The sequence below is a fragment of the Homarus americanus genome, unplaced genomic scaffold, assembly GCF_018991925.1.
Source record: "Homarus americanus isolate GMGI-L3 unplaced genomic scaffold, GMGI_Hamer_2.0 scaffold6317, whole genome shotgun sequence".
NCBI lineage: Eukaryota > Metazoa > Arthropoda > Malacostraca > Decapoda > Nephropidae > Homarus > Homarus americanus.
This window is the reverse complement of record NW_024730668.1, coordinates 20,650,968-20,773,081: the sequence shown is the minus strand read 5'-3', so window position 1 is coordinate 20,773,081 and position 122,114 is coordinate 20,650,968. Positions and strand designations below refer to the sequence as shown.

At 38.5% G+C, this 122,114-nt stretch overlaps 5 protein-coding genes across 9 annotated transcripts in view; 1 reads left to right on the top strand and 4 right to left on the bottom strand.

The window, feature by feature from the left end:
- Window positions 1-716: 716 nt before the first annotated feature.
- On the bottom strand, window positions 717-36,736 carry LOC121867302. The gene is made up of 5 exons (XM_042367201.1): window positions 36,505-36,736; window positions 30,801-30,903; window positions 25,670-28,886; window positions 5,716-5,911; window positions 717-2,109 (listed from the first exon to the last, which is right to left on the bottom strand). Exons 1-5 carry the CDS (start codon window positions 36,653-36,655, stop codon window positions 1,955-1,957), a joined length of 3,822 nt encoding a protein of 1,273 aa, XP_042223135.1. The 5' UTR covers window positions 36,656-36,736; the 3' UTR covers window positions 717-1,954.
- A 285-nt stretch (window positions 36,737-37,021) lies between these two features.
- On the top strand, window positions 37,022-50,216 carry LOC121867301 (cilia- and flagella-associated protein 300-like). Its single transcript, XM_042367199.1, has 6 exons — window positions 37,022-37,144; window positions 40,793-40,874; window positions 42,703-42,772; window positions 44,449-44,615; window positions 45,418-45,590; window positions 47,568-50,216. The coding sequence occupies exons 1-6, from the start codon at window positions 37,062-37,064 to the stop codon at window positions 47,755-47,757; spliced, it is 765 nt and encodes a 254-aa protein (XP_042223133.1). The 5' UTR covers window positions 37,022-37,061; the 3' UTR covers window positions 47,758-50,216.
- Window positions 50,217-51,166: 950 nt separating this feature from the next.
- On the bottom strand, window positions 51,167-61,542 carry LOC121867300 (putative peptidyl-prolyl cis-trans isomerase dodo). Its single transcript, XM_042367198.1, has 4 exons — window positions 61,387-61,542; window positions 52,978-53,190; window positions 52,087-52,142; window positions 51,167-51,587 (listed from the first exon to the last, which is right to left on the bottom strand). The coding sequence occupies exons 1-4, from the start codon at window positions 61,439-61,441 to the stop codon at window positions 51,423-51,425; spliced, it is 489 nt and encodes a 162-aa protein (XP_042223132.1). The 5' UTR covers window positions 61,442-61,542; the 3' UTR covers window positions 51,167-51,422.
- Window positions 61,543-70,475: 8,933 nt separating this feature from the next.
- On the bottom strand, window positions 70,476-104,401 carry LOC121867298 (4-coumarate--CoA ligase 1-like). 5 transcript variants are annotated; one of them, XM_042367193.1, is made up of 12 exons: window positions 104,254-104,401; window positions 89,959-90,330; window positions 89,421-89,628; window positions 88,121-88,227; window positions 84,162-84,364; window positions 82,813-82,984; window positions 79,753-79,899; window positions 78,793-78,912; window positions 77,003-77,083; window positions 76,473-76,616; window positions 75,085-75,250; window positions 70,476-73,034 (listed from the first exon to the last, which is right to left on the bottom strand). In XM_042367193.1, the coding sequence occupies exons 2-12, from the start codon at window positions 90,085-90,087 to the stop codon at window positions 72,919-72,921; spliced, it is 1,593 nt and encodes a 530-aa protein (XP_042223127.1). In that variant the 5' UTR covers window positions 90,088-90,330; window positions 104,254-104,401; the 3' UTR covers window positions 70,476-72,918. The 5 variants fall into 5 exon arrangements, with proteins under 5 accessions (XP_042223127.1, XP_042223130.1, XP_042223128.1 ...); XM_042367196.1 differs by having other exon boundaries at window positions 82,813-82,981; XM_042367194.1 differs by having other exon boundaries at window positions 104,274-104,401.
- A 4,792-nt stretch (window positions 104,402-109,193) lies between these two features.
- Window positions 109,194-122,114, bottom strand: part of LOC121867297 (polyadenylate-binding protein 1-like) — a 13,145-nt gene continuing 224 nt past the window's right edge. The window contains exons 1-5 of the mRNA XM_042367192.1: window positions 121,813-122,114; window positions 119,433-119,575; window positions 117,155-117,285; window positions 115,833-115,973; window positions 109,194-109,764 (exon numbers count right to left, since the gene is read on the bottom strand). The exon at window positions 121,813-122,114 is cut by the window's right edge and continues 224 nt beyond it. Coding sequence (XP_042223126.1) covers window positions 109,676-109,764; window positions 115,833-115,973; window positions 117,155-117,285; window positions 119,433-119,575; window positions 121,813-121,830 — 522 coding nt within the window. The 5' untranslated portion in view covers window positions 121,831-122,114 and the 3' untranslated portion in view covers window positions 109,194-109,675. The remainder of the gene's footprint in view (window positions 109,765-115,832; window positions 115,974-117,154; window positions 117,286-119,432; window positions 119,576-121,812) is intronic.

Here is a 122,114-nt window from a genome sequence, read left to right as displayed (position 1 = left end):
AATGTATTATTATATAGGTTCATAGGGCTAAGCAGTTCAAAAGTAGAAAGTGACTTGTGCAAAACTTTACATTGATTCCTTATTTCATAGCTATTCAATAGCCCATTGAAATTTACAAAATTTTGCTTGTCCAATAGCTAGTACTGTATACTCCTACAAAATTTATCCAAAGTTCAATTATATTAATAGTTATGTGATCAATATCGTGTACATAAAAAAATCATGGTAACAACAACTCATTACTCCTTTAAAAATGTAACAGCGTTACTTTTTATACCGAATAACAATAATGGTAAAGACAACGCTGATACAGTATTTATATTCACTGGACAGTAAATCCTCAATAAATTGGGCTATAATATATTGAAATTTACTTTTTGGGGGACTCTAAAGTGCTCTGGTCACCAGAAATACTAAAAAGAATGGTAAGTACTGTACGTGTATCATCCATAATCGCTGATCTGGCTTAACACGATATCATCAATTGCAACCATGTGTTTTTCTTATCACTGATTGAACTGGGTTATTGCATAATTATCATGGGACAGCGGCAAGTCTGCGAGAGCATAATGTAGTATTACTGATACGTAATTAGTCTTAGTAAGCCCTATTGTGGGTAAAAATAAGTATATATCTTGCTAACTGTGATTGAAACATACCTTATTTAACCAACAACGCCATACACTTTTCCAATATTTGGTTAAACAAAACAATACTGTAGCTTCTTTAAAAACAATTTATTTCAAATTTGTCCATTTATGAATCAAGCTGTTAGACACTGAAATAATATGCATATAACATGCAAATGATAACTGCTGTTTAGAAAGACTTCCATGCCATTATCCTTACTCTCATACCCTTTACCATACCTATATACTTTTGCTTTTACCAACTTTCTCATCCTACTTTTAGGCTCTGTCTTTGGCTTTTGGAGTAACTTTCTGATACAGTAGTTTATTTGTGCCCTTTCTCATGTACCTAGTCATTCAAGACCTATTCTAATTTGCATCTCTTTTGTTAACCACTAACAGCCATGTGACAAAATTACACAAAATCACCTTTCAGCAACCATAAAAAATAATGTGAACTATTACTCAATGGTTGTTGTTCTGTTAGCAGTCAATTAATTTGTCTGAGTGACTAGTAGAAAGTAAGATTCAATAGAAGCTTATACGATGGACATGACACCATAATAGAAATTTTCATTGCAAAGTATATTAGGCAAAATTTTATCAGCATTTATGCAAAACTGTTTAAGTGATTGTAATTAGTGACATGGATATGATGACAGAAGTGCATGATGATTATGTGAAACATAAGGTAGAAATTAAAGTGAAAGTGGGAAGTTTGGCAATCATGACACTGATGATGTAGGTGGCAGACATGAAGGTAACAATTATAATGCATACAACATCCCCCTTTCTGTAAATTCTCTTTTAAATTAGAAAAATCATTCTTGGCTATATTGGATAAGAAATATAGATCTAATATTTCTCAAAATAAAGAGGGGATGATAATAGAAATTATTAAAGGACAAAAGTACAAAATAACACTATCTGTGTGATTAATATATGATGTATATCATAAGATGTATCAGCATTTACAAAGCAGTCAGTTGGTTCTCCAATCAATTTCATATACAGTATCTAATCCATATACCATGCACATGAAGCCTATAAAAAAATATTCTGAAAGCATTTAAATGTAATTCTAAGCATTGCCTGGATTTGTTGATATTAAATCTTTAATTTCTAAGACTTTCCTTATCACAATGGTAAGAAAATCAACTTCACATCAGTATACACAACAGCAGTTAATGAAAGTATTCATGAAAATGAAAGTACTGTACTCATGTAACTACAGTACTAGTTACAAACAACCACAATGCTTGGTGGAACATAAAAAGTCATATACTGTATACAGTATATATAACATACATATTAACATTGTCATCTTATGGGTAAAGAAGTCTGGGTTCATATATATCCCGCCAATCAATTGATTCAACTCTATCCTGTGCATCCTTAGTTAGGTCTACCTCATCTTCCTCAAAGGTCAGGTCAACTTCTTCCACATTATCAGTATCATCTTTCTTGTTCTTGATTTTATCTGTTGGCAAGAGAATCTTAATTAAATTTCATGCAGCTCAACAAAAATTATATCTATCAATTTAACTATTCAATTATCAATTTAGTACATGTACAGTCACCCCAAAAAAGTCCTGTCGTGAACCACGAACCCCGAGATTCAGACTCGTGAACCCGAAGCAGTAGACACTGATACATTATTCTGTCCATAAATGCTTCGGATTCATGAGTCTGAATCTCGGGGTTCATGGTTCGCGACAGGACTTTTTTGGGTGACTGTACACTCCAGGTTTGCACTAAGGTCATTTATTTCTTTTACATTTCTTTAAGCATGGTATGTGCATGTAATTGGATGAAAATAAATGAAGAAATTTATGTAAATCTACCCAAAAATACAGTTGAAAAACTTTACATTATAAAATGTACTACCTACTGTACACTAATATACCACAATTTTTATCTCTTGTGCAAAATATATGACGTTTATATTCAAATTATTCAGTCTTGCAAGGATTCCAGCAATTCAAATTATATTCTCCTAACTTTAGTCTGTGATAATATATAAGACATGTTTGACAGTGAGCGCCGAAGGCCTAGTGAAGTATTTATTTGTTTATACAGGTTGTACCTCTCTAGTCCGGCATTCTGTGGTCCGGAAACTCCCGTGGTCCGGAACGACTTTAGTTTGTCCAATAGGTAGATAGGCAGCTCTTTTCTTTTTTTTTACTTATCTGAATTATTATTATTACAGGAGTATTAAATTTTTGCCCCTCAGGTACAACATTTAACCCTTCAATATATATGAGCAGTAAATAAGTGTTGCTTTCATATTCTTATGTAGAGTAATGACGATATGTTTTCACATGTGCGCACTTACATACGCGCAGTCTCACTTTTTTTTTTACCATTAATGGTTAGCTACTTATATTGTTCCATTTATTAACATTAAATAACATTACAGGTACTTCAAACAACCATATTAATTTTTTTACATTAATTTTACTACAGCTAAAATCAGGGTCTTATTTTCTTCAGTTTTATATGTAGAACCAATCAGTCACTGGTTTTGTAAGCTTTTACATAAACAATGCCGGCAGCCGTCTCATCTCCTCTAATATTCCACATATTATAAATAAATTGTATTGTTAATTTTGCACACACAAACATTAATTCAATAAAAACAAATTCAGAAACATTAATTAAAATATATATGAACAGTAAATAAGTGTTGCTTTCATATTCTTATGTAAAGTAATGACAATTTGTTTTCATGTGTGCGCATGCGCACTTAGATACGCGATCTCTCTTTTTTCTTTACCATTATCGGTAGATACTTCTATTGTTTCACTTATTAACATTAAATAACATTACTTAAAACAGCCATATTAATTTTACTACAGCTACAGCCAGGGTCTTATTTTCTTCAGTTTTATATGTAGAACCAGTCAGTCACTGGTTTTGTAATCAACGAAAACAATGCTGTGTCATTTCCTCGTGTGTTTTAATATTCTACGTATTATTAATGAATTGTATTGCTCATTTTGCACACATAAACATTAATTCAATAAAAAAGACATTCAGTAATAAACAATAATGAATCTTTTGTACATAAGAGAAATGACGCTGTTTACATGATTATGCAAGTCGTCTGCACGTTGGCGGGCCGTTCAAACCCGTCGAAATTCAAGTTTCCGCAGTCAAAATTTTTATTTCTTTATTTTTTTGTGTTCCAATAAAATACGTTAAGAATTAAAAACTCGCGAAATTTGAGAAGCTACTATACGATATTTAACCCTTCAATATGTCTTCAAAGAGACCATGATGCAGAGAAAGTGGTGCTAGTGCTTCCAAGCATAAGCACAAGTCACTATCTATCCAGGAAAAGGGTGAATTTCCATGGTCCGGCACCGGTCAGGTCCCAAGGTTGCCGGACTAGAGAGGTACAACCTGTATATGTCGTTTAGATTGAGTTTTTGTTTTTTGCTTATAAAATTTCATAGAAGTGACCAGGGAGAATATAATTTACATTGCTGGAATTCTTATAAGATAGTGATTAATCTGAATGTAAACATGCAATAGTTTGCACTAGACTAAAATTTTAGTATTATTTTGCACAAATATTAAAGAGTACAATTTTCTTGATATTTACTCCACTGGAAACGAATATAAACATAGAACAGATTACTGAATTTCTGAATTGGCAGACTAGCCCATCAGCTGATGCTCACAACAAAACGTGATGTTCTAAGGATTTTGTTAATCAAATTTTTGCTGGTTAACCGAATTGAAAATTCTTATGGAAGATAATTCGTTAACCGAAATTTCGTTCACCGAACCATTCGTTAACCGAGGGACCACTGTAACTGGAAAAAAATTCCAGGGATAAAGTATTTTTCCATGTTTGAGAAAATTGTCTGGTTACCCGGAAATGCCTTATATCTGGAAGTGCTCTGCAATAATTGTTCCAGCTAACGGGAATATCAATGTATCAACTTTATTGTTCATCATTTTTGACGCATGCAATTTAAAATTTGTTCAAATTAGGCTTACGTTTTGCTCACTAAATTGTTTAACACTGAACCACATTGTTTATATTGAGGTTTGGTATTAATAAATCAATCATTTAACTTCAAAACCGGTTCCAAACTCGTTTACAATTCTTATTGGGAGTTCATTACTGTACTCAGTGTTTACTGCCCTACCATTTGAACCTGGTGTTTGCCTTACGTAATTTGCTGTTATTCCTTGGTTAGCAATAATTTCACTTAACGTTAAGATTTTAGAAATGCAACCCCAGCATGAAACAAGGGATGCCTACCCGGTATATAGGGTAAACATAGAAAATACCTAATCTGTAATGAACACATAAATGGGTTAAAGTTGTTTTATGAATGTTAATTAATACAATAAAATCCATAAATCATAAAATAATGCAACCATTATCACAACAATCCTTGGAGACACCTGCATAGTGCATGCACCAACTAACTGCATCTTCCTCACAACCTAAATTTTTATCATAATTTTTATTGACAATAATATCATTTTTATTAATCTTATGAACTTAAATAACAAACACCCATTATTAATCTCGCATTGTCTGGTAACTCACTAAGCTACCAAACCAACTATCTTTGGAGGGGAAGGGCAATACTTGGTATGCCTGACCCTTCTGGAAGCCTGGCTACAACATGGCTTGGATACAGATTTTGGATCACAACTGTATACTAAAGACCATAAAAATAAATTTGCTGAGCAACAAAATAATTGCATTATTCTATCTCTTTTAGTGTTGTTGTAATAACATTTTGAAACCAGAACAGGACTTTGTGGGATACCCTGTAGAGTGTATTTGTTGTCAATGAGACTCAGCCAAAGAAAATTTACCAATAGTAGAACTTGTTATAAGGATCTTCCACACCAAGTTTGATAAATACTGGACCCCAAGAGTTTAAAGAAATACAGTACTGTATGCTTAATGCTAATGGAACAATGACTGGAGAGCCATCAAGTATGCACTCAATATAGGCTTCGTATATCCAACCCCCAAATTCATATCTTAATACTGTACCTGTACAAAGAATTAACATTGACGCACGCGCACACACACAGACACACTATAACTTACCAACAAATTTCAGCTTAACCATGAGCCCATTCACCTCTATAACACGTGCTGGAAGGTAGTTGGAGTATACAGGACTGTAACATTCATCTAGGCTCAATACTCTCACTGCAATGAATTCCCCAGCTTTTGGAGGGATCTTCATGATTGGGAACTTATGGAAGAAGTTTTCACTATATTCTCCAGGAAGCCCAACATCCTTCAAGTAAAAAATATATATTGACATTAAAAATTTGTACATATTTTGAAGCTAAGTTGTAAAGCATAAAATCCAGAATCCTACATGCAATATATCTAAACATATTGAAAGAACAGGAAGGGTACAATAATTATGTTGTATATAGCAATGAATGTAAAAAATGAGAGCAGGAATTTAAATGAAATGACTAAGTGGAATGTGGTTTATTAGGGACAAGGTAAGACAGTATGAGCATGAATGATGGGCAAACATTTGAATGAAGAAACTTCTTTAATTTTTTATAATACCAGTTGAATTACCCGTGGAAGATCAGAAAATAATGCACAACCATTCCCTAAGCCACTTGCACCTCCCTATCATATTAAAGCTTTCTATCCTGAAAACTGTGCACCAACCTGCAGGAAGAAAGTGCAGGTCAGCTGACTCGCTCCTCCTGGAAGGCCAGGAAATAGTGTACAACTATCCCTTGTCCACCTAGCTTTCTATATCCAAAACTGTGGACTGACCCTCTGATGGGGTCAAGACCAGGGATGCACTGCCAAATTTTGAGGTGCCAGAACTCTAAAAATTTTTGGCACATAATTCATAAATTCATTATTGTTTTTTCCCACAATATGCATGTCAAATAATTGACCTATCGGTAATGTGATATCATTGTCAGTGTTGACCTGCATGGCCCACCAGCTTCTGACTGTAGCTATCACTTTCCAAACCTGAGTGGCAGGTTTGACAAACAGTACCAAAGGATGGGATACTTGGGGTAGGGTGGGGTAAGGTCACAGGTATGGTTACAGTCACATCATCTGACTCCAGCCGGGATTCCCCCTTGAGGCATCACATGGCAGCTTTGACAATGTCAGATAGCACGCTCGACAATTTCGGTTAAATCGCCCTCGAATGTAAGTAAACCATACATATCTTTGCCTTCTGTATGAAACCTTAGTGTTATTAATTCAGTAAGCCAGGATCTCAATGTAAATATTGCCTTCAGATATATACTACTGTACTTCCTCCCTTAAATTTATGCTGATAAGAAATAAAACTACAGTGACCCCTCGGTTAACGAACTCAATCCGTTCCAGAAGGTCGTTCGTTAACCGAAAAGTTCGTTAACCGAAACCATTATTTCAATGGGTTTTTGGGAAATTGGTTCCAGCTCACTGAAAATTTCCTAAATTCAACAAAAATGGTAGAAAAGTTCACTTACTTTGAGGTGTGTATGTAGACGGCTCCTGGATGATGATGATGATGGGATTTAGAATGGGGGTGGAGGAGAAGGAAGAAAAGAAGGCATTGGGGTGGAAGAGAAGTCACCCCATGGTGCCATTTCACCCATAAAATTTTAGCTCTCTTGGTGTAATTCAAGATTATTTTCTTTAAATCAACACTGCACTGCATTATATATTGTCAATATGTAAAATATATTTCAAAATGACCAATAATTTGCTTGGAAACACAGAAAAAAGCGTTTAGTTGAAGAGAGTCTCAAGCAAGATGTTACCTCCAGTGAAAACAGAGAGAGACTAACGCCTGTTTGCTGTGTTAAGAGGCTGGATGCCAATTAGTCACTTTACCTTCATGTTCAATAATTGTTAAAATGACTAAAAAATTGAATATTAAACTTTTAAAATTATTGAATAGTATAAACTTCTTGATATTTACTAAAATAGTAAGGAATTTAAGCCCTAGAACCGATTAATGTATTGGTGGACTGATACTAAAGCTGGTTGCCCGGTCAGTGCAAGCGAAAACATGTTGAGGTCGGTTCGTAAGAAATGCGTTAACCGAATTTTTGTTCGTTAACCGAATTGAAGATCCTTATGGAAGGCAGTTCGTTAACCGAGGCGTTCGTTAAACGAGGGGTCACTGTATCAGTAATTCTACAGCAGGTGTGTATAGGATCCATCTGTCAGTACAGATACAGTCTGGAACCAGCACTTGCCAACAGTGTAACAGAGACTTGACTGACAGCCCAAGTGCCTAACGAGTTGATCACCGGCGAAGAGGATAAAAAAGTAGAAAGTAAAAGTATCCCCAAAGTTGCCTGGTTGGAGGGTTTCACACCAAATTTAGCTAGTTTTGAGCCTAGTTGACAGTCAAATTTTAGCTGTGGTGGTTCTGCTTTCTTTTGCCCGTTTTCTACTCAAGTTGGCATTTTTGGGGGTTGGTTATTGAGTAGCATTTTTATAAAGTTTTGTTTCTCATTGTTCCCACAAGTTACTGAACTGAGTCACATGAGGTTGACTTTGATCATCACTCAGTGACCCAAGGCCACCTCACCCCTGGGTCCCTCCCTCACTTTGCCACCGAGGTGTGGTATGAGAGAATTATGATGCCCTTTTCACAGCAATTTACAAAAACTGGCATCTATGCCTGGCTGGCCGACTCAGGTCAAACCATCATGATGTTGAGATCGCAGCAGAACCGCATATATCTATATTATTTAGGCTTATTGCCATGAAAATTATTGACAGTAATAAGCGTGGTTAAAAAATCTGCTACAATGTGTGAAAAGACCCACTGGTTTCTGTCGGGGCAGTATGGTGAAAATTTTTGTTTAATTTATTTATGTAGATTAAGGTATTTAATAAGATGTTTTTTAAATATACAGTATCTATCATGCCATAATATTGCCAATGTGTGGAAGTCATGTACAGCTGTATTGTCAATTAACAGTTGTTTTGAGACATATTTGGTTTTATTACTTTACAGTACTGTACTTGTTAATGGTATTTTAATAAAATACTGTATTTGCCGGCATATAGGAAGCACTTTTTTCTATCAAATTGTATCAAAAAATTACCCTGCATCCAATGCACCAGTACAGTAAAGTTCTACCAAATATTGTTGGGAAAGGTTTGTGTTTTTAGGTCTGCCTGTCCTTTATTAGTATAGAAGCCCTGCTACCACAGGGAATAATAGTGTTTAAAATAATGAAAAGCAAGCAGAATGATCACAACGTAAAGTAACGCACCAACCATATATTAGCTTAATGACAGAGGTAAACTCACATCATCTCGCTGTACCTCCTTGCCCAGCATTCATAAACCATACCACAAGCCTATATTATGTTGCTTAACAATTGTGCGAACTTCAAGCAACATTTGTATATACTATACAAAAGATCAGACATGGGGTAATAGTAATAAGTAATAGACTATTGCAGGGTTTTTAAAGTACTGTACAGTAATATTGTAGTAATTGTAATATGTCACATATTTTTGGTTGTACTGTAATAATAATATAGAAGCTAAAGTAATAGAAAATAGTCTATTACTTTTCCATTACAAAGACACTTCTTTAACTCATAGGTTGCAAAAAAATTATCAATTAGTACTGAATTGCTGCTGTCATTTAACAGTTTGCTTTGACAAGGGAATAACAAAAACCAACCATAACATGCTTGTTCGTAACACACCAAAAATCCCTGTATATCTGTATTATTTCATTATTCACAAGAATATCAGAGGGAAAATTTTCAGGCCTGAGAGATGTCACCTTTTAGACAAATTATTTGAGCAACTAGTGTTTCTGATGTGCAATAGACATAGTGTGAACAAAGAACTAGATATATTAACTAAATCTACCGTACTTAAGCTAAGATAACCCCGTGTGAAATTGTGAACTAATAGTGTGACATTTTTCCCATGAATTAATAATGTGGCAAATTTTTCCATCAATAAAGTAAAATATAGTACTGCATATATCAAGATCTATATACAGTCCCAGACATTGTAGTGATTTGTTTGAAACAAACATCAGTAACAGTTCCCACATCTTTTTTTTTTTTTACGGGGAATAGCCCACCCGAGCACAGGTCATCAACCCACAATGGGGCCTAGGGGGCGAAAAAATATGAATAGAAAGAAATTAAAAATAGAAATGGAAAAGTTTATATTAATCTACACCACGACGATGCCGGAAAACCAGCTTTTGAAAGTGAAACAGATTGTATGAGTGTGGAAACACAGAGGAAGGCAGAGCATTCCACAGTTTGGCTGTGTGAGGAAAGAAGGATGTACTATAACGGGTTATTCTAGTGTGACCGACATCCACAGAGAAATGGTGGGCACCGCAGGTAAGACGTGTGTTACGAGCCCACGGCCTCACCGGCGGTACACAGGATGCCAAATCCACCGAACACTGCCCATTAAAGTACCTGTAAAAGAGAGTGAAGCAATATTGTGGCGAAGAGAAAGGGAAGAAAGATTGTGAACTAAAGAAGGAGAGTTAATAAGACGAAATGCCTTTGATTCCACTCTATCTAACAATTGGACAGAAGAAGAGCCACCCCAGAAAAGAGAGCACTACTCCAAGTTAGGATGAATGAAACCCTTATATACTAGAAGCAACCGGCATCGCACTGTAGAGTACTAAAGTAGAGTATCACCACCATCACCTTCTTCTCCCACCTGCAGATATCCCACGTCTCTCCTTTTGGCTTCTCTTTCCTTCACTTTATGGCGTTGGTAGCAAACACTTCATGAATTATCTACAACAAACACTATAATGCACCACAAAATCAATACCTCATGAAATACACTGTACTTCTCGATTTCCCTCGAATCTAGCCAATTCCAAAAGATTTTTGCTCCCGCAGTCATTTGTTTATAATAATAAAATAATCTCAATATTATCGAACCTAACCATTGCGTAAAGTTCAGCATATAAAAGAAAATCTCTAAATGGGGGGGAGGGCAAGGCTAATCCATACAATTACCGAAGGCAAGTGTAGGTATTGCCAGTGATAAACCACGAATGTGTGTCCTCACTCCCCCCTCACTAAAAGGAGACTAGTATGGTTTGCGGTAGTACAGAGTCCAGACGGGTCGTCACGAGATACAAGAATCATTCATGTACCATGTGCTGTCCCTTAAATGAGTTGCCAGTACTGCAATTTCCAGTTATCAGTGATATTATTTTGTAGTAACAATTCAGATTAATGTTAAATATGATGATGAACCTAAAAATGCCAAGAATACTTGTACAGTACCTATATTTTCATAAATAAAACTTGATCCGAAGGCTTAGGCAGGGCCGGCTTGAGGCATAAGTGGACTAGGCAGCCGCCTAGGGGTCCCTGATGCCTCCTTCAGAAATTTAGCTCAAAATCTGAGACTGGCTGAGTGTGAATTTTTCAAGTTATCTGATGAGTTAAGAAACCTTATAATGAAACTACAGGAACACTACAGGTTTGATCGCGATGAGTCTCCCGTCTCTGCTCTCTTGCAACTCGCCCTTCAGTCGTGTCGAGTGTACAGTGGAGTGGTTACTGACTCAATCACACTGAGTGAGACTGACAGCGATACCATCATACCACCGTCTGTAAATTTCAATGATGTCCAAAAGAAAAGTATTTATTAGGCGCCGAGAAAAGAAAACGTAGGAAAGAGGAAGATGGGAAAAAATAAAAAATAAAACATAAATCAGAACCAAGGCGGGTAAGGTGGGATGTTTCTTCAATTTTTTTTTCTTCTGGAAAGTGATGTGGAAAGTGGAAATTAGGGCCACAGTAATTAATAATTCAACTAAATAAATACCATTTTGTAATATTCTCTGACTTTACTGCTTTCTAGGTGTTTTACTCAAATATTTTGGGGGACCCTCCCATGCTGGAGAGCAGACAGCATCATCCTTATCCCTTGACAAGGACTCGACTTTACATGTACTGTACACAACAAAAGGGAATTCTGTATACTGAGATAAAGAATGAAACTGAAACATTCAAGAGTAGAGAAAAAATACATGTAGTCTTGTTCAAGATTCTTCGAACACTGCTGGAGACAGCTGGCAACTCAAATTAACAGTATTACCAGCAGAAAAGTATAATATAATACGAAACAACAAAGCCCAACCATTAATTAAGCAACGGGGAACTAAGTAAGCAATCACCGATCACTTTTACATTCATTCATAATTTTTACTACGTACTATAGTAAACAAACGGCCTCGAATTGCCAACTGTCCCCAGCAGTGTTCGAAGAATCTTGAACGAGACTGTACAATAGGAATACCAAAACCTTTTCTAAAGGAAATTGCTAAAAAAAAAAAAAAAAAATGTTGGAAGCAATGCTATCCTTGACATTGTAAGAAAAATACGAGGGTAAATCTGAGAATGGAGAAATAACCCTGATATTGTAACCCATTTTATAACCAAGTCTAAGCCAAGTGACTCTTGTCTTATCCTACCAGGAAGCCCCAAGACAATGGTGAGAAGGACTAATCCACTGATTACTCATGCCTTCCCCTTGAAACCAGAGCTATCAACAATGGTTCTTGGGAACAAGAGGTACAGGGGTACTTGTTATCAGAGTCGTCGATATCCATGGTTTCATACAATATTTACGAGGCCAAATTATTCATGAACTACAGTACGAATATGTAAAAAAATCCCTGCACTTACTAGGATTACGAGGGATAATATCTATGGAGTACGAAGTCTCAAGAGAGAGCAATTCAAATCTCCCACTATATTGACATGCATCCCTTAACTCCCACTACACTCGTTCCCTATACTCACACTGCATATTCGCTCTCAGTCATTTAGCCATATTTTGTGTGCAATCTTGAAGAAGCATTGCTATTGTTTTAGCCATGAGTTCAAAAAGAAGTGCTAGTGCTAAGATAAGTGCCATCCCTTGCAGGAAGCATAGCAGCTATGGACTGAGCATGAAATTAGATGTTATTCATCGGAAAAAAGTGGTCAGCGTGTGATAGACACTTCACAAGCTCTTCAGATTCCAGAGTATAAATGACAAAAGGTATAAAAATAATCCCTTTGAGTGCCATTTAGTATCTTATGGTCCCACTCAAACCATATTCCCATTATTTCTTATGGAGAACCAAGAAACAAACCTAGTGTCTGAAAGAATACCATCATCCCATACCACAATAAAGTGAACCAAGTACAAAGAATTAAATAATGTTTCAGAATTGTTAGCATGGGCATAATATTAAATCGTTCTTGCAGTCTAATTCAAAGACAAAGAATGAATCAGAATAAGCTCAGGCAAAGTTTGAGCCAAAACACTTTCTTGTGCCTGAGGAAACTATCTTTGATTACCTTAGGAAGTTGTGACCCTGCCTTGTCAGCTGTTCCTACCATGTGGGTTGGTGTTAGTAAGGGCATCCAACCATAAAACTTTGCTTGAACATACCTAATAGCAACTGGGACACAGGAGCAGTGCTCTTCCCCTGTTCTCTGCTGTATTTTCTGGGTTAACACCCTAGGTTTGCAGTTGTAAGCAGGAGGGGTAGACATTTTGTTCTGGTTTTACTCAACAGCTGCCATCAAGTAAATGCAGGTAACACACAAACGTGGAAAATAGCCCAAAAAATTTGACGATGATGATGATGAAATAACTGTTGATGTTAGCTAAGTACTTGCATCATTTAGGGGAAAGGAAAAAAACAACTAATCAGAGAACAAACTGATTCCAACAGAGAGATGGGTGAACTTAGGCTTGCTAAAGGAAACCCACGATGGCCCATGAGAGACAAGGAAGGGCTTTTATGCATAAACTTCTGTAGTACCAAGACTCACTCTCTGCCATAAGTGGAGACCTTTGCCATTTGGGATCACTCTTTCTAAGGGACCTTAGACTGACAGAGCATCTAAATGAAAGACTATTCCTGATACAGTATATCATATTTTAGGGCCAGACCTAGGTGACTCAGCAACACCTCCTCCTCCCAATGAGTATCATGTAATCAGTTGGGACTGAGCTATTCATGTCTGGAATCTAGAATTTAATATAAGTGACCCTGTTGAAGGGCAAGGTGCACCTAAGTAAATACAGCATTACAGCTTGTTTCCTTCTAGAATAAATGGTGGCTGATGCATCTGAAAAATACTTTTAGAGACTATATTGTGATGGAAAGGTTAAAATATTTCACAAATTAGTCCCAGCCACTGATGCCTTAAGAATTTCCAGGGGTTTTCAATGGTGTACTCTTTTTTCTATAATGTGCAAGTTGCTTAGTTCTGGCTAGTGGATAATAAACAAACAAATGAGATGACAAAATAACTGTTATATGAATGGCTTTTTCAAAGAAAATATCTGTAGTTCTCTGAACAATACAAGACAGTTCTATTATGTGTGTCATGGTAAGATGCACAGTTCTAATAAACTACACTAGGTCCTATTACTCTTAAAACTGTGCTTGGCTGGGTGTTGTGTCAGAAGTCACTGTTACAATCACACAAATAAGAAGACACACCAAAGAAAACTTAGGTCACTGAAAACGAGCACACAAATTTATGAAAAGACAAACACATGGGCAAAGTGTAAAACTTTACCATTAATATCAGAGTGATTACTAATTAATAAAGGAGTCCAGTACATAATATATTAATGAGACAAAAAAATTTATATCATGATTTCCGATAACTTCAAGGAAGGAAGGAAGGAAGGAAGGAAGGAAGGAAGGAAGGAAGGAAGGAAGGAAGGAAGGAAGGAAGGAAGGAAGGAAGGAAGGAAGGAAAGAAGGAAGGAAGGAAGGAAGGAAGGACAACTACCGGTAAGCTCTCTGATGTGGGTCTCATAAGAAATTGTGAACATGTATCCCCTTATATGTTGGTTAAAGCACTCCAGCTTCTAAGACGTATATAACCAAGCTTAACCAATATTGTTAAGAGGCAATATCAGACAGTGCAGTACACGAGAAGTCAACTGGTAAATGAGAGAACAACATCAATCATACATCTACTGTCTTTATAAGAACTTTAATGATATTTTTGCATCTTCAATACTGTATATATCAAAATATATTATAGCAATGACATACTAAATTCTGAATTAAATATTTAGGTTAAAATTTACACTCAGCAAACACACATCCCCCCATATATTTCTTTGTTTGGACACTTTACTGTAATTGGATCTTTTGACAGTTTACTCATTTATACTCAGTTAACTTGGATTTCATGTGTTCACACTGCTGGCCTACAATATGGTGATATCTTGGTCATCTACAATGAATTCAAGTAAATATAATACAGTAAATTCCCCCTCCCCCCCAAACCGAACTATATGGTGGGATTCTGCGTTTGCCTTTTTATAAGTTTAGCTTACCTGGGACAAGGGTAAACTTTCCCAAAGTGTATGAGAAAAGGGTGCTGATGAACTGAAGCTTAACAGGCCAATGACACACAGGAGGCAGCAAGTGTTCATTCACTAATTAACACACTACACTGGACGACACTTCAACTTAGACTAAAACAACGGTAGGTTGAAAATTTTCTAATCCAAACAACTTTTCAGGAAATTCATAATGTATTGCCCTCATTTATATCTTGACTATTGAACTGAGATTACAAATCAAGGGCAATGCACTGGCAATCCATCTCCATGGTTTCTAATTTATATTTTTCCATCTATATATTGTATATCATACAGTTCCTCACAAATTCTAGTATTCTCAAGTCTTCATGATCTTGCTCCTCCTCTTCAGCTTGCTCCTCTTCTTTATATTCAACCATCAACAAATTAAGCTTCAGACTGATATCCTCTTCAGGAAACCCACCCATAACACTTGATTTTCAGGAGATGATGCTCCACAACATGTCTTCTAAAACTTTTATTTCTGGTGATTGTTCTTGGCAACAATTCATGTATGGAATAAATGTGACAAACAATCAATCAGGTTTCAGAGATCATGTATTTAAACAGTTCGGTTCTGGGAGTTTTACTGTATTATGTTAAAGAATATTATTGTTATATCAAGGAAGAAATATAACAGTTAAATCATCTTAGATTTTGATAATTATAAGCATCTTATTAGAAGCATCTTATTACAATAATGTATCTCAGGGAAGGAAAATCAGGTTGGGTCACCCCTGTGAGCTTTGACTGAGATGCAGTCAGAAGCTGAACAGATTTGAGATGCACAGTTAAATGACAGGAAAGGTGCACCTATGATAAGAATAACTGAGGACTTGGTGCAATCTATTCTAAAGTATCCAAATTTATATGAACAAACAACGGGAAAGCAAAGGGCAAGATCCAATGAAATGCCTGAAAAATTAATGCCACATTTTGAGCACTGCTGTAGTAATGATGAAAAATTTGATTTAACAATGGGCATGGCAAAGAAACTTTTAGAAGAAAGCAAACTGAGGTGGCATAGGCATATGAAAGACAGACTATAGAGGATAACTAATGGGGTTGAAGTTTTGAGGAGAATAAAAATCAACACCCAAAAAAATCTAATCACACAATCCCTGGGTGCAATCAAAGAAACCTACAAAATGTTAATGCTAATTGTTGGACACATTTTGTGTAATCCTGCTAAAAACAAAATGAGACAGAAGTATGTACAATATGTAGAGCAGGAGAGACAAATACAGTATACAGAGGGACAAATATATGAAGAGAAAGACAAACAAGTAAATAAAAACCAAAATGCCATCTGCATATGCAATGGGTACAAGTTAGTCAAAGTTGTTTAGAAGATATGAGAAGTCCTCACCATAAATTACAAAGGAATAAAAATACTGTAATTGGAAGATGACAAAGTTAAAGATATGGCAGGGGCTAAAGGTTAAATTTGAGCACCTACAGTACATGAACAAATAGATGCAATTCAGGCGATCAAATTGAGAATCCCAAATAATAACTGTTTTAATTCTGAAGTTATACATCCATGCAAGCATGGGTGCACTTCACTGAGTATACAGTATATAAACTATCTAGCATAGATCCTACAAAATGGCATGTTAAAAAGGAACTAGGTTCTTTAACCCTTGTATACAGGTTCCCCTCTGAGTAGAATAAAATCGTCTGGCATTAGTAACACTGAAAGTGGTATCTGCCATAGTGAAGGGCTTGATGTCATTGACTTCTTATGTTAAATAGACACATACTGTACTAAAAGTGGCATGGCATTGAAGTAGAAAAACACCATGAATGGATTAACAGAGTTGCATATAATAATGTAAAAAATGTCCCTCACTGGATGTGGGACAACATCTGTTATGCCATTTTCTGTGATCCAATAAAGAATTCAGGAGCATGTTGCTTGCGACTGAACTTATTCATATAATTCCACTCACAGCAGCAGCCTGTGAAGGAATACTCAGCAAGATGAAAAGGGTGAAATTAGAATAGTAATCAGTTATCAAGATGGCATGATAAACAAACTGATGTATATTATAAAGAAAAAACACCTATGAGAAACTATGATGAAAATTAATAAAGGCCATTGAAACTTGGTGAATATCACCTAAGAGGTCAGACGAGCCTGATTAATACAAGTGAGACAAAATAATCACATCTCTGGTGGTTTAATCTGTAGTGTTCACCAATAGTTTTGGTTTCAGGACATTTTTTGTACCCACATACAAGTACTGTGTACCTTTTATATAATGAGATGACTGAATAATAATAATAATTGTGTTTACCATACATGTATTAACATGTAACTTGAACCTAAAATGCATCAACCATTCATTAAAAGTTCTTTTAACTATTAAAGAAAAGGCCTGGGGTTTCCAGAAACAAAACTGAATGCTCTATGGAAGGCTGTTCCATAACTACATACAGTACATGTAACTGAACATGAACAGTGGACTTTCACAAGACTTCTTTTTATTGTTTTCTGTGCTGGGTTTGGTACAGTATGAGTGTACTGCACTGTAGTGACCCCTTCCTTAGAAGAAATATCTAATCTAGTACTAGAGTTGAGAAGTCTCAAGTCTAGAGTTTTATTGGGTAATATCTTAAAATTTATTTCTCTGTACTTTTCTGCTAGTCATTTCTTATAAATGGGCATCAAGCTTTGGCATTAGCACACCTAGTTTTGGCATCTCCATATAAAAAAAGTGGGGATTGATGGAAAGTAGGTGTTCAAGTGGGAACTCAAAAATGTTAAATGATGAGCCCAGGAATTAAGAACATTGTACTGGCCATCCTGAGTATAGTGCTTCACAAAGGGTGCATTGACAAATGCATCTAAACAATAAAAAGATATGTACTGTATTTAAAATAGAACCATAAGACCTCTCACACTGGAGTTATCAAAGCATAAATAACAACCTGGAAAACTACATTTTGTATAAAATAATCCAATTTTCTAAAATAAAAAATTACATATCTGATACTGACAGAATATGGTGTAATCTATTTTCCCGAGAGCAGCCAAAACCAAGGCAAGTTTATGTATAAAAAGCATACTGTACTACCATCCACCATTTAACTCCTACTAGCAAAGTGCAGCCTAAAGCACAGGCCACTGAGGTCCAGAGTTATTGTATCAAATCAACCTACTAAGTGACGGGAGTAATTGTCTTGAATGGATAAATGTGCTGAGTAATGTTTAATATATAATATTTTCCATGTTAAAGATTGTCAATTTACTTTCAAGTCCTAAAATATGGCAATACTGTATACTATTCAGTAAATCCCAAGCTCACCATCTCACTTCACTAATCATTTTCAAATAACAATAGTACCCAGACATTAGTGCTATTGTATAGTTACCAAATGAAATTGTACTAAAATTTAGCAGCCTTAGTTTCCAGCCCCAGATTATAAATATATCACTTCCAAAATAACACTGTGTACATGAAAACTGTACACAGTCTTATTTGAGATACATAAATGTGGCTAAAAATATACTTTCTTTCTATTCCATACATTCTTTTGTGGTATTTTAATTTCATCTACAGCCAATCTAAATAGAATTGCAGCCCCAAATGTCTCCCAAAATCTGAAACATCAGGCAAAGACCAACCCAACTGATACATGAACGCATCAAAGGGTATCGCTTATTTCTATTCCATCAGACCTTGGGGGTCTTGATATATTTTGGATTGGCTGTACAATAAGTTTGGTAGTAAAACATATAGTCTTTGCCCTCAGTTAGACCTTTTGGAAAAACTGTTTAACCAGGACTGACAAGCAAGCCACAAGTTTATAGCACAACAGTGAGCACTCACAGATCATAAAAGCTAACCACTTCACTAAGTGCATTAATGTCCCTCTGGTAGGCCCCACAGGCTACATACACAGAAGATACAAGAGCTTATTCTTCCCCAAGTCATGAGAACAGATGCCATCCAGGCATGTGATTAACTTGGATGGGAAGCAGATCAAAAACATCAGTGCCCTGGATGAGCAAGAATGAGCCAGAATAATAGAAACAACAAAGAGTAAGACAAAGCTATGCTGTATCTGACAAATGAAATAAGAGTGCTGCTGAGTCAACAATAAAGTGTTCCAGAATCATATACAGTATTGTACAGGTAGAGTAAAAATAGAAGAATAATCTAGGAGACATTTTCTCCGGTATAAGGTGTTGCCTGACAGTAGTTTCAGGAGAAGGTTTACAGGGTTTAATACAGTAAACCATTGTTATTCGCAGGGGTTAGGTTCCAAGGAATGGCGCAAATAGGCAAAACCGTAAATAGCAACTTGTACCGTACTACCTTAGTGCACTACTGTCTACCTATACCAAACAACCGACCAGCCGTGGTAGCACTCATCCCCTCTTTTAACTTATTAGGGATATCACTGACTTCTGCCCTTTACATTTCACTCCAATAGCATCACTAGCAATGACACTATGCAGTCTTTTAGGGGCTATTTCACACAGAAACACTAAAGTTTTGAGCACAACACAAGAGATGTTGAGTCGCAGGCAATGGTTGAGTGCAAACAAGGGAGAGGAGACGCTGTGGGCACGTGGGGGTGACTCATAGTGCTGCGGGAGAGGCTCATAAGCCAGCCACTATCTGCTTACCACGAAGTCAAAACCACAAATCACAAACCCACAAATAACAAGGGTTTACTGTACATCAATCCTAGAGATTTACTTTTAAAACATTATTTTTACTCTGGGAACAGTGAAAATCTGCAACACCTCTTTCTTACTAAAATCATTGGCAAGAAAAAATGTAGTTGTGTATTTGTACATTAAAAAATTTCCTACAATAATGACACCAAAGAAGAGCACAAATGGTATTTATCAACAGATCTCACTACACATATTTTTTGTTGCAGCAAAAAATATACATGTATCTATAATAAGCACTTTTTGAAACTCTATTGTATAACTTAAGAAAGTGTATGTTGGTTAGTAACCTAATCACTGCATTACTTCAACAGAAGCAAAAATTAAAATACAGTAACTCATTGTTAATTAGCAATATTGATAAAAGTATACCTTTAACTTGTATATAAAGCTGATAGTAAATGCATGAGCCATGCCCAAATGAAAAGTTTAAATACCTGTAATGGTTTTGAATAAAATCTTTTGTAATTTGTTTACCAATTTGAATTAAAATTCTTTCTTTCAATGCTCAGTATTTCAGTTCAACTCATCTACTGGGAGCAAAATCATTCCATTCATACTCATACATATTATTACTAAGAGCAGACATCTAAGTTGTAAACAATGGCACTCACATTTTTGCTCCTGAACCTGGAATCCCTCACGGTGATCCCAAAGACAGACATTTCTCTTCATTCTAAAAATCTCAACTTGCTGCACCCGAGAGGTGTGTGGTTGTCCTCATACTACTTTCCTCCACCCTCAGACAAGGCTGCCCCTACACCACACAAACCTCTAGCCTAACACACCCGCCACAATTTACTGTGCTCTACACACTACTGTATACGTATTCATTATTACTGTACGTATAGTACAATGTAGGTATCCCTCGAGATATGAATGGGTTAAGAAAAAAAAAATTGTTAGGTGAATTTACATATCACAAATAAAGTAGAAAAATAGGGTTCAGTTCCTCAATGACAAAAATACACCAAAAACATGAAATCGGTTCACAAACAAAAACAAAACCTACCCAACTAATAATAAATAGTACATAACTAATTTACAAACAAAAATATTAAAAATATTAATAAGAGACTCTTTAACTTTGGTACATTACCTTAAGGGAGGGCGTAACACGTGCTACCCATGCAGGATGCGTGGGAGGGTCTACCTGTCCCCAGTGATAGCCAGGCTTAGCAGTAATGTGAGAAATTAAAATAATAATAATAAAAAAAAAAAATTACTGTGTTGCCATTTGGCAATCTTGTCACTAGCATGAGACAGCACAGCCGCGAAGGAATGCTGCGTCCTCTCTCCCTCACTCTCTTGTGATAGCTCCGATATGTAATAAATGTTTAATCCCTTTAAGTGTTTTTACTACATCATAATTTTTTCCCACATTCTGTTTGAAGATTGTGTGTGCATGTAACAGTAAATGAAAAAACAAACAAGTTATGTACCTATATATCAACCCAAAAACACAAGTTGAAAAATAACAATAATGAAACTCACATCTTGGCTAAGTAGGGGAAGGATGAGATCCCAGCCCCCACCTCCCTCACCACACCACTCTGCCTGCCTCTCCTACAATCTGCACACTTACTCTAGTGATCTAAGAAATGTTTGGTCTCTATGTTTTTGACCTTATGATTATCTTCTTTTTTTCTTTTTTTGCACATTCTGCATGAACAATTGTGTGTGCACATAACAGGAAAAAAAAAGTGCAGTGTATCTTCCCAAAAATACAAGTTGAAAAATAACAATAATGCAGCTCACTGCTTGGTGGGAGGCTGAGAGACCGACACAGCACTCACCTCCTGCTCCCCCTTCCCCTCCCACGACGTATGAAATTTTTATTCCCTCATTATAATATATATATTTTTTTTGGCACATTCTGTATAAATTGATTGATTGTGGTAATTACATCCCTGATGATGCAACAGTTTAGGTCATATGCAACTGAATTAAAATAAAGGCCAAAAGACTAAACTCAAATAATGCAAGGTAAAACCAAAAGTAATAAATAACAGAACTTTCTTAACAAATATTTAAACAATAGATAAAACACTAAGCTTGTGTAGAATGCCGGCTTCCTCTACAAAGGAGCAGGCTACACCACCCACGCCCATCACCAAAGAGAGACCGTAGAACCTATCCCCCCCCAGGACTGGGAGAAGTAGTGAGAAAGATTTCCAAGACTGGGGCACACCACCAAGAGGTGCTGAACAATCAATGGGACAAGCAGTCATCATAAAGAGGCAGTGGCACCATTTTATATGAACGATTGTGTGCATGTATTAAAAAAAAAAAAACCTGTCTACCCCCTCTGTGATAAGTCCCACGCACACAAGAAATGTTTATTCCCTTTATATTTTTGACCTTATGATATTTTTTTTTGTACATGCTGTATGTAGGATTGTGTGTGCAGGTAACAATGGAAAAAAAAAGAATGAAAGTAAATTAAGTTTATATACCCAAAATTACAATTTGAGAAATAACCATAACAACTCCTACCTCAGCCTGGTAAGAGGGGGATGTGGCTGCCCCAGCCAATTTGAATTTTTGCCCAGACTCATATTCAAGGGAAGCTTTCATTTCTCGAAATTGTGGTGTAAATTTAGAAAATTCAAATGAGCGAACTTATGTATTACGAACGTTCATATCTCGAGGGATACCTGTATTTATTTATTTATTTATTTATTTATTGAGCCTCCAGTCCTAGTTCCTTCTTTTCATTTGAAACTAGAGATAAGCAGTAATGCAGTTTATGTTAATGCAAGTACAGTATTCTTGGTTCCTATACAGTATACAGGTACACGTTATTTTTTTAATAAAATACGTGTGGAATAATACTGAGAGAACATTAGGTATGCTCAGGGGAGAGTATGTCTCCTTTTGTTCATTTTAGACAATTTTGATTAATGAAAACTTTTTCTGAAATAAAGTACAGTGACCCCTCCGTTAACGAACTCAATCCGTTCCAGAAGGTCGTTCGTTAACCGAAAAGTTCGTTAACCGAAACCAATGTTTCAATGGGTTTTGGGGTAATTGGTTCCAGCTCACCGAAAATTTCCTAAATTCAACAAAAATGGTAGAAAAGTTCACTTACTTTGAGGTGTGTATGTAGAAGGCTCCTGGATGATGATGGGATTTAGAATGGGGGTGGAGGAGAAGGAAGAAGAGAAGGCATTGGGGTGGAAGAAGTCACCCCATGGCGCCATTTCACCCATAAAATTTTAGCTCTCTTGGTGTAATTCAAGATTATTTTCTTTAAATCAACACTGCACTGCATTATATATTGTCAATATGTAAAATATATTTCAAAATGACCAATAATTTGCTTGGAAACACAGAAAAAAAGCGTTTAGTTGAAGAGCGTCTCGAGCAAGATGTTACCTCCAGTGGAAACAGAGAGAGACTAACTCCTGTTTGCTGTGTTAAGAGGCTGGATGCCGTGCATTAAACTAGTCACTTTACCTTCAATTATGTTCAATAATTGTTAAAATGACTAAAAAATTGAATATTAAACTTTTAAAATTATTGAATAGTATGAACTTCTTGATATTGACTAAAATAGTAAGGAATTTAAGCCCTAGAACCGATTAATGTATTGGCGGACTGATACTAAAGCTGGTTGCCCGGTCAGTGCAAGCGAAAACATGTTGAGCTCGGTTCGTAAGAACTTCGTTAACCGAATTTTTTTTCGTTAACCGAATTGAAGATCCTTATGGAAGGCAGTTCGTTAATCGAAATTACGTTAACCGAGGTGTTCGTTAAACGAGGGTTCACTGTATATCCCTTACATCCTTGAGAAACTCCAATGATTTCTTCCTAAACATTCCCTGTTGTATTTGTTGTGCATATAATATGGTTGGAAATAGGGTAATTACCATATCCATAAAACAAGAGAGGAAGCAACAACAGATGGTATACAAAACCAATACATTCTAGTTTTTTGTTCAAATAAGAGTAAAACCAAACAAGAAGGTACTGTACAGTTGCCAACAGGTACTATGTTCCATCCCTCGGTGCCCTTTCCAAACATGTGGCAACAACAGAATTATTTTATGAATGAATTGGTAACGTGAGGGGTGGAACACTATACCTGTGGGCAACTGTACATCATCGATCTTACCTTAAAACATCATCACCAATATCACAAATAAATAAAAGATAATTCATTCCCAGACATTTGCAATAAAATCTGCAGATAAAGATGACCAACAAGAACACACAGCACATAGATCTAACCCATTGTCAGTTTCCTAAATGAGAATCCACATTCTTAAGATGTTTATACTGTGTATAGTAAACACTAATTTGTAGGCAGTATGAGGTACAGTACACTTGTTTTACTGTGTTGTTATTATTATTTACATTATTAACAATCATTATTACTGCTCCAGTAATAAATCACAATACTAGACTTGTGCTTGGGGGTTGGGGGTAGAAACACATGGTGAAGTGAGTCAAGACCAAGGGTGAGATGCCTACATCACAAAAGCTGAGAAGCTACTGAGAAGAGACAGGGAGGCTCTCATGTGTGAGTGAGTGAAAGATAAATACAGTACCTACTTGGCAGCATAATCTACCTAGGCCTGCCCATTTTATTCAAATAGGCCCGCAAAAGATCAAAACGTCATGTGATGTGACCCGTAGCCTAGGGGTTAATATGAAATTTTTAGATTCTGAAAGTTTATAAAGAAAAATGCTATAGCTGTATAAAAATTGAGGTACACTACAACCAACATGCAAATAAATACTGTACTACAATGCAACAAGGAGATTCACCATCTTGTGTGTACGTAAGGTAGTGTAGTGATAATGATAATAAAAGAATTACGTACACTAATGTAGACTGTATGGCTTAAAATGAAAGTACGATAAATGAATTAAGTAACACCATAAAAATATGATAATTAAGTTAAACTTATTCCACAGACTATCACAATATAGAAATTAAATTATAAGCACTTGATACAAAAAAAAAATTCTGTACTGTATAGGAACAACAAAGGGGATTGCTTACTTTTGGAAATGCTGGATAGAAGAATCAGAAAAACTCTCATATCTAATGGAATATGTACTCAAAAGTGGCTTCATGAATGATCTATATACTCTTCATTGAGACAGAAAATCATGGACCTAATCAAACCAAGGTGGTGCATGTGTGCTTTACCTAAATGCAATAATGATATCAAAGGTAATTATTTAGAGTAAGACAATGATTTACTTAAAAAAAAAGTTGCAGAGAAATACCTGCTTTTGATAAACAAGTGAGCCAAGGAAACAACAAAGGGTGAATACAGTACTTACAACTAAAGTAAGATGACAAAATTTTCTTAAATGAAATAGGGTGATATGCACAAGATATAAAGATACAGGTATAGGAGAAATTTATAAACTTGGAAAGAGGTGGAGTAAGGGATTAGCAGATACCATTGGTATAAATGGAGATCGCTGAAGAGGTGAAAATTGTCTTGGAGGAGATAAGGGCAAGCCTAGCAGAGAATTTGGTTGTTGGATGGGGCGGCGTAGCCCAGTAGTGTGTAATGGAGCGCCATATAGTTGTGAAACATTAAGATGACCAGGAGAGTTCATGTTATAGAAATGAGTTTGTTGAGAGGATGTAGGAGTAGGAAAACTTGCAGGATTGGTCATGAAATACTGAGGGGATAAGGTATTGTACAACGACTGATTCATGAAGTGATTAAGGGTATACTGGGGTGGAAGAGACATTTGGACAGTATGGATGGGGGAAGGATGACCAAGTGCACCAACATTTGTGGGGGAAGCAGGAATGAGAGGAGACCTAAGCTGAGCAGGATGAACTGTAGGTGGAACAATGTTGGTGACCGAGGTATGATGAATAAGTGTGTGGTGGACGTGTGTGGAACCCGAACTGTTTGGAGGAGGTGTTGAAGGGCTCACGCTGACCACTTCTGGGGGTGGCGTTTGAGATGAGTTTCCTTCATCTTCCCTTACCTTTCCGGGCTTTTGTTTAACTTCTTTCAGCATGTCCTCCTTTAATCTCTCAGTGATTGCAATTTCCACAGCATTCCGGTCACTTTCCGACTCAAGTGTGGTAGCAGTAGTAATGGGTGTGTCAGTATTCTTTATGTCTTCTTGAATCTTGCAATCAATTTCATCCATCTCTTCTTTGTCTTCTATGATCTCAGCATCATAGATAGCCACCTCTTCATCATCTCCAATAACGTCTTCATCGTCTCCAATAACGTCATCATCATCTCCAATAACATCATCATCATCTCCAATAACGTCATCATCTCCAATAACGTCATCATCACCAATAACATCATCATCTTCATCATCTATGAAATCAGCAGTAAAATTATTTGATTTTCCACTGTCTTCAACAATTTCTGCTGAACATTTACTTGTCTTTATGCTGTCTTCTATAATCTCTGCAACAGAACCAATTTTCTTTTTAGCTTCTATAACCCCAGCTATAATCCTAGCAGCAAAGATAGCCGACTTTTCCTTACCTTCTATAATCTTAGTCTCTAAACGGGGTGTCTTTTTACTTTCTGATACAATCTCCGCTACAATATCTCCAGTTTTTCCAAGGTGTTCCAAAGCCTTAGCATTAGTAGCTATCCCTGGTGTTAATTTACTAGATGGATGTATGTCTCCATACTCTTCATCACTTTCCAAGTCTACAATCTCATTTTCAGTCTTTGTTGGGATGGCCATAAATGCTTTCTCCTTAACTTGGCTAGACAATTCACTTTTTCTAGTACCAATGTTTATTGCAGCCAAGTGAGAAAGGTCCAGTGATTTTGGTATTCTATCTATATGTGACTCCTTACCTTTACCAATTTCATTATTTGTCTCTTTTTGAGGCCCAGCATCTGCCTCATCATTGCTGATTACCTGTAATTCTCCTGTCTCAATACCATTGTCAACTTTATTTCTCATGCCTGAAAGAACAGCACCTATAGACTGAAAAGGCCTTTGCTTGTCTTTTCTCCTATTTTGGGAAACCACCCCAATGGCTTGCTTTGGCAAGTCATCATGAACAGTGACCCACTTTGAAGTGCTTGGTAATGATTCTAGGTCAATGGTATTTCTATTTTCTGAAATATCGCTATGAAAAGTGTGATCAAATTCCTTTTTTTCTCCCATTTGAAGACTGTAGCTTTGAGTGCTGATACCACTATCACTTTTACTAGGAGAGACATTATGAGGGTCACTGTTGAGTCTCTCTTGACTAACTGCACAACTTTTTCCAGTAGAAAATGAATTATTAAAGAGTGCCCTCTTCTTTATATCTCTGGGATGATTAAGAATCTGTTCCTCTCTCAAGAATTCTGTTTTTGAATCTGGCTGCATCGTTCTTGTATTTGAGAAAACTAGGGGTACTGTTCTGCTTTTAATTGTCATAATGTTATGGAAAGTTTGTTTACTTTCTTCACTTACTTGCTTGGGTCTTGCAAATAATGGAGGTGGTGGTCTTAAATACGGGGATGGGGTATTGGTTACAGGGGCATCTCTAGGTTTAGGAGGAGTTTGCTCCTTTCTTGAATCAACTTTACAGACAGTGATAGTCTTATTCTCACATATTCTACGAAGAGTAGCCAGTTCATCAATATTGCCACTTTTGTTCTTTTTGAGTGGATTTCTTCCAGATATATTGTACATGGAGGAATAATCAGATGGGGCAAATGAAGCTGTACCTTCTCCTTCCACCTCAACAACTACAGGAGCCTTTTTCTTTAATGGTGTGCTGTGATACCTAGAACCTTTACCTGTCTTATATAAAGTACCTGTAGATGGCTCTTCAGGGTTTTGAATATTTTTTTTTAAACTTGGGGACATATTTTGAAATCCATCCATATTCATGTGCTTAGGACTCAGCCCTGCAAGGCTTGCTCTTACATCATTCTTTCTTGACCCTCTAGTGGTGGTTTCCACTATTTCAATTTCATGAGCAGGCTCTTTCAAATCCACCTTAACAGCAGAAGACACTTCTTTTTCATCATCACTAGTGAAATGTATGTGTTTCCGAGTAAAAGTGGAGTTGAGAAGAGGTCTTTTATTCCTTGGTCTTGGATAAGGTAAGGTAGGAACTGAATCAGAATTAGTATTATACACTGATGTTTTTGATGTGTCCTGAGAGGAAATATACCCAATTGTAGAAGTACCTTGATCAGCAACATCTTTTTGAGCACGATGTCCTTTCTTATGCTTTCTCTTTCGTTTTTTCTTGATCCCTGGTTCATTAACACTCACAAAATCATGAGCAATGAATGGATCTGTCACTGAATCAGCAGCATAATGACCATCATCATGATCTGATGATTTAGAACTAAATCTACCTTGCTTACCAAAGTTACCACTGGCATCAGATGAATTATCCTCATCAGATGTTTCCTCACTCTCCAGGTTGATCACAGTGCTGGTGGAAACTACTTTCTCCTGTGAACTTTTCTCTTCCTGCCACCTGTTCTTCTTCTTCTCTGCTTCACGGGCTCTTGGTGCTTCTCGATCTTCTTCTTTAGAACTCCTAGGTATTTTCTTTTTGTCCGCTTTTATTTCTGAAGTTACTGACTGCTCAGGTAATCTAGTTTTCTTTTTCTTATTGTCCCTCACCACATCCTCCTCACTATTTGGTTCAGTAGATTTTTCTTTTTTCCGTTTCTTTTTTTCTCTGATGGGAACCTCCTCCACTTCATCTTCAACCTCAATGTTTTTCTCCTTTCTCCATTTCTTTTTCAACTTTGTTATCTCAACATTCTCTTGTGGTTCTGCCATTTTCTCACGTTTTTCTTTCTTCCATCTCCCTCTTTCTTTAATTTGCACATCAACCTGAGATTCGAGTCTCTCTTCAGTGATCTTACTCTTCTTGTGTTTCCTTTGTTCCTTCAACTCATCTATGTCCATTTCCTGCTCATTTGTTTCCTCCCAGGTCTTACCTCTCTTTCGTTTGCGAACTTTTCTGCTGTCATCCTCATTGTCATCTACTGGAATAAGTTCTTCAGATGGTCTACTTCGCTTCCCTTTTTTCTCTTCCTTAACAGTATCTTGTACCTGTATTTCTTCCTCACTCTTTTCTCTCTTACTTTTTTTCTCTTTTTTATCTCCAATATTGTCTGGAACTTCTTCAGATATCCCTTTCTTACCCTTTTTCTTTTTTTTCCCATCTGCTCCTGCACTTCCTTTGCCTGGCAATGATTTAAGTCTGGAAAAGATAAAAAAGACATGATAAAAATCAATTACTGAAGGCCACAGTCATCCCACTCAGCTGAGCTGATATACTGTATTGCCAGTTTTAATCCACCCAAAAACATTGTTTCACATGCATCCAGGTAATACAGTAACCCACCCATGTGCCAAATATAAATGAAATCAGTCCAACAGTGAGCAAGTTGACTCTGTTTAAGTAAATTTAATTCAAGAAATCTGAGACTGAAACAAAGGACCAAATGGAGTCTTAATTCCAGCAATACTAAACTCCAAAGTATAACCCAAAGAAGTAAATGTAAGAATAAAAGAATAATAAACTGTATGCAGGAACCGTGCAGCACTACAGTACTAATGATTTCTATGTTTTTTAACAGTCTTGGGACCTGTGAGGAAGTCAAATGTTATATGGTATTTCAATATAACACTGTTTCAACATTTAAGATCTCACAAACATTCAAATATGTAAAACAATTCTGAAATTCATCCATGATTTTAAAACTGCCTAGCTTTGCAAAACCCTAATCTAAAATTGAAAAATTGTACATACAAAAAAGAATGGCAATGTTTCTACTTTTAGAATGTTCATGCTGCACAGTCTTACTTTAAAGTTTCATCTAACCGGCATACAGTACATGTCACGGAGATTTGCATTTTTTTCAGGCTTACAGGTCCACTTCCACTATATTGCTGGGTGCCATTGACATGCAGAAAGCCTAAGTACATATGTACTGTAATACATTTGTCAATAACACTGTACTGTATTAATATAATAAAAATTGTGCCCTTAATATATTTATACTGTAATGGAAAAATATTACGTATTGGTACATTTTTCATGTTTCAAAAAGGCCAACAAGTTGTTTAAGGTCTGGTGAATGATGAAAATCAGCCAAATTGCAGAGTTAGGTTTGGTTGAATTTGTACAAAGCCACAAGTGGAGAAGTTGGCCCCTCCTCTGATATGACTGCCTTGACAGATATGGAAATACCGTACCCCTTCTGGCTGCTATGCTCTTTCAATAAACCGTTAATTATTGTTATTATGACTATGTCTATTTCATAAATTTCCCACAATGGGTGCAGCCACTGGCGGAGGGGGAGGTGCACGGGAACGTGCCCCCAATAATATGGCCTTAAAATATCCCTGAAATTGGTCAATTTTAAAAATATTTTTCCAGATCTGCCACTGAGTGCAGCAATTAGGTGGCTGCTTGATACCAAGCCTGTTCATCAATTTCACTAATACCTGTATGGTACTTATTTACTTTCTCATTGAATTACTGTACTTTGGTAAGAATAGGTGAAAGTTTAGCCTCTTCATTTTATGTGGTAATTAACTGGAGTATTAAACTGAGAATAGACCTGCCTGGCCACTGTGTGTCAGTGTGGGAATACCCTTGGGAGTGGCCAGATTAAACATCACCTCAACTTCTTAATGCATTACTTCTTGGTGGATTTTATCAAACATGAATTTGTTTATTTTTGTAAGAAAAGAAAGTACAGTACTGTACACTATTTCATCATATTCTGATCAATGTTCTAAAACTATACAATACAGTTGTCAGTTTACAGTTGTTTGGGTTACGATCTTCCTTATGATAATTAAAAAAAATTTAGATATGAAAAAAGTTACACAGGAGTTTTTCTGTGTCTCATGCCTGACTCTCTGAAACTTAGTTGTCACAGTAGCTTGGCTTTTCATGCGAATAAAGACATGTCTAATTTTTTTCACCTAGCATGAATTAAAAATGAGGTCTTGTACAGTTCTGTACGGTACATTACTCATAAAAAGTGTTTGCATATCCATATAATACCCCTATTTCACATAATTATTAGGGCAAAGCTATGCATTATAAAAATATGTTCGCCATCTACACCCAACCTTAATCTCAATAAGTAAAGTGACTTACTTGAGAACATTTGCTTCTTGAAGAACAGTAGAAGTCTCGTCAGGGTGAATGTAGTACCCATCTTCAAAAAGACCTACAGCAGGCTTTTTCTTTCCCAATTCATCTGTCAAAAATTTATATCCTTGGAATGCTGAATTCAGTAAGTCAATACATTACAACAGAAGCAAATAAAGTTCTCCATAAAAACATACAAGGTGAAATACTGAAATACTCATTCCTCTTATATAAAATGATCTAAATGTGATTAATGCCTCACATAACCTAAGCACAAGCAGCTTCAAGCATAATTGCATGAGAACCAAATAAGCAAAATTGCAATAAATTCTCTCATCTTTATATACACTAGACCCTTGCCATTCGTGGGTTTGCGATTTGCGGTAAGCAGCTGGCGGCTCTGGTGGCTAGCTTGTGAGCCTTTTCTTGCAGTGCAACGAGTCACCCCACGTGCCTGCGGTGTCTCATCTCCCTCTGTTCGCACTCACCCAGTAGCTGTGACCCCAACATATCGTGTTGTACTCTCAAAACTTTTGCGTTTCTTTGTGAAAATGGCCCCTAAAAGACTGCCTAGTGTCAGTGCTAGTGATGCTAGTGGAGTAAAACGTAAAAGACAAAAGTCAGTGATGACCCTGACAAAGAAACTCAAATTATTAGGCAAGTTAAAGGAGAGGGTGAGTGCTGCCGCGGTTGGTAGGCTGTTTGGTGTGAACGAATCCACAGTGAGGTATATCAAGAAAAATGAACAAGCAATTCGTGATACAGTTTAAGCGAGTGCTCCTGCAAGTGCTAAAGTGGAGCAGGTTGTTCGTTACAAAAACAAAGTGAAAACAGAGAAAGCACCGAATATTTGGGTTGAGGACCAGCACCACAAAAATGTTCCGATCATGAGAAAGCTAAAAGTCTTTATGTTCATTTTTATGAGTCAACAGGTGGTGAAGGGGCTAGTGCAGTTACTAAACCAACTTTTAGTAACAGTAAAGGTTGGTTCGAGAATTTTAAGAAAAGATTCTCTTTCCATAATGTGAAACTGATTGGAGAGGCCGCAACAGCTGAACACACAGCTGCAGATGCATTTCCCGCCAAGTTAAAGAAAATAATAGAAGAGAGAGGCTATAGAACAGAGCAAGTGTTCAATGCTGATGAATCCAGTTTATATTGGAAGAAAATGCCTGGTAGAACGTATATAAACAAGCAGGAGAGGTGTGCTTCTGGGTTCAAGGCAGCCAAGAACAGTGACGCTCATCTTCTGTGGCAGTGCAGCTGGCCACATGATCAAACCTGGCTTGCTTTACCACTCAGCAAACCCTAGGGTTTTAAAGGGAAAAAACAAGAACCTTTTGCCAGTTTTTTGGCAGTCCAACAAAAAGGCATGGGGAACTGTGCAAGCATTCCTGGATTGAACCAATCCATAAATGCTTTGTCCCAGAAATGGAAAAATACCTTGCTTCCAAGAAGTTGGAATTCAAGGTGTTATTATTGATAGACAATACACCAGGCCACCAAGAAGTTTGCAGTTTAGCCATCCAGGTGTTGAGGTGGTGTTCCTACCCCCTAACACCATAACACCACTGCTCTTATTCAGCCTCTCGACCAGGGTGTAATACGCACCTTCATGGCATATTACACCCGATACTCTTTTGGTCATATCCGTAGTGCCACGGACGCAGACCCTGACCTTGATGTTAGTAAGTGCTGAACGGAGTACAGCATTGTGAACTGCATTACCAACATCAGTGAATCATTCAATGAACTCAAACCAGAGACAGTGAATGCTTGTTGGCAAAACCACGCACTCAGGCCATAGCCTGAGTGTGTGAATAACTTCCATGGATTTCCGTCCACAGTAAAGGATGTGAATGATACTGAGTGTAGCACGTCAGTTGGGTGGTGAGGGGTTTGTGGACATGGCTGCTGAAGATGTGGAAGAGCTGATTGATGGGCATGGAGAGGAACTGACAGAAGAGGATTTGAAGGAGATGGTAAAAAGTGCCAAGGAAGATGAAGAAATTATGAAATTGCAACAAGAAGGTTGGGACTTGGACAATTTTGGTGAACTATTTCGACAGGAAATGATGGGAAATGATTTATTTGTCGACCATGACTCTTCCATGGAATGGAGTCTTAAGACTGTCCGAGGAATCAACCAAGTATTGTTTCCCTCCCAGGAAATGTTGAAAGACCTCAAAACAAAGAAACAACTAACAATCATGATGTTTTCAAGAAAGAACCAGCTGCAACCGCCGTCGCTCCACCCTCCTCCTCCCAGCCACCTCACCACCCACCTCCCGATCCAAACTTCCACATTTGAATGTAAGTAATGGTGACTTAAGTTTTTCATACACAGTATACCGGGTAGGTATATATTAGTGCACTAAGGTATTATATAAGTTGCTATTCGCGGTTTTGACAATTCGTACCATTTCTTGGAACTTAACCATCGCGAATGGCAAGAGTTTACTGTATACAAAACATGTTACCTGAAGTCAAAGAGCACCACATTAATATCTGCCACTCAATGAACTTAAAAAACTTCAAGTATAACGGAGAAAGCAAGAGGATAACAGAATCTGGGTCTCAGATTAATAATGTACAGCACACCAGGGGCGTCCAACGTGCAGCCCACCCAACACTGGGGTATGGCCCACCTGAGATTTTTAGACAAATTTTTTTTCTTATAAGCACACATCAACAAGTAGGCCAGAAAGACCTAACCATAATGGCATAATGCCTAATGGCCAAACGGTAATCTCCTACTTGCCACTTCCAACAACCTCTGTGTAAATGACTGCCGCTAGGTGTCGTACTAGCAGGCTTGATCATGAAACTTAATGTAATTAATTGTTTAGCAGTGTACTGAGAGGGCCGTAGGTTTTGGCACTCATTTGGATTTTTGATCATGTGGTCCACTACTGAAAAACTTGGATGAACCTATACATAGTATTGACTCTATACTGCACTGTATAACTACAGTATGAGTCTTGAGACCAAGATTCTGTAGGAACTGTATTTCTACTTTGACCCTATACAACAAGCTGCAGAGGGTTCCTTGACTAATTGTTAATCTAATAGCTACTGTATATCCCTATGAACAATGAATTTACTAAAGTCAGGATCTGGGTAATATGTAATAAACTGACCTTAAACCTAAAAAAAAAACCCCACTCTACACAATCTTTCACAGAATGAAAAACTTATCTCCAGAGCTGGACCCCCTGTACCTTGGTAGTATAGTCCTCAAACGTGAATAAAATACTAAATTCCATGGGGTTATTGTTGATGATAAAATAAACTGGAGAAATCACATACTAGCCATTCACAGTAAAGTCAATAAACAGTGCAGTATCCTGTATCACACTCATCAGTCACTTATTCTTGTAGCAATAAAAGAAATCTATTATGATCTTGTTTACCAACACTTGATACACTGTCTCGCACTAAGGGGGACCTCTGGCTCCACAAAAACATAACCCCTGATCACTGCACAGAAGAGAGTTGTGCGGACAATGACTTACTTGAAGAAAATTTAACACAAATGCTAAATTTTTGTAACACTTACTTTATACTCTTACTTTTATTGTACGACCAAAACCGTTATATCATATACTATTGTCACGTAGATAGATAAAAATTACTATTGCAATAATTATTTACTTGCCGTCAAGACATGATCCTGACTATATATGTTCCCTTGTTTCACCATAATACAACCCATATTATATTACTTCTCCCACTTATCATATTAAAATATGTACTATATACAGTACTTATAATATAAATGTGAAACACTATAAATAAATAACAAATAAATAATGAAGTGATAATCTTGGTAATATTCTCATATGTTCTTACTAACGCCGTGTTACGTACCATTCCAAATGATATTAAATGTTACATAATACTTCCTTGATATAAATGTCTAGTTCACGGTCTTCAATTATTCGCGAATGACATCCTGGATGTACCCAAGAATGTGTGCAGGTAGTTTTAAAGTTGGCGGCATTTTCACGACAGGGACGGGGAGCCCTTTTAGTTTTATGGCATCCTACAAGGTGTCTCTCTTGTCCCAGGTGGCTGGGCCAATAGCACTCACTCCGCCTCAGTGACAGTCCAGGTTAAACACTTGTCTGTTTCGTGCATGTGCTACTCTGCTCTCTTAACAACTGTGCTCCTTGTGCTTGTGATGGCTCTCAAATGCCCTCAACCACCTTCATCCAGCCATGGGAAGGTGCCCAAACAAGTGAAGAGAGAAAAGAAGGTCATGTATTTCTCCCATACATACGCCTGGCAACGGGGGTGAGTGACTGCTAGTTAGAGCATTGTTTGCAATTGTAACTCTCTTCACTTCCTGCCATATTTCACTGGATTTACTGTTATTATTAATGTTTACTGATAGAATAGTGTTTAATCATGGCACTGTAGCTAGGTTAGCTCATTAGTGTAACCTCCAGGCTACTGGACCAAGCTGTGAGGTGTTATGGTTTTTTCCACTCGTATTTTCGGGTAGATATACTGTACATAAATTCTTCATTTCTTTTTACTCATTTACATGCACACACCATCCGACATACATATTGTGAAAAAAAAGCGCAGTATTACACCACAATTACCGACATCCTTCATGTTGGGTTGGCTAGATGGCGATGAAAGAAATTTTTTATGTTTAATCTATGTATCAACCCAGTTGGCGCTCGGATGCCATTCGTTCTAGAGACTAATTTTTATGAGGAAAAAATTACCATATGACAGTCCAACCATCCCAACTTCAATAACAAAGAGTTGAAATGAGGGTAGACTCTCCCATTTTTTCTACATTTCAATACTTTTGTTGTCTTGTTTCTTATTATTTGTGAGAGGATATCCCCATTATTATTTATTTGTATGTTTTGTGTGTGTGTGACTATATTTGGCAGCATTTGGCATTTATTTTGCAGTGAGTCGATCGTTGTGTAGCTATAAACATACCTAACCACATTTCTCTTGTGCATGGAAACTACTAACAAAAATATAGGTAAAAATTTGTTTGAGGTCTAACATGGAGTTTCATATTTCTATTTTTATAGAGGTATCTAAAAAAAACACGTGATTTCCAGTGGAAATGAATATCAAATTCGTTCGAAACTCATCATAAGGACAGGTGTGATACTATAAATTGACCACTAATATTTTTGTATCAAAACCTGAGGACAGCCAATGGACAAATATTTACCAACCTAACTTACACGGGACAGCTCCACAGATGTTTCATGTTCTGGGTGTACTGCCACATACAAACATACATGATATAATGTTAAATATCTCGCTTAAATGTAATTTTCGCCAGAAACGCCATGGAAGAAAAGTGTCAGAATTGTCAAAACTACTAACTGCAACTATAAAATTCCCGAGATTCATTTGGTGGCAATAAGTGAAATTATAACCTTTTTATGGACTGAAGAGCTATTAAAAGTATAATTTTAGATTAGTTAAAATTACAGACTGTTACACTGGTTTCTATCCAAGTTACACTAATTTATCTCGTCAAAGTGAAGCTCCTATGTGAGAAGCTGCTCTCTTACATCACCTTAAACTGGAAATTATGAAATGCACATAACTTTACAACAGTCAATGTTGAAGAACCTAAAGATAATAAATCAATCACAAATGTATTAATTTTCTCTAAGACATCAACACTGTGGGTAAAGCATCACACAGTTCATGCTTCTCTCACCTGCGTCTTCCTGCGCCAGTGAAACATTAAACCGACTGCAGATCTTGTTCAAGACGTCTTCCACTGTCTTGGACTCATTCAAGTTTACGTTTACCACAGAGAATTTTCTCTCATCTTCTAAAAATTCGCTAAGGTCTAGTTTGATCCTCATTTTGAGGAAAAAACATTGATGGCCTGCACTGAGCTGCCCCGATTGTTGTGACTCTCTTGGTTCACGACCACAACAGCGTCTTCTGTGTCTCTCTGTGTTGTGATTGGTCAGTGACACATGAAGTGAGTTCTCATTGGTTGGTATCCAGCACGACCATTGACTTTTTCCTTGTCATATTCCGTCTAAACATATTTTAAATAATCATTTTATTGAATGTATGGTGTATTTCTTATTTATCTAATTCATATTATTATTTTATAACTCCAGAAGCTACTGTTTGATATGATAAAATATACGAAATTATTATATAAATTTTTAAAAGGTGTTTTACCCTTACCGGTCACCATGGCAACAAGGGGACGCTGGTCCGAGGAGTAGTGTCTGACCTGACGATAACCGGACAATAATGGTACACACTTTTACATATTTACCAGATAAGAAATTCCTTACTTTGGAGGATCCTTCAATGCAGCATATGCTCCGAAAATGGTAGGAATACAGCATTCTCCTTGTAACATATCTCATCTGCCTGACAGGTCACATTACACTGGTCTACATGCAAAATGCTTCGGAAATGAGAGTAGTCAATCTTTACTAATTTAGGGGCGCTGAGTACAAAAATGATGCTTGAAATTGTCAATTGATATTGATGAAGTTGCGGGATTAGGCCCGTAGCCAGTATCCTTGAGAAAAGGAAGGGGGTGGAGGTGAATAACCTTTTGGGGGGGGGGGGCAATTGTGCGACTTAAATTGATTTTGGCACTGTTTGGTTTTTGGCAACCTTGAGGACAGGGAGTGGATGATACAATCAGAAGTCAGGTATTATATCACCCTACTTACTGAATTGCATCAATTGATTCCTGGAAGTCATACAGTGCATAGTTGTCATGCTCCTTTCATAAAGTCTCTTTAGTGTTTGCTTTGACATTGATGATTTTTTAGCCAAATTTGAACCAAATTGCCTCGTAATTGTGTGAACAGGGCAGATAACTTTTGTTTTGTTTGTGGATAATTGACTTTTGTATCACAAAAGCGTGCCATAATTGCATTGATTAGGAAAGCTTTATTTTGGCTGTAAGATTGGAGATGACAAGAGCTGCGCCCCTCACATACGCTACAATACTTGTGCAACGAACCTTTCTAGTGGATTTCTCCCCTACAAACGCTGTTTGTCGCTGAGTAGCCGACCCCGTGAATTCCCCAATGTATGCCTCGTGGTCTAGGTCAACCAGCGCCGCCATACATCACGGAGGTCAACTATTAAGCCACGCCTACCCCCCGCTATTTAAGACCTGACCTCGTGGTGATCTCTCTCTTTCTACCTACACCAACCAGCCAGCAACACCTCCTCCTCCTCCGCCTGCCTGACGGTCCTCGCTCCCGCTGGCGACCCACAAGCTGTCCTCCTCTGAGCACCCTCACCAACCAGCTCTCTCTACATCACGCTTGTAACCACGCTGCCACTTCCCAGCACCAAGCTGCATTGTACATCCAATACAACATGTATACAGAGAGCACATTGTGAGTTTCCTTTCTCCATCCCATCCTGAGTGTGAACCAAACAACCCATACCCCACACCTTCGCCAGTGGTTGAATCGGAAAAGGAAAGCTATGCCTTTTGCAGTGTCGATTGTGTGGAGGGAGCTAACAGATCACGTAAGCAATTGTTAGTACTGCTTGGTGCCTCCAGTTAGGAAAGGTATTTGCAAGAAGAAAAAGTGGACTTTACAATATCCATCTGCTGTACGCCCGGTACCTCACGGCGAAGGACGACGCATTCCTGAACCCCCAGACTCATTCCCCCTGGAGTCAGAGGACGAATAGGATGACGGAACCTGTGATCCTTCAACTTCGCAAGACCCTGATTTCGTTCTTAACTTGACATCTTCTGAACCGCTCAAGATTAACTTAGAATGAACTAAACGACCTTGTCAGAGATCTGGAATTGCCATAGAGTAAGGCAGAACAGTTGGGCTCTAGACCGCAGCAGTGGAATCTCGCTGCTGAAAATGTTAGTGTGTAATTTTCGTGACCGTCAAAAAGATTTCGCCCCATTCTTCTTCATGGAGCTGACCTTGTAGCCTGCAATGGCATCGATAGTCTGGTGGCAGCCCTCAGCATTATTCATAATACTGATGAGTGGAGACTGCTCATTGATTCATCGAAGTTGAGTCTAAAAGCTGTTTTGTTGCATGTTGGCAACGTGTTGCCATCAATACCAGTTGGTCATGCTGTCCACATGAAGGAAACATACGACAACATGAAACAACTTTTGAACTGTTTGACTATAACAAACATCAGTGGCAGCTTTGTGGCGACCTGAACGTTGTTGCTATCTTGCTTGGACTGCAGCCGGACTACACTTAGTATTGCTGTTTTCTGTGTGAATGATATAGTCAGGTAAGGACTTCCCATTACATCAAGAGGGACTGGTCACTACGACGCTCATTGGAACCTGGAACGAAAAATGTTCAGTAACCCCCACTTGTTGAATCGAGCAAGATTTTGTTACCACCCTTACACATCAAACTGGGCCTTATGATGAATTTTGTCAAGGCTATGGATAAAACGGGGGCAGCCTTTAAGTACCTCGGTGGTAAATTCCAAAGCTCAGTGAAGTAAAAATCATGGAGGGTGTTTTCGTTGGTCGACAGGTCCGCAAGCTCCGCAGAGCTGAGTTTGACCGTGACCAAACGGACTATGAAGAGCTGCAGAAGGACCTCTTTGGGCTCCAAGAATGGTCGAAGAAATGGTTGTTGAGATTCATGAAGTATAAAAGGATGAACCTGGTGCGTACCGACGGGAAGGAGGCGTATCATATGTCCCAACGGATTGAAGAAACTGCACTCTTTGAGACTGAATGTGAGAAGGACCTAGGTGTGTATGTTGACAAGGAGACGTGATCGATCGCCCAAGCGGCTAACGAGCCGATCAGTGATGAAGAGGATAAAAGTAAGTCGGTAAAAAAGTATCCGGAGTGGTGACAAGACAGCGTGGAATGCTTTCCGGATAATGGCAGCCACTTTTATTTGAAGATACATTTTCTCCATTCTCATCTGAATTTTTTCCGGCCAACTGCGGAGCAGTCAGCGATGAACATGGTGAACGTTTCCACCAGGACATCTTAACGATAAAGAAACGTTACCAAGGAACGTGGAGCCCATCAATGTTAGCACACAACTGCTGGACAGTAACAAGAGATGTCCCAGAACCAGAATACAAGAGACAAGCAAAAAAGCGTCAGGTTTATTCAAGATAACTAAGTGACCATTATACGTTACTAATATAATGTATATACATATATACAAAATATGAAAATTTAATTTTCTTGGAAACTGTAGCCAATCAATTGTTTTTATGGTTATATTCGTTTTCATCTCTCCAAAATCCACAAAGGCATACCCACTTTTGCTCAGTGCCCATTCGATCCCCAGCTCTCCTGTCTCAAACCTTTGTGGGGTATGAGATGTTTGGTTCACACTCAGGATGGAATGGAGAAAGGAAACTCACAATGTGCTCTCTCTATACATGTTGTATTGGATGTACAATGCAGCTTGGTGCTGGGAAGGCAGCATGGTTACAAGCGTGATGTAGAGAGCTGGTTGGTGAGGACGCTCAGAGAAGGACAGCTTGTGGGTCGCCATGCTCGCCAGCGGGAGAGAGGACCGCCAGGCAGGCGGAGGAGGAGCGAAGGCCGCCAGGCAGCGGCAGAGGAGGAGGTGTTGCTGGCTGCGGCTGTAGGTAGAAAGAGAGGCAGATCACCACGAGGTCAGGTCTTAAATAGCGGGGGTAGGCGTGGCTTAGCAGTTGACCCCCGCTCCGTGGTGTATGGCGGCGCTGGTTGACCTAGACCACGAGGCATACACTGGGGAATTGATGGGGTCGGCTAGGCAGCGACAAACAGCGTTTGTAGGGGAGAATTCCACTACACCTTCATTACATGTACAATAAAAAGTAGTCCTGTTACGTGTTACATATTTATATGTGCCTCACTGTCTTCTTTTTCTTATGGGAAATGTAGGCACCCATTTATTTAATTCGTCAGTGAGAAAAGTGTTTAATATAAAATTAACAGTTTGTTTATGTGTTGTTATGAAAATATTTGCAACGGTTAAAAGTATGCATCTTGCTTCCAGGTCCATGCTAGGGCGGCTGTCCTGTCAGGCGTACGTCTTTGATCAAGAGTTTAGTGGGTATCAGCTGGAGCAATTCACAGAGGTTAGTTACCCTGTGGGGTACGAGATGTTTGTTCTCTCTCAGGATGGGATGGAGAAAGGAAACTCACAATGTGCTCTCTGTATACATATTATATTGGATGTACAGTGCAGCTTGGTGCTGGGAAGTGGCAGCGTGGTTACAAGCGTGATGTAGAGAGAGCTGGTTGGTGAGGATGCTCAGAGGAGGACCAGCTTGTGGGTCGCCGGCGGGAGGGAGGGCCGCCAGGCAGGAGGAGGAGGTGGTGTTGCTTGCTGGTTGGTGTAGGTAGAAAAGAGAGTGGTCACCACGAGGTGAGGTCTTATATAGCTGGGGTAGGCGTGGCTTAATAGTTGACCTCCGTCATGTAAGGCGGCGCTAGTTGACCTAGACCACGAGGCATACACTGGGGAATTCGCGGGGTCGGCTACTCAGCGACAAGCGTTTGTAGGGGAAGAATCCACTACAACCCGAGTGTTAGGTATTTGTATCATAATTATGAAGGGGAAACACATCTAATTACTGTGTGAAATTCTATGTGAAAAAGCTCAATGAATTTTCTTTTGCCTGTCATATTTAGGCCATCACTGTCGGTAGTAGGCAGCTACCAAACAGGGCGGTACTGTAGTGGATTCCTCCCCTACAAACGCTTGTCGCTGAGTAGCCGACCCCGCGAATTCCCCAGAGTATGCCTTATGGTCTAGGTCAACTAGCGCCGCCTTACATGACGGAGGTCAACTATTAAGCCACGCCTACCCCAGCTATATAAGACCTGACCTCGTGGCGATCTGGTTGAGCCCAGATTCTTTCTACTCCTACTGTATTTCAGTTTCACCACTTTTTCTTCAACCTTTAATAATCTTCTTTCACCTCATAACTAATGACTCCGTACCGTACCGACCTATCGCTTTCTACCTACACCAACCAGCCAGCAACACCTCCTCCTCCTCCTCCTGCCTGGCGGCCCTCGCTCCCGCCGGCGACCCACAAGCTTGTCCTCCTCTGAGCATCCTCACCAACCAGCTCTCTCTACATCACGCTTGTAACCACGCCGCCACTTCCCAGCACCAAGCTGCACTGTACATCCAATACAATATGTATACAGAGAGCACATTGTGAGTTTCCTTTCTCCATCCCATCCTGAGTGTAAACCCAATATCCCATACCCCACAATACTACCACCTGGGAAGATATTGGAAGCATAATGTGTTGTCTAATGGTATGCTACCATATGGCATCAAGAAAATTGTGACCAAGTCTCAAGTTGCTGATTTGACTTTCTGCTTCATTTACACACAATTGCAGGGTCTCAATTGTTTCTTTGTGGTTATTTATTATCATTATCATTATTATTATTATTACAGTGTTATTATTATTATTATTACATTTTCGCCCCCAGGCCCTGATGTGGAGTCAGTGACCTGTGCACGGGTGGGCTAATCCCCCAAAAAAAAAGACAGCTAAGTCTCATATCACTTACACACCTATGGAGATTCGGACAAAGTCTGTGACGCACTCCAAGTGAAAATTAAATAAAGGAAGTCGTGTAGCTAAAACAACGAAAAACAAATTTTTCTTATAATTTTAAAACAAAACAAATAAGTTACTTTTTTGAGATCGCTCGATGTCACAATGAATAAAAAAGTACTTATTCTACCTTATAAGTCTTGATACCAGCAATCGTTCATATTAGGAACCACAACGCTTAGTTTTCCTTCCTAGGCATAGCTTCAAGTTTTCGACGGATTGTAATTATGACGAATGGCTTTGTATATTCAACCAAGCTTGTTTAAGTTGAGACAATTAAATTTAATTTATTCCAATGGCACAACTATTTTGTCCGATGTTACAGAACTTCATCAAGAGCCCGGCGGTGGCGTCTTCCCTGGAGGTGTGGCGAGGACATCACAAGGAGCCACTCGGTCAGTGCCACCCCTCCCTCTCGTCACACCTGTAAGGCAGTGCCACTCTTCCCATTCGTCACACCTGTAAGGCAGTGCCACCCCTCCCTCTCGTCACACCTGTAAGGCAGCGCCACCCTCCCTCTCGTCACACCTGTAAGGCAGTGCCACCCCTCCCTCTCGTCACACCTGTAAGGCAGTGCCATTCCTTCCTCTCATCACACCTGTATAGGGCAGTGCCACCCACCCCTCTCGTCACACCTGTGAGCAGTGCCACCCCCTCCTCATCACACCTGTAAGGCAGCCACCCCTCCCTCTCATCACCTTGGGGCAGTGCCACCTCCCCTCTCATCACACTTTATAGGGTGCCCTCGTCACACCTGTAAGCAATGCCACCCTCTCTCATCACACATAGGGCAGTGCCCTCCCCTCTCGTCACACACACCTCAAAGGCAGTGCCACTCTCTCATCCCCCTCCCCTCTCATCACACAGTGCCACCTCCCTCTCATCACACTTGTAAGGCAGTGCCACCTCCCTCATATCACACCTGTAAGGCAGTGCCCTCCCTCTCATCACACTTGTAAGGCAGTGCCACCCTCCCTTCACACACCTTGGGCAGTGCCACCTCCCTCTCATCACATCTGTATAGGGCAGTGTCACTCCTTCCTCTCATCACACCTGTATAGGGCAGTGCATCACACCTGTATAGGGCAGTCACCCTTCTCTCATCACACCTGTATAGGGCAGTGTCACACCCTTCCCTCTCATCACACCTGTATAGGGCAGTGCCACCCCTCCCTCTCATCACACCCTGCCACCCCTTCTCATCACACCTGTATAGGGCAGTGCCACCCCTCCCTCTCATCACACCTGTATAGGGCAGTGCCACCCCTCCCTCTCATCACACCTGTATAGGGCAGTGCCACCCCTCCCTCTCATCACACCTGTATAGGGCAGTGCCACCCCTCCCTCTCATCACACCTGTATAGGGCAGGTTAAAATCTATGTAAGGTCTCAGAAAGGAGTTATCACTGCAAAACTGGATTTCGGTTTAAGGATTCTGAAGGTAGGAAGGTCTCAGCTCCATCGGTGCCCTAAGTTCTTGATTCCGTCGATGCTTCAGCTATTGCAAATACAGTATGTGAAAGAATTGTGACTAATGATAAAAGCATGGAATTTGGCACAGATCCAGGAATTGGCCATAGGGACACTAAAGAATCTCAAGTGTTCCTATAACCAAATATCTTCATTTATACCTTCCCTGGCTCTGCACCAAATATCATCCTTTTAAGATTAAAGTCAAAATTCTTTCATATTTTTAAACTTATCTGCTGGACCATTACCTCGTCCTTCACTCGTGGCCTCTGTTTGCTTGCACATGACTTCACTGTGTATGTTCAGTGTATCTCTGTAAGACATTTTAACGTTGACGAGTTTCAGGTTAGATTATGTAAAGGATAAATTCGGTTCCTTAAATTGGGTTAAGCCAGCTTAGGTTAAGGTTAGGTATTAGTTAGGTTAGTTTACGTTATTGTTAAGTTAAAGGTTACTAGTTAGATTAGGTAAAGGTAGTGTTAAGTTAGAGGTTACCTAAATCTCGAGACGTCCAAGTGCTAAGAATCTGTCAATAGAGTGGTATACCTGGTGTGAGTCTGTTGACAGAACTCTAAACACTACCAAATATATTAACTGGTAGGGTACGGCGCACGGGTGGAGTGTGTGGAGGAAGTGCCTTGCTCCCTCACCTCCATGGATGTGTTCCGGCGGCTGTACGAGACTGAGGTGGTGAAAGACGACGGTGAGATCGTCCGCTGCCCTGAACAATATCACCACGACCTTGTCCTCGACGACAACCTCAAGAAGGTAACTTATACCACGAGTACTGTCCACGGCTACTGTACTAATAGATCAATCACATTTTATTTGTTAAAATTAAAAACAAAAACAAAAATCATTAAATTGATCGAAACTACCGGTAGCTAAATACTGTACAGAATTTTATGGCTGTGGGTAAATGAAATCCCCCAGAACCATTGAGGGTTGGTATCAATTCATGAAATCTGGAAGGTCATTTGATCGAATGACCTTTGATCTTGATATTTAAATGATTATAACTACAAACAATATGTGTCCAAGAAAGACAATAAGAAAGTTTACCAATGGACTTAGGTAAAGGCTCAGAATTTTTTTTTACTCACGTTCAAATATATCAGAACCAGGAAGACAGATTTTAGGTCACAATCAGATCAGTAAGTGCACTTACTTATGATAGAATGGTTGAATACATTTGTAACCAAATTTAGGGCTCTTGTGTGTACTGTACTGGACTACATAATCCACATGATGCCCTCTGCTCCGATATTTCTTCCACATCTGGTATTTTCTCTTGCAGGCTTTCCTAGATCTCTGATTCATCCACCTGATCTTATTATCATATTACCTTAGTCATTCTTAAATAATGCTGTCTCATGGGGTATGCATGCCTTTTAGTGCTCTCCATAAATTGATTAAATTTCACTCGATGGATAAAAAATCGAAATAATGGAGAATGGGTATATGAAATTAGTAATTATATAGTCATTATTTTTTTAAATTATGGTAGGTTATGGCAGTGACATTGATAACCATGACACTTTTAAGTTTACCGTAAATTCGTCATGGTCAGGTTTTGGTGGATGAGGGCGGGGAGCTGTGGGATGTGTTGAAGGAAGCAGACCGTCAACAACTGCTGCTGAGACTCTTCCGTCTGGTGGCTCTGGGGGGTGAGTGCTGCCAGTTCGAGGATAATATTCACCAATACCTAGTCGTCACCAGGGCCCTCTATAAAGACCTCGTCACGTAAGCTCTCTCCATTTTCTTATTAAAGTGAATACTGTACTGTATACTAATACTGTAGATAATCATTGAACAAAATCACTATTAAGTATGAGTAGTCAGTAATAACACTACATTTTGAGACATGATATGAGTTAGTCCTAAAATGTCGTTGTTTTCTTTGGTGAAGGGTCCGACAGTATTGAACTTTACTTTTTTACTTTTATCCTCTTCGCCACTGATCAGCTCATTAACTGCTTGGGTGGTCGGTCACGTCTCTGCTATGCACTGTTGGCAAGTACTGGGCATGCACTGGCTCCTTAATATATCTGAACCTGCTCCAGTGCTTGTCAAGTCTGGTCTTGAAACAGCTCAAAAACTAGGTGCCGTCACAACACTCTTTGGCAGATCGTTCCAAGAGTTCACAACTCTCACTCTGAAAAAGTTTGCACTCACAGTTTTCTGAACTTGCGGTTTTTTCAACCTTGAGCTGTGACCTCGGTGTTCACAAGAGAGGATGCAAACGATACTCCTGCATTTGAGGAAAGACGGTTTGACACAGCGCTGACCCACATCATGTTCTCAAAATAAGCTGTCACAGCTAAAGGTTCATCAGAGTCCCAGCCTGGCATGGTACATCTCAGTGTTAGAGAGTTGTGCAACGAGCTTACTGAGCCCCTTAAGATCTTGTTCTGTAAATGTCAGGGTGAGCAAAAGGTCCCCAGTGACTTGAAAATGGCTTAGGTAAGTCCTATATTCAAGCAGGGTGATTGCCACCCCACGAATAATTATAGACTAGTGAGCCTGACCAGCAATGTCCAGCATAGTGTGTAAAGTACAAGAGAGCATTATATAAGAGATGCCATGCTGGAACATCTATTATGAAACAACTTTGTAAAGGACTGCCAAAACGGATTTATGCTGGGTCGCTCCAGCTTGACACAATTATTTAAGGTGCTGGATGTTTGAACTAAAATGCTGGAACAGGGTGGCAATATTGACAATATACTCATATGTCTTGATTTTGCCAAGACTTTCTACTGTGTGCCAAGTTATTCTGGGAAACTAAGAACCAAACAGACTGTGAAGAGCTGCAGAAAGATCTCTGTGAGCTTCAAAAGTCATCAAAGAAATGTCTGATAAGATTGAGCATTCAATATCACGAAGTGTAAGAGGATGCATGTAGGTCATACCAACAATAAGGAGGCGTATTGCATAGCCCAGCGGGACGAAGAAACAGCATTAATAGAGGCCGAATTTGAAAATGACCTGGGTGTGCATGTTGACAATGAACTTACCGTACTCGACCCAGTGTGAGAAGGTGAATCAGGCAACAAAACTACTAGGTCTTATAAGAATGTCGTTCAGATATCTAGACGGTCCGTCCTTCGTAACGATCTTTAAGAGTGAGGTGCTTCCCATCTGGAGTACTGTCACTCTGTTCTGGTCCCCGAGATATGCTAGAGACTGTCACTTGATTGGAAATGTTTAAAGGAGGGCCACCAGACTTGTGTCAGCACTACGGCACCTTAGTTACCCAGAGAGATTAGAACACCTGCAACTACCTAGCTTATATTATAAATGGACAAGGGGAACCTAATTGAAGTTTATAAACATCTAAGAGAGCACTACTCAGTTGAGTGTCCATACCTGGAGCTAGCAGACGCTCGCCTCAAAGGGTCACAGCTCAAGGTTGAAGAAGCCACAAGTCCAGAAAATTGTGAAGGCAAACTTTTTTGAGTGAGAATTGTAAACTCTTGGAATACGGTAATCTGGCAGGCAGTGTTGTGATGGCACTGAGTGTGAGCTGTTTCAAGAATAGACTTGATCAACACTGGAGCAGGTACAAATACATTCAGGAGCCAGTACATGCCCAGTACAGTACTTACCAACAGTGCATAACAGAGACGTAACTGACCGCCCAAGTGGCTAACGAGCTGATCAGTGGCGAAGAGAATAAATTAAAAGTAAAAGTGCCCACCCCTTTCCTCTCTTCCTCAGACCCATAATTGAGAATGGGCGCATTGTTGTGAAGTCAAAGGCCGCCCAGATAAGGGTGAAGGCGGCGTGTGGGGCGTGGGTCCCCGAGGATCCTACTCACTCCCAAAACATCCTCCTGTTGGTGGTTAACCCGCACGCTCACACCGTCCACGTCTTCCTGCACCAACATGGCGTCGGGGACCTAGACTAACACGTTCCCGCTGCCAGTCTACCCCCACTTACCGTCTGTCAGTACTTAGAGAGACAGTCCGTAATATCTTTTGCTGCTGGAGCACATTGAGTTCTCAAAGGAGTGTATTAGAAACAAATTGCCAAAGCTAAAGGTTCATGCAAGCCCTGGCTCTGACAGCGTGAATCCCATAGTGTTAAGAGAGTTGCGCAAATAACTACCTGGGCCCCTTAACATCCTGTTCTGCAGATGCATGGACGAGTAAAAGATCCCCAACGACTGAAAAATTATATATGTTTGTGCAATATTCAAACAGGGAGATCGTCCCTCCACAAATGATTATGGGCCGATGAGCTTGACCAGCATAGTGTGTAAAGTACTAGAGAACATTATACGAGATGCTGTGATGGATGTAACCTCTAAGCTTTTGTTCTTTAATTATCTATTTATTACTGTTTAATTCTGAAATCCACTTTTCTATTTATTTTTATTCCTTCCTTCTATCGTAGAGAGAGGGAGACAGAAGAAGGAGGACGTATGTAGGAGAGGGAGGAATGAGGGGAGCGAAGGAGGTGGGGGATACCTGCAGTTAGTTTCCCCCCAAGGGTTCCCTGTCCTCCTTCCCTGGTAACTGAAGAGGGAGGGAAGAAAGAGAGGAATAATAACGGAAGGGGTGGAGGAATCTATGATAATTGGTGCACTAATCATTAATTCATTACATCACACAGATGGTAGGAATGGAAGATGTGTAAGAGGGAGGTTACTTCTCACTGAGAATAAGTAGTAATTGTTAGTCCTTCCTCTGACTGACTTACCACATAATCATGAATGCACTTATAAATACAGTACTGTCTTTCAACAGTCAGGTTCCTATTCACATATGTTCACTTGTTTATAATTAGTCAATGGGTATTTTCACTTACTTTATTTAAGTCAAACTTTGCTCAATACAAAGGGAGAGATTGATACTCTTATAACCTTTCTCCATTTATTTAAAACGGAATTAAAAGTGACACAGTCACTGAAATCTTACATTGATTGATAAAGAGATCACATACTGTACATAGACAGTGCAGGTATATACTGCATAGAAAGAGTGCAGGTATACAAACACTGTGCAGGTATATACAGTCCCTTTCACTTGTGTGTTTCCAGGGGCACGTCAGGTTTTGTGCAGTGTGGCAGCCCTGTGTTTGTTTATATTCAACAGAAGGAAACCCACAATAGTAAACATTCTATGGAATTAAATTAAAACAAATGTCACAGTAAATGATTGGTGGAATGTTTATATGAGGAGCCCCTGTAAATGCACTAGTGAAGGGGACTGTATATAGGGCAGATATAGACAGGTATACTTACAATGGTAAACAATAAGCCATTTTGACCAAGAATAGCTCAACAGCCACCATATGTATCGATAAACAACTAATGAAGAAGAAGGATAATATTGAAAGTGAGTGATATATATGTTGGGCTGAAAGACCGAATTCGCTCACTGAGCGAAAAAACAACAACAATGTGTTCTGGACAAAATATTATTACCAGAAAGCTAAATTCGCATTTTGGGCTCCTACAAAACAGCCACAGGGTGTTATGGAAGGTCTCAATATTCCAGAACACGAATTAATTTTAGTATCGTTTTGTGGGTATCAAGTTTTTGTCCACAATGCGATCAAGGTTATTTTAGGTTAAGTTCAGATAGCGTTCTAGCAAGATAATTATTGCCACATCTTGTTGTGGACAAAAAACTTGAAACCTGTCGAGTCAAAAATATCATGTAATTCAAATATTTCCAACCTGACATCTACAGTTTTCATACTAGATATCACAGTGTCACAGAAGGAATCTTAGTGTGTTATGTTCATGACTACAGGGTAGAGAGTGAGAGAGCTGCTGGTAAAGGGGTCAGTTGCCAGATCTTTGCTACACTACATGTAAATATAGAACTGAGTACACTGTACACAAAGCCTGCTGTGAACTTAACCTTTGACTTCACTCCACAGAAGGTGAAACTATCCTGGTTATAAGTACAGTGGAAATATGATTGGAAATAGATGATGGAATTATTGAGAGGGACACCCTCATCTCTCTCATGATAATGACAACATGCCTAATGGAACGACATGGAAAATGTTCCCTAATATGTATTTGTGCTTGTGTATGTCATTATGTATATTTCTGCATTAGAATGTTTGTGTACAGATGTGTACATACAGTTTATATATTGAAGTGTTGATTTAAAGACGCATCTGTACCGAAATAAGAACTGTGCGTCTTAATAAAAAAAAAAAAAATGTAAATCAATTATGAAACTTAAATTTCCATAGTGTGTATATAAAACTGACAGGTGGGGTGGGCATAATTGTCTCTTAACAGCAACTGAGAAGGGACTCCTGGAGGCTAGATAGTGGTGTGTTTATCGCCCCGTACTGTATGTACGTACTACATCCGCTCCCCCCATGATATAGATATAGATATAGATATAGATATAAATATAGATATAAATATATATATATATATATATATATACATACAGTATATGTACTGTACACACGTGTACAATGTACTGTATATGATTTTACCTTTTTACCTAATGAATACCTAGTAGAGGTGGCCATGCCAAAGGAAGGAGACCAATGGCCTGTGTTGGATCCCTTCACTGTTCTTGATAATTTTGTCAAGGGGCTATTTTGAAGCCCAGTCCTATATGTGATTCCACAGCTTGGGCTGGTAGACCATTCCATAGGTTTGAAGAAGAATTTCCTGATGTTTATACTGCATGATAATTTGGCAAACTTAAAGTTATGTCTCCTCCTGTCAGTGGTATTTGTTATCACAAAGAAGTGGCTCGGGTTCACATTCTCCATCTTTTTTAGTATTTTGAATGTTTCAATGAGATTTGCCCTATCGTGCCTTGTCTGAAGGGTTGTTCGTTCTCAGGCCTTCAGTTTACTCGGATAATCAAGATGACATAGTTTCGGAATCATCTTAGTCGCTATGTTGCACCTTTTTTTAGGGATGTTAAATCTTTCTGGAGGTAGGATTTTTATGCCTATAGTAATCCAGACTGAACCAAATGTGATTTTTGTGCAGTTGAAGGAGTTTTTTACTATCTTTGTATTCAAAAGTAATGCCGGACCATCCTAGACTATAAATGGATCAAAATTTTATGCCAATGCAAAACTCCCACATACTCTCTCTAGAAGAGTTATTACAGGGATTAAAAACTCATGGCGACTTTTAAGGAAACGTGATTACGTACAGTATTGAAACATGGTGTAATTAAAATCAATAAGGTTAAAAATAAAGGATATCATCATATTAATTATGAACAATCATCATAATATATTGTACTTGGTGATAAAAGAATTTTCAGTAAGTGATTTATAAGACTGAAATAAAAAAAAATTAGGTTAATTAAATGGCAAGATTATTTTATTGTAATATTTTATTGATACTGAAGCATTGCCTAATCCCTTTTAAATGACTGTTTTAACTTTAAACTATTCTGCATTTGAAAGCTAAGAGGCAATGAAAGTTTCTGTAACGAAACTTAGTATAACTGCAAATATATTTTAACACTTAAAAGAAATAAATTCCTGAGTGTCTAGTATATGACAAAACAGGAAATTAATCACATCAAGTTTTAAGCCACTAGCTGAAGAATGGAGGTTTGTGGAGCCAATCTATGCTGTACGAAGAATAATGTGTACCCCAGAATCTGTGTCCACCATCTGACTCAGCTCTCCAACTTTAAGAGCAAATGCAGCATCCTCAAAGGGTTTCTGCATGGCACCTCTTCCAAAGAGTCCAAGGTCTCCCCCACGCTTGGCTGAGCTACAGTCTGACACCTGAAAGAGCAGAAAAATCTATGACTGGGAAGCTTTGGTCTTTTCCTATTATGAATAATGATTTTGTATAGAGTAATTTACTGGAATTACAAGGAAATATCACAAATGCTTTGTATGTTTGGTTGCTGTAAAATAGTTACTGAGGCATAAAGGTAGTAGTTGCTACCAAGGGTTTTCCATTACAGTATAGGATAGACAATTTTCTTGCCAATCTACAGTGAAACCCAAGGGGTCAGAAGTCCCTAGAGTCTGGTTAAAAGGCTTGATTGCTACTTTTTTGTTACATGCTCTAAAACTATGTTGAAGTATCTCTGGACATCACACCTTAAAGATAGGTACCCCGTCAGATGTTCACAATAATGGTGTACGTATAGAGCAGGCCCATTATGAGTAACCTCTACTGTACTGTAGATTCTGAATAGTGTAGAAAAAGGTATCAGAATTAATAAAAAAAAAAATGATGCACTGTACTTTAAATACGAAAAAAAGTTGAACTCACCCTGCCAGCCAATTCAGCAAATGATGACTGTCCTGATGTGATTTCTTTACGATATCCTTTAACAGAAAAAATACATGATTTCAGTAAAAAAATAATAATAATAAACACATTAAACACACAATGTAATAAACCTATTTGACATTTCAGATACCTTCAAAGGACAGTAATTAATGAGATACTGTACTGTACAGTAGTTGAACTGTTATAAATCATAATGGCATATGTGCAGCTCAAAGAAAATCAGTGTATTCATTTTTATTACTTGTTTGCCCACTAATTTTCCAACACAAGTATTGTATAGTACTCAACCCCTTAAACTTGTATTCATACAATATTCAAGCATGTATTGCAGTGTACTGTATACTTTAACACAATGCTACTTTTATCTCAAAATTTAATTCCTTTTCTTTTTTAGCTATTTGTCCAAACCTTTAACCCCAACATCATGCATCATAAGCCAGCCTTAAACAGAATTGTGAAAAGTTAACAACAGGGTGGGAGATCCCCCCCCCACACACACACACACACATACAACTCCATGTAACACAGCTGCTTCCCAAATGTCCATTCCCCCCATTTTCAGTGTATCTTTCACCACATCCGATCATCTCCTCATTCCCCCCTATTTCTATCATCCACCTCAGAATAATTCTTTTTCCAATTACATTTACCATTCTTTTGAAAGGTTTATATATCCCTTTAGCAAACCCTATTCAGCTCACTGTCAAACATTTCTTTCATTTACAAATCTATTAACTTTATGTGAATATTGTACCCAAGAATATGACAAATTTTTTCACACTATCCCTAAATCCTTAATTGTTCAAGAGGTATCAAAATAAGCAGACCTGGGAAAATGAGAGAATCTAAGGGAAGGTAATCAATTCTCACCTTCTAGGAGGTCCATAGCTTCTTCCTTAGAAAGAGTAATATTCTCTTGGCGCCATGAAGAAGGTCTACGAGAACCTGCATGTTTCACAAGCAGATGGGAGCACTGCACACGGTCAGGACCACCACCGGCACTCCCTCCTGCTGGTTTGGCTGGCTCTGTTGGTGCATCCCACTGGCTTTCTTTGGTGTATACATTGAGATAGTAGGTCTGACCTGTAACATCAATACAGGTACTGTATTTACAAGAAAATACAATAAAAAACATCACAAGAATATCTGTATTGCATAAATATGAACCACCTCTGCCCATGTTCCAGTATAGTACATTTAAGTGAATTCATGATTTTTCTCTACATTGTTGATATTAACCATCTTGAAGCATTTTATGAGAATTCTGCATTTAGTTTTGGAGAAAAAACTGAAGCAGCTAACAGTGGTTGTATATATAAAGTATATGGTAAAAATTTAGCATATAAGTAGTTATCTATTGGTAAAGGGTTCAAAACTGAGTCAGATATGAAAAGGGCTTCATCCAATGTTACTCTACTATGTAGCACATATTTCATGTACATAAAGTAGCTCCTGCCACACTCAAACCATCCTCTGGGCAGTGTGACACAGTTCAGCCATGCAGCCACCCAGCTGACTCAGGGATGTGTGGCTGCTGCTGCGCTGAGTGTATGCCATGACCTCACACTGGGGAAGGGAGTCAGAGCACGGCTGGGTTCGCAACGTAGTTACAGCCCACTACGTCAAAAATATGTTCACTTCACACACATATCACTGTGCCCATCACCGTTATCAAATTAGACTACATACAAGATATGTATTTCGAGCGAGTAACCACAAGTTAGAGAGTCATCTGCAGTTGTAACTCTCCTCACTCCCTGCCATATTTCACTGGATTTACCGTTATTATTAGTGTTTACTGATATAATAGTGATTAATCATGGCATTGTAGCCAGGTAAAACTTCCAGCATGTTTAACTGACATCCTATACTTCCAGGATGTTTAAGACATCCTATACAGGTAGTTCTGCTATAACGCGATAATTGTGTTCTTGTAAAATATCGTGTTATAGAAAATCGCGTAATAGAAATAACAGGGCTTATGGAGAAAATAGGGTTAGGTGCAGATTACTCGAAATCGAAAAAATTTAGTAGTTAGCCTAACACAAAGGATAGCACAGTCTAAATAAATGTTACATTCATATCTAATAATGAAATCATACAGTAAATGTAACACTTTACCTTGAAAAAATATGAATGTAACTTGATGGGGGAGAAGGGTGATTTTGAGGTTGATAACATCGAGCTTCTCTTCAAGTGTTATATCCTTTCTTTTACGATCATCACCGGGAATTCTATCACCAGAACGCTTCTTGGAGATATTCTTCTTTACCATATTCACAGTTAATACCACAAAATTGGAGAAATAGTAAGGAAAAATCGCGTTATAGCAAACAAGCGTTCGAGTTATACAAATATCGTTCCTAATTCATAAATCGCGTTAGAGCAAATTCGCGTTATAGCAGAACTCACTGTACTGTACTTCCAGGACGTTTATCTCGTTTCTTTCATAGACATGATTTGATTATAGATGAAAACTATATTAGCCTATTAAGTTCAGTAAATAAAGTGTCAGAATATTTTCTTTATATCATTGAGGTGGTGGGTATTGACCAGCAGTTGCCAGAAGTAATTGAGTGGTGGGGATTGTTTGCCATTAGGACCACATTCAAATTAAGTCTTGACACTTCATGTATTATGAACCTTTACTAAATAAATGCATATCAAATTATCTGGGAATATTCATTCATATAATGAACCAACCTACCCTAAAATGATAGTTATCTATTAAAAAAAATTCCCGTCTATGAATGGATTCCATGATACATACTGGATCTAAAAATAGGAGTTAAGGCACTGGAACTCAGAATTACTAGACATACTGTAGATTAGTGTTGAGGACAGAAAATATTGTAAAAATTGTACAGTACTACAGTAATTTCAAAATTTTCTGGCCTTTTCATGAGGCAAGAAAACTTTATCTTCGGTAGTTGCATGGTAATCACCTGAAAACAGTTAAGGCACGAAAAACAGCAATCTTTTATATATTTTTTTTTCATACTGAACACAGTGATGGTAATGAAACTATAATTACTGATTTATGACCTTTCTTCCCTTGTCAATCTTGACCCCACCAGTGCTTTAAAGGAGAGGGAAATGAGGAAATAAAACATAACTAAAAGAACCAAACCTAGTCTGGTCATTGTACTCACCTACTGGGCAATTATTCCCCCAACACTGACATACAATTTAGACTTGTATCCCTACACTACCATATGATTTAGGGTCGTTTGCCGGTGTTTGCAAAACTTTAGCTTTACAGTATCTTCAATACAGAGCTGGTAATATTTAAGAACAGTGGCCACCCAAGGAATAATCCCCATAGAAAAAATTTTATTGCCTCAAGACTAAAAACAATGGGAAAGAATATAACTTTTCCTGTTCAGGTTTTTGGGTAAAGGTGGAGCAGACGGCTTACACCAAAAGGAGTTGTTTAATTTTTTCCACAGATGTTCTTTGGGTGATAATAAGTAATAAAAACAATACGACAATGCATAGAACCTAATAGGATCTGAACTAACCAAAGAAACCCACCAAACTTTACCTAACTTCCTAGGAGAACTCTCCCCTTTGGCATATTAAACAGAAAGATCTTGCACTTTGATAACTGGTATCAATGAAAGTAGATTTCTTGAGGCGGCATGGTGTAATTTTACTTTTTTTTTGTGGATGTGAGAGTACTATCAGCTACTGAAACAAACTTAAGAGCAGACAATAGCACACTGAGCCGCCGACACGGCATATTTTTTTTAGGAATATTTATGGTAAATAATTAATTTCTTCGCAAACAAAGTATGCTGACACATCCTTTTAATGTTATATGATCAGTTTTTTTTGTGTTCCTGGCAATTTCCCTAATCCTTCATGTCCTGCCCACCGCAGGTGATTTATGTTTGCAGAATAAGAAAAAACAAAAAATACTTATAATTAAAATAAAAAGTCGTCGCATCATTTTTATTACTTACAATCATCCAAAGGACATCTGTGGAAAAAATGAACGAAATCGAACAACTCCTTCTGGTGTTAGCCGTCTGCTCCATTATTACCAGTTTTTGTCCTGTAAATAACAATGACAGGTGTTGGTCACACACCCTCTTCAATGATGGCCATCTTGCATGTGACATATGCAATGCTTATCTACTAGCAAACTTTCCCCACATGAAATCTTGTCTGTCTTGCTATATGCCCACATGAACCAAACAGTAACATACAATAATAACAATAATAAGAGCAATAAACTTTAATCATAGGTTAGGTGGGTTGTTTTGTTGGTTTATGTGTACTGCCAAACTAATAAATATACAGTACATATTGTTAAAAGTTGAAAATTGCAAATCTTACCTTTCTGCTGTTATTAACCACCTGTGATGAATAAAATTATCTGGCATTAGCCAATTAAAATGTTAAAAGCACCATCCCACAGTAAAGGGGTAAATAATGTCATTCATTCTTTTCGGGGATATAATTATTAACTTAGGAAGAAAGCTATTATTATTTTCTATAGTTACATTTTATAAAGCTGCTGCTGCTATTGTTTCTTAGTCATATGAAACAGAAATGTTAATATTTATCTCTATGAAATGCTTGGACAACAACCTTGACAATGCATGATGATGCTCCGATAAACAAAGATGTCAGTGCCACGCACACCAGCATCGGCTGTGTACATAATTAATGATGATGTAAAAAAAACTCAATTTCATTCATGATAGTAAGTAAAAAAAAACAATACGACACACAGAACCTGACCTGACCAGTTGTTCAATTTTGAAATTTTTTTCCAAAGATGTTCTTATTAGTATAGTAAGTATTTTAAAAGAGGCCAAAAAATTATCATATGACACTTAAGTGATGTCTGTACTGTACATGCTTTGTATGTGAAGAAATGGTATTATTTCACTTGTTGCAACTAAACGAACCCCGGGAAATTTATAGCTACAATCAGTAATTTTGACATTTCTTCTATGGTATCTCTGGCACTAACTACGTATAAGCGAGATACTATATTTAACATTTTATTATGTATGTTCATACGTGGCGGTACAAACCCAGAACATTGAATGACTGGAGCCCCCTGGTTAGGTTAGGTTAAAAAAAAATTTATGATGGTTTATAGGGAGTTGTGAACACTTTACAGTACCATGATTTTTATAGCAAATCTCTAGATTCTGAGATGAGGGGGGGGGGGTTATCTCAGAAACTTTTGGTTTGTGTCAAAAATGAAGGTCAAATTCGTTCATAACACATAATAAACCACCGGAAAAACATAGTTTCAAGTTAGATTTTGTATAGTAGCAACAAGTGAAAATTTCCCTCAGAAATTATTTCCCATAAATACTCCTCCGAAAAATCTAGTGAGTCAGCGCATGTTGTCGTCTGACCAGTTTGTTTACAACTGACCTGCTCGGTCCGAGCATACTCTCACCTTCCACAAAAAATGTAAAATCACACCATGATGCTTTCATTGGTACCAGATATCAATATAAGTACGTACTTTCTATTTAATATGATGGGGTCAACTTCGGCAAAATTTTATTTTCGTTTATCCCTGTATTTAGATATCCAACCTAACCAAACATAATGTAATCTAACCTAGCCACAGAACCGCTAGTTTAGTGACACCTTGTTCTTAACCATTACTATAGGTCAAAAAGCACACTTGGCTACATCCACATCTTCCCACCCACATATTTCATACCCAACAAGCTCTTACGGTTTCAAATTTTATTCTTTTGTTGAGAATGACGGCTAATATGGAAGACTCCACAGCCAACGAAATATTTTTGATGTTTATATTCTTACTATATTTTCATCAGTGAGTTCTGAATGATAATAATTTTTATGGAAATTGCTTCGCTTGGCAGATAATTAGGTGACTAGGCACACACTATGTCTTTCTCGGCGTGATTCGGCAGTACACAGCCAATCATTTTCGATCGACGCCAGTTGTCAGTATATGTTTCCGAGCCACATGGAGTGGGTCACTGCCCTCACATCCACAAAAAACTAAAATTACACCATATAATAGTAAGTTCTCTTTCAGTAATTTTTTTTACAATTGCCCATAATCTAACAAATTAATGTAATTTTCTAGAAAACGAATTATTTGCGACAGAAACGTTACAAAGAAAAGTTGTTAGAAAAAAACGAGATATACCTAGAGCTGCAGCCAAAAATATTATGGGCCATTATAGGCAACTTGTAAAAAAAAAAAAAAAAAATACTGTTTTTACAGTTTAATATGCCTGGGGGAGAGGGGGGGGGGTTCGGAGATGATTGGCAGTATACCGCCGCATCACGCCAATAAAGATGAAGTAATGCGCGCCTAGACGCCTAATTGTTTACCAAAATAAATCAATTTCCATAAAAATTATTATTATACCAGAACTCAATGATGAAAAAATAGTAAGAATATAAATATCAAAACAAATAATGCATAGGCTGTGAGGTCCTCCACATTTGCCTTCTTGGTGAGGTCTTCTAACAACGCTTCTGCCGCTTGCTTTACTTATCAACTAAAGTTAGGTTGGGTTTAATTTAGAAATGCCCACTCTTTAGCACATTTGCCCAAACTACGAGTGTCCACTATAAAACACACTAAATTTGCAGCACTTTTGAATTCGTTTTCTATGAAAAATCAGCGGCCGTGAAATCATAAATAATTACCAGAATCACTATGATCAACCCAAGAGTGTTATTCCTGAACTAACTTAGGAATATGTTTACAAAACCGTTACCACTAGAAGTTATTTGTTGATTTTATTTATTTTTGCTATACTTATGGTTTAGATTATTTTAAGTACTGTAGGTTAAAAGAAACGACAACTCTTTACTATATTTTTTTTCAGAATTTTTTTCAATTACTCTATCCTACGATCTTAAATTCCTTGTTAGTAGGCGGGGCACGAAAGGTGAGGGAAATTATGGGGTAAAAACACGGCGAACACTGATGTTATGTTATGGCATTAAAATTATGTCTGTAGGTGCATTTCAAATGCCAAAATTTATTGTCTTACTGTAAGTCAGTCCTGCTTCACAATTCCTGTCCCACCGCCATTGCTCGCTTCCTGTATAATTGTATCAATTTTGTTCCATTATTACTGATCCTTTTAATAAAATAATTATGCAGTTTTATTAAGCTTGCAATTACTTAAATATCACTTTATTCTTTTGTTTATTTATTAAATGCATTCTCTGTTTTCTTTATATCATCGATAGTATTTCTTTTTTCTTTTATTATCAAGCAATAAATGATGTAATGTGCCATATTTCTAATTTTACATGATCGTTTACTCTGATTGGATTCTCTTGTCATTCTATACCCTTAACATTCATCACAATTCTCTTTGAACTGTGTGTTCTCCCTCTTATACAGTTCCCCCAAGGGAGGGTACATGACGTGATTATTACATGTTAGAGCGTCTCGTTACATCGTTGGCCTGCGGTGGTTATGATTATTCTTATCGCGAATTATCAGGCCTAGTTTTTGATGATTCTCGTTTGTTAGCTCTTATTTGTTACTATGATTTAATTAAGTGCACTTGTAAATGTTCCAAATGCGGAAGAAACTTACACAATAACAAAATATACGAGTTTCAATGTAATAAGCGCTCCTACGCAATTGCCCTCAATATTAAGGTAAGTTCTTTAAGATTTTTTGCTTTCGTGAAAAAAGTTAGGTAAGGTGTTCTAGGTTATTTTGCTTACTTTGCTTGCCAAATATTAAGGTAAGTTATCATTTAGGGTTAATTTCGTTCGTGACAATCGTTAGGTAGGGTTTCCTAGGTTCTTTTGCTTATGACAATCATTAGGTAGGGTTTTCTAGGTTCTTTGGCTCAGTGTGATTTGGTTTATATTTTTTGTACACACTATTAAACACTTAAATGCACACGAAAATGCATAAAACCTACTACAGCTTGACCTAATGGGATGAGTTTGTTTGGTCAGGTTCTATTAAGTTCTATGTAACATAAGTAAATTTGCTGATGACACTAAAATAGGGTGTGTAATTAAATCTGACGAGGACTCTGCAAAACTCAGGAAGATCTAAAAAAAAATTTTGAGTGGTCTGAAAAATGGCAGATGAAATTCAATGTGGACAAATGTAAAGTACTTAGTTTAGGAGACGTAAACAGTGAAACCAGACATGAGATAAACAACGATGTTATAGAGAAATCCGACTGTGAGAAAGATTTAGGAGTAATGATAAGTAGGAATCTTAAGCCAAGTAAACAATGTGTATTTGCTCAAAACAAGGCTAAATAAAGTACTTAGGTCATTACGAAGGAGTGTTAGACTAGCGAGGTCATCCTAAAACTATATCTTGCGCTTGTGAGAACTCACTTGGATTACAGTTCAATTTTGGTCACCGTATTACAGAATGGATATAGAATCCCTAGAAAGAATTCAGAGGAGAATGACAAGACTAATCCTGGGCATTAGGAATCTTGAGTACAGAGACAGGTTAAAGCATCTTAATTTGCATTCCCTCGAGAAACGTAGAGTGAAGGGCGACATGATCGAGGTGTATAAATGACAGTCAGGGCTAAACAAAGGGGACATTACAAAGGTACTCAAACTATCAAACCAGGAGCGAACTCGTAACAATGGTTTTAAATTAGACAAATTTAGATTTAGGCGCAAAATAGGTAAAAATTGGTTTGGAAATAGAGTAGTGGATGAATGGAACAAGTTACCAAAAAATATCATCATTAACTCAAATACGCTGGATAGCTTCAAACACAGGTTGGATGGATATATGAGCAATAGGGGTTGGGTGTGAATGGGACTGCCCAGTATGGGTCAATAGGCCAGCTGCAGTTTCCTCCATTCTTATGTTCTTATTTTAATAGTGTGTACAAAAAAATTCAAGCACATAGCACATTTCCTTCCGGAGGTAACAGTTGTGTAAACTTTTAGCCAAACTTATATGACAGTAATAAATGTGTTCTCATGATGCAAAACATGGTCATTCCTCATTTTAAGGGGTATCATTAAAGATATGGGAAACTTCTCAAATGTTATATTTTGTCAAAATCCCCAATACACCAATTTAAAAATCAAACAAGTTATACCAAATAAAAAATAACAATATTCAAATTAAGCACGAAAAATAGGTAAAAATAAACACAGGACTCTAACCGCAGTGCTGTACACGGCGGGATGCGGCAAACAGCTGAAGGATTCATGGTTAACGTGTTTACGGAACCTTCAATATAAAGAATCTCTAATATTACCACTTATATAGGTCTAAAAAATATCAATACACATTTCCAATACCCGTAGAGCGGCTGACACGTTTCTCCCAACCCGATGGCAGCTCGGAATCCCCCATGGTGGTGCAGGAGGGTGTAGGTACAACACAGTACAGCTGGTGCCAGGTATTGACCCGTCCAGCGCCCCGCAGAACTGCCGCCCTTGTTGCTTCCTCGCCACAACACTTTTCTCCTCCATCCCATCATCATTAATGTCTTTCTTTTATCTTTATCCACCTCTCTTTTGAGTCTGTGAAGAATGGCAGGATAGAGGGCTTTTGTGCAGGAAATTGGAATATTTATTCATCCTTTCACCTTTTCAGTAAATAAGGTTATCACTCTGAGGATAGAAATTTCAAGGTCCTCTTCATTTTTTCTCGACTATATTAATTTTGTTGTTAATTATATTGGTTAAAAGAAATACATTGTAGCTGTTTTTGTTACATGTTATTATTGCGCTGCAACAACTAAGGTGTTTTAAGTGCATAACAGGGTTAGTACAGTAATTAAAATTTAAAAATTATGAGAGATAGAACTCTGCATTTTTTTATACCGTATAAATAATCCATAATAAGAAAATAAAGTTTATGGGATTCTATGAATACTTATCCTGGGTAATTGATAACCTGACATTTTTTTAACTACCGCCCGTCGGTCCATTGCTCCCAGCTAACACGATATATAAATAATATACCGCAGGTACTGAGAGGCAGTTTGTGGGGTGGAATTTATGATAAGAAAAATTTACCTAATGATATTGAACATGTTGTAAAATTAGTGTTGTTGTACTGTGGGGCACGAGATGTTTGGGTTCGCATTCAGGATGGGATGGAGAAAGGAAACTCACAATGTGCTCTCTGTATACATATTGTATTGGATGTACAGTGCAGCTTGGTGCTGGGAAGTGGCGGCGTGGTTACAAGCGTGATGTAGAGAGAGCTGGTTGGTGAGGATGCTCAGAGGAGGACAAGCTTGTGGGTCGCCATGCTCGCCGGCGGGAGGGAGGGCCGCCAGGCAGGAGGAGGAGGAGGTGTTGGTTGCTGGTTGGTGTAGGTAGAAAAGAGAGTGGTCAGTACGAGGTCAGGTCTTATATAGCGGAGGTAGGCGTGGCTTAATAGTTGACCCAGTGGCGTAGCTAGAGTGTGTGCCGCCCGGGGCGGCCCTTGAGTTTGCCGCCCCCCGTGACCCTACAAAAAATACATATTGCACAGTGACTCACTCTATATATATATATATATATATATATATATATATATATATATATATATATATATATATATATATATATATATATATATATATATATATATATGTTGTAGACAAAAGCCACCCCGATCAAAGTAGGGGGCTTTTGTCTGGGTGGCTTTCGTCTGGGGGGCTTTTGTCTGGGTGGCTTTTGTCGGGGGGGCTTTTGTCTGTACCCCAGTGAGGATAGTGTCTTAGTATAAAATCGCAATGCTGTGAAACAAAATCTTAATATTTAATCTCAGTACCGCAGCAAAAGTCACATCAATATTTTTTAACCAATACTTTAATATTTCTTACCTTATAGTATTATGTCTTCCAACGAAGTAAATAACTGGATCGAAAACACAAGAGAACTTAAAAGTCGTCTAGCCTCCCCTCGTCTTGTCACGATGGAGACTTGTGGAGAACTGAAGTGAATTGCTTGTAACTGGTGGATTGGTCGGCTGTACATGAACTTATATGACCCGAGACTGCATGGTTTTGCAGCTACTGGAGACGTTAATTCTTCCCTTTGTATCGGCGGCAAGTTAATCCTCGTCGTGTCTGACCTAACACCTGACCCACACCACATGAGCTCACTGGCGTACTTGTTTGAAGTTGTTTCCTTAATCCTCAACAGGTTACAGGTTGTGTGTGTGGCGGGGGGCCTCATAGCAAGGGTGTAGCTCATGACGTGGCCGTGATGATGTGGGTCAGGTGTTAGGTCAGACACGACAAGGATTAACTTGCCGCCGATACAAAGGGATGGATTAACGTCTCCAGTAGCTGCAGATATGGGTGATGAGCAGACCCAAAAGTGCCGCCCGGGGCGGACCGCCCCCCCCCCTAGCTACGCTAGTGAGTTGACCTCCGTCATGTAAGGCGGCGCTGGTTGACCTAGACCACGAGGCATACACTGGGGAATTCGCGGGTCGGTTACTCAGCGACAAACAGCGTTTGTATGGGAGGTATCCACTACAGTACTCCCCCCTTCCCTCCAGGAGGTGTAGGAGACTTTTTGTCTACAGGGTTGCATGGCACATGAAAGGCAGAACGGGCGGTGCATGCCACATGTGAGCCATAACGGCGAGGGCGTGGATGAGCCGGCCGCTAGAGGAGACAACTGTCTAGATACACAACATCTGTGGGAGTAGAGAGGGAGAAGGAGGGTTGTGTGGAGGCGATGAATGTTGTGCTTCCCTCACGGCAGGTACAGAGCCATCAGATGCGCCTGCTGGGGTGTGTGGGCCTGGGTCAGGAGCAGGGGCTGTGTCAGCAGAAGCGGATGAGGGCTCGTGACAGCAGCTGGGTCCACGACAGCAGCAGGGTGCAGGACAGTAGCAGGGAGTACCTGAGGGAGAAAAGAGGGGTGTGTGGGTCCGCACTCAGGCGCATGGGCCGCGTCGGGAGCAGGGGCTGCATCATGAGGAATGGCAGGGGGTACTGCTGGGCCGGGGCGGCGTCTGAGGCAGGACGGGTGTGCTGGGGTCGGTAGAACGTGCTGCTTGGGGCAGGAAGAGGAGCGGCTGTCTGCTTAGAGTAGCAGAGCTGCTCTAGGGTGTCTAACCTGGGGTGTAGAGACAGTAGCTGTAGAGACTGGGAGCGTGATCTGTTTCTCCTCCATCCTGTGTGAGTGCGAATCTCCGGGGGTCACCATTTGTGGGGTACGGGTGGTTTTGTTCACACTCAGGATGGGATGGAGAAAGGAAACTCACAATGTGCTCTCTGTATACATGTTGTATTGGATGTACAATGCAGCTTGGTGCTGGGAAGTGGCAGCGTGGTTACAAGCGTGATGTAGAGAGAGCTGGTTGGTGAGGGTGCTCAGAGGAGGACAGCTTGTGGGTCGCCGTTGACCCAGACCATGAAGCATACACCGGGGAATTCGTGGGGTCGGCTACTCAGCGACAAACAGCGTTTGTAGGGGAGAAATCCACTACAATATTTTAAATCAAATTCTCAAGAGATTATTTATGTATAAAATCACAGCAAAAAGCATTTCCTGCATGTCATAGTTTTCACAGCAGTGGTCCCCAACCTGTAGTTGGCAGGTGCCATGGTGCTTGCGGAACCATATTATGGAGCCCACAAGGGTTTAGTGTACTGTATTGGAAAATTTTGAAATACAGTATTTAAGATTCTTTGCAAGAGTGAAAATAATATACAGTAAATATCTTCAGCTGCAGTATATTAAAATACTGTACAGAAATTCTTACATTTGATTTTTCATTTAAAATGCAAAATTCAATATGTACAGTACAGTATCAGGTTTCCATTACTGTATAGTACTATATTAACAAAACTGATTCTTGGGTTCAAACATTATTCTTAACTTCAGCAAGTGAACTGTAAATTGAGCACATTTCAATAATTTCATTACATCTTTCACTATCTTGGAAATGTTTAATATAAAGAATAGCCATTTACTGATAGCAATTTTACGTGTTAATTTTGAATGGATTTGTATCTTAACATCATGCAACGAGGACAGTTACCTTATGTAAGGGCGGAAACGATCTTCCTGCTCGTTACCGCTGCTAACTCTCGTTTGCTGGTGCGGAAGACACTTGCGGCGGTTGGACAGAGGTGAGAACGGCAGCGACTATCTGGGTCACCGGCAGATTCAACCCAGCCGCCATAGTCACTATCTAGCTACCCCGCTGTTCATCAAATTCTGGCTGTGATCTCATCATAGGTCCTGGGCTCGTGGGCTGTGTCCCCAGACCTTCACCTATCAACTGTCAATTCTCTGGACATCTACCACTACTGTACCACCTACCACGACCGTCAGTTCATCTCATTCCATCTGTGCCCCGGTGTTCTCCTGCCATTTCACGATGTCGCTCGAGTGTGGAGTTGAATGGACGCTTCCCTACCCTGAGTGTGCATCACCGTGTTCCAGAACCTTCCCCCAGGGCCACTGCCATAGGAAATATCTGTTCATTGTTTGATTCTTTCAGTTGTTGACTCCCATTAATTGTTTGATTCTATTAATTGCTGACTCCCATTAATTGTTTGCTCCCTTTAATTGTTTGCTTCCCTTAATTAATTAACTCCATTAACTGTTGACTGCATTAATTGTTTGACTCCCGTAATTGTTATTTGATGTTTGTTGAGTGGTGTCAGAGTATTGTGTTATATTTTTATAGTAAAGAGATGTCAATCTCAAATGGTCGTTTGTTATTCCTCAGAAAACCATGGTCCTTGACTTTCCTTTATTAAGATTCTGATTAACCTGGTATGGGATTTCTATCCCCAAATTCCCAGGCCTTTACACTGTAATAACCACTTTGTATTTTGGTACTAAAAATGAGTTATGCTATATGATATTGCATTTTCTTATCTATTTCTCTTCACTTTTGTTATCCCTCTCCTACTCTGAGTCTGACTGGCTAGAAGCAAACGCAACACAAGTTCTCTATTCAAATGTTCATTCATTCTTTTTATCTCGTGAAAATGTTAAAATGCATTGATTTAAAAGGCAAGTGTTAATTATGTTCCTACAGTAGTTTGCAACACTAAAGGCACTGTTATCAGCACTTGACCACATTTATCACTCCCAGAGCTGGATCTAGGGAGAGGGGGGGGGGCACTGAGGGGCACATGCAAATGTGCCCTTGTAGCCCTGAAACATTGGTCCATATATTGTACAGGAACCTGGCAGTATTATTTTACTCTACATAATTTAAATATCTAAGTATCATTGAAGATAGACTATATAATTTACTGTCTATCCTCAAGACAAATATGAACCTACATGGAACTGTAGGGGAGGGGAAATAAGTGCAGCCTGACTGAAATATACAGTACAGTATATGTAAAACTCATTGGGTTGCCCCACATGATGCTTTAGAGATATCTGGTGAGCTTTATATAGCAGTTACCAAAAATATGCAAAATATTGCCAAAGATTGATAATCATGGAACTTAAATAAATTTCTAACGCAAAATCACTGTCCCTTGCATATTAATAATAATAATAATAATAATAATAATAATTGACGGTTTATTGAAAAAGTTCTGCAGCCCGAAGGCTGAAAATATACATTGGACATAAATGACTTATTACATACATAGGTGGTTTAACAAAAGCCTTCATTAGAGAAAGGTAAAGGAACATACAGTGAACATACAGATTATTGTAGGTGTTGAACAGCAAAAACGTAGTGTAGTAACTCCCTCCCAGATGGTGTTAGGAGGGACCTCACAGATGGTGTTAGGAGGGACCTCACAGATGGTGTTATGAGGGGCCTCACGTGGTGTAGTAATTCCCTCACAGATGGTGTTATGAGGGGCCTCACTTGGTGTAGTAATTCCCTCACAGATGGTGTTATGAGGGGCCTCACGTGGTGTAGTAATTCTCTCACATATGGTGTTATAAGGGGCCTGACGTGGTGTAGTAATTCCCTCACAGATGGTGTTATATGAGTGAGGTGTGGTCCCAGGCCTTCCTATTGTAGACGGATTAACACATCGCTGGTTGTTGGGTCTCACGGGCCGCTATCACTGGGTACCTGGGACCTCACTGTGTGAAGGTCAACCCGGGTACGACTGTTACTGTTGAGTTGTTCTCACTGACTTAAGCACCGTTCACCACTGTTCACCTCTGTTTAACACTGGTTCCATTCCTTTCCTAAATGAAACAGCAACTTCTGGCGAGAACATGTTGATATTCCGGTGGGGAGGAGGGTTCAGGGGAGGGGGCTGGTATGGGCCAACACAACAGTTGACCTGGCTGCTCCGAGAGGAGCGCCAGGCACGTCTCGACCCTTCGGTGGTCAAGGATGTAGTACGCAGTTTGAATGTTTTCCGAGTCATTAAAGTATTATCCTGTCCTATTGATGAAAATTTCTTAATTACCTGTACTTTTAATTAAAAGTTCATGTATGCACACTTGATGGTCCATCTGTGTCCCCCTAAACTACCCTGCCTGTACTCCATCTACTCTGACAGATTCCCTTTGTTTTACATTTCAGTATCCTAGTAGTGATGTAGGTGGCATTATTTCATCATATGTATGGAGAAAGTGAGTCCCACACACCCGGAATACAGCATAGTGAATTAAAAGCTTTTGCACTCAACTGCATTCACTTATCAAGCAGTTAAGTTATGTACACATTTACAACAGGGTGGACTGGGGGCGTCCTGGGTATGATCCAGCGACCTTCAAGACAGGAGAGTGCTGTGCCCACTTCATGGGGCTAGTTTAACACTTGGTGAAACTAATGTATCGTATGTGTGGTGTAGCTAATGCATCAAATGTGTGGTGTAGCCAGGCCATGAGAGAAACATCTCGGGCTTCTGTGTGTTTTGTATGGTTTGCAGGCCTCTTACACCTAGTGTGATTAGGTGGAGATTGAGGGTCATTTCTAACATATGCTTCAATCTGCATACTCGATGGTCTTTCAGGAAGAAAGGAGATTTCACTGACATTGTTTTGACACATCTCTGGATTCTAAAACTAATGATGTCTCTTCAACTTTAGCTTTTTGTTTGACATCCAAAGAACCAGAAGTATAAGGCAAACTTTTAATTTTTATCCATACTGATATTTTCTAAATTTTTTTTTTATTTATACAGACAGGAAACAAAGTTCTAGCACATTTTCAATCGGATTCTTCCCTTCCTTATTTTTCTTTTCTCTTCTGTGCACTTGATTAATGATGAGGTTACATGCTAAACCCTTAAATAAATCTTAAACCTGTGGTATATATATTATTTTTATATCTAGCAGAAAAGAGCTAATACCAACATCATTATTTGTTGTATTCAAATTTATTAAGTATTATTCATTGAATCATTATATTGGATTCATTGTTATAATGTCGTTATGAATAATCTAACGGGGAGAGGTGTGGCTCATCCATACAACTTTGTCTCAATTAGTGCCACTATTCGAATCCTCCAAGGTGAGGCTGAGCTAAACCTAAGTCATTAGCCAAGGTGAAAATGATGCCAACCCGCTACACATACCTATCTTGTACAGTGCTTGTGATGTCTGACTTCAGAAATGCAAAACGGATAGTATGGCAAAATTCACCCACATTTAAACTACCATTAATATTTGTTAATGTGTGTGTTGCACTTCAATACATAGTAAGGGGTCCTTATTATGTCATTTCATATATATACGTCGCTAACAAATATAGGAAGAAATTTTCATTATCCGTCATTTGTTTCACACATACCTCGTTTGCATCATCTACTGTTTTATATTTAGTCTATATATCCAACTATGGTGCATAAATAGTGCTAATAACATCAAATATAATGTAAAAATTTACTGTAATAATAAAAGCGCCCTACAAATGTCAAGTTTCTACCACACCAAAATATGCCAGTCACCCCGCACATGATTGTGCTATGCCATTGTCATGTGTAAGTAGCCACAGAATTTGCCGAAAATTCATCTCAATGTGCTAGTGTGCCTAATGAGCAGAGGAATTTCTATATACAGTACTGTACAGTAATATAAAAATATAAAAGAAAAATTAAGGAAAGGGGTATACAGTATTTTGAGTGGGAAATGGAGTGCATCCGAGAGTAGCAGGCAGTTTGGCACCACATCATGACTTGCCGGTCTACTGTATACAGTACCTCACCACAGACATTTATATCACACAAGGAAAATTTAGAAAACCTTATTCAGTTCTTCTACAATGGAGGGTTTGCATGTATAAAATAAATAAATACTGTAAATAAATGAATAAAAATACATCTTGGTGCATAGCCAGGGAGAGCAGGAGGTGGCAGAGGAAGGAGGGAGTACTAGTTGGAATGAGGGGACAACTCACCTCCTGTGCTCCTCAACCCACGATCCAAATATAACGGCAGTATGCAATTTCACCATAATTCCCATATTATTTAGGTTCATTTGGTGCTGGGCTAATAAAACAATGTAAAATAATTAATTTTCCTGAGAGAAAACCCACACACAACCCTAGAGGAGTTATTGTTCATATTAAATTCCTGGTCATTTTGTTTACATAGCACAAACAGCTGATTGACTGCACCATCCCTATCAAACAGGGAGGTACTACCGCCTGGGAAGATATTGGAAGCATAATGTATTGTATAATGGTGGACCCTGTTGCCATATGGCATCACAAAAATTGTGAATAAGTCCCAGGTTGCTGATCTGACTTTCTGCCTCATTTACACACAATTGCAGGGTTTCAATTGTTTCTCTTACTATTGACAGCACAACATGCTGTATATCATTTCTCACTCTTAGATTTTTTTTTTCGTTTGTGTATTTATTTATGGTTATTATTATTTTTATTTTTTGGTTATAATTTTTATATAATTTTATTACTTATTATTATTATATTTTTGCCCCCCAGGCCCTGATGTGGGTCAGTGACCTTTGCTCAGGTGGGTTAATCCCCGTAAAAAAAAAGTCATCATGCTTACCACAACATGTCTTCAGCACTTATTAAATAATATTGTAGTGTATTAATTAGCACTTGATAAATAATATTACAGTATAGTGTATTATGAACCTGCACATACCCTGGTTTATTTATTAATCAGTTGTCTTATTGTATAAGTAGCCAAATCGAGCCATCATGTATCATTCAAAGGTAACAACTAATGTTGTTAGGAATGTACTTATCTCCATATCAAATACACTACAGTACAATACAGTATGTTATAATGACTCCATTGTAAGCTGATTTGCTGAAAGCTCTCTTTCTCTTGGGACATATCCGGAGCTTTCAAGGGGTAGTACTATACACATTGGAATGCATGTACCCTGTACTGTACTGTAATATACCCCAAATTACATTCATTCTTAAGGGGGGAAATTCCTCATCATAAAATGTTTAATTATAAGTTGCATTTTTCTGGGACACATCCCGGTGTATAATGAAGACCGTATTCAAAAATATTTTTAAAATTTAATCATTGGTACAGCCTATAGGCTGTATTGGGCTCCCTGCCGGCAGGCTCTGGTGTTTTGGTAGCCATTTACACTCCCCTCTCCCAAGCCCTGGGTTCAGCTCGTATATCATATGTGGTGCAGCTAGTTTATCATATCTAATTTATGTGGTGCAACTAGTGTATTATATGTGTGGCGTAACCAACTTATCATGTGTGGTGTAGCTAATTTATCATGTGTGGCATAGCTAGTGTATCATGTGTGGTGCAGCAAACTTATCATGTGTAGTGCAGCTGACTTATCAGGTGTGATGCAGCTAACTCATCATGTGTGGTGCAGCTAATTCATCATGTGTGGTGCAGCTAACCTAACAAGTGTGGTGCAGCTAGAGTATCATATACCTGTACTGTATATGGTGTAACTAATATGTGGCATAGCTAGTGCATCATATGTGTGCAGTGTGTAACATAAACATGTGTGGCATAAATAGCATGTCATATGTGTGTGGTGGAGCTAATTTATCATTATATTCAGTAGTAGTATTCCTGAGGTCATTATTTTCAATAGTAAAATTAACAGTTCTCACCATGTTGGCGATGTACTAAAAATATACTACAGGTATACTGTATTATTGTAATAAATGAACATAAATAATACTGTCCCTTGGTGATACAGTTAAATATTTCTGGAATGGTTAAGTGTGGCCAAAACTAATAATGGGCTGTCACCTATAAAATGTACACGACAGCTCATTTTTAAGACTCCTGCCATCTCTGCATAGGTTTTCCATTGCACTATACTGGAAAAGCTGATGTGAGGAACCGTATTCTTCATTCTTAAATCTAATGATATTATTTTAAATGTTTCTAATTAGCTTAACAATGTAATAAAGCACTGTCCCTTATGGTGACACTCAAGGCTATGGACTCCATCACAAGATCTGAAAGATGTAGAACCACATCCTGAAGCTTCTCTCTATCACAGACATTAGTTTGGAAGCTGTTCAGTAATGTCCTTTTCACAGAAATTACCGACTTATAAGCACTAATATACACAAACGTCAAACATTGATTTGCTGCATCTTGTCTTCAAGACTTGTTATGGATTATTAACAAATTTCAATGAACTTTTATTTTCCTACATACATTATGTATGTAAACAGTGAAAAGTATTCAATAACTAGTGGCTAAGGATACCCAACTTCACCCCCATATGCTAAAAAATAGAACGTAATGAACATGAAACAATCCTTGATGATGGTCACGGTACACTACAGGTAGTTATTTGCAGTGACAATTTATATAATTCAATTCTTAATAAATTTAACTTTGTTCAGAATCACAACAGTGTATTTTATTTAAAATGAGATTAAAGAATCTATTATAAATCACTTTTTTGGAGGGGGCGGGGGGGTATCAGCCTTATAACAGACACCCAGGTTCAAATATATATTTGGATTTTATGGTAGTACGTACAGTACATATGAGATGCAATCCAAAAGTTCCCGGACTGGCTTCATAAAATCTTTATTTTTCAAGATATTAAAGTGAAACTTTAGTCACCCTTAAAATATTCTTCAGAGGCCTCAATGCAGTGCTGAATCCCCCCCCTCCCACTTCTGGAAGTCCTTGTTGGTGAGGCTGGAGAACACCTTCTGTGATGTGTCCTGGATCCCCATTCTGTCCATGATCATCTTCCCCTTGAGGTTCAATTTGAACTTCGGAAACAGCCAGAAGTCACAGAGGACCAGATCCGGAGAGTATGGAGGGTGGGGGGCCACTGGGATGCCATGCTGTTCCGAAGTTCAAATTGAACCTCAAGGGGAAGATGATCATGGACAGAATGGGGATCCAGGACACATCACAGAAGGTGTTCTCCAGCCTCACCAACAAGGACTTCCAGAAGTGGGAGGGGGGGGATTCAGCACTGCATTGAGGCCTCTGAAGAATATTTTAAGGGTGACTAAAGTTTCACTTTAATATCTTGAAAAATAAAGATTTTATGAAGCCAGTGCGGGAACCTTTGGATCGCACCTCGTATATGCAAAAACTCTAAAAAGCATCTTCATGGAAGGGTGCAATGAATTTTAAATTAACACTGCAACTCCTGTTGTCTTGTAAAGATACTTTTTGGAGGTGTGTGTGTGTGTACCTGTATCTTTTTTTTTCGCAATGTTTGAAATATCTCTGCATTTAATACAGTGTGACTGTAAATGGGTGTAAAAGCACAGATACAGATTACACTTACACTACATACAGTACAGTACTGTATATCTGTATATTCCTGAAAGTATTTCTCATGTTTCTGAAAATAAAACTCCTCTTGTCATACACAATTTCCGCTTACTGTACTTCCAAGCCTTCCTTTGTGTCTGTATACTCAGGCCTTTCTTTAAAATGTTTATCATGATCCAAACACAATCACCTCTTCTCACACGATGCATCTCTTTCATGAGTTTATCTTCTTCTTTAGTTGCTTTCGGAGAATCTTGCCAGCAGGTGAGCGTGGGATAACATCAATTACCTCCAAACCACCTCGTAAGCGTTTGTGTGGGGCTACCATATCTAGTTAAGAAGAAAGTAAAACAAATAAAAATGAATACTTCTGTATAAAGCAAATTTAATAAACTAATTTGAAAAGAATAATAAGAGACTTCTCAACACCAGATATTACCATTAATGGACATGATTTTGTCCAGATATTTGGGAACATCTGCTATTGACTAGAATGAGCCAGAAGTGGAGGAAATTGTTTACAGATGTTATGAAAAGTAATGGTGGTAGTGCACAAATTTTAAATTTTCCAAAATGATGTTAATTTAAAATGATGCAACAGAAAATAATTATTAATGAAACACAGTACAGTACTACCCCGATTTACGCGGTTCCCGTTCACATGTTTCCACATTTACGTGGTACCCCGCCAGAACCGGAATTCACACTTTACGCGGTGCATCTACAGTCAGTTCTGCTATAACGCGATAGTTGTGTTCTTGTAAAACATCGTGTTATAGAAATTCACGTAATAGAAATAACAGGGCTTATGGAGAAAATAGGGTTAGGTGCAGATTACTACTCGAAATCGAAAAAATTTAGTAGTTAGCCTAACACAAAGGATAGCACAGTCTAAATAAATGTTACATTCATATCTAATAATGAAATCATACAGTAAATGTAACACTTTACCTTGAAAAAATATGAATATAACTTGATGGGGGAGAAGGGTGATTTTGAGGTAGATAACATCGAGCTTCTCTTCAAGGGTTATAGCCTTTCTTTTACGATCATCACTGGGAATGCGATCACCAGAACGCTTCTTGGAGATATTCTTCTTTACCATATTCACAGTTAATGCCACAAAATTGGAGAAATAGTAAGCAAAAATCGCGTTACAGCAAAAAAGCGTTCGCGTTATACAAATATCGTTCCTCTATTCATAAATCGCGTTAGAGCCAATTCGCGTTGTCAAAACACGCGTTATAGCAGAACTCACTGTACTCATATACGCGGGAAGCGGCACAGGCAGGGTGCGCACAAGGTCGCCCAGTCATCAAAACATTACCGAGTTCTTCACCCACTACCCACCACAGCCGGCCCAAGTCAGTGATAGTGAGGATATGGACTCATATGGACTTTGAGGGGTTTGACAAAGAGGCCCTGCAAGCCTCTGTGGTGGATCGTGATACAATTGATACAAGTGATACAGGTGAGTGCCAATAATCTGCCCTCTGCCTCGGAACCAACCCCCCATCCCCGTGTGCCCAGCCATCTTTTCTACTTATGTAAGTGTTAAAAAACCTAATATTATTGATATTTCCCTTAATTATTAATTGTGTTGCATACCATCATAAAATTAAGATGTTATTTTTACTACAACGTAGGCATTGTGTCTGAAAAAGTGGAGTTTGGGGGACGGCCCAGTCTCTATTTCAATTAATCCGATATGTTCTGTTCCATTTACGCGTTTCCCGTTTTACGCGGGCCTCCACAGGTTCAATTGACTGCGTAAATCGGGGTATTACTGTACAGTAAACCCCTGATAACTCGGCATTTGATAACTTGGAACTTCATATAGCTCAGCATGGATATGGTCTCGGAATGTATTAGTATAACTCGGAAAATGCCGAGATACATAAAATTATCTGGGAAAATCTCGGCATATCTGGCCACCTGCATTACCTACCATGCCTCTGTATCACCTACCATACCTCTGTGTCACCTACCATGCATCTATGTCACCTACTATGATGCTTCATTCTTCACCTGAAGCGCTGGTAAGTGTTACTTTTTTACATTTAGTATAGTGATAACATGTACACATACATGGGTCAATAACTTTTTATTGTTGTATTTTTGTAGGGGGGGGAAATGTCTCGATAAGTCAGAATTTGGGATAACTCGGCAAGGCCAGAGCCCCATAAGTGCCGAGTTATCGAGGGTTTACTGTGCTTAAAGGAAATAATCAAGGTAAGTTGAATTTCTATAGACTAAAATACTCATTACTATGCAAGATGTGCATTTTAATGGTCAGGAATGGATGGTAATCCTCCCATTTAAGGATTGAGAGGGCTTACTGTACCCAAGCTTTGATAAATTCTATGATTATTACACTTACCATGTACCCAGTTGATGATGTCTTCTGGCACAACAGTCTTCCCAGCTTTCAGTGATATATAAGCTTTGGGCAACTCTCCTGCTTCTTCATCTGGAACTCCAACAACTCCAGCATCAAAAATATCCTCATTTGTCATCAACAGAGCCTCAAGTTCAGCTGGAGCCACCTGAGTAAAAAAAAAAAAAAATAAATAAATAAATTTTATTTGCAAAGATAACCAAGAACTGAAATGCATGCTGGTGGCACTATAATGTGCATAGAGACTGTAAAAAATTTGAAATAGAAATACAGTATTTCTTCAGCAAAATCATTACAACTAGTTCTACAGGTACACACACAAAATACAATTACTGTATCTGCCCCTTTTCTTGTCATTAGTTTTCCATATGGTATCATAGTTCACCCTACTTCAATACATTTAGAAAATAGGTGGTATACTGCGGTTACCATTGTTATTATCAGGTGTAACTCACAATCAGAAATACCAACCAAATCGAAACTGCTGTACAATGTGTTCATTTCCAAACACCGGACCGAGGCAGAGAGATTTTTAATATATATAAATATATTTTTTATTATTATATATTTACATTTTGTATGTGTATGAGTGTGTGTGTGTAGTACAGTAGTACCTTGATACACAGGACTAATTGGGGCAGACCCCGGTCAAGAAAATGGGAAAGTCCGATAAAAGTGTATTTATGTGGGATGTCTGGACATAACACTGCTTATCTGGACTGTTTCAAGAAAATCAACTGTTGTTACGTATAATGTTATAACTGAACTTCAACAACTAAGACCTTTAAGTGCATAACAAGGTTAGTAAAACACTATTAAATCAACAATAAAAAAGTATGAGTGATAGAACTCTAGGTTGAAAATGAGACAAAATCTGGTTATCAACAACTGTATTCACCGAGATGAGTGTTACGTAATGTTAAGTGTTATACTGTAGTGTAATAGAATCCCTTGTGAGAGCACAGGAAATTGATATTCAAGATTCAATAACAATAAATTAGTTACAGGGGGTCCTCGGGTGACGAACGGGTTCCATTCCTGAAGACATTCTCAAGTCGAATCTGTCTGTAAGTAGGAACACATTCTATGTGCATACCATACTTACAGAACAATGTTTAAAACCCCACTATATCACAGCCTAAGTCCTTATGTACATCTAAAATCTCTTTATTTAAGACAAAAGAAGAAATAGAATGACAGAAAACATTAAATGAAAGTAAAAAAAAGTCATCAGGTAAATAAAATACTGTACAATACTGTAAATTTCAGGTTTAACCTCGTTCGTAAGTTGGGGACCTCCTGTACTGGTATTGGAAAAAGTTTGTTCAACTAAAGGTGACCAAGTCCTTTAATTATTGTTATTTACATACCTGGAAACCTTTATACTTTATAAGTTCTTTAATACGATCCACAATATATGTGATGCGGTCTTCAGTGTAGTAGCCAACATCGCCTGTATGTAGCCACCCATCGCAAATTATATTCTTTGTTTCTTCTTCATTATTCAAGTAACCCTATGAGAAAAGTACCAATTATTGATTATACTAAAACCTTTTTGATGAAACTTTTTTTTTTAAATGTAAAATAGCATCAAAAAGGTTACATCTGAAATAGGAAGAAATTGTGAATCCTTCTCTACACACTTTAATCACTTACAGTCTCTACACAAATGTCAAAATTACAGCAAAATTGTTGAATAAATGTAAGAGCAAGAGGAGTGACTCTAAAGGAGCCTACATAAACATATAATGATAACAAGGGTTGGAATGTGTTGTGAATAATCAAGCTGGCTGTGGGATGAGAAGAAGTTATATATCATATCACAAAATACTGTATAGGGTAAAAGACTAATATGAAAATATGTACCAAATAATGTCCCTGCATAAAGCACAACTCTTACCTTCATAACTAATGGACCTCTAATACAGAGCTCTCCTCTTTTATTTGGGCCAAGTGAATCCCCTGACTCCATATCAACAAACTGAAAATGAAATTAGATAAACAATCAACAAGAGTACTGTAATGTCTTCATATCTCAGGGTTGGCAATCACAGTCCCCCACTCTAAATGAGCTGTTTTTAACAATCCTCCAAGATTTTGTATCTTTCTGGGGACCCAGATTTTAAATTAATTCACCAATCCCGGTCTGTGCCTTCCCCTGGCCTTCCTATCCCCAACTTTGCCCATTAATATTTCTATTATCCCTTCATCCCTAATTATATTATTTTCCTATTCTGTGCATTTCAAGTACAGTGTTTCTCTTGAAGTTTTTGCTAACCTTATTACTTCTTCATTTGTTTTCCTGTCAGTGTAACTCATTCTTAATATTTGCCTATAACACCACATTTCTAAGGCCTCTAGCCTCTTTCTGGTGTCTGCTTTTCTGAATTAATATGTAATCTATTTGATTCCTGACAATGTTACTGACATTGTCCATGCATAAAGCTGCCTAGGTTGTTGTTCAAACCATGTACTTACAATTATCGTCTTGTTTTCCTCACAAAAGTAAATTAGTATTTCTCCCCTCATTTCTATTACCCAACCCAAGTGGCCCTACTTCTGGCACTTCTTTCCCTTTCCCAACTACGGATTGCATTAAAATCACCCATTATAATCATATATTCATTAAAATTCACGGTGTCTTTTGATTTTCTTTAACCTTCATCATAAATTTTCTATGACTTCATCCTCACTATCATTTGTAGGTGCATAAACCTGTATTATTACCAAGTCCATGGAATTGGCATTAAATTGATTGTGGTACTGTAATTACATCCCTGGCAATGCAACAAGTTAGGTCATAAGCAGCTGAATTAAAATTAAAGCTTAAAAGACTAAAATAAAATAATGCAAGGTACAACAAAAGTAATAAATAACGGAACTTTCATAAAACCAATTATACATTAATAGATAAAACTCAATGCTTATATAGAAGGTCAGCTTCCTCCACAAGGAGACGACGTCCTCTCCTATGTTACTTACTCCTCCCCCAGCACCAAAGAGAGACAGTAAGACCCAACTCTGCCCCAGCACCGGGAGAAGTGCTTGTAACGAAGATCTCTGAGACTGGGGTATTCCACCAGCAGGTGTAAAACGATCAATGGGACCATGCAGTCATCACAATGGGGAGGGGGCGCCCTCTACATTATAAAACCAGGGTCAGCTGTTTGTGACCAATGCAGAGGCGGGCCAAAGCAGTCTCTTCGTGGCGTGACAGTCCCTGATATCCCCAGGCACTCAGTGCAGGGTGGATGTCGCGGAGCTTGTTTGCTCTGACAGCATCCACCTGCATTTCCAACTCGAGTTAATGGCAGCTCAATTTCTGGTTTTATATCAGAAGCAGGTAGAGGAGAACGACTTGCCATTGGGCGAGAAGTAGCTGCTTTTGCCATAGTATCAGCACGCTTATTCCCCTTTCCCATACATGGGCCGGAACCCAACCCCGACATTGGATGAGAAACAGCTACTGCAAAATATCTATAACTAAGGGATGTGGCAATGAGACACTAGCTAAGGTAAAAAAAATCGTGAGGACAAATAAAATAGTGTACCTGAAAGCTCTGCAGTTTGGTTAGGATTTAGTTAATCTTTTAAGATGTATTATTCTAAAAATACATACTACAGTATGCTTATTTCAACTACATTTGTTATTCTAAAACTACAGTTTCACTTAACATATATGAGCTGTACCTTGGCTTCACAATGAGCAACAATTTTTCCAACAGCTCCTGGTTCATTTCTCTCACAGGAGAAGGCTGCCAGAGTAGTTTCAGTCAAACCATAACCTTGTCTCAACCTTACACCTGGGAGCTAAAAATTAAATGTTTGAATGAGAATAGTTTCACTGAAAGTTATTAAAAAAATAAACCCCAAATTCCTAAACCATAAATAAGGATGAATACTGAGAGTCCTTGAAAAAGAATTACTTTTAACGTTGTGACAGAAGCAGGTAAGAAGTCTATTAGTTCAGGACAGACAAGCATCACCACATGTTGAGGAACATCTAAGGGCTTGAGCAGACCTAGTATCTGCCAATAGTGCATATAAAGTGGAAAATAGAAAAAGGGTCTCATCATGCACTTCCTAACAATGAATACTGTACTTGATATCAATCTAAAAATATGACAAAACAGTATGCTAGGGAAAACACCTGCTGCCAGCCACTGAACTGTAAAAGAGGATGTCTTGGTGAATAAAATTACTGTAGCACACTAAGAACCATGAAAACAAGAGTGAATAGAACATTATTGATTGGTGACATGTGATCATATTCTGTAGGTGTCTTGTTCCAAATTCATATCTAAAGGAAGTTCACTTTGAGCCAAGAGGAAAATATAGATCCTAGAGATGGATTAAAAGATCTTAATGGAGGTGTAAAGATCTTAATGGAGGTGTAAAGATCTTAATGGAGGTGTAAAGATCTTAAAGGAGGTGGGTGAAACGATCCTTTTACTGAGGAGGAAAAAATTGTTATGGGAGGAGTAAAATGATTCTCGTGGAAATTAAAATGACTGTAGACATGGGGGATAAAGATCAACAGGGAAGGTGACAATTTGACAATACTGTATCTTCAAATTCAATTATATGTTAACTTTCATCATATGTACAAGTAGATATATACAGATACACTGAGAAACCAATTTTACTTACCCGGTGGTTGATAATTTTTTCTACATTTGAAGACAAAGCAGCAGCTCCACAGATAATACTCTTAACAGAGGTCAGGTCATATTGTAAAACTATATCCTGTTTGGCCAAAAAGGTGGCCAATGGAGGTACAAGTGGCACATACGTTACCTGCAGTTAGAGAAGTACTCTCAGATGTCATGATTACAAACATTTATCTCTGGTATACAGTACCGGTACCTTACTTATTTTCAATGAAATAAAATCTCAGATATTTGTACTGTACAAAACATCAATGAAATATTCTGGTACTGACTTTTGGTACAGACTTCAACAATTAAGGCTACAGTAAATTGCTTCAAGAGCATATTATTACTATATCAGAGCTTGAAGAGCCTTGGAGCTGGTCCTACACTTCGAGTGTGGACACATGTGGTGGACATGGTGACCCAAATTTATGAAAAAATGCTCTTCCATGTTTCCTAAAATACATGAAAAACTACATAAAAAAATTAAAAGGAAGTATTTTGTCCAGGTTTAACCCCTCTGCCCCGGACTAGGGTGCCACTGGCTGTACCCCCCCATGCGGGGTAAATCGAGAAAACTAAACTTTTCCCAAAATTATTTGTAACCTTTTTAAATGATAAAACAATCAAAAAGTAAGGAAACTATATATTGACCTGCTAGAAACTTTCCTGGGGCCGCAGTGGTGAGGGAGATAACAGGGCAGTTTTGTTTTGACAGAGAGCTCATGGTCACTACACAGATAGCGGCCATTTTCTGCTCGCCTTTGTGTCCGGCATGGCCAGTAATGCATATATTTACTGATCATAATACCAAATTCCTATAATTAATTAATTTATAATTTATTTTATTTGCATTATTTTTCATAAAAAGTGCTCGGCGACAGACTCCAGGTTGAGGGACGACTCTCCATGGCGACAGGCTAATGCATACTAACCGCACTGAGCCCACCCATGCTACCCTACGCATGGCATGACCACCGAATTGTCATGCTGGAACCTAATAACCCGCGCTGAGCATTCAAACAATGGCGCGTAAAGGCGCACGTTCTGGAATGTCAACTAGGGCGCCCTAGATGGACGTTACGAAACGTCAATTGGGACATAGGGGTTAATCATCCAGGTGTAGTGAACAATTGCAAACCCAACAACTAATTCTGGAGTAGGTAGCATTTTCCTTTAACCCGAACAGTATTTCAGACCACACCTGTTAATTCACATTTACATAAAACTCAGGCCAACTCTGCTTGCTGGAAGAAAAACCGGTTTGTTAAAACTGACAATACTGTCTACTCTAAAAATATCATGCATATCCAGAATGTCTAATATTGTACAGTATAAGTTAATAATCTCTAAAAGTTACTTTAAAAATATATTGTTACTGTGCCTCAATGTTAGGTAATTAATTGCTTCGATAACTGTTGATTTACTAACGATCGACTTTTCCCGAAATTCCCGGTCCCTATATGGGTCGGTTATCAGGATACATCTTTATTAACAATATATTGTACATGTACAGTGGTACAGTCTTTTTAGTATTTTGTGTTTCTCTTAAGTACCAAACTAAATTATTCCATTGAAACAACACTTCGATTTAGTGCGAATTTGGTTTAAAGCGACCTCTCTTGGAACATATCTGTGTTATAGCCATGTTCTACTGTACAGTGTAATTGTAATAAACGAAAATAGATAGACAATAATTCTCATTCTACACTTAAAATGACAAAATAGTTACAGTGCCTGTACCTGTACATAAATTGGTGATGTTCACCTGTAAAGAAGAAAAGAATATCTGTACAGTAAATGAAATAATAAAATAAATATGCTTAGGAGGTATATAACAAGTGAAATATTACAGAAACAATTGAAATACCTAGGAACGCACCAAACTCCACGAGGACCAGATGAAAACAAAGGGTATGCCGAACCATGGATACTAGCGCCGGTGGGTATTAGCGGCTGTCGGGCAAACTTGCCGGACGACGGGAGGTGCCGGACAATAGAGTACATACTGGATTAGGGAGGTTCAACCTGTAGTACAGTAGTGTACATTATTTTGTTTACAGTATGAACAATATTGTACATGTACAGTAGTGTTTGCGTAAATAAATACAGCTCCTGCGAGTTGCATCGTTTAGACTCCTGGAAATTTTCCTGTGAAGCAAGGAAAATAACCTGAGTTATCAAAAAGAATGGAGGAGCTGGGAGCGAAGTGTGGTTCTCAGCTGCTCTATGTCTTGTGTCCATCCAGCATGAAGTGAAATGACTGCCAAATGGCAATGCAATATATTTTCTTTTCTTTTAATTATTCCTCACATTTACTGGTACAGTATACAGTATATTATTTTATGCACAAAGAATAATTTCCACACACAAACCATACTCAAGGTACATGACACAGTTCCTCTGTTCAGCAGGGCAGTCACCAGGGGCGGGCAGAGCCACCCACGCATTCCCACGTGTTACGTCATTCCGATATTGTGTCATCATATCTTGGACTATTGCAAGTTATTGCACATCACCTTTTCATCACAGTGACAATACAGGAAAAGCATTCGGGTAGTCAATGGTTAGTGACCATCGTAAATCTGATCTTAGCCATCGTACAGCGGTGATTAGTGTTAACTTCTTAACATCGTAAAGCCTTTTGATAATATTGTATATCAACCAATTGTTCAACAGTCATCACCTGCATGTGAAAACTCCATATTTCTTCATTTAAAATTAGTTGATGACAAAATGTAGTTTTATAAGGATATTTGGTTATAAAACTGGTACTGTACAGTGTTACCTGTAATAGATAACACCCAAAAATAAATAAATAAATAAATGCAGATAAGACAGTATCATATTGGGATTTTTTTTATTTTATTCACTCACGAAGAAATTGTAAAGTTCAATTAAATTTATAATAAATTTTTGCAGAATTGCCTTCATGGGTTTGGCATACGAAGTGGCCCAAGTATTGTAGTTCTTTACACAAAATACATAACAAGTAGTTCAGAGTGTTAAGATGAATTTCACTAGTGAAATAAAATAAATGGTACAGTATTGCACTAACCTTGTAATTCTGAACGGTATTCAGAAAAATATCTGGTATGAATCTCGGTAGAACGACCATAGTTATTCCATGAACAAGTGTGGCCAATACCATGCTAGCCCCAAAAACATGGAAAAATGGTAAAAGGCCCAGGATAACTTCTTCATCACTTATGTTCATGTATTCTCTTCTGCTGTAAAATAAATATGAGGAAGAAGTTTTTATATACAAGTACTGTACAAGGTAAATGGAGCAAAGAGTAAATGTGTTAAACCAGACCAACTGGGGAAGGGGCTTTGAATTTTGTGAAATACATGTACTGGATTACCTATGGAGTGTTACTCAGGGCATTAAAATACAACACTTTACAGCCACCTTAAAAATATTATACAGGAAAAGAGTAGGTAGACTCTTGGCAATGTCACAGAGTTGGCAGTTAAAAGTCTGATTTTTGTTTTACAACACAAATTAATTCTTTTCACACTCGGAATCGCCTGAAATTTATTTAATGAGCCTGTCACTCGCTCTGTTTGGTATCAGCAAAATGACCAGAAATCGTGAAGATATTTTTTTCCCGAGTGTTTTCATTGTGGGTTTACATGAAATATATATATATATATATATATATATATATATATATATATATATATATATATATATATATATATATATATATATATATATATATATATATATATATATATATAAATATATATATATATATATATAGTATACTGTATATATATAAAATTCCTTCAATGCAGTGCTACAGGCTGACCTCACAAATTTGCATCTCAGAAAAATTGACTTCTTTAACAATTATTCCATTATATATAAATGATGTGTGTTATAAATAAAGAAAATATAATATAAATGCAGGGGTTCCCGGGTTACGAACGGGTTCTGTTCCTGAGGACGTTCTTAAGTCAGATTTGTACGTAAGTCGGAACATATATTATGTGCATACTGTACTTACAGTACAATGTTTAAAATCCCACTACGTGTATCATTGCCCAAGTCCTTATATACATCTAAAATCACTTAATTTAAGATATGGTAAAAGAAATAGAATGACAAAATAAGTCATTACCGTAGGTAAATAAAATACTGTACTGTACTGTAAATTTAAGTTGAACCCTGCTCGTATAGGTGGGCGTTCGTAAGTCAGGGACACCCTGTATTATATTTTGATGGGAGAAAATGTGATAAGAAGGAACAGATTCATCTTTCAGTGAATGTTTGGCTTCTTCCCTGGGTGGGCAACTGTTATTATCCAGTAGTGTCAGTAAAATCTACAGTGTTATGGTAACCAAATGCATTGCTAAAAAAAAGTGAATACAATAATACAATTTAAAAGATTTGTTTCATACCTAATAGTTGAGAGAACTGTCAACCAGTTTCTGGAAGTAATTTCTACACCCTTGGGTAGACCAGTAGTGCCAGAGGAGTAGGGCAGATGCACCACCTTGTCGCCACACACACCATGGCATTCCCAGTTATCAGGGGCTTTTTTCCACAGACTTGATATAGGCTGTACAGTGTCCTGAGCTTCATTTCCCAATATAAAAATACCCTGATGGTGAATGAGAAAAATAACCTTAATTTGTAACAAAGAATGAAAAATCTGAAAATCTACAATATATAATCTAACACCATTCTTTGTTTCATAACTAGCTACTGTACTTTGTTTTTCATGGGAGTGCTAATTCTTTTTGTAAAGGTATCTATTTTAGCTGTGTTAGTAATTTGGCAAATGCTGTATTTTTTAGGTATGGTACTGGAAAAAACCCATTTAACAGTAATATCTCCATTTGCCAAAATCCCTCTTAACCGGAACTCCCTGATAGTCGGAATTGAAATTTTTCGTTAAATTGTTCCCAAAATTGTAATTTTCCGGAAAACTCTGGCTTTGGGAACGATTTTCCGGGGGGCACATTTAACGAAAAATTCCAGAAAATTTTCCCAATACGTACCCTGAAGATTTCAGAAAATTCAGGGATGGGTGTGTTTATTTCCGGGTTTGAGAGATGATAATCGGGAGCATTTTCTGGAAATTCCAGAACATTTTTCCCATACCCGAAAAATTCCGGGGATGAGGGATTTTTTCCCGGCTTTGAAAGATGATGTAATGCAAAATTTCTGAGAAAAATTTTCTGTTACCCAGAAAATTTCTGGGATGAGGAATTTTTTTCTGGCTTTGAGAGAGTCATCTCATTCCCAGGAAATCTCTTATTCCCGGAAGTGCTCTGCACCAATTGTTCCAGCTAACAGAAATATCACTGTACTTTCATGTGTTGTATACAGTGTGGCATCACAAAGGTAGTGCTTGTAATATTTCATGTGACAACAGCTAATTTTAATACATACACCACAATAAAAAAGAAATCTGAATAAAAATGACAAATGAAAAGATCAACGATCATCACAATGTAGAATGGATATATATCAGACACTGTACTATATGAGAAATTAACATACAACTGAAATGGGGGGATGACTGAAAGATTGACACAGGATATCCCATTCAATAGCAGAAGGGAAGAATGAAAACACACCCAAGCAAGTCTATCCATAATTTAACAGCAAGATATGCTATCCAGGTGAAAATGTCAGATAAACCTTCCATTTGAAAACCTCATTTCTCACCCAGATGGTTGAAAGTCATATAAGACCCAGTCATTGACTCAGAATCCAGAGAGGATTCTAGCTCTGGATCACATCTATTCAGTAAAAGGGCGATTTCCTTCTCTTATCCTCTCAGTTTTGCTGATTTCTAAGCACACCAAAGAAGATGGAAGGGAAACTATAGTCTGTTCGCTTAAAGCTGGCAACTGAGACTTAGGATCAGTTTGTAGCATGGACAGACACCCGAATAATCACTGCAGTTCTTCAGTATTTATCATATTTATATAAGGATATTTTAAGGGACAATAACCTTTTGATGGTGATCTCTGATAATTTCTACACTTTGAGAAGCAAAAATGAGTATCTGAAATGTACAAAAATCTAATGACATAATCCACCATGTTTTATGATGTCAGGTGGCAAGGACGAGTTTAAGTCCCCAAATTTGTTTATCATGTTCATGTTCTCTTTATGATAGTTTTCTTACGAGAGCATTTTACATGTCAAGTTTTGCTTCCTGAAGAACTGTAGTGATTTTTCAGGTGTCCGTCCACCAACCAATCAGCTGACTTGCTCAGGGGCAGATCCAGGAATACAAAATTGGGGGGTCCAAGAAGTTGTGGGTGGGGGTACATGGCGAGTACAGCAAGACCACCCAGCTGGGAGATTTTGGGTGGGTGCTGTAAGCCCCCCTCAGAATATTTGTTTAAATCTGACCAATATCATCAGCATTTGGAAGCCATGTGCACATGATATTAGGAGGTATTCTGAAGTTCATAGTAATCACTTTTTTTTTCTATACAAAAACACCTGAGTACAATACTGCATTAAATAAAAAAATATTGGAATTTTCTGGTGAAAATGGGGAGGGGGCGGCAGACCCCTCGGGAAACTCCCTTGGATCCGCCCTTGTTGTTACAAACTGACACCAGGCCTCAGTGAACAAACTATAGGTAACATGTTTTTTCCTCTTAGTCATAAAATGGATTCTTTTCACCGATGGCTTGCATCTCATTGTTGAGTAATCTGTGAGGTTCTAAAGTATTGAGGAAGGGTTGGAAGAGATCAACTGCTAACAGAGTAACTGTGCACCTAAATTATAAAAGAATAAAATGCCTTATTTAATTCTCAATGCCATACAGTTTAAGTGTTCTAGACTCTAAAAGAAATCTTATGATGAATATTTAGTCCCAATTAAATCATAGTGCACCCCCAAGGGCATTTTTCTCTGCTTATTCAAATACAACACCCTTATCTTAAGTGTGTTCCTCTCACTACATCATCAATAAGCTTCATGCTCCATGTGTTATAACATGTAGGCTGTCTTTATGTCTTTTGTGTACTGTACTGTACTAGTTCTTTGTATCTTTTAATTTCTCCCAAATGCTCCATGCAGTCTTTTGGCGATGCTTCAGCCAGCAAAAGCATGAGAAAAAGATCAACTTAGAAACTGAGAAACTGCCAGTAACCACCCAAGAAGCAAGAGCATTGGTACCATACCACCTGCACCACTCCCATCTAGACAATCATCTGTTCTATGCAATTTTTGCTATCCCACTTGGACAATTTAACAAAGGTTAGGTTAAATCACATATAACCAAGAATTGGCTAAGTGGGAATCATCCATGCGAGATGTAATCAGAGCAACATCAATCGCTGCACAACTCTTAATACAAGAAGACTGTATTGTCATGCTTCATGTACCACATGTTTTAACTTCATGCTTTGTTTGTGTTCTTTGAACCAATTTTCTGTGTTCATGGTGAGTGCTATTCAGTACAGCCTTGACTAAAATCCACTGCAGATTTAATAACTCTAAGTCAGCCTAAATGAATTACCCTTAATTCAATCCAACATAAATTTATGTACCGGTATTGTTGAATCAGCCTCACTGAACTGATATGAAATAGTATTTGCTTCATATCATGTACCAGTAGTAGGTTGCTACCAAACAGGGAGGTACTACCGCCTGGGAAGATATTGGAATCATAATATGCTGTCTAATGGTAGACCCTGCTGCCATATGGCATCACGAAAATTGTGACTAAGTCCCAGGTTGATCTGATTTTGTGCCTCAATTACACACAATTGCAGGGTCTCAATTGTTTCTTTCTTTGACAACACAATATATACAATATATCTTATCTCACTGTTGATCTAAACTGCTAACAAGGTACAGTCTTGTCCAAGATTCTTTGAACACTGCTGGCAATTCAAGGCTGTTTGTTTACTATAGTACGTAGTAAAAATTATGAATGACTGTAAAAGGTTATCAGTGATTGGTTACTTAGTTCCCCATTGGTTAATTAATGGTTGGGCTTTGTTGTTTTGTATCATATTATACTACGTACTACAGTAAACAAATGGCCTAGAGTTGTCAGCTGTCTCCAGCAGTGTTCGAAGAATCTTGAACGAGACTGTACAAGAACAGATATTCAGAAATTTTTTTATCAATCACTTAACTACCGTAAGCATAATCCACGACTCAGCTTTCCTTTACTTCTACCATGAAAGTCTTGCACTTACTGTATATAGAATTATAAAGTGCATCTTCTATAACATTCTTATACATGTACTGTACTGAACCATGATTTTTTACCTAACCAAAAGTATATTTAAACAATGTGTAACAACTAAAATCATGTAAAACAAACTTAAAGCATCACTCCACGTAAACTATGTCATAGGAACAAATGTTACTAACTTTTATATGATCTATATCCTTTACAGCTTCCTGAACAGTAGAAAGAATAAGGGGATGCACAACAATCCATTTAGACTGGCTGTGAGTGAGCAACCTGCGAAGTTCACCTGGTGAGAAAAATAATAATTAATACAGACACTCCCCGGGGTACAGAACGCTCGGTTTACACAAATTCGAGGATACAGACTTCCTCCCATAAGTTCCATTATATAATTTTTGGGGTTGCATGTTTGATGGGTCACTGACTCTAGTGATGACAGTCTCCCGTGGTTAGCTTGCTGAGAAAGGTGCCAGATACTGATTTTTACCAAGTCATTGGTATTACTTTACACCAAAATATTATTATAAACACTTTTCTACAGTTTCCCCATGTAAACAGAAATGCCCTCTAAATGAAAAGGGGGGGGGGGGGTAGAACAATTATGCATAGCTACATAAATATTACATATTACGCAATAAAATTATTTCAGCATACAGCCATAGGCAACAGCTTTCCCCATGAATTTTTCTGAATATTTTCATAATTTTCCAATTTTCATCCAGACAATCCCCTTAACATTTGTAGGGCACTTATAGCAATTACAGTACTGTATTGTGGTCATTTATATCTTAAATTAGAGGTTTTGAACACAATTTATGTATCATATTCGGATACACATAGACTTGGTATAAAACAGTAAATAATATAGATGAACTATATGTGAAACAAATGGCATATCATGAAAATCTCTTCCTATATTTGTTAGTGATGTATAACGGTAGAAAGTACAATGAGGACCCCCTGTAGTGTCGGGCTGGAGATGGACATACAGTATATAATGAAGTATGAAAAAGTAAAAAACTGATACACTGGCTCTAAACCCTGGTACGTATTTGAAATTCTTTATATTTATGAAGAAAAGTCCACACAGGAACATACAAATAATTTTGGTGGCTCTTGGAGAATTAAAAATATCAGTGACAATGCCATAATCATTAACTAAATCCTATAATATCTTGTACTGTAACTCCTTTTTATAGATAAGGTAAGACATGTTGGAACAACAACTTAACTATATGAAAATAGAGTCATGTTATGAAACGAAATTAAGGATATGAATGCAGATACTAGCCTCAAACAGTACCTCTGACCTCAGCATATTTGACTAACCTCTAATCTCGTGTAAGTGATCAAAAAAGAAATAATAATCACTTTAACCAAATGTATATTAGGCCTCCTCAGTTTCAGTTAAATATCATTTTTTACAATTAAAACAGTGCAGCAGAGAAAAAAAAATTAAAAATAAAATTAAATTTCAACCTGGGGTATAGAGAGGATTAGCCAGGGTCACAACAGCTGAGGATGCTGTAACAGCAAGGAAGACTTCAGGGATGTGGATGGTGTTGGGTGACACCACACACACCACATGACCTGCTTCAAGTCCAGCTTCCTGCCATCCATAGCTCAGACCATAAACGGAGGAAAGCACCTCACTATATTTCAGTTTCTCGCCCGTTATTCCATCAACCTGAAATAAAATAAAATAAAAATAATTTGAGCATTTTTAAAAGTATTTTTTGTTATTATAAAATTTCCAAAGCATTGCATGACTTGACTATAATACTGTATTGGTATAGGTGCATTTAAAAAATATGCAAAAAAGTATAGCTTTTCATGAGTCATGGTGAATACAAATGCAATAGTCTTGCCATAATACAATTTAAGAAGAATGCAGGATTTGGAATTATTGCACAGTACAAGTATCAGTATTCTATACTATACTGTACAGTACTTCAGTCTGTATCTATAATGATATATCTTGAGAAATTATATTATTCCAATGCTATAAAATACTTACGAAGGCAGTCCTGTCCTGATATTTTTTCATCCTTTCCAAGATGTACTGCACCATAGGCTCCTTTGGCACCTCACCAATATTGTCCCACAAACACCGGATAATGTGCTCATCTTTCTCCACTCCCACCATCCTGCCTCCAGTCCAACTGGGTGAGATTTTCTACTATGCCTGAAGTGTGGCTTTCAGTCCTAGATGACTTAACTTCCAATCCTAAGTTGGGTCTTCTAATCCTATAAGAATGTGTCTTGAAACCCTAAAAAGTATCTTTCAATCCGATAAGGTGTGTCTTCCAATCTTATGAAGCACGTCTTCTGATCCTATGACGGGTATTTCATCCAATCCTATGAAGCACGTATTCCAATCCTATTAGTCCTGGGGAAAGAAAACAAAAATATTATATTAATGGACTTTTGATATGTGCAGTCAGTAAAAAGTATCTTTCTGTAGGGGTCTGATGAATTTGGAACTGAACAAACCTGTTGTCTCGCTAGGGTTGGTAGGCGTGACTGCGAGACATTTCCTACCTATTATGGTAGGCCTAATTTAGTTAAATTTCATTCAAAATATAAAATTAGTTCGTTGCATTACGAATGGTGAAAAACAGTATGCCTCATGAGTTTTTATCAAAAACCTTCATTCGTAGTGTCATTTTGTTTCGCACAAGAATTGTAAAGATACTTTTTTACCGAGAGTACAAGACCATGTGCCAAATAAAAATGAAAGCTGATCCTGGGTCATACTCGAGTGATTTTTTTTTTTTTTTTGAGGATTAGCCCACCCGGGCACAGGTCACTGACTCACATTGGGACCTGGAGGGCGAAAATGTAATAATAATTCATCGTAAATAAAATTTATAATACAAAATACAAAATTTAAAATAATAATAATGATGATGATGATGATAATAATAATAATAATAATAACACTGTAGTAATAATAATACTAATAATACAGTAATAATAATAATAAAGACCATAATGAAAACAAAAATGAAAAAAAGATCAAAAGTGAGAAATAATATACTGTACTGTACAGTATGTATGTTGTGTTGTCAAAATTAAGAGAAACAATTGAGACCCTGCATATGTTTTGTTGTTTATGTGATAATGTGACACAATGATGATTAATGATCCAAAATAGTGTCTGTAGACTATTGCAGATACTTTGTTCCACAAGTGTTTATAAATGTACAAGGTTCCATAGTAGTACAGCACTGTACAATGTTTCAAAGTTAGTGATGTGTGTCATAGTAATATTTGTATAATGTTCCACAGTAGACCTTGTACAATGTGCAAGAGAGTGGAGGAAGCGTCAGGAGTAGGGCAAGTCAGGTGTGGGGTGAGTCAGATGTGGGACAAGAGTCAAGAATGGTGAGTCAGATGGGACAAGAGTCAAGAATGGTGTGAGTCAGATGTGGGGCAAGAGTCGGGAATGGTGTGAGTCATATGTGGGACAAGAGTCAGGAATGGGGCGAGTCATATGTGGGACAAGAGTCAGGAATGGGGCGAGTCATGTGGGGGCGAGTCATGAATGGGGCGAGTCATGAATGGGGCGAGTCATATGTGGGACAAGAGTCAGGAATGGGGCGAGTCATGTGGGGGCGAGTCATGTGGGGGCGAGTCATGTGGGGGCGAGTCATGAATGGGGCGAGTCATATGTGGGACAAGAGTCAGGAATGGGGTGAATCAAGTGTGGACGACTGTAAGGTATGAAGTGGGACAGCGGGTGAACGTGTGGTTCACTTTATAATCTTTTCATCTTCCTACAAGGGTCTTACGCGGTCGAGAATTAACGGATAACCCGAATTCGCTCCTGTCAATCGCACTGCTTATCTTACTATATTGTATAAGTTAACTAGACCAATTAAATGACAAGTATTGTTAGCAGACACAAATTTCGCTGTTATGAGCTAACTTTTGTTCCTTCGTCTATACTACTCGTATTATTACGCAAATGCAAACACAATTTCCGTGTTAGGTAAACAGGGTACCATATAAAACGTAAGGGATTGTTTAATACACGTGAGATATGGAGCCCAATTATTAATGGTCTACATACCTGCGATATATAGGCTTAAAAGTCTGTTAGTTATTGACATCCAACATTTGATATCTAGGGATAATTTTTCAAATCAAGACATTGATTATTTTGCGGAAAGATAATTATTTGTCCACTTAAGAGGATATACTCCTATCGGTTCTTCAGTTAGAGCGACGGTAGTAGCTACAGCTTTACACCAGTTTTACATCATTATCATCCTCTACATGCTATTGTACATGCCATTGTACTAGACCAGATGATACTAAATGTTACATAATACTTCCTTGAGATAAATGTATAGTATATATCAGGTACCTCAAAGAGAGCTCAGGCTCTCAACTGGCTCAGCCATGTTAATATTGTTATTATTATCCACTCTGTATCTGTGTTTTTCTGGCTAAATAAACTGTTTCAATTTAATTCAATTCAATACGAGAGCAAACTTCTTTTATCAGCTGAGTAACAATATGGAGCCAGCATGTCACCGAGTTGACTGAACTTTATTTTCCTATGGTTTCAGAATCCTTAACGGAATTAAAAAAAAAGGGGGGAGTGCACGTGTTGTTGGGTATGGGATGCTCGGGTCTCAACCAATCAACTGACAGTGCCCCATGACGTCATGTCACGGGCACCTTACGATTGGTCACGGTCGATTAGGCCTCCACGTAGGTCGCAGGCCCTCATAGCTTGACGCTACTCTACACTGTTTTTTTGGTGGAATCTTGTATGACCTTAATTTTCATACAAATGTTCTATAAAACAAGACATCTTTTACTTAAAACATAATGGCATTATTACACTGAATATGAATTTTGGACATTTAGAAATAAAATATATATAGTGTATTAAAGGACATTAAATTATACCGATACAGCTTATATTGTGAATATATATGATGTGTAAAATTCACCTTATAATAGCCTAGTGGCTTATTGGATGGAGCCACCATTTGCGATGTCTTTTCTTCAGGCTCATCAAATATACACAAATAAGTCTCTTGTTTACGTCCTCCATCATGAGCAGATGCAGGCCATGCAGGCGAACTGAAGCGTGAAAAACACGCCCGCATGAACACGTGCCTTCTAGAAAACTAAGAAATTATCCACGCGGGACAAAAATGCTCGTGTGAAGCAACCTTTTGAGGCAAACTCACAAGGATTAAATGTACTTTACTTACAGTTAGACATTCCCTATGTATATCTGTACCGACTCGAGACTTGACCCGCGATACATAAAAAACAAAAAACAAAAAACAAAACAAAAACAAAGAAGACTAGAGACTCGTCAAAATCGACTTGAGATTCGACTAAACTGACTCGTTGAAATGTTTGCTGTCAAACCTCGGAAGTGGGAGGATGTCAGGCTTGGTGTGGCTAGATATGTGAACGCATGTGGCTTGGTGTAAGCTCTATTATCACCGGGGGAGATAACTTGGAAAGTGAATATAAATGACGTCCTCATAACCAAGTGTGTTCCCCAATCACCCGCTAGCTTCAGTGATGTCATCTGCATACAATGGCAGTCAAGATATAATTTAGAGGAACACTCCCACGCCATTCCTCCTATACTGCATATTACTTGCAACACTTCAATTGTGAGACAGGCAGCTCTTAACAACCTCGACGTAAGTTCATGGGGCAACGTTCGCACACACGCTCCTTGTGTCTGTTGTCAAGTCTTTCCTTGTAACCTTGGAAAATGAGAGAGAGTAATATGGTGTTTATGTATGTATCACCTCGTCTCAGATATTAAAGCGGCGTGTTTGCATGCCCTACAGCAAGTTATGAATGATATTAACACAGAAAGTAAGGAGAGTGTGTGTGAGCGTCTGTGGTAAATGTCTGTAATAACTAAACGAGATAAAATTAGGAGCCTCGTAGTAGTAGCCTTAGCACGCAGGCGCAACGTACGAACATTATAGGTTATGACATCAACGTCTGAGCACGAAATATTACCACGTTTGTCTGTGTAGGACAGGATGCAATTTTTCCATATGCAAATATAGCTAGATAGAGAGACTAATTCAGTAAAATCGCCGAACAAGTTACATTGATTCAACTTCAATATAGCCAATACAGGTATATTAAAAATATTGACAGTGTAAGTGCACATATTTATGACGCCATGTATCCTTCAAATTACACAATGAAAATAAAGAAAGCTATGTGTTGATATCCTGTTAGAAATGAAGGACACTGAATTACGCAGGATTCATCAATAAAGGCTCGTGTACACAACAAAGTAACGGCGCTGTCGGTACCCGACCATCTGCAGTTGCCGCCTCCTTATGACGTATTTATTACAGTGTTTAGCATCATGGACGAAAGGCTGATAGAAGTTGGGCGTGGGTATGAAGAGTTATTTGACATGACTAACAAGAAGTACAGTACAGTGATAATCTGCATAAAGATAAGATATGGAAAGTGATTAGCAAGGCAATAAACAAACCAGGTGAGTGCGAAATAAGTTTATTACACTTTAAATGTTTTGTCTTGCCTTACTACAGCATATATATATATATATATATATATATATATATATATATATATATATATATATATATATATATATATATATATATATATATATATATATATATATATATATATATATCACTCCTAAGGTAGTACTCCAGCAAGACTACTGAAAAATGCTTTGAATTTTTCCCTTACATTAAATGCAGTCTGATGAGCAGTTCCGCCTAGTCTCGGTAAATTTATCAGGTTATTTTGAGTGTGTTGACATATTGCCTTTAAGATCAGAAATGTTTTCATCCCTAATAAAAGTATGCAAAAGGCAAGTAGCATAAACAATGACATCTGCATTTTCAGGATTTAAATTCAGTGTTCTTTGGTAAATCAAAAAATTCTGGCTCAGAATGCCAAAGGCATTTTCAACTACCCTCCTAGCGCGTGAAAGTCTGTAATTATAAACTCTTTTCTGAGTATAATCAATCTGTGTACCTGGGTATGGTCTCATTAAGTAGGGTTTCAGAGGGAAAGCTTCGTCCCCTACTGAATGACGGTATCGGACGGACCGGGAACGTGTCGTGTGAATACACAACATTCTGACGGCGCCAAGCCGACGGAACAGAAACGGGTCGTGTGAATCGGCCTTAATACTGTGCTTTACTCTAAATTCGGCCAGGGGAAAAAATCAACTGGTGACAATCAAAATATTCGAAATTGTTAAGATTTTCCCGGAGGTCTTTCACACCTTAACTATTTTTAAGTTGGAAAACACGCCAAAGTGGATGCCAGGGTTCCATGACAAAACCCCAACGGGGTTGTCATTTGTCAACACTAAACTAACCTAACCTAAACCCGATTGTTCTCAAACCGCTCTCATTTCGGAATTAAGGTATGGATATATTTGTATCTCTGACCCTTAATGAAGTTATTCTGAAATTGATGTCGACCAAAACCACAAGATTAATTATATTTGAATAATAAAAATATACCCTCTTGTCTGTATGACATTTGATAATTTAATGAACTAGTACTTTATCATTCAGAACGTGTAACTAAAATTCTGTTTACTTTAGAACAGGATGTGGAAATTATTCTGTATAATTCCACGTATTATTATTAAATTGTAAATAATCTATCTAGCATCTTGCCCCGCGGACTGTTCTACAGCACCTTCGGATATTCAATGAGTAATATAGGATACTTGTCAGAGGTATATAGCCACCCATATAAACTGTAGTTCATTATTTATTGTGCTATATGCTTGGTATCATTTGTTTCTGTTTGCTTTGTTTGGTACAAATAAAACAAATAATGTAAAGACTTCATTCGAAAGCAAATTTCATTTTTTACTTCGACCTTTTACGACGAGTATTTAAAATTTTGTAACATCCTCTCTTAAGTGCTACAGCCGTGAAATCACTTGTATTTTGATTGTCCAGAGTAGGGAATTAGCGATGTGAACCAATGATAACAGTGGTTTACGGCATCTCGGGCACCATTGTAGACTGCACAGGTTGAGAGGAAGTCGACAGATCAACTGCGATACGTATAGTAAAGTAAAATATCACGTTTTTGTTTTTCCTTTAACCTCAGTACCGTACATGATATATGTCATAATGTTTAACTAACATATTAAATATCTTGTTGATATGTGAAGGTAAAATTAAATTTGATGTACCGTACCATAGTATTTCCATGCTAACGTGGTCCGTAAGCCACGCCCCTCTTCTATAAAAATGGCTGATTGGTTCAAAGAATATGTTAGTGTAGTTGTCCATTTATTCAAACTAAATATGTTCACAATTGGTAAAAAGCCCTGTTATTCTCTAAATTAATATTTTTCCTTGTGGGAGTTTGTAAACATCATTATCTTAGTTGTGGGTTTAGTCCATTAATTGAGTATCTGCCTCGCTAGAGACGACTCCCAATGCCCCCCCCCACCCCTACCCTTTACATTGCTGCTACAATTATTATTTTTATTCTCTTAACTGCACTCGCTCTAGTGAAAGTCCACTCATCTCGTGTGTTGAGAGTGGAAGTGTGAGGTGGACGGCGCAGAACATTGTAGAACTGTTGTAGTGGTAGTAGTAGTAGTTTGTTTAGGTGACTTGATAATGAAACCCTTATTGCTCGGTGATGACGAAACAGTGATATATCATTGAAAGAAAGTATAGCAAAATCCTATCCTTCATAACAGAAAATGAATGCACGAACATCATTTCTGTACTTGTTCGTATCTCTACCGTTATTTGTATCTGGTCCAGTAATCTGAATTTATATCTATTCCGTTGCATTTATTCGGATCAATAAAATGAACAGAACTCTAGTGCTAGGGTCCGTATGTTTCACCTAAACACCACAAATGTGGAAAATTGAAAACGGTGGCAGATAGGGAGGGAGAGAATGGGAGAGATGAGAGAAGAGGAAGTGGAAGGTTAAACACATGTGGGTTCAAGGCAATGGAGGGAGGGGTGTGTGAGGGGCGGGAAGGGATAATTGGGAGGTTGATGGATGAGAGATAGATCACCAGTACTGGAGAGTGATCGACAATGAAGTATTTCCTCCATGTTGCTTCACTATTATACCCTTGACTCTCATCACTACACCTTTCCCCACAAGTGGCGTGTGTGTGTTACGAGGTCTGGACTGGTGTGTGTTACCGCCTGACTCACGCTCACATAGGCAACTCCTGTGGCTGGTTCACTCTGACATACAACCTCACCTTGTGTGGTACGTACTATGTGTATTGTGGTACGTAATATGTGTGCTATGTAAGTAACTAAAATAACTAAAGTGTTCGTTTAAGGACCATTACTTTTATTGCTTGTAAACCTGCATTCCAATAGTCTTACATACACGTGGAATCGACGTACACTTGTTTGACGATTTTCCCGACTATGTATCTATCTAGTAGACTCGGTAAAATCTAAACGCGTCCATAACAATCACCGAAGCACGCTACAGAGATATTTCGGCCCACCTGAAGATAAGAACCCTCAGCTTATTTCACCTTAAGATTAACCTACTCAAACCTAACCTCCCAGGCAGTAATGGAATGCTTAATAATCAGGTGAAATAAGATACAGAGCCAATCATCATGTGACCTTAATAGGACGATATCCTCATGAGTTCGGCTAACAAATGTGGCGACAGTAAAGAAACACTAAACAAAGAGACAAAACCAAATAATAAGAACAACGAGATACACCCAGTCATCAATGCCGTCAATTAACTGACTAATAACTATACCAGAACAAGATAACTACGGTAACAGTATACAAACAACTACTGTAATTAACACGAGTATTTAAGTTGCGACGATCGATGAAACAGCAACTAGGAGTAAATAAGTGGAGGTGGACAGCAATACAACTGATTCCCTTCGTGTCTTCAACGCTGCTGTAATGTTAGGTACTTATTCACATATTATATATATATATATATATATATATATATATATATATATATATATATATATATAATAACATAAGAACATAAGGAGTCTGCAATAGGCCGGTTGGCCTGTGCATGGCAGCTCCTGTCGAGAGTTACTACCACTCTCTATCATCTATGAATCTATCTAGCATCCTTTTATAACTTTCCAGCGTTCCAGCACTTACTACAAAGTTGCTAAGCTTGTTCCACTTGTCCACCACCCTATTTGTGAACAGGTTCCTTCCTATCTCCCTCCTAAACCTAAACTTATCCAACTTAAATCCGTTGCTACGAGTCCTATCCTGCTCGGATATTATAAGAACTTTATCTATATCCCCTTTATTGATACCTTTCACCCACTTTCAACACTTCAGACTGACTGAAGTGAGCGAGACTGCGAGTCTTGTCTCATAATCATGAATTATAACTTCAATAATCGATCGTCCGACCTTAGTCAGCTATACGTCCGCTCTTCTGCTACAGCAGGGGTCACCAAACTTTTTTCACAGTGGGCCGGATAACTGAAAGAATGACGAGCGCGGGCCGCATAATCATTCTGTTCAATACTTGCAAGCCAGAACGAAAGCTCTGGTAACGTCAGAGCGTAGTTTTGAGTTACCACGAGCCGGGGAAGGACTTGGGATCCGACCCGCGGGCCGTAGTTTGGTGACCCCTGTGCTACAGCAACACTACAAACTCTAACCAACAGGGCTACGCAATTTACACGCCAAACTACACCAATATAGAACCTAAGCGGCCAACACTAAATAATATGAGTTCCAGCAGTAATTTATAATAATATTGATGTAGCCATCATCCTCCCAGTCATAAACACATACCGGTATACTGTATACATTTACATAGCGCTCGCTGCCGGGCTCCAAGTCGCAATGCTCCCAAGCGAGCAGATGTCATGGCTTTGTCTGCACATAGTTGATATTATATTTCCCTGCGTGTTTACTACGCCTTGTGTCTGCTAAGGCTGTACGTTATCCAAGGTGGCTGCATCTTCTAAAAGTATAAATTCCTTTTACACGTCTGACTGCTATTAATTACATTTAGCTGACATTTGGTAATGATACTTATACTAAAATATAAAGTTTATATATCCAAAAAATACAATGTGAACAATAACAATATCGACATGGCTGACATCATGCCTTCATTGTGAAAAAGTTCACAATTTCGTATTTTTAACGAAAATTCACATATACGCAATATAGAACCTCGGGAAAAAAATAAATCCGTAATGACAACAAAATATTTGTTTGTGAATTCCTGGTAACTGACACAAACACACAGTATACATAAACGGGGTGGGCAAAATGTTCGGGTTGACGAATACATTATCTAATACAGTATACTCGTATACGTATACAGTATATACGTTAGTTGACCTATCCTAAGCTTATCAATTCTTGTTCTAAGCTAACCCAATTTATCCAGTTAACCTATTCTCAGCTAAGATATCTTTGTTATTCTAAAGTAAGTTAATATAGCCTTACTTAACCTATGCTAATGCAACCTAATCCCCTTTAATTAAGCTAACCTAATCTATCCTCAGTTAACCATCAAAGGCTAACCTGATTCATCTTTAGTGAACATATTCTACACCAAAATGTCATTATCACGACGACACCGATCCCGTAACATTGACCACCTCGTTCTGTCTTTCAACCTGTCATATCTAAGCACCTGTTAGGCTCATTCTTGAATACAGTATCAATAACCAATTTGTCGATATCTGGAACCAGTTTTGTAAGTTACAGCCATGAAACAACAATAGTGCCATGTAAAATTCATGTGTACATACAGTATATGCTAGAGGAGGAAAGTATTTGTACTTGAGACTGACTTCCAAAGTGCAATGTACATCATTAAACGGGTCTACATGTTATTGTTGCGATACTGTCGCGCCTGATAACATAACCTTGCTGTTCAATACCCTTTGTAATATGCATCACAATAAAGAAGCATAACACAAAGGAATATATTTACTGTATGTTATCCTAATTATACACACTATATTCACTGTGGGCTGGGGCGACGATTCTTCAGGCGGAGCAGGCTGGGATGACGATTCTTCAGGTGATCCACCTTATTACGCAGTATAACATTATATTATACCTGTATTAACATTATAACGTCAAACAAGTTGAAGTAGAGCGGATTCGCTTCGATCCACAAAGCTTGGGATAATATCGTCACTTGTGAACCCGGAGCCCTCACAGTCAGTGAAGTCATTCAGTTCCTCGGTGATTTTGCTGATGTAGATTATGCCAAGAATTCCGTACCTGTTATAGTGTATGACGAGGATGAACCCAAGCCCCAGTCCACCAGGGAAAGCCATTATTTAAAATCGATTTCTTTAATTCGTATCACCTGAAGATTAGCCCCAGTTTATTTCACCAGATTAAACACCCTAAAGCTAAGGTCATGTAAAGGTAGGTTAGGTTCAAGGTCAATATAGAGAGGTCAGCCGGCGCACAGGTGAGGTTCGAGGCGGGCGAGAGTGATGACGTCAGATAAACAACTCTGCCTGCGTCTCCTTGTACTTGACAAGTTGACCCCAGTCTTACCCGGGCCATTTGTGTGACCCTGGTTAGGTTACTGGTTACTTCTTCACGTAAAATAACCTGGGGGTCTAATCTTCGGGTCTTGAATTCAAGTGTTGCCTCTGTGACTGAAATAAGGTGAACAACACTGATATAATAACATAAGAAAATAAGGAGTCTGCAATAGGCTGGTTGGCCTGTGCATGGCAGCTCCTGTCGAGAGTTACTACCACTCTCTATCATCCATGAATCTATCTAGCCTCCTTTTGAAACTTTCCAGCACTTACTACAAAGTTGCTAAGCTTGTTCCACTCATCCACCACCCTATTTGTGAACCAGTTTCTTCCTATCTCCCTCCTAAACCTAAACTTATCCAACTTAAATCCGTTGCTACGAGTCCTATCCTGCTCGGATATTATAAGAACTTTATCTATATCCCCTTTATTGATTCCTTTCACCCACTTAAATACTTCTATCATGTCTCCCCGCACTCTTCGTCTTTCTAGGGAATGCAAGTTAAGTTTCTTTAACCTATCCTGATATGGAAGGTTTCTAAGTCCCGGAATCATTTCGTCATTCTTCGCTGCACCGACTCTAGTGAATTGATATCCATTCTATAATAAGGGCACCAGAACTGAACCGCATAATCGAGGTGCGGCCTGACTAGCGCAAGATATAGTTGCAATAAGACCTCTGCACTCTTATTACTTACACTTCTAGATATAAAACCCAATACTCTGTTTGCCTTATTTCGAACATTAACGCACTGTTTTCTAGGCCGTAGGTCCGGGCTTACAAGTACCCCTAGGTCTCTTTCCTCAGTCACAGGGATTAACTTATATAGAAATGAACAACCTTGCTATTATTTTTATTTATTTATTGGGCACTTCCCTACATCCTTGTGTAACGTGAAGCGCAGAAGCATTTACAGTGCTCAACAGCGCCTCACATGACCCTCCTCAGAACGTGATGGAGAACCGGCAGGCGCGATCATGTGTGGTTAAACCTATACGAGCCCCGTGACCAAGGGATCAACAGTTAACGTCCAAGGTTTTAGCCGAAGGAAATTAAGTGTGATGGTAGTCTGGGACACGCGATTATCTCTCCCTCACACCTTAGCAGAGTGGCCGACCTGGGGATATTTATTCATTCGGGGTTGAGAATTTACGGATCACCTGAAGATTTGGCATAGCAGCTTATTTCACTTAATGATTAAAACCTCTAACGCTAATCTAACCCCCAGGTAGCGTTAAGTGTGTATAATCATCAGGTGAACAAGCTGGACTGCCTAATCTTCAAGCAATTCGAATAATACAAACACCACTATACATAAACGAAAACATGAAGACAAACACACACAAACAGTAAAGCACACCTAAACTAGCCGATATCTTTTCTTCAATATTGTGTAAACATACAGTACAATTTACCTAACGAAGAAACACAATACATCCGTATTAACTCATATCATTGCTTCATAGCTGGATGATCGTCATACTCGATTCCAAGTGACAGCAAAGTAGTAGTAGTATGTATGTATAGGTGTGTGTGATCACATGAAGATTCGCCCCCACCTTATTTTGCATTAAAATTAACTATGCCAACCTAACTTAATCCCCAAGGAAGGGCTAGGGTATTTATCCATTAGGGAAAATAAGCTGGGGGTAATCTTCAGGCGATCCAATTTCAACACTACAGTAGAGACAGGTCGCCAGGTATAAATATTAACAGTAACGGAAAAAAAACTGCACCAACACATCTTGGTAAAACCTCCAATTTATCATTAATCAAATATGTTTAAGTGATAACCAACATGACTGGCCAGTAAAGCCTTTTGAATTTTTAAAAGATTCTAGGACACGGTAAATTGATAGTTCGTGCTCTAGCCAGCCTATTGCAGCCAAGGTATACTTTTTTTTTTTACGGGGATTAGCCACCCGGGCACACGCCATCGACCTATATCGGGGCCTGGGGAAGGATATATATATATATATATATATATATATATATATATATATATATATATATATATATATATATATATATATACACACATACAGAGAGAGAGATCAAGAATGAGAAACGATACACACTGTATGATGTGTTGTGAAAGTAAAAGAAACAATTGAGACTGCAATTGTGTATAAATGAGGCAAAAAGTCAGATCAGCAACCTGGGACTTAATCACAATTTTCGTGATACCATATGGCAGCAGGGTCTACCATTAGACAACACATTATGCTTCCAATAAGTTCCCAGGCGGTAGTACCTCCCTGTTTGTGTTTGATAGCTGTTTACCTACTGCTGATATATATGGGTATTGGTGTTTTCATAAATGTGGATGTGTTTAAATGTGTATAAGCTGGTATGTATATATTAGTGGGCAATATGACAGGGGTCCTAATTTTTTGGGGGGACAAAGTTCAATGTTTGGACATGTTTCGCTTAATTTATCGAATGTGATAATAGTGTTTCATTGTGAGAATTTACAATACGACGTTTGAGAAAATACAGATTATTGGTGAAGTTGAGTATGAGTGGCACAAAATTTCTAACACAAGAAGGTTTCACTGCAAAGGAAATTCATCAGTGCATTGTGGGAGTGTATGGCGTAATGCCCCCTCATACACAAGGTGGGTCCAGGAGTTCAAGCCTTAAATATAACCACGGACGACCTTCAAGATGCAAGGGGTTACCCAACAAACTAGACCCTTGCGGTGCAAATCTGAAAATTCGCAGTCAAGACCTTGACTATGGAAGACCAGCATTTCAAAGTCGATGGAATAAGCACTAAGGTTGGCATTTCACTTGTAAGTGTTTTGACTGTTTTCCACAAACATTTGGGGATATTTAATGTTTATGCAAGATGAGTTCCTCAGTTCCTATGCTCCGCATCGACACCAGAAGGTGGTCCCAAATCGGGAGCTCATTTAATTATACATAGCCAATGCAGCCAACTTTCCTTTCTATCTGGTGACGTAAGATGAGATTTGGATTCATCAATGGAACCCCGAATCAAAGATGGAATCCAAGCAATGGAAGCCTCAAAATTCCCCAACTCCCTTAGGTTCAAAAAATGTCAACCCATTGCATATTATTTTAACCCAAAACCGTATATGTATTTTATATTAAGACGAGTATATTAATAGTATACGTTTATTTGCAGATACAAATACTATGTAAGCAAAACTAAACATACTTTAAGTGTGTACAGTACAATATTATTTGTCAGTTCATTAATACATATCGTGCAGGTAGTATGTATGAATAAAGGTGCAATTTAAAAGTACGTGTGCATAAAATATTATTTTGTATATTAAAGCAAGCATATTTTCAAGCCAGTCTGAGGACCGGTGTCCATCAATATAGAGGTTTGAAGGTGCCCTGCTCTTTGTTGAGGATCACCCGAGCGTCGTGCCTGACGGAAGGAGGGTGTGGCTCACGCACACACTCATGTGACGAGTGCAAATAATTACTAAAATCACTGTATCAGATGATGACGTGGAACTAAACAAATTTCCTACATTCCCTTCCTAAGTATAATACAAGTTCAGTCCAAGATAAATAACTAGCTATCCGAGTTCACGAACGGGGAAATCTTAAAGTGTCGGGCTTTCAAATGGCTCTCCATTACACCTTAAAACCGGCGTCGTGTTGGCGAGGTTTTACCTTCAAAATACCTACATTGAGTTGGTGGTTTCCTGACTTCGTACGCCTTTGTCGACCTCAGCATCAAGAAAATCAATATAACTAGCAGAAAATATCTAACAACAACGGCACAGGGACTTACTTACCTGTAACAAATCCCACACACCTTTGAATGTAGCACAAAACACCAATACAACCAACTGTTGTTAATAAGCAACTGCTATAACCTGCCGCAAGAGTTGGGGTGAGCGAACTGACTGAACCACCACTCTGCGTCACCTCCACTTCCCCAGGCGCCAGGATCAGATACAAATGAAAGACTATGAAGCGGGAGAGGGGGAGCGAGAAAGGCGTGCTAGATACTCTTATATTATCTACTACCGCCTTTTTTTATTTTACATAAGTGACCAAATTTATATTTTTAACATTTAAAAAGGGTACTGTGATATATGTTTTAACAGTATCAAATGTTCCTGCTTACAGAAATACCTTCCTTGTAGAGATACCAAATAATCTCACAGAAATGTAAACACAACTTGACCACAATGTATAAAAACTTCTGTGGGTTTCGTCTTATTTTAAAACTTTTGGTTGTGTAAACGAAACATTTAAACTTTGGATTGCACAAGTATTAAGAAACTCAACATACTAATTACTATATACCGGAGTTAAAAACTGATGGATCAAGACTTTCTTGTTAACAAATTAATGCCAAGTTCATTCAACTTCAGCTACATTCAACAGTTGAAAAACGCCAACATTACAAGACGTGCATTGTGAAAACGTTTGAAAGTTTACGTTACCAGTAAAGGGAAATGTATTCTCTCCCATTTCAACCTTTCCTCATATTCTACCTTCATATATCATTCATTCTTGCACAATTGTTTCCTCGTTAACCTCTTTATTTTCCAACATATATAGTCACCTCTTTCTCTCCGTTGTAACACTTCAAAACACTGGTGCCGAGAGAGAGCGTCGTCTGCTATAGTTGTGATCAACAAAAAGTTAGTTTCACAACGTAGTGCTCGCTCTATTTCTTGACACGATAAACATTGCCTCCCGTTGACTTCCAGATTAACAGAATCAGCTGCTGATGGCACAAGCACTTTACCGAAAGATTACTAATGGGGCATACCGCTTCACAAGAACCCAGAGATATACTGCAATATGATAACCTAAACATTGTTGGTGAGCACGTATGTGAACAATACACAATGAAAACTTTAAAAGTACATTTTAAGGAATATAGTTGTGGGGAGGTCCGTTAGCCGTTGCATGAACGTCCGTCTGCATAAGAGTACGTCGTGCCAGAACAGGAACTTCCCTGGACCTTGAGAACTGAAATCACCTGGCTAATCTCCCCAGCCCGCTCCAGTTGAAGAATCTACCCCACCCTCCACATCTGATTTTTCAAGTGATCCCATCCTCACGCTAACCTAACATAACCAAATCTGGTTTAATCTAACAACCTAACCAAACTTAACCCAACCTAATGCAACCCAACTTTAACCTAACCTAACTAACCTGTAAGTATCTCCTTCCCCTTAGCTATACTGGGGAGATTTTTCAGATAATCCCCAAATTTTATAATCAAATTCAGTCCGAATATTTTATGTAGAAATATATCAGTAAGTGACCTAATTCTATTCAGTCACGCAATCGTGTATCATCGTTTGCATCCGATACAAAGCATGAACAAAGTGTCACGCAACACCACCAACGTTACTGTTAGAGGTCTCTCGAGTGTACGCCACTTGACACCTAGTCAGTGCCTCCCACAACATACAGTGGATCATCTGAAGATCAACCCCTCCCTAGCTTATAACACCTGATGATTAACCACATCAACGCTGCCTGAGGGGAGATGGGTTAATAAGTTATAATTATTAGGTAGACGTTAGCTTAGGTTAGCGTTAAATTAGGTTGTTAGTTTAGTTTAGGTTCGAATAGGTTAGGTTAGACCGTTAGAGTAACGTTAACCATGGTTATATTAGCTTTAGGTTAGGTTTAATTATCAGGTAAAATAAACTTGGACGATTAATCATCAGGTAATACTATGCAATCAAATTTTCAGCACAGATCAGGTAACCATAAATGGTAAGGTTGTATTAGTTAGAATTATTTAGCCAAACAATTTGACTTAATATTACTCGAATTTAAAATATGACTTACCTTTAGTTATCAGCTTAATATAACTTGACTTATCCTAACCACTTAACTTAACTCAATTAAACATAACCTAACAGAGAGAAAGAGAAGGGTAGGAGATAATGAAAGTGGTTATCACTTAAAGAGAGAGGAAGTCAATCGTAATATAGCCAGTTCATATCCTTTACTCTTCCACTTTTTTTTTTTTTTTTTTTATCTTCGTTCGCCTGTACCTACGCTCTCCCCCTAACCCCACCAGTTACACTTGTTGGTCCATTCACGCTGTAAAGGTTTGGACTTTGGTATATAAATCCCTTGCCAGTCTAATCGGGATCTTATAAAAGGAAAGTCAAGAACCATGGGTTTCCAAAGGGTTACAAACAACCTTTAGAGATTAACATCTCTTTACTACGAAAATAATCACAATAATTGACACTACTCACACAAATAATAAATAAACAAATACGGGAGTCAAACAAAGTACAGACATATCCTACGGCTGCAGCCCGGTGGAATGTTCTGTAAATGCGGTGGTCCGCTCTCAGGGGGAAGGTCCAGGGAAGCTTCCTCACTTGGCGCAGGCGTTGGTGGGCAATGTCTTGCCACACAGGAGAGACGCCAGGGCACGGGCGGTGGATAGGGTGTGGAGGAAGTGGCGATGACATGGCATCCGCCGACATGGCATCCTCCAACGCCGACATGGCATCCTCCTCCGCCGACTCAAGTCCCTCGGAGCTCCTGCACCCGAGCTCCTCAGTGTTTACACAACATTCATACTTCCCAAGCTCACCTATGCCTCCCCTACCTGGTCTTCCTCCCTAAATGCCACATAACGTAAACACCTAGAAAAAGTGCAAAAGAGGGCATGCAAGATTATTCTCTCCCCTTCCTACTCCACATATCAAGAAGCGCTCAACACACTGACCCTTTCGACTCTCACTGACCATCACCACGACCTCATCTGCAAATTTGGTAAGAAGCTTCTACACCATCCTCGACACCGGCTCCTACTACCACCTGAGATCCCTAGCCCGAGAATTGCTGTTCGACACCACAACCGCATCCAGCCCATACGTGCACGAACTGATCGCTATAAGAACAGCCCAGTCCCAACCATTGTAAAAATTATCAATAACTTGTAATAAACCAGTGTATTCACTCCCAGTAAATACTACTTCTTGCACTGTCACTATGTTGAAATGCACTGTAGTTTGAGCTTTTCCCCATCCAGTTATTATATATCTTATTTGTATCACTTATGTTACTTGTATATTATTTGTAATTCGAAACCCATGCCCCAAATATGTAACTGTATATTTTCAGCCTTCTGGCTGCCAAGCTCTTTCAATAAACCGTTAATTATTATTATTATTATTATTATTATTATTATTATTATTATTATTATTATTATTATTATTATTATTATTATTATTATTATTATTATTATTATAGTAGCTGGAGCAGGTGTCTGGAGATTGACAGACGAATGGTGAAGGAAGCAGGTGTCTGGAGATTGACAGACGAATGGTGAAGGAAGCAGGTGTCTGGAGATTGACAGACGAATGGTGAAGGATGGGAAATCAGCCTACGAGTTGGATCGAACAGCGAGGTAAGTGCAGTTGTGGTGTTGGTTGGCTAGTGTCTGATGTGTGATGAAGCAGCAGCAGCGTCCTTCTCACCTCCGTCTACCCCCCCCCCCCTTGGGGCCACGAACAAGCAAACGAGCGGCGGACAACCATCCCGCTCGTTACCGCCCTTACACACGCCACACCTAACACCTGTACCTCATACGCATGCGATATATTCGTGTAAACCCAATTGTGTATTACCTCCAGTTCATGTGGCGTATAAACTGCACCCACCATATGTAACAGTATGCTTACACTTCGGTATCTTCTGTATCTTGTGTGTGGAGTGTGAGTGTTCCATTTTTGTATACGTATTCCCCAAGTGTGTGTGTGTATGTGTGTCTATCAGAGTGTTATATTGAGTAAAAATTCAACATTAGTCAAACCAAGTTTGGTGAAAATCTGCAAAACCGTACTTGAGTTATTTTTGGGAAACAAACCACAAACAATGCTGAAAGCAAAACCCCGTTATTTGCAAGATTATAAAGAAAGTTCTATCTCTCCTAATCTGTAATTGTTGATAGACTAGTATAGCCTAATTATTAACCTTGTCAAGTGCTTAAAACCTTAACTGTTGAGGCGTAATAATAATATAACATCACCGTAAGGTTGAAGAGTGACCGTCGATATTATCTCCCCCTCTCCCTCTGGTGTGTGTGTGTGTGTTGTACATAATTCATATCATGCCGGGTTTCCTGACAGCACCTACCTGGCTGGCGCCTCCCTTGTGTGACACTGAGCTATACTTGCATATAAATAAGCTTCTGTTACCAACTGACTCCCCGCGGACAGTAATTCTCGCTCTGTGTTCTTAAATGCAATTACACCGGGTTGAGTTTGAAAAGCTGATGGTTTAATTACGCGCTGTTGCTTTTACATTCATGTATATCAGGTCTTCATTCCTACCACCTGATATACACACACACATACATACTGTATATATATAGCTAGAGTATTATACGAAAAACTTGAAGCAATGAATACATTGAGCTCTGTTCACCTACTTATGGTGTTCATTCGAAACCAATTTCCCTCATCATTTGTCGTGACCTAGGTCTTGAAATAATCAGATTTTTCTAAACTTTGTCAACCGCCGTGTGGTTCACATGTAATGGTCTCCTAGTTGTCCTGGAGCCATTGGGCTTGATCTTGGGTATTCATCTGTCCATATTATAACATCAAGAGCTATTCGTTAGAGCTTTTATCTAACTTAAATGTAATTGTTGCTTACAGACCTTACTTGTTGAAGCACAGAAATACTAAAGACTGTATTAAACCCTGGCTATTGTAGCAGTTTATGAAATACTGTATTTGAGGTGTGTATCATCGCTTTATTGGATAGACAGTCTACAGTCTACACACTGTCTATGACATAATTTTCTAAACATTAAATTTAAGTCACAAAAAAATTAATCTATTTTATTATGTATTTATTTTACATTGTCAATAAAAACCCTCAATAACCTACCATACACAACCCGCATTTTAATGTCTGTTACTGCTATTACAATTATTAATTATCTTTCAACATCATTACTGAATTACTATAACTTATCACCCGAAGATCAGCCTCCCAGCTTATTTCACATCATGATTAAGCACCCCAACGTTACCTTGATGGGGGTTAGGTTAAGGTAGATTTGATTTGGTTAGGTTGGGTTATGTTAGCGTCATGGCGGTAGGGTGAAATAAGTTGGGACTAATCTTCAGGTGACCGACTGTATTAGTTTCAATCTTAATTTTCGTCTAAATACAGTTCACGTAACAGTAAGTATGTACGCTCAAATGATGGTCACGACTCAACCTCAGTCTCACTTTCCTCATCCTCACTGGTGGGAAGCTTAGCCAACATCCCCATGATTCTGCCAAAAGAAGGCAAGTCTGAAAATGGAAGAGGATGTCTTCTAAAACCCAATCAGGAATTATTATTCAATAATAATAATAATAATAATAATAATAATAATAATAATAATAATAATAATAATAAAAGTTCCTCCTATTCTAAGCAGGGAGTTACATAATACAGTTGATCAAACACTCAATCTACACCCGATTTTATGAATTCCAAGAGGTCTTAAACACACACACACACACACACACCGGATACACGCACATATTACTTTCGAGAGATATAATACAAAGATGCGACGATGGAGAAAGAGTAAGGAGCCCGAGTCTTGAAAATAGAAAGAGGTAACAGATAATAACACCAACAGTAACCGAGAAACAGGCGAGTAAGAAGCTTGGTTTGTGAGTGCTAAGAGAGCTGTACAACGAGCTTGCCGAGCCCCTGAAGATCCTGTTTTGTAAATGCCTGGATAAACAAAATGTCCCCAGTGGATGGAAAGTGGTTTATGTGAGTCCTATCTTCAAGAAGGGCGATCGTCACTCCATGAACAACTATAGACCGGTGAGCCTGACCAGCATAATGTGTAAAGTACTTGAGAGTATTATCAGAGATGCCGCGATGGAACATCTACTAAGAAACAACCTTGTAAAAGATTACCAATATGGTTGTATGCCGGGGCGCTCCTGCTTAACACAATTGCTCAAGGTATTGGATATTTGGACCCATATTCTGGAACGGGGTGGTAATATCGAAAATATTTACCTAGATTTTGCCAAGGCTTTCGACATTGTATCCCACGAAAGGCTGAAAATCAAACTGGAAGGGTACGGAATTCGGGGAAATGTCCCGGTGTGGATAGAAGACTTTCTCCATGACCGCAAGCAGTGTGTGGTGATTAGTGGCACGAAATCATCACCCGTACCTGTCACAAGCGGGGTACCACAGGGCAGTGTATTGGGCCCGCTGTTGTTTGTTTCATAAATTACATGCCTGACGTTGTACACTCCTCCATACACATGTTTGCCGTTGACGCTAAGTTATTTCGGGTAATCAAGAACCAAAAGGACTGCGAAGAGCTGCAGAAGGACCTCTGTGGGCTCCAAGAATGGTCGAAGAAATGGCTGCTGAGATTCAATGTCACGAAGTGTAAGAGAATGCATCTGAGGCGTACCAACGGTAAGAAAGCGTATCATATGTCCCAACGGGATGAAGAAACTGCACTAGTTGAGACTGAATGTGAGAAGGACTTAGGTGTGTATGTTGAAAATGAGCTGAAGTTCTCGGGCCATTGTGAGAAGAAGGTAAATCAGGCAAATGAATTATTGGGTCTTATAAGAAGGTTGTTCAGATATCTAGACGGTCCGTCCCTCGTAACGATCTTCAAGAGTGAAGTGCTTCCCCATCTGCAGTACTGTCACCCCGTCTGGTCCCCGAGATATGCTAGGGACTGTCAGTTGGTTGAAAATGTTCAAAGGAGGGCCACCAGACTCTTGCTTGCACTTCGGCACTTCAGCTACCCTGAGAGATTGGAGCGCCAGACTTGACCAACACTGGAGCAGGTTCAGATACATTCAGGAGCCGGTGCATGCCCAGTACTTGCCAACAGTGCGTAACAGAGACGTGACCGATCGCCCAAGCAGCTAACGAGCCGATCATTTGGTGAAGAGGGTAAAAGAAAAAGAAAAGTAACAGAGACGTGACCGATCGCCCAAGAGGCTAATGAGCCGACCAGTGGTGAAGAGGATAAAAGTAAAAGTAAAATGATGCAATTCATTCTAGAAAATTTTTACATGGGTAATACATCAATATAAAAACAAATCACCCTAAAATTGCCAAAATTACTGCTGCTTGGAATAGAAAATAGTCATAACACCTAGTTAACAAAAATTATTAAAAAAAAATTATGCCTCGTCATTGCAGTATTAAAAATACAAAACATTAATGGAACTTGGATTGAAGAATATAAATATTTTTGATGTTGTCAATACATAATGACCGTGTAAGGTTACTATTGTCAATAGAACAATATTGTAACTTGTGATGGGAACAGTTGCATAAATATCATATCAACACCCCCGTTTATTCATATTATGTTTCATCGGCCACAAAACATCTGTTTACACGAGTTACCGGTATTACATTTTCTCTTTAACCTCTATGAGAGAAAACGAATAAACCTGGGTATCCAAATAATATTCAAACCTGTTTAATCATAAATGTGTAGTATTAAAAAATATATATTATCAGATAGTTGGGGCCTTCACGATCACGTGAGTATATGTTGAACGCCTTAATTGTCTATAATTACTAGGAAGTCTGTACCCCCACTGAATGATTTGCTTCCGCAAATTACAGTATGTGTTTTGTGAACATCAGAGAACGCCATGAATACCTTGAATAATATGAAATATACCGTCTGTGACCTGAAACTTAAAAGGTTAGAAACATGATGTCCACTTGGTGTACTGCATGAGTTTACTGGGGCCCAGTGAGAGCTCAGACAAAAATTGATTAGATAATAAAAATTAGACTTAAGAATTCAATGCAAACCCTTAGCATGTTACATACATTGACATAGGTATTTACTAGTCATAGTGAATATTTAATACAAGCCCGACCTACACCGTTACCTTGTGGGGTACAGGTTATTTTGATTCACACTGAGGATGGGATGGAGAAAGGAAACTCACAATGTGCTCTCTGTATACATGTTGTATTGGATGTATAGTGCAGCTTGGTGCTGGGAAGTGGCAGTGTGGTTACAAGCGTGATGTAGAGAGAGCTGGTTGTTGAGGATGCTCAGAGGAGGACAGCTTGTGGGTCGCCGGCGGGAGCGAGGACCGCCAGGCAGGAGGAGGAGGAGGAGGAGGTGTTGCTGGCTGGTTGGTGTAGGTAGAGAGGTAGGTCACCACGAGGTGAGGTCTTATATAGCTGGGGTAGGCGTGGCTTAATAGTTGACCTCCGTGATGTATGGCGGCGCTGGTTGACCTAGACCACGAGGCATACACTGGGGAATTCGCGGGGTCGGCTACTCGGCGACAAACGTTTGTAGGGGAGGAATCCACTACAACCTCATGACGTTCTCATACCATATAAACAAGTTGTATAATTGTGCTCGTATTTTGTATTGCTTGCATTTGTTTGTATTTTATTCCTGTTCGTATATCGTGTTGCTTTCATCTATTTGTATATTATTCCATGATATAAGTAGTCCAACTAAGTAAATGCACATTTTGTCCTGTGATCAACAGTCATACATGAATATTCACTTTGCCAAAACGTAAGTAAAGTTTGTTTACAAACAACACAATCGCTCGCAGCTCGTTCCTCCCGTGTAACAAGAGGTGGCTGACTGGCTGATCCGACCAAGGGTGGTCGCTACATATGCCAGGACAATGCCCAGCACCAGTATGGATCTGTGTGAATGCTGTTAAGATCTGAGAGCGTCGTGTGACGAGGCGGAGAGCTAGATTCACCCAGACGAACCAAGCCACTCAGAGGTGGTGGTCAGTGTGTGCGTGTGTATGTGTGAAGTTCACTCATTGTGAGAGCTGAAATGTGGAGTGGACACATCCTGCTCATAGCATCTTATTATGAGTCAACAATGATAAGTGGGGTTGATTAACAGGTATAATATTAATAGGATTTCTATAACTGTAACCTACTCAATTATATGTGTCCTGAGCCGAGCACTTGTGTGGTGTAAGGGTCGCTACTTTATTTACTGACAAGTGAAGTTAAGTGGTACTAGGATGCTATTAGTTCCGGTGCCATCGGAGGTGTTCTATGGTGCTATTACTAAGGTTCCTAATGGTAATTAAGAGATAATCACTCAGGTGACCTGTAACTTTGGTGCTCAATTGTGTTACATGTAAAAGTATGTTGTGGGTCTTCAGTATAAAGTGAACCAATTAATGATTGATGTTGAAAGGCTAAACTAGGTTAGAGGTTTATATTGAGTGAAACCATGAAGACGGTCCTTGTATTTTTGTATTACTGAAAGTAGTTACAAGCCTAACTTCATTTTAATAAATAATCTTTTAAGTATGTTGGGTTATCATTATTCCTGCAGTATTGCCTTTGTTTCTTCTCTATCTTGGTATCATTAAATACAACTGAATCCACGAGCCTAACCCTCACCACGTTGTTAACCGAATGTTTAAAAGGTTAATGCAGTTATATATTCTGATATAAAACCTGGGTGGTGGTGGTTACCGTGAGTATTGTAGTATTGTTTATTGTCCAATAACAGGGTTCCCAGGTAAGCACAAGATCAGAATATATATATAAATGAAATAAGTAAGAGAAACTTAACAGTAAAATAAAGTACACTTACAAAATAAAAGAAATAGTACTAACAGAAATTGAATTAGAAAATATAACTTAAAACAAATAGAAATGTAAAAAAAGAATACCCAAAGAAATAGAAAATAAAATTTTCAAATAAATTCCCCTTTACAATGGCATGCATATATCTATTGCCGGTCTTGCTGATTGAGACAATGAGTCAACTGTCCAAGCAAACACTGACCCAATGAACTAGCAATAAGTCACAAAGGAGAGTAATGGCCTGGCTAACTTTATGGTTACAAACTGTACAAACTATATTGTACCTCAATACTTTAACGTCGGAGAATAATATTTTTTACTTTTACTTTTATCCTCTTCGCCACTGATCGGCTTTTTAGCCGCTTGGGCGATCGGTCACGTCTCTTTTCATTTATATTCTTCACCAAAAGATCGGCTCGCTAGCCGCCCGGGCGATCGGTCACGTCTCTGTCACGCACTGTTGGCAAATACTGGGCATGCACCGGCTCCTGAATGTACCTGAACCCGCTCCAGTGTTGGTCAAGTCTTCTCTTGAAAGAGCTCACACTCGGTGCCGTCACAACACTCTCTGGTAGATTGTTCCAAGAGTTTACAACCCTCACTCCGAAAAAGTTTGCCCTCACGGTTTTCTGGACTTGCGGCTTCTTCAATCTTGAGCTGTGACCCCTGTGACCCCATGAACCGCCACTTAAGGAGTAGTGCCCCTGAGATGCTTATACACCTCAACTAGGTCCCCCCTTGCCCGTCTGTAGTATAAGCTAGGCAAGTTCAGGCGCTCCAATCTCTCAGGGTAGCTGAGGTGCCGAAGTGCAGGCACCAGTCTGGTGGCCCTCCTTTGAACATTTTCAACCCACTGACAGTCCCTAGCATATCTCGGGGACCAGATGGGGTGACAGTACTCCAGATGGGGAAGCACTTCACTCCTGAAGATCGTTACAAGGGACGGACCGTCTACATATCTGAACGACCTTCTTATAAGACCCAATAATTTATTTGCCTGATTTACCTTCTTCTCACAATGGCCCGAGAACTTCAGCGCATTGTCATATTTGGATTCCTGACAAATCATGTAATTTTAAAAGTAAAATACTGGTAGTTATTCATTAAAAAAATTGGCATGCACAAGTTAAGGAATATATATATATATATATATATATATATATATATATATATATATATATATATATATATATATATATATATATATATATATATATATATATATATTTGTTTTTCTGGTGTTCTCTGCCAACCAGTTTACAGTTTGTGTAGGGATTTTTATATGTAAACAATGACAATCATCATTCCTATAAAATAATACATCTTTGGAAATGTGAGACAGAATACTAAAAAAGCTAAAATTTTGTGATAGCAGAAAGATATGAATGACTGAATTATCCTGCACAAGCAGTCCCTGGGTTACGTACGAGTTCAGTTCCTACTGATGTTCTGAAGCCGGAAATGTACTTAAGTTGAACCACATACCCTTGTGCATACTGTACTTGCAAAACAATGTTTAAAATCTCATATATCATAGCCTAAGTACTTATATACATCTAAAATAACTTAATTTAAGAAAAAAGAAGAAATAGAATGACAAAATACAGTAAATGATAGTAAAACATAAGTCATCAGGAAAATAAAACTTTGTAAATTTAAAGTTTAATCTCCTTCGTATCGGCGGATATTTGTAAGTCAGATGTATGTAACCCGGGGACCTCCTGTATAAACAACGGGTGAGTGAGAATTACAAACTAAGTTGAAGTCTGACCTGTGTCTCGGTGTCTACGTCGGTGCTGTTGCCACTGTCGGTGACAGATCTGTATGATGGTGGTGTTGATGTCGTCCATTGACAGGCTGGAATTCGTCTCTTCGTCCTTACTGTCATCACCATCGAAGCCTTCATGCATCACTGTTAGAGAAGGGTTATATTTGGTCTCAAACATCAGGAACTATTAAATGTAAATGTATATTGTTATCACAATTACTGTACTTAAAGAGTAACCTCTCTCACAGATGAATTGGTTATACAGTATAGAAGTAAACTATAATGGTTATTTCTATTGTATAAAAGGTTGCCATAACAATATAGTAAGTAATTTCTCCGTTAGCGGGATTCCCTCAAACCCGGAATTTAAATTTTCTGGTTAAATCGTACCAAATCGTAATTTTCTGGAATATTCCTGCTTTTGGAATGATTTTCCAAGGGGCACTTTTTCCGGAAAATTCCAAGAAAATTTTTCCGATACCCGGAAAATTCCGGGGATAGGGTAGTTTTTTCCAGGTTTGAGAGATGAAAATCGGATACATTTTCCAAAAATTCCGAAAAAAATATTCTGGTAGCCATAAAATAACGGATATAGGGGATATTTTTTCTGGTTCAAGAGATGATGTAATGCGCAATTTCTGGAACTTACAAGAACATTTTTCCGTTACCAGAAAAAAGTATATATATATGTGTATATATATATATATATATATATATATATATATATATATATATATATATATATATATATATATATATATATATATATATATATATATATATATATATATATATATATATATATATGCTAATAACCAGAAGGAAAAAGAAAACACGAAGTTCTCAAGCGCTTTCGTGTAATTCACATCTTCTTCGTGTTTTTTTTCCTTCTGGTTATAGCATATACCTGGATCACGCGCACCTACAGTGATTTACTTGCATATATATATATATATATATATATATATATATATATATATATATATATATATATATATATATATATATATATATATATATATATATATATATACAGTATTGTATTGGCCTTAAGAACTTGAATTATTCATTTCATAATACAAATTCATATACAGTACAGTATATGAATAAGGTAGAACGAACAAGTATTAATGCAGATACCCGGCACTAACTTTTTTACATCGCAAAAACACTTTTGTTCTCATCCGTCAAAACTCTCAGTTTATTTGTTTACATTATAAATGATTTGTTAAGGTAAATAAATCTGATCATAAGCACTACATAGGTCGTATAAATACTGTTTCCATGTTTCATGAATGCTTCCGATAAAAGGATTTTGGTAGTACCTGTCTGCTTGTTGGTGTTGCGCCAATGACTGCGGGCCACCTCAGCGTTGATCCTGCGTTGCTGTACCACAAGTCCATTTAACTTCATCACAGCATTCAGGGCGGCATCCAGGCTTACAAACCTTACAAATCTGTAAACAAATAACTGAATGAGTACAATTTGTGTTGTCTAAAGGTAGAATTCGGATATGAACTTATCTACTGTAATTCTAATTCTATAAAGCTAGATGTAGAAAGACATCGATTAATAATGGCCATGGACATAAATAGCGATATATACAGAAATTCTGCATCATCTGAATACTAACCCCCAACTTACTTCAGTTGCAGATTAATTATAATTAATGTTTTCCCCTCGTGTTCGACGATGGCCACTTGGTGTGAATTTGTTTAAGGTGTAGAAGCTGTTGTTAACACAACGACAAAATCCCATGTTAACAAGTTACAGAACAGTATATGACAAATTGTCAAGAAATAATCCCAAGACCGGACTTGCCCACTGCACTGACTAACCATCATCCTGAAACACCCACCCACACAGACTTCCTCAGTGACCGACGCCAAGCTGTACGCTTCCGAGGGGCTGTCTCCACCTTTCAGTCACTCACCTGTGGCGTCCCCCAAGGCACCAAGATGGGACCACTCTGCTTCCTTATGCTCATCAATGATGCCCTAAGAGAAACCCCTGCTCGCTGGAAATATGTCGACGACTCCACCATTGGGATCAGCGTCAACAATTCTGCTCCCAACTATACCGCCCTTCAGGATTTATTGAACAGTCTCCAAAACTGGGCCACCAACAACCATGTCACCATCAACCATACCAAGACCATGGTTATGCACATCAACCTCTCCTCCGACATTGTCCCACCTCCTTCCATTACCCTAGGTCCGAACACACTCCAGGTTGTAGATTCCACGAAGCTCCTCGGCGTCACCATAGACAACAAACTAAATTGGAAACCACACGTCAGTGAAGTTGTCAAAGCCTCCAGTTTCCGTCTCCACCTGCTCCGCCGACTCAAGTCCCTCGGAGTTCCTGCACACGAGCTCCTCAGTGTATACACAACATTCATACTTCCCAAGCTCACCTATGCCTCCCCCACCTGGTCTTCCTCCCTAAATGCCACACAACGTAAACACCTAGAAAAAGTTCAAAAGAGGGCATGCAAAATTATTCTCTCCTCTTCCTACTCCACATATCAAGAAGCGCTCAACACACTGACCCTTTCGACTCTCACTGACCATCACCACGACCTTATCTGCAAATTTGGTAAGAAGCTTCTACACCATCCCCGACACCGGCTCCTACTACCACCTGACATCCCCTGTCCGAGAATTGCTGTTCGACACCACAACCGCATCCAGCCCATACGTGCACGAACCGATCGCTATAAGAACAGCCCAGTCCCAACCATTGTAAAAATTATCAATAACATGTAATAAATCAGTGTATTCACTCCCGGTAAACACTGCTCCTTACACTGTCACTATGTTGAAATGAACTGTAGTTTGAGCTGATCCCCATCTAAGTTATTATATGTCTTATTTGTGTCACTTATGTTACTTCAATTTCATTTTCAATTGTTTATTCCTTGATAGAGGAAGCGGGATCCTAGTGCTGTCACTAGGTACCCCTGTACAATGACACCAGAATCATCTGGCAAGTGTGAAAAGTATATACAGTATAAATATTATAAAGGGGCTTACTAAAGCCTAAGGAAGGAAGGATGTTCCTTTAACACATAATTAATATTATTTACAAAATATCTGGCCAGTATTGGGAGGATCATCGTGTCTCCGTCAGGGGGTCGTGGAGTGGTGGTCCAGCAGGCGTCACGGAAGCGTTGTGTGTGGGGACATCTTAGGAGGTAGTTATGTCACTTGTATATTATTTGTAACTCGTAACCCATTCCCCAAATATGTAACTGTATATTTTCAGCCTTCTGGCTGCCAAGCTCTTTCAATAAACCGTTAATTATTATTATTATTATTATTATTATTATTAACGTTCAGATCCCAAATTGCTCGGTTGACAAAGGCAAATGGTGTAAAATAAAGTTGCCTATTGTTTCACCCTGCCCAAGTATCGAACTTGGGTCCACTCTCTTGCAAGGCGAGCATGCTGACCATTACGCCAAACCTAGTTGTCTAATCTTCAGGTGATCCAATATGTCTACATAATTATATCAAGGATTAGCACCTTGTTATGCACTTACCTTAATTGGTGAAAAACAGTTATAACATTACAACAACAACAACAGCACGCCCGACTCACCCAAAGATAAATTTGACGAACACTTCCGTTCGTCTGGGGATCTCAACCTCGACAATGCCTCCGAAGTTTTCACAGAGGGACCGCAGCTGAGCCTCCGTCGTACTCACCGGCAGGTTCCTCACCACCACTGTCACTGTGGGTGGCTGGTGGCAAGACCCAAGACAGAATGGTTAGACAAGATGAGGTAGTTAGAGGTGAGATAGAAAGAGAGACTGTAGGTGAGGGTGACGAATGTATCCGTGAGAGACCATGTGTGAAGGAAGAAGGAGGTGGGAGTTCCAGGAAAAGAAATGGCTAATATAAGACTGGTGACCATCAGTGGTTCGGTAATTATGAAAGGTATTTGTATGTTGATTACTTCAGCTTCTATTAATTTTCTTGGGCAAATGCGTACTTTTCGAGATATAGGCAAGTTAATAAAGCATCTTACAGTCAGCAGATATAAACAATACCGTGGTTATCAGCGGGTCAGTAACTATGAGGGGCATGGATGTCAGCAGTTCGGTAACTAAGAGGGTGTTATTAAACACGGTTTTGTAAGCTGATTACTATTTTAGTTCTATTAATTTTCTTGTATAAATGCTTAGTTTTCTAGATACAGGCGAGTTAAGATTTAACTTAGGTCAGGTTTTCTTAAGTTTGGTTAGGTTAGTACATGTTTTCAGCCATTTATATATTGCTCCCAACATAATACAGTAGCCCCTAAGAAAATCAATGAAAACTGGGTATTTTTAAACCCATTTTCAATGAAAAACAGTGGATGGTCATTATCCGAGAAGCTACCAAAGAAATTATGCTTTTGTGAAGAAATGCTTATATGGTGGAGGGGAATAATTATTTATCTATATCAGGGTGAATCACGATGAGGGGAGGGAAGGAGGCAGTGAGAGGTTGGAGGGGGAGAGGGAAGCAGTGAGAGAATGAGGGAGGCAATGGGAGGAAGGAGAGAGGGAGGCAGTGAGAGGTTGGAGGGGGAGAGGGAAGCAGTGAGAGAATGAGGGAGGCAATGGGAGGAAGGAGAGAGGGAAGCAATGGGAGGAAGGAGAGAGGGAGGCAATGGGAGGGAGGAGAGAGGGAGGCAATAGGAGGAAGGAGAGGGAGGCAGTGAGACGAGGGAGGAAGACAGTGAGACGAGGAAAAAGGGAGGCAATGAGGGGAGGGAAGCAATGAGGGGAGTGAGAGAAGGGAGGAGGGGGGAGGTGCATAAAGTTAGTTAGGTGGGGGGGGTACTTGGAAGGCAACTGGAAAGGGGCAAATCTCATTCAAAACTGATCCCACTCAACAGTCACCTGGTCCCACTTAAGTCACTGGGTCTTCTTATCGTTTCGGTCCTGTAGCGAACATTAAGATTTTAAGTTTTGGAGTCAGTAGTTTAGACAATTCTAAGACATTTTTCTTCTATAACGTTTCCGTCAGAAATGTATATTTTTCGAGTATTTTAATCGATAAAATTACCAATAATATTACTTGTTTAAAGTGGGCAGGGCTTTGATGTAGAGAGAATATGTGGGGTAAAATACTAAAAATAACACCAAACAAACTTCTGAAAACCTCACCTGACGTTTCCTAACTTGTAAAAATATTAACAATCACTTTCAAGTTTATGGATCCCTCATTTGAACACCGAAAACAACACCAATACATACTAAAAACCGAAAACAACACCATCACCTACTAAACACCGAAAGCAAACTTTTTATAGTTTTAGGATTTTTAAAGGTAAGGAAACGTTAGGTCAGGTTATCTAAAGTTGGTTTCATGTTTTTTTGTTTTTTTTAAAGTATTTTACCCCACGTTTTCCCTCTACATCAAAGCCCTACTCACTTTAAACACGTAATAGTGTTGGTAATTTTATAGATTAAAACACTCGAAAAATATACGTTTCCGACGGAAACGTTATAGAAGAAAAATGTCTTAGAATTGTCTAAACTACTGACTCCAAAACTTAAAATTCTAATGTTCGCTACAGGACCGAAACGATAATTTTACAAGTCACTGATCCCATTCAACATAAGCCTGGGTCTAGCTCCCTCTCAATACCCTATTCCACTCAAGTCACCTGGGATTCGCTCCCTCTCAACACCCGTTTGATCTCGTATTCCACTCGGATCCCACCTGGTTACTGGTCCCACTCAACAGTCACTAGTTCTAGTCCCTAGTTACCTGGACACACTACAGTACTGTAAAGTACCCTTAAGCTACACTTGTGGGTCAATTTATAGTAGTGCACCGTTCTTTCTTTGGGTATTAGAAATATGTGTAAAAAAAAAATCACTAAAAACCGACCTAACCTAATCAGGGGTGGGGGGGGGGGGGAGTCCCTGATTAGGTTAGGTTAAATAGAACAGTGAGCTAATATAAAATGACCACACTGTCTTACCTTGGTCACTTTCGACATGGCAGGTTAGCCCGTAAAAGTTTTCTCAGTAGAGAATAATAAATTTGCTCTAATGGTTGGGTTTCATCACCTGCCTTAATATCCGGGTTATGTCAACGAATGAGAACTTGAGAAACGCTACACAACAGTTAACTCAGGGTAGTGTTTCATAATTCAAGAGTATATGTTGTTTCTCTCTGTTTCAACTTACATTAAAAATAAATAAAGTTGAAAGTGAAAAGTATTGAAGATAATTTTAATTAGTAATCAGAATTATCTTGAGATCAAGTTATGCACTGTGGACT

What these genes read in the sequence shown, in the direction of transcription:
- LOC121867301 (XM_042367199.1), top strand. Translation starts at nt 37,062, where the DNA reads ATGGTACACACTTTTACATATTTACCAGATAAGAAATTCCTTACTTTG. An exon ending in TCGACGACAACCTCAAGAAG is followed by an intron (nt 44,616 to 45,417) that starts GTAACTTATACC and finishes CGTCATGGTCAG; the next exon opens with GTTTTGGTGGATGAGGGCGG. An exon ending in CTCTATAAAGACCTCGTCAC is followed by an intron (nt 45,591 to 47,567) that starts GTAAGCTCTCTC and finishes TCTCTTCCTCAG; the next exon opens with ACCCATAATTGAGAATGGGC.
- LOC121867298 (XM_042367193.1), bottom strand. Translation starts at nt 90,087, where the DNA reads ATGGTGGGAGTGGAGAAAGATGAGCACATTATCCGGTGTTTGTGGGAC. An exon ending in AAAAAATTATCAACCACCGG is followed by an intron (nt 78,913 to 79,752) that starts GTAAGTAAAATT and finishes TTTAATTTTTAG; the next exon opens with CTCCCAGGTGTAAGGTTGAG. An exon ending in TAAAGTATAAAGGTTTCCAG is followed by an intron (nt 75,251 to 76,472) that starts GTATGTAAATAA and finishes TTTTTTACTCAG; the next exon opens with GTGGCTCCAGCTGAACTTGA.
- LOC121867300 (XM_042367198.1), bottom strand. Translation starts at nt 61,441, where the DNA reads ATGGGGGATTCCGAGCTGCCATCGGGTTGGGAGAAACGTGTCAGCCGC. An exon ending in ACGTGTCAGCCGCTCTACGG is followed by an intron (nt 53,191 to 61,386) that starts GTATTGGAAATG and finishes TTGATGTTACAG; the next exon opens with GTCAGACCTACTATCTCAAT. An exon ending in TTGCTGAATTGGCTGGCAGG is followed by an intron (nt 51,588 to 52,086) that starts GTGAGTTCAACT and finishes CTGCTCTTTCAG; the next exon opens with GTGTCAGACTGTAGCTCAGC.
- LOC121867302 (XM_042367201.1), bottom strand. Translation starts at nt 36,655, where the DNA reads ATGAGGATCAAACTAGACCTTAGCGAATTTTTAGAAGATGAGAGAAAA. An exon ending in ACTGGCGCAGGAAGACGCAG is followed by an intron (nt 30,904 to 36,504) that starts GTGAGAGAAGCA and finishes AATTTTTGACAG; the next exon opens with ATGAATTGGGAAAGAAAAAG. An exon ending in GGTTAAGCTGAAATTTGTTG is followed by an intron (nt 2,110 to 5,715) that starts GTAAGTTATAGT and finishes TCTTGCCAACAG; the next exon opens with ATAAAATCAAGAACAAGAAA.